The sequence below is a fragment of the Mesocricetus auratus genome, unplaced genomic scaffold (assembly GCF_017639785.1).
Source record: "Mesocricetus auratus isolate SY011 unplaced genomic scaffold, BCM_Maur_2.0 Super-Scaffold_100010, whole genome shotgun sequence".
Classification (NCBI taxonomy): Eukaryota; Metazoa; Chordata; class Mammalia; order Rodentia; family Cricetidae; genus Mesocricetus; species Mesocricetus auratus.
The window spans coordinates 83,070,229-83,181,094 of NW_024429194.1; the positions used below are offsets into that span (position 1 = coordinate 83,070,229).

General features: G+C 49.6%; 3 protein-coding genes and 1 pseudogene across 4 annotated transcripts; all 4 read right to left on the reverse strand.

Annotated features, from left to right (window-relative positions):
- Window positions 1-4,645: 4,645 nt before the first annotated feature.
- On the reverse strand, window positions 4,646-6,102 carry LOC101838554 (annotated as a pseudogene).
- A 6,502-nt stretch (window positions 6,103-12,604) lies between these two features.
- Tef (TEF transcription factor, PAR bZIP family member) lies at window positions 12,605-36,773 on the reverse strand. Of its 2 annotated transcripts, none has more exons than XM_005067018.4 (4): window positions 36,543-36,773; window positions 23,388-23,705; window positions 18,369-18,589; window positions 12,605-16,004 (listed from the first exon to the last, which is right to left on the reverse strand). In XM_005067018.4, the coding sequence occupies exons 1-4, from the start codon at window positions 36,643-36,645 to the stop codon at window positions 15,789-15,791; spliced, it is 858 nt and encodes a 285-aa protein (XP_005067075.1). In that variant the 5' UTR covers window positions 36,646-36,773; the 3' UTR covers window positions 12,605-15,788. The 2 variants fall into 2 exon arrangements, with proteins under 2 accessions (XP_005067075.1, XP_005067074.1); XM_005067017.4 differs by lacking the exon at window positions 36,543-36,773 and adding an exon at window positions 26,971-27,154.
- Window positions 36,774-42,462: 5,689 nt separating this feature from the next.
- Zc3h7b (zinc finger CCCH-type containing 7B) lies at window positions 42,463-98,099 on the reverse strand. The gene is given in 24 exon segments (XM_005067015.4): window positions 42,463-45,037; window positions 45,335-45,498; window positions 45,605-45,738; window positions 45,942-46,050; window positions 46,165-46,270; window positions 46,382-46,515; window positions 50,855-50,940; window positions 52,968-53,149; window positions 54,057-54,157; window positions 55,578-55,783; window positions 57,099-57,260; window positions 57,644-57,743; window positions 58,446-58,504; window positions 59,264-59,585; window positions 59,885-60,078; window positions 60,389-60,431; window positions 62,918-62,974; window positions 63,689-63,769; window positions 65,231-65,389; window positions 65,815-66,012; window positions 66,127-66,150; window positions 66,152-66,161; window positions 67,100-67,158; window positions 97,822-98,099. Coding segments are annotated over 23 exon segments (2,949 nt in total). The 5' UTR covers window positions 67,153-67,158; window positions 97,822-98,099; the 3' UTR covers window positions 42,463-44,772.
- A 6,313-nt stretch (window positions 98,100-104,412) lies between these two features.
- LOC121142586 (RNA-binding protein 7-like) lies at window positions 104,413-105,372 on the reverse strand. Its single transcript, XM_040752741.1, has one exon. It carries the CDS (start codon window positions 105,368-105,370, stop codon window positions 104,615-104,617), a length of 756 nt encoding a protein of 251 aa, XP_040608675.1. The 5' UTR covers window positions 105,371-105,372; the 3' UTR covers window positions 104,413-104,614.
- Window positions 105,373-110,866: the final 5,494 nt, after the last annotated feature.

Sequence of the window (110,866 nt, forward strand, 5' to 3'; positions counted from 1 at the left end):
CTCAGGAAGGCTGGTCTTGTGGGGTGGCTGTGGGGGGCAGAGGGTCACAGGCATGCCCTCACTTACTCAACAAACATTTGCTGAGGGAAATAGGGTTTGGTGATGCCACATGTGGGTCTGGGGTCAGGTCCCAAACAGGGCAGTGTCACTTACCAAGTTAGAGTTTGGCAAGAGGATGACTGTGAGTTTCCCCAGTCTTTTTATTTTAAGAATTTTAAAATGTATGTGTTAAAGTGTGTGTGTGCCTATGGATATATGCATGTGTGTGCAGAGGCCAGAAAAGGGTGTCAGGTCCCCTGGAGCGGAAGCTGCGGTTGGGAGCTGTCTGATGTGGGTCTGGGGATGAACTTGGGTAACTGCTGAGCCACCTCTCCAGCTCCTCTGAAAATGTCTATATTTTCTCCTCCAGTACAACCCAGAGGCTAGGGTAAGAAAATGCAAACTAGGATGTCAGACAGGGCTGCTTCATTCCTTGGTTTCCTCAGCTGGAAAAGGACACTGATGTTCCCCTCTCCTCTGTCATTTGAAGGTAAGATGAGCATAAAGCCCTGGCTCCCATTCCAGGCTGCTAAGTGGAGTAGGGACAATGGCTTTCACCCTGCTAGGAAGCCAGGCTTAGGTGAGAGGCCTAGAAGTGACCGGCTCCACTCTGCAAGCCAGACAGAGCTGCCAGCACCAGAGAAGCCCCAGATGTCTCCCCAGACCAGAAAACGTTATTCTCACTAGGTGCTCAAAACAGGTGGTGGTGGCATCTGGGACTGCTTCAATCTGAGGCCAGGCTGGGCTGCACAGTGAGTCCCAGACAGTCTTTGTCCTCCTAACAAATGGGCTGAGGCAGGTGGATCCTGGCCACTTCTAGATAGGCCTGGTCTTTGCAGTGAATACCGGCCAACAAGAGCTGCAAAAACATGCGTGCGCGTGCGCGCAGCAGCGCGCACACACACACACACACACACACACCCTTCAGACAAATGACTTGCCACAGATAGTGGTCCCCTGAGGTGGGAATGTGGGAGAAGGAGCTGCAGTGACTGTTAGATGTTTCATTCCTGGGGTCCTATTGGCACTGGACACCAGGACACTGACCCCAGCTCCATTTGTGGCCACACTGAGCCCAGAAGCAAGCAGGGCCACAGAGCTGACTGCCCCAGGGACTCGGGGCAGGGCATCAGGTGGCACTAAGTCCCCCAGTCACTGGCTATGTTCATCAGGTGACAAGGCTCTCCACCCCACCTCCCCAGACAGGGTCTCTCTGTAGCTTTAGAGCCTGTCCTGGAACTCACTCTGTAGATCAGGCTGGCCTCGAACTCCAGAGTGCTAGGATCAACGGCTTGTGCCACCGCAGCCTGGCTTTTTTTTTTTCTTACCATGCTTGAAGCAGAGGCCATTTTGTAGGTAGGCACACGGAGACTCAGAGGCACAGTGGGCTCAAGGTCACTGAGAAGAGGGAAGGCCCAGCTGCCTGAGGAGGAGTGGTTGTGGAAGGAAACTCTCCTGAGCAGGGATCTCCCCCTGCAAGAGAAGCCTTGACCCCAGGTGGGGCTGGGCTGTTTATCCACCTCTGCGGACCTAGGCGGTCACACCCATAAGCACTGGGTGTGCCCAATTTAAGCGAGCCTCAGTTTCCCCGTAGGCAGCAAGGGGAAGCAGGAGGCTGGGCTCCACGAGGCTGCTTCCCCCGCCCCGCAGAGAGCACAGGAGGAAGAAGGAAAGGAAGGTTATGTAAGGCGATTCGAGGGCTGGGCAGGCGGGGACGTCCTCCTATGAATAGCCTGCTGTTCGCTGCGCGTGACTGCACGGCCCCCGTGGCGCCCGCCGTGCTGGCCTCCGTGTCCCGGGCCTGGGGAGGGAGGAGTGTGAGCGCGATGCAGGGAGGGAGTGGGTGATCTGGGATGCAGAGAAGGAGGGGCGGAGCCGGTGTGCCAGGGTACCGCTCCGCTCGCCCCCCGCTGCTCGGCGGGGGTTCGGTTCCTGCAGCAGGCTTAAGCGGACGTCGTCATCCGCCTGGGTGATATTTATGTCGGCCTCACGGTACAGCCCAGCCCCTCACTCCTGAGAAAGGAGGAGAGGGCGCGAGGCCGCTGCGGATCGCCAACTGCATTACCTCTCCTGATCAGGGTATCGTCCTCCACGTCGCAGCTGCCCCAGGGAGGCGCCCCTAAAGCAGGGTTATAGACACTGGGAGGCCGCTCAACGTTGCTGGATCCGGATCTCCACACCAGGGCCCCCTGCGCTTACGCACGGGTAACCTTAGCAATAATTGAATCCCCAGGGTTTGATTTGATTGTTTTATTTTCTGACACACAGTCACTATGTATACCCTGGCTGACCTCTAAACCCAGGGGGTCGGCCCCTCTCCAGGATTTCAGAGGTTTGGGAACCAAGTGGGGTAAGTAGGAAGGGCAGGCAGGGACTGAGGCCTGCAGTGATTTCATGAGCTCAGTGGAAAGTCGAGGCACAGAACATGGGGCAGCCTCCTCGGAGGATGGATGGGGCCAAACTCGTGTCCCCACCCCGTGACCCCCAGTCCCTTCATACCTACTAAGAGATACGGCCAACCCAGCCTCTCTAAACCCCAAAGCGTGGACCTTGCCCACTTTACAAGGTTTGCAGAGGACTTGAGATGTGGACAAACTCCATTCTAGAATGGGGCCAACTTAAGATCTAATTTAATTCCTTTATCCAAGCGATTGGTAGACACTGGGCTTGGGAAGATGAATAAAAATGAGGGTCCGAGACTGGCAGTGGGGGTGCCCGCCTTTAACCCCAGTGCTTGGGAGGCAGATCTGTGAGTTTGAGGCCAGCCAGGGCTACACAGTGTAACCCTGTCTCTCGAAAAACAAAACAAGAAAGAAAGTCTAACCGTTAAGAACCTATTGGCCCTCGAAGAGGAAAACAACGACCGCAGTCATCATCATGATTGTTGTCTGATGATGGGCTCAGGGCTGGAAGGTGGGCCAGTGCTGGAAGGGTCCTGGGCAGAGCCGGGTGTGGTCAATCCACACAGCCGGAGCCGCTTGTCCAGCTGCTCAGAGGCCTGAAATAGCAACCTGTGAGCACCTGGGTGAGGCTGAGGTTTCCAGCTTGCAGATTCAAGAGAGACGGCTGCCCCAAGGAGAATCTTGGCCAGGTGAAGGGTTGAGCTTTGTTCTGAGCACAGCAGGGGGAAGAGAGGGTGAGGGAGAGATGAACCCCAGCCTCCCACCCACCCCATGCTCAGTCTCAGCTGTGGAGCTGATGATTCCTTCAACAGCTACTGAACTAGGGAGGCCAGATCCCATCCTAGCTGGATGTGATGTGCTTGGGTGTCTGGCTTGGAGCAGGTCACCTTGGCTACCTTGGGTCTCCCTGTCATCTATAAAATGACAGTGCTACTCCCCACCTAGTCCCTCCTGGTGCTGGAGTTCGGAGCAGGGTCTTGCTCCGCATTGGCTCTGGCCTCCCCCAGCCAGAGTAGGAAGGAGGCTGCCAAATAGTACTCCTCCCAGCCATGCTCAGCAGACTCCCAGGGTCACAAATGGTAAGCCAGCACTGCTTGCTTGTGTCCAGGGACCCCCAAATCTCTCAAAGCGGGGTCTCGGGAACAACCTCAGAGGCAAATGGCATCTGTGAGGAAAGTGACTGATGATCCCTTTTGTCCCCACATAGCTGGTCTCTGCAAACACAGCTTCCAGGCACAGAAAGGGGTAGATTGGGAGACCCTCTGCCCCTCCCCCTGCCACGTCCCCTCTGTTGTTCCCAGCCTCTGCCAGGGACATCCTGTGCCCCTGTGATATCATTAGGCCCTGGGAGCCCAGGCTGTAGCTTACAGGATGTATTTTTAAACTCAAGCCTTGGCCACCTCCCCACCCTCCACTCAGCTTACCCCACCTCACACTCCCTGTTCCGTTTCCCACATCTCAAATTAGTCCTTATGCCTGAGAGGCATCCTTCAGGCTTCTGAGAGGCAATGGGGGAATGCAGGCCAGTGCTAAGTGTTTAAGGTCACAACAAAATCCAAGCCTGCCCGGGTACACAGATGGGTCTCCAGAGAAGGACCTGCTTGTACCTCCAGGTGGCCCTAAAACCCAGAGAGTACAGGGGGTCCAGGATCCCACATCTAGGGCTGGTAGTCGTCAGGTGGACTCCCTAGCTGGGCCTTAGAGCACCCACCAAAGCTCGGTTTGATTTTCTTCTTGTTTTTTTGTTTTTGACATTGGTTTTTCAAGACAAGGTTTCTCTGTGGCTTTGGGGCCTATCCTGGAACTCATTCTGTAGACCAGGCTGGCCTTGAGCTCACAGAGATCCGCCTGCCTCTGCCTCCCAGGTGCTGGGATTAAAGACGAGCGCCACCACCGCTGACTGGAATCGCCGTCTCCTAACAGCTCAGTTTAGAGCGGCAAGAAGACGAGGCATACACTGGACCTAGACAGACCTCCGTTTGAGCCCTGCCCATGGCACTTCTCAGCCGTACTCCTTTGGACAGGTTACTTCCCCTCTCTGTGCCTGCTTGCTTCCTTGTACAGTGGGGTTAACGATGTGTAATTCCTGAGGAGTACTCGGGGACACATCTGAAGCACGCTGAGCGTAAGGCCTGATGTCTAGGAGTATCCAGCCGGTGCCCACATTGCCATCCCCCTTACAAACACTGCTGGGAATCTTTTGCTATTGTTTTCCAGAACTCAAAGGGTCTATTTATTAGGAAGGAGATGTCAGTGCCTCATCAAAGAGGAAGAGGTCAAAGAGGGCTGGTGGGGTGGAGGACCCTCAACTGGGACACTTCTTGGGCACAGTGAGGACAGCAGAAGGCACGAGTCCCAGTTCCTGCAGAGGCTGCCCTTCTGGGGAAGGCACTGAGCAACTGCACAGGGTCCTGGTCTTGTCCAGGTTCCTCCCCACAGTGAAGCTCCACATAGAGAGCCTCACGGCTGTTCCCGGGCCCTGAACGTTGGGGTTAGGGAAGTCCCATCAGGCAGCCTAACCTGTAGGCTACACTGGTCATACTCCTGCTTGGTAGGGGGCTCCTGGTTGGGAGAAGGAGGAACAGGACCTGGATCTCTTGCTGGTGGGGATGACCGAGAACCCATACTACTACCATACTTGTTGGCTCTCTCTGCTTTGTCAATTTTTTCTCGGACCTTTGTCTGGCAGCTAATTCTCCAGCCTTTTCCCTCCGGCACTCCTCAGCAGCACGGGGCAGGGCATCTCATCTCCCTGTAGCGCAGCTGAGGCTCTTGCCCTTGTCTCCTCAACTCCTTTCCTGGATCTAAAGCTTCTCGTTCTTCACGTTCCCGCTACTCCAACATTCTTAGTTTGTTCATGTCTTTTTCCTCTTCAGTCAAAATGGGTTTGCTTACTTCAGCAGCAGACCCAGATTCATCAGGGCCAACTTGCTCTGAGGACGTGGGTTCTGGTCCCAGGATATGGCCGAGGGAAGTCTCTAGAGGCTGATCCACATCGGGGCCGGGGTTGTCTTCGTGCTCCATAAGCCAGTTCATTGCAGCCTTGATGCCCTGGTTCCCTGTGAGGGCCTTCTGGGTGTCCCCAGAACCACTTCAGCGAAGGGACCGGGTTAGGGACCCGGGGAGGGGAGAAAGGGGTGGGGGTGGGGACACCCACTGAGGAGAGCTGAGGGGAAGCAGAATTCGTTGTTGTTGTTGTTTTGTTTTTCGAGATAGGGTTTCTCTGTGTAGCTATGAAGCCTGTTCTGAACTAGCTTGTGTAGACCAGGCTGGCCTTGAACTCACAGAGATCCTCCTACCTCTGCCTCCAAGTGCTGGGATTTAAGGTGTGTGCCACCACTCTCTGGCCTGCTGGAAATCTTAACAGTCCAGCTGAGTATCTTGGAACTCCAACATGGTCCTTGTCCCCTGGGCTCGGCATTCCAGAGGTCCAAGGGAGGATGAGGGCGAGTACAACTCTGACGGGGCCTCCAGGAGATGTCTGAGGTGGGAAGGATAGGGGTCCTCGGTCTTTGCATATGCCCTAGGACTCACTTCTGGCAAACAGCTCAGAACTCTTAGAAAACTGCAAAGCCCAATATCTGCTTAGGGTCCCCAAAACTTTGGCAGCCTCTCTACCTTCCCCTAACAGCCGGCTCCCTTTCATCTCCCGAGGGGACATATTGTCCCTTGAACCAAAGAGCAAGAGCAAAGTAGGCAGGCATATAGATCTCCTACCAGGTGGGTAGGAGCCAGAAGAGAAGGACCCTAGGCCCCTGCCCTGACTCCACACTCCAGTGTCTGCCGAAGGCTCCTCCAGCTCATGGCGTGTGCTGAGCTAAGCCATTAACCTTTCAGATCCTGTTCTCTCTCTTTTTCTAAGGTGCCTATTATTTTTAACTATGTGTCTGTGTGGGGGTATAAATGAAAGTGCCCACAGAGGCTAGAGTTCCAGGCACTTGTGAAGCTCTGGGAACTGCGAGAGCAGTCTGTGCTTTAACCACTGAGCCATTTCTCTAGCGCCGAATTCTCTTACTTGTAAAATGGGCACAAGGTCCTTTTTTTAAATTATAGCACACACATTTTTATTTATTTATTTATTTATTTGTTTTAGATACAGTGTTCTGCCTGCATATATGTTTGGACACCAGAAGAGAGCACCACATTTCATTATAGATGGCTGTCAGCCACCATGTGGTTGCTGGGAATTGAACTCGGGACCTCTGGAAGAGCAGCCAGTGCTCTTAACCTCTGAGCCATCTCTCCAGCCCCACAAGGTCCTTTAAAGGGGGGTTGGAAGTGTGGTAGAACACCTGCCTATCGTTTCAATGCCTTGAGCTCAGTCTCCAGCACACACACACACACACACACACACACACACACACACACACACTCTCTCTCTCTCTCTCTCTCACACACACACACTGAAGACACATGGATACACACACTCACACACACACACACACACTGAAGACACATGGATACACACACACTGAAGACACATGTATACATTTCAGGTCACAGGCCTCAGGGCAGGGGAGGTCCTAGAGATGTCCTATTTGACCCCAGGACATTGAGACCCCTAGTTTCCTGTTTTCCTGTTTCTTCGCAAGTCCACAGACTGCCTGCCTGCTCCCAGCACTCACCTGAGAAAGCCCTCAGCCTCGGTTACAACAGCAGGCCAGCTTGGTTCCTCACAGCAGTTCACTCCTTGCTTACGTTTACCATTCCTTGTGACAGACAGTGAAATCCAGCCCCCGTGTGAGCTTGTCAGTTGTATCCAGAGGACTAGGGAAAGAGGGTACAGCTCCGGGTTGAACCTCTCATCCCATACCCTGTGCTCTGGCTGAACTGAGTTCCCCCACTTCTCTGTGGGGCAGCCCCTCTCTAGAGCCTAGGAGTTCCGTCAGCTGTGGCTGTTGGTCCTCCGTCTCCCCAGGGTCTGTAGACATCCCTAGTCTGTGTACACTACAGCCATTGGAAGGGCAAGAGTGCAGAGTGTGAGTCAGCTGGTGCTCCTCGCCTGCATGCGCCAGGAGGTCACCCCAGGACCCTAAGTCAGTGTCCTGGATGTGCCTGAATCGCCACCTAGTGGTGTCATGGCCTCGATGCCACAACAAGGTCTTGTGCTGGGATTCCCGCATAAGGCCCCCCCCCTCCGCAACCCCCTCGTGGCTCACCCCAAGGGGGTGTGCGGGAAAACTCTCCAGGCAGCACAGACAGAGCCGTGGGTGCTGCAACACAACTGGCACCTGATCTAAGAACTAGGCATGAGTACCTGGTGGAGCCTGGGGAACAGGAGGCTGGGGGTTCAGGATCAGCCTGAGCAAAACAGGAGAGCCCTGTCTCAAAACAAAAATGAAAACGGTGAAAAGGAGAGAGGGAGAGAGAGAAATTTTTTAAAAGCTGGGGAGTCAGAGAGATGGCTCGGTTGGGTGGTGGCTCTTATCACCAAGCCTGATGGCCTGAGTTCAGGCCCTGGGCCCCACACGGTGGAAGAAGTGGAGTACAATACACACATGCTACACATACACAGAGAATAAATGTACCAAATTTAAGGAAGATGAATGAGTCATGTGGTGATATATGATCTATGATTTCATAAAGATTGCCTGAAGTCTCAAAAAGCAAAGCCAGTCACACTAGTTAGCTGTAGAAGCCATGCAGTGGTGGCACACACCTTTAATCCAAGGACAGAGCTGACACCTTTGATCCCAGCACTGGGGAGGTGGGGACAGGAGGATATGGCTGGGGGAGAAAGGAATATAAGGAGTAGGAGACAGGAACTCAGAGCTTTTGCCTCTGAGGAGTCATGGAGACAGGATTGCCAGGATTGCCATTTCAGCTGGGTAGAGGTAAGACCTACTGGCTTGGCTGCTTTGCTCAGGCTTGAAGCTTGAACCCTAATATCTGTCTCTGTGCTTTTATTCATGTTACAGAGCAAGGTGTGGTGACACACTTCTTTTATCCAATAGGAGAGGCAGGTGGATTGCTGTAAGTTCAAGGCTAGCCTGGTCTACATACAATTACAGGCCAGCTAGGGTTATATAGTGAGACCCTGTCTCAAAGACAGACACACACACACACCACCCCTGTATCACCAAAAAGCCCCACCCTGGAATGCTGACTTCCATACAGCTGTATAGGTACCTGCCTCTTAATCACCCACATTATTTATATACTAGCAACTCCCAGGAGATACTAGTAAGAATGGTTTATTAGAGAGTGAGCCCCAGAACCTGAGGTTATGGAACCCAGTGAGGCAGAGGAGGTTGAGGGTGAACTGCTTTGCTCCCATGGGAATCACTTTCCTTTTTGGAACTCAGTTCTATTTGTAAACAATGTCACTGGGAATGTCCTGTCCCTTGTGTAGCTAGGGCAGAGTTACAATTGGGAAAGGGCCCAGGTGTGAGTGGCTGGACTCTCAGGCCTCTAATGTCCCTTTTCACACCCTACCGTAAGGGACACTAAGAAGCCAGACCTTGGTGACTGTGATGTGCAGGTGGATCTGTGAGAGTTCCAGGCTAGCCTGGTCTACATAGTTCCAGGATAGCCAGATCCCTATCTCAAAACAGGCAGATTTTATTTTTTTATTTTTTGGTTTTGTGGGACAGGGTTTCTCTGTATTGTTTTGGAGGCTGTCCTGGAACTCGCTCTGTAGACAAGGCTAGCCTCAAACTCACAGACATTCACCTGCCTCTGCCTCTGGAGTGCTGGGATTAAAGGTGTGCACCACCAACGCTCGGCTCAGATTTTATTTTTACAGATATTTATTGGGGAAGCAGTAAGTGCAGGTGTGTGGAGGTGAGAGGACAACCTTCAGTAGTGTTTCAAATCTTCCACCATGCGGGAGAATAGAATTCAGGCTGTCAGGGTTAGGTGAAACACCAGCCCCTTCGTTGTCTTTTTTTAGACTAAGCCCTTAGCCTCTGGGAAGGTGCTGCTCCCAGTTAAGGTGAATCTTCCCACTTCAATCTAATTTAGATTATCCCTCACAGGCATGCCCAGGTGCTAACCTAGTCCAGAGGATTGTTCACAAGTGTGCCAGGAGGTTTGCCTCCTACATGGCTCTAGACCTGTCAAGTCGGCAATCTATCTCAATCATCATGGTGTACGAGCCTAGGTTTAGTGTATGAGCCTAGGTTTAGTGTACGAGCCTAGGTTTAGTGTACGAGCCTAGGTTTCGGGGGACGATTTGGACAGGTGTGGGATAGGATCAGGCAGTGCCCTCTTCTCGTGTAGACAATTCTCTTTCTCTCCATTCCTGCCAGGTAGACTAGGGCTCTTGCCACTAGTCTGGGGGGCTCAGGCAGTCCACCGGGAAATGTCAGATCTGGATCTGGCCACTGTGGCTGATTTCTGCTAGCCAAAGAGAGTTGGAGAAGGTCTCCTTTTAGCATGGCAGGGCTAGACACTGGCACCTTGGGTAGGAGAGAACAAGGGTGAAAGCAATGAGGGCTTAGAAGTCAAAAGGACCCGAGGCTGGCTGTCTGAGGTTGGAACCTCAGCCTGATAGTATATGGGAGAGACCTTGAGCAATTCTGAGCCTAAGTTTCTTCTGTAACGTTACTTCAGCACTGGGGATAGAACTCATAGCCTTGAGCACACTGGGCAAACCCTGCACTGCTGAGTTACACCCCAATCCCAGTCTCTTCCTTGTTTTTTTTTTTTTTTTGAAACAGGGTCTCTCTACATACTCCGGGCTGTCCTGTAGCTCCCTCTATAGAGCAGGCTGGCCTCACACTCAAGAGTGTGAGCCAGCATGCAATGCTCAGCTTCCTTCCTTCCTTCCTTCCAGCTTTCTAGAAGGGAAACTAGCGTTTCCCTTCTAGAGTGTTTTGAGGGTGGAAAAGGACAGTGAGGTAGGTACTTTATGTGTTGAGAGGCAGCATAGCAGGAAGCAGCAGACCAAAGCCTTTTCTTCCATTGGCTAGGCCCCCTGAAAGCCTGCAGTACATCCCACTGGCAGAAGGTAAGCAGGGGCTCACAATTAAAAAAAAAAAAAGGTTCCTGGCTGAATGTGATAATAGAATTTTCTAGCCTGGGGGTGGTGGCCAGTCAGAGTGATACAGTAACAACACGGTTGTCTCTTAAGTCAAGACCTGGTGGCTGTAGAGATGGCTCAGTGGCTAAGAGCTCTTACTGCTCTTGCAGAGGACCTGGATTCCTTTGCCAGCACTCAGGTCAGGTAGCTAACATCCGATGCAACTACAGCTCCAAGGGATCCAATGCCTCTGGTCTCCACAGGCCCCTGCACTCAGGTGCACATACCCACATAGAGACATACACAATTAAAAGACACACACACATACAAACACACACCCCTATTGAACCCAGTACTCAGGAGGATGAGGCAGGAGGATTTGTGAGTTTCTCAGTGTTTATTTGTAGAATGTTGTTGTTTTGTTTTTTGTTTTGTTTTTTCAAGACAGGGTTTCTCTGTGTAGCTTTGGAGACTGTCTTGGCAGTTGCTTTGTAGACTAGGCTAGAGAGCCACCTGCTTTTGCCTCCCAAGCGCTGGGATTAAAGGCGTGTGCCACCACTGCTCAACTGGGAAAGACTTGTAGGCACTACTGAGGGTGGCAGGCCCAATCTGAGTCACTTCACTCCGGCCTGAGCAGCGTCCCCAGAGTTGCCAATGTAGAACTGCCCATAAACAGTGACAGGGCTAGTGCTCTGCAAATGCTACAGCCTTGCTTATGAGACTGCTCTATTTTTTTCTTCTTTTTTTTGAGACAGGATTTCTCTGTGTAGCTTTGTAGACCAGGCTGGCCCCAAACTCACAGATTCACCTGCCTCTACCACCAAGCTCCAGCCCTTTTACTTTTTATTTACATTTATTTATTTAGTTTTTGAGACAGGGTTTTTTGTGTGTAGTCCTGGCTGTCCTGGAACTATGTAGACCAGGGTAGCCTTGAACTCACAGACATCACTTGCCTCTGCCTCCTAAGTGATGGAATTAAAGGGGTAGGACTTTAAATTTTGTAGTTATTGTTGTGGTGTATTGTGTGAGAACATAGGAGATACACATGCATGTGGAGGCTGGAAGACAACATTAACTAGTTAGTTCTTACCTCCCACCTAATTGAGTCAGGGTCTCTCCTGTTTCCACGGGGCTGATTCACCTGCTGGCTCACCAGGAGTTCTCCAATCTCAGCCGAGGAGTTGCTGGGATGACATACTCAACCACCACATTCAGCTTTGGATTTTTTTTTAATATAAAAAAGTTTTTGTTGTTGTTGTTGTTTTTTTTTGAGAAAGGGTTTCTCTGTGTAGCCCTCCCTGGCTGTCCTAACACTCACTCTGTAGTCGGCTTCAAACTTGCAAAGATTCACCTGCCTTTGCCTTCTGAGTGCTGGGTTTAAAGGTGTGCACCACTACTACCCGGCAGGCTTTATTTTTTTATTTTTTGGTTTTTCGAGACAGGGTTTCTCTGTATTGTTTTGGAGGCTGTTCTGGAACTTGCTCTGTAGACCAGGCTGGCTTCCAACTCACAGAGATCCTCCTGCCTCTGCCTCCCAAGTGCTGGGATTAAAGGTGTGTGCCACCAATGCCCAGCTGTTTTTTTAAAGATTTATTTATTTATTAATTATGTACATAGTTTCCTGTCTGCATGTATCCCTGCAGGCCAGAAGAGGGTACCAGATCTCATTACAGATGGTTGTGAGCCACTATGTGGTTGCTGGGAATTGAACTCAGGACCTCTGGAAGAGCAGCTAGTGTTCTTAACCGCTGAGCCACCTCTCCAGTCCTCGGCTGCCATTTTTTAAGATTTATTTACGTGTGTGCACTCATGCTCAAGCACACTGAAGCCAGGAAAGCTCCCCTGGAGCTGGGTTTCCAGATGTTCTAAGCTGGAAATGGGTGCTGGGAACTAAATGTGCAGTCTTAATTGATCTTTCTTTAAACAGCTGCCATTAGGCGTTTGAGTTCTGGTCTTTTTACTGGTTATATCAGTCTGTACAAACTGTCTTTGCTCTGATGTGTGTCAGGAAACAGGGTAGGAATTACACTGATTTGACAGGTGAAGAAACAGGCACAAAGGAGTAAGGTAACTCAGCCAAGGATATCTAGCTGGCATTGACAGAGGTGTTTACATAGAGAAAGTTTTCTGGCTTGGTTCTCATGCCAACATACAGAGAAAGGAAACAGAGAAGGGGATAACATAAAAGACCATGGCCAAATTCTCGTCTCAAAATATTTAATTTTGTTTGAAAAGGATACATTCCCAACTTCCCTCCCTACCACATCACTCCGGCCCACCAGCAGTGACACACTCGCACAGGCACACACACACATAAGGCCAATGGGCTGCTGTCTGCTTTTACCTCTGCAGCTGGGACAAAGGGGTTTTCTCCTGGCCTCTTTCCCCCAACAAAGGTAGGGAGAGGGGCCGCTGGAATGCGGCTCCCAGGGAGGATGCAGAGCCCCACACACTCAACCAATCACATGCACTTAGAAAAATAAAACCAAGTGGTGTTCTGGCATCCCAATACCAAAAGACAGCAATCTCTACCTGGAAATCACCTTTGCCTTTTTCTAGAAAAATTTATTGCACTTAACAGATGTTAAAGAAGCTATGGATGGGGCTTAGCCCTGGAAACCAGGAGCTCTAAGGCCCCTCCTTACAGAGAACATACTTCTCAGGGCCACTGGAGAGCTTCACATCTGTCCCCAGCTGGAGGAGCTGCCTGAGGGGAAAGCAGGCCACAGTACCCTTTCAGCAGGGATTGTGGACTGGGGTCAGGTTCACTGCCTAGTACTGTCCCCAACCACAGGAGTCAGACCCACAAGCTCAGCCTTTGGGCCAAAGATAAGGTGACCCGGGCAGGTCCTCCACAGGGCTCTGGCTCTCTCCAGATGTGCAGTTCTTTTATTTAGACATTTCTTGGATGTGCATTCCTGTAGCATCCTATCTCATTCATGTGTCTTTTCTGAGGTTGCAGTGAAGCTGCCACAGCTGAAGACAGAACATTCAGGAAGTGGCAGCACTTCTTATTCCAAGGGAACCCATGGAGAGCCAAACAGAAGTTGGCTTCTCAAGCCTGCTACTCTTTAGAAGATGTCAAAGATCTGAATGCAGGAGCCTCAGGCTTCAGCTATCAGCTCCTGGAGGGAATCAGGAGACTTTCATGGCAAGACAGACAGCAGAGATCAACTCTTTCTGCACAGCCTTGGGTCCTAAGGCCAACAAAGGAGCTGAACACTTTTTTTTTGCTCCAAGATGTCAACCTCCAGGCATGCTCCTTCCTGCACCTGCCACTTCTCATTCAAAAGGCTTCTCCAAGAAGCGAGCGGCCATACTTTAGGAGGATCCAGACCCCGACTTCTAGAAGGAAAGGAGGGCACCACAAGGCAGAAGGGAGGACCAAGGGAGACACATTAGGCCCCAACCAACCCATGGGGTCAGAACACAGGTGGCATCCAGAGGTACGTATCCATTCCTTAAAAACTAAAACTTAAAAACACAAACCTTACGTTTTCTAGCCAAAGAGAACAAAGGGCCTTTCAGCTCAAGGCTTGTCCACCACTAACGAAATGAGAATTGCCTCTGGGTGAACAGCTGGCCCAGAGAGTGCCAGGAGGGCAGGAGGCAGGCAGCGGGGCAGGACACTGACATGCTGGGTGCAGCTGCCCTTGTGGTTACAATAGAGCGACAAGTGTGCACATGGCTCCTACAGAACCCTAAAGTCAAGGTCAGGGACCAGCGGAAGGGAGACCTCCCTTGGCCTCAGGGACCCTTGTCAAGAGGTGGTGTGCAGGTCCCACGAGGGCAGGGCATCTCCTGGCTGCAGTCCATGGCCAGTAGGCGGTTTGCCCTGGTCTTAACATCATTATGAAAAGTCTTGAAAGATTGGGGCCCCAAACTAAGCCACCATTTAAAATAAAGCCAGTGTTAAGGATGATAAAGCACCCTCGTCACCTCTGTCTCCTTCACACAGGCTGCCCACCCTGAGCAAACACACACCCTCCTGGAGGGCGCCCTAACTGACCCACACAGGCAGAGGGCTCCATGATCTCCTCGGCCAGGCCTCTGGGCAGAGCAAGAGGACAAGTTCAGCCAAACACAAGAGAAAGGTACAGCTGTGAGGCAGAGGAAGCCAAAGCTGTAAGAGTCACTCAACCCCGTGGCCAGACCTGTGTGGGCAGCCCCTGACTCCTGAGACCAAGACTGAGGGACTCCAGGCCAGTGTAAATGTCTCCAGAGCCTGCTGTCCTATGAGAGCTGTACTATGACTTGGGCGAGAGCAACTCCTATGAGGTTGCTTTCTGACACTCATGGGGGGTGGTTCTGATCTGCCAAGTGTACGGTCCTCTGCTACCTTTAGGGAGACTGGGTTCTGGCCTGGGACATATCAGTGAGCCAGAGCAAGGAACCAATGGAGCCTCTCAAGTGACAGCCCCTCTCTCGGGTGCCTACAGCAGAAGACTGTGGAGACCAGTTTCCTAAATACCATGCACAAGTGGTACCCTGGGCTACTCCTAGGTGATGGGTTTTCTTTTTAAACCTAAGATCTGAGAATGGTTATTGGGTGAAAATAACCAGAGGCCAGGCAAGCAGAAGTCAGGAACCTCCAAACTGGCCTGGAAATACAAAGGCCTTCCTAGGTGCTGGTAACTGGAGCCCAGAAACCAGCGATCCTGGGAATGTCTCTTCCATAGCAAGTGGGATGTGGAGGGGGCTGATCCCAGGGCTGTTTCAGACCCAACAGTCACAAGATAAAAGGGATGTGGGAACTAAGAATAGTAGGGTGCACTTCTGCTGAAAGCCCCAACTGCACCCCAATTCCAGGCTAAGCAGAGACCTCACTCTCATGGCCCACCACCCTCCATCAGTAACAGTATTAGCATGTCCTGGCTCTGAGACAGATGGGAATGAATGTTTCACTCAAAAGATTTTTGGGGGAGAGTGAGGTGCATGACAGACTCACCCCAAGTGGAAATGCACCTGCTACCTGAGACAACATTAGGGTGACAACAATCATGACTCATTCTGGAGACAGCCCTTGTCAGTCCAGACTGGAGACTGAGGGAAGGCTAGGAAAGCCTGAGCACTCTGTAAAGAGTGATCTGGACTCCAGAGGTCCCTTCTGGTTCAGCTGGGACAACCAAGAAGACAAACTTGGGCCATTTACCCGTCTACGTAGATTCGCTCAGGTTCCCCATCAGAGAGGAGCCTGGTCCCCTGGGGAAGTCACCACGTGTGCTGGCCATGTTATAATGAAGCTGAGACGGGAATGCTCCTAGAGCAGGTACGCCACCATGTGCCCATGAAGAGTCCTAAGTCTCCACACGAGTGTGGGGTCCAGGAAGCCCCAGGCAGAGGTCTGAAGTGCAGGCAGTGCCCTGCGGGGCAAGGGGCACAGGTTACAAGGGCCCGTACTTGGTCTCGTACTTGGACACGATGGTCTTGCACTTGCCCACCTCCTTGCGAAGCTCGGCCACCTCCGTCCGCAGGGCTGTGTTCTCCTTCTCCAGGAAGGCTGCCCGGATGGTGATCTGGTTCTCCTTCAGGCGCCTGGCATCCCGGGAGCGTTTCGCTGCCACATTGTTCTTCTTGCGTCTCGTCCAGTACTTTTCATCCTATGGGAAAGTGCCCTCTGTGGGTGTCCGGTGTTGTCCCTGAGGGAGCCTAACTTTTCCTTCCCACCTGCCCCCAGATCTACCCCCCAATGCTGTGGTAAGAACGAAAGATAAGACCCTAGAGGAAGAAATACTGTGAGACGCTGTGTTAGCATTCAGGCATCTGTACTGGCCTGTCCTTGGAGTTCTGACAGGATAAGCGCTAAGAGCACCCCTATATTCCCTTTTTAAAGGGCCCTGCCCACCTCTCCCTCCCTCTCTCTCTCTGCCTCTCTTTCCTCTCTCCCGGTACTCCTGTCCCTGGAGGCCAGTCTCCCCTCTCCCGTTTCCTTTTTTTTTTTTTTTTTGGTTTTTTGAGACAGGGTTTCTCTGTGGCTTTGGAGGCTGTCCTGGAACTCGCTCTGTAGACCAGGCTGGCCTCGAACTCACAGAGATCCGCCTGCCTCTGCCTCCCGAGTGCTGGGAATAAAGGCGTGCACCACCAACGCCCGGCTCCCGTTTCCTTTTTATGATCCTTTTCCCTAATGGCAGGGCAATAGTGATGCTTGCCTTTAATCCCAGAACTCAGGAGGCAGAGAGAGGAAGATCTCTGAGTTCAAGGACAGCCTGGTCCAGAGTAAGTTCCAGGACAGCTAGGACTGTTACACAGAGAAACCTTGTCTCAAAAAAATCCCTCCAAAAACCAAAAACTCCTCCACCTGAACTCTGTCACATGGCATCTTTCTCTTGAGAGCTGCTTTAAAAAAATTACAACACACTGCCCTGTCTTCAGAGGGGCAGGCTGCATGGTGGGGGCAAGAGTCTACCTTGACAGGCAGTGTGCTGCTCTGTGCTCTGCCCTTGCCTTCTTTAAGCATACTGGTTAACATATCTCTCTTGTTCTTAGGGTCCCTCTGCTATATGGCTTTGTCCAAGAAATCACTATGTAGACCAGGCTGGCCTTGAACTCGCAGCAATCTGCCTGCTTCTGCCTCCCAAGTGCTGGGATTAAAGACTTGTGGCACCACACCATGCCTAGTGGTGGTTAAAAGCCAACAAGCTAGGTGCAGTCCCTCAAGATCCAATCTGACTCTACAAGACCATGCAAGAAAGAGGGAGTGGGTGATTCCCCATGGTGCATGGACGTCATAGGATAGCTCTGGGAGTTGGTCCTCACTGCCTACCTTGTTTGAGACAGGGTCTCTTTGTTGTTCACTACTGTGTTTGGCAGGTTAGGTGGCCCAGAGTTTCCAGTAATTCTCCTACCCCTGCCTCCCTTCTCCCAATAAGAACACCGGAATTAGATACTTACTACTTGTTACAACTTTCTCTTTTGTGTGTGTGTGTGGCAAATGCTTTATCCACTAAGCCAGGGTTTCTCAACCTGTGAGTTGTAATCCCGTAGTGGGGCCAAACAACCCTTTCACAGGAGTTGTCTAAGACCATAGGAAAACACAGATACTTACTTACATTATGTCATAACATTATGAAGTAGCAATGAAATAACTGTGTGGCTGGGGTCACCACACATGAAGAATGAAAGGGCCGCAGCATTAGGAAGGCTGAGAACCACTGCTCTAGGTCATCCCACAGCACTACACGGTGTCTTTTGTCCTTTAAAACTGTTCAACCTCACTCTCTGTTGTTGATCAACTTCTCTCCTGATGGCTGACTATGGCAGGGAGGTGGAACACTAACCAGAGGCTCTGGGAATGAGGGAACTATCAGAGTCACAGGGGCCAAACCACACCTCGTCATTTCTTCACATCAAACTGTTGCTGATGTAACTCCAAGCACAGAACTTCTGTGGTACCCACAGTAGGAAGGGTTCTCCATAATCTCCTCACAATCACTTATGAGGAAGCACAGTCCCTACTCTACTCTAGTTCTCTCTCTCTGTGTAACAGCTCTGGCTGTCCTGGAACTCACTCTGTAGACCAGGCTGGTCTCAAACTCACAGAGATCCACCTGCTTACAGAGTGCGTTCCAGGACAGCCAAGGCTACACAGAAACTCTGTCTCAAAAAATGAGAAGGTGGGGAGGGAGGGATGGAGAGGGTAGAGTGGGGGAGAGAAGGAGGAGGAGAGGAGAGAGGGGGAGAAAGAGATAGAGGGGAGAGAGACGGGGGAGAGAGAGGGGAGAGAGGGGAGAGAGAGGGGGGAGAGAGAGGACAGAGACAGAGAGAGAGCTGGGTGGTAGTAGCATACATCTTTAATTCCAGCACTCAGGAGGCTTTGAAGTGCTAGAGATGGAGCTCAGGGCCTCATGTGTCCCAGGCAAGCACTGTACCACTGAGCCACTGACTTGCACTGCTAAGCTATGCCACAGCTTACCTAAGACTCTCAAACCACTGCTGTGTCTTTAATAAAGGACTTTTTTTTTTACCTTCTGCTCATCAGGAACAAAGACTTTCTTGGCCTTTTTGATCATGGGCTGGGGTTTCAGGTCTTCCTCTGCAAACTTATGCTTCCGAGGGTTGAAAAGCTCCCCACCTGGCACACTGGAGAGGACCAGGTCAGCAGGGTCAGGGTTGAAGTTCACATCGACCTCCACACAGTTGGGGTCAATGGGACTTGGAGTCTCCCTCTCCTTTTCCAAGGATGATTCTGAAAGGCAGAGGTGGAAGATCTAGAAGCAACTCGCCAGGCAGAGAAGATACACATCGTCCCACCAGACAAACCACTGCTACTTAAGCACATCACCAGGCCTTAGACAGACAGACAGACAGACAGACAGACAGACAGACAGGCCCATGTGATTCAATTCCTAAAATGACTCTGACCGTTTTTGTGTGCTGTGAATCAAACCCAGGCCCCACAAAAGCTCAGCATGAGCTCAACCACAGAGTCACCAGCAGCAACCCATGAGTTCCTCCCCTTTAGAACAGAACACACCGAAGAAAACAGAGACCCTCAAAATGGACAGGATTTTCTAAGTGTTTTGGTTCCCAAGAAGTTGTAAGAAAAACACTGAGTTATTATATCCCTCAACCTCCTGTGTGTCAAGTTCTCCAAGAATGGAGACAGCTGGCTCTCTCCGTGAGCAACAGTAGGATGGGGACACAGGCTGGAGCTGGCCTGGTTCTGTTTTTGAGTTCCCACATCAATTGCTGTGCTCATTCATTTAGCCTCACAACTCTGAAGGAAATAAGTATCAGCTTAGTTTTACAGAAAAGAATACCAAGGCTCAGATAAATGCAACTGGCTTTCAAGTAACCCACAGGTAAATAAATGAAGTAAAATATGACTGTTGGCCTGGCTGACTCTGACTCCTTGCTTTTCCTGTTTCATATGGCTGGCTGATTTATAGGTAAACATTGGATTAATGTCAATTTTAGAGTTCAAAGGTTGTGTGTTGAGATAAGAGTTGTGTTAAAAGAAAACCGAACCTCTGCCCTACATGTTCAATGCTACCAATAGGAGTACACCAAATACTGAGCCAATAGATAGTTACTGAATGTAAACTATCTCTGGTAGAGAGCTGGCAGAGACAATACGGTGTAACAGAAAGGCTAAAGCCATGGATTTTTTTTTTTTTGACACAGGGTTTCTCTGTGTAGTTCTGGCTGTTCTGTAGTCCAGGCTGGCCTTGAACTTAGATATTCACCTGCCTGTTTCAGGAGTGCTAGGGTTAAAGATGTGTGTGCCACCACAACCCTGCAAAGCTATGGTTCTTAACAGGGAACAATTTTGTCCTGCAGGAAATATTTGGCCACATCAGGATTCCAGGGTGCAACTAGCATGATGAAGGCTGCTACACACCCCACAACACAGAAGATGTCAAAATTAAAAACAAAGCTATTTCTACAACCCTCCCAAAATTATCTGCCCTAAATGTCCATGTTGCTGATACAGACTTTTCTCTTGAAATGAGGAAGTCACTGGAATGTTCACAAGAGTAGCATAATCAAATTTAGGTTTTCAACTGAATTAGGTTGAGTGTGGTGGTATAAACCTATAACCTGAGGACTGGAGAGGTAGAGGCCGAAGGATCAGAAACTCTAGGCCATCATAGGTCTTGCTATGTACGTAAGACACCCAAACACACACATACGCTCACACACACACAAACGCAAGTGTATACCTGTGTTATCTGTGTGAGTCCTGGAGCTCAGGGGTTAAGAATACTTACTGCTCTTGCAGAGGATCTAGGTTCAGTTCCTATCATTCACATGACAACTCACAGCTATCTGTAACTCAAGTCTCAGAGGATCCAATGCCCTCCCATGATCTCTGTAGGCACTTTATAATATGATACACATATACACACACAGGCAAACACTCATTTGTAAAATAAATAATGATAGGTATGATGGCACATGTCTTTAGTCCCAGCACTCAGGTGGCAGAGGTAAGTGGATATCTGAGTTTGAGGTCAGCCTGGTCCATACAGTGAGTTTCAGGACAGCCAGGGCTACATAGAAGACCCTGTTGAAGGTGGACGAGGAGGAGGAGGCAATGAAGACTTGCATGTTCACTGACTCGTTATGTCTATTCCTAAGTAAATGCCACAGAGAAATACATGCACCTATCTACCAGGAGACAGGCACACAAATGTTCATAGCAGCATTGTTCAGAACCCCAACCAGACTACAGAGTGTGCTCCACTGTCCTTCAACTGCAGAATGGCTAAACTGTGGCATATTCACGCAGTATTATTCACCAAAAAAATTCACAAACCTCTCCCACAGTGACAAGATGACTTTCACAAAAATACTGTATAAAGGAAGTCAGATACAAAAGCACACATATTACTTATGCCTTCTCTATAAAATGAGTGGAAAAATTAAAGACTTCCACTTTCCTTTTTGTTGTTATTTTGATTTTTGAGACAGGGTTTCTCTGTAGCTTTGGAGCCTGTGCAGGGACTCACTCTGTAGACCAGGCTGGTCTTGAACTCTCAGAGATCCGCCTGCCTTTGCCTCCCAAGTGCTGGGATTAAAGGCATGTGCCACCACCTCTGCTCTTCCAGAGGACCTGGGATCAATTCCCAGCACTCACATGGCAGCTTACCACTGTCTGTAACTGCAATTCCAGGAGTTCCAATGTCTTCACACAGACACACATGCAAGCAAAAACACCAATGTACATTAAAAAAAAAATCCTTCCTTAGGCTGGGCACAGTGGCCTAGGAATATGCCTTTATTCCTAGCACTCAGGAGGCAGAAGCAGGCAGAGTTCTGTGATTTACTTGCATACATACATGTCATATACACCATGTGCATGCCTGCTGGATCCCTTAGAACTGGTGTTATGCAAGGTTGTGAGCCACAATGTGGGTGTTGAGAACCAAGCTCAGGTTCTCTGTATGAACAATAAAGGCTCTTAATGGCTGAGTCATGTTTCCCACCCATTTCCTCTATCTTCAATTTTTATTTAATTAATTAAAATTTAATTAATTACCAGAGAGACCAGAAGAGAGTATTAGATCCCCTGGGACTGGAGTTACAGTCATGAGCTGCCATGTGGGTGCTGGGAATTGAACTTGGATTCTCTGGAAGAGCAGCCATCACCGTCAATCACTGAACCATCTATCCAGTCCAAACCCACGGTTTTTGAATGCAAAACAAGCACTCTGCCAATTAGGTACATCTCTGGCTCCTCTTTTCTATTTTTTTTTTTTTGGTTTTTTTTTTTTTTTTCCGAGACAGGGTTTCTCTATGGCTTTGGAGGCTGGCCTGGAACTAGCTCTTGTAGACCAGGCTGGCCTCGAACTCACAGAGATCCGCCTGCCTCTGCCTCCCAAGTGCTGGGATTAAAGGCGTGCGCCACCAACACCCGGCCTCTTTTCTATTTTTTAAGATAGTGGTCTTGCTATGTTATTTAGATTAGCTTTGAACTTGTGATCCTCCTGCCTCAGCCTTCTGAGTAGCAAGAATTACAAATATATGACACCGAATCTGCCTTTTTGTTGTTGTTGTTTGGTTTTGGAACAGAGATACAATGCCTAAGACCATGTGCTGCTTTGGAAGTTGAGCTGAGTTCAGTTCCCAGAACCCATGTCAGACACCATCCATCACCCGGAAAACTCAAGCTCCAAGAGATGCAGTGCTCTTCTCTAGACTCCACAGGTGCCTGTACCCGAGTGCACACACCTGCTTCCCATAATTAAAAATAATAAACCTAAAAAGAGGATTTTTTTGTTGTTTTTCGAATCAGGGTTTCTCTGTGGCTTTGGAAGCTGTCCTGGAACTTGCTTTTGTAGACCAGGCTGGTCTCAAACTCAGAGAGATCCATCCGCCTGCCTCTGCCTCCCCAGTGCTGAGATTAAAGGCATGCGCCACCAATGCCCGGCCAAGGATCTTAATTTTTTTTTTTGGTTTTTCGAGACAGGGTTTCTCTGTGGCTTTGGAGGCTGTCCTGGAACTCACTTTGTAGACCAGGCTGGCCTCGAACTCACAGAGATCCGCCTGCCTCTGCCTCCCGAGTGCTGGGAATAAAGGCGTGCGCCACCAACGCCCAGCTTAATATTTTAGATACATAATTAAATGCTCTACTAGTGATATGCACTCCAACTTCTTTTTAAATTTTATTTGAAAAAAACTTCCCTTTTGAAAAGTTGAACAGAAACACACCATGAGAGCCTCATGGTGTATCTTTGGAGACATGTGCCATCATGTCTCTAAGGCTGCAGAAACTGTGTGGCTTCTCAAACAGGGAACACATCTTTCCTGGTGGGCTTATGCTCAGACATGAAAACACAAACAAACAAAAAAAACCAACATCCAAACCAAAACAGTAAAGGTGTTTTCGACCCTGAAGATGATTCTGGAGCAGTGGGAATGGCATTTGTGCCAGTGCCTAGCAGTACCTGCCTATGCAGACAAGCATCCTGGTCACAAGTGCTAGTTGAGTACCTATCAGCTGGGTGATGTGGGCAAGTTTCTTACTTTCTCCGTGCCTCAGTTTCTTGGTCTACAAAAGAGGGATGGTAGTACAATAATCTCGTAAAATCATCTTGATGACTTTCTGTTAATGCCTGGCACAGAGTAAGTCCTGAGTATTAGTTAACGCTCACAGTCAGGACAACAATGACAGTGGTGTTTAATAACATTGCCTACACTTCACGAGAATCTGTGGCCAAAATACCAGTGACATAAGAACAGTATCAACCGCAGAGCGGGACTTCTCTACTGCAAGTGGCAGCCTGGGAGCTCATTCCACCGTCCCGAGCAGTGCAGTGCCCAGCACAGGAAGACCAATGTGTACTGGTGTAACTCCTGTTTTATCCCCAGCCTTACGTCAGTGCTGAAGACTACGGGACGGGGTTCCTCTAGTCTGCAGCCCACCAGGACCTGCTTCTGAAAGAAGAAGGGTACACAGGGCGTGTGGACATAGGAGAACTTAGTGGGAAGTGGGCTCCTTAGATGAGACAGGTGGGCCTGCCCACAGGCCTGTCACCAACCTGTGCTGGACACGGTTTCCGAGGGCTGAAAGACTGCAGTAGAGGAGGACGGTGGAGAGGCTGTGGAAGAGCTGGCAGACTCCTTCCCTTCCAGCTCTGCCACAGGCAGCAGCAGATTCTGGGCCAGGTGGGTGGGGCTGGCGGGGATGCCATTCTCCAGCAGGAACTCATCCAGGTCCATGTACTCCAGGTGAAAAGACTCGCCATCATAGGGGATGGTCTTGTCCCAGATGGGTGGCATGAGGGAGGCAGAGACGGCCATGGTGCTGGCTGCGGCCGACTCGTCCTCCTCCAGTTTTTCCTTCCCCTTTTCCTTATCTGCAAACAGAATCTACGATGAGACACTGCACAAGACAGCAAGTAACTCATCCCAGGAAGGGGACAGTGCGTCTCAGAGAAGGCCCATCTTTCTCAGAGGCCTGTTTTCAATCCACTCCCCACATACACGTTTCCAGAGCATGTCCCGTCTTCCCATTATAACCAGTGCTCCAAACAGGCAGGCTGGTCTCCTTTGGGGAAGGCACCACATCCTCTTCTGTGTCTGGCCTTTCTGGAATGCTAGCTGCACACTCTGAGGCTTGAGGTGTTCCCAGAATGGAGAGGCTACACGGGAGGAAGCAGTGCTTCTGGCCTTCCCTGACATCTTAGTGTGGTGAGGGCTGAGGTCCTCTAGCCACAACTCCTGGGCTCCCCTGCCCCAGGGCCCTCTAGCTATGTCTTCCTGTGGGACATGTGACCTGATCCTGTTGTTTAACCTAGCTTCCGAGTGTTTCACTGTCAATAATGGTAAAGACGCTCTTTTTCCAAGATCAAAGGTAACATATGAAAATGACTACTGCCAGGCAGTGGTGGCGCATGACTTTAATCCCAGCACTCGGGAGGCAGAGGCAGGAGGATCTCTGTGAGTTCGAGGCTAGGCTGGACCGACAGCCTCCAACATAATACAGAGAAACCCTGTCTCATAAAACCAAAAAAAAAAAAAAAAAGAAAATGACTACTACTGAGTATGTAGTACACAGCACACATTCTTTATTGCTGTGAGCTTACCGAGGGTAGGGATTTAGGGATTGAGTCTGACTGTTCTAGATTTCAGGGGCCAACAGAAGGGCTAAGTTCACAGTGGCTATGGGAACCTGCATAATGACTGGAGGGTATTTTCAGACTCGTTGGCTTCAGCTGTACTCACAGAGAAGACCTGGAGCTCTTTTCAGAGCAAGCAGTTCAGAGGCTGTTATCCCTGAGCAAGCAGAAAGACTAGAGGCAGATTTCCTAGGAGGATGGAGCTAGGTGGAGCTGTAGAAGCCAGACTGTTTCTACTCAAAGCGAAGCTGATCAATTAGGGAAGATCAGACCCCACTTGTCTTAGTCAGAGGTTATGCACATGGACTAGAAAAACATGACAAGATGAGAAGGAAATCAAAGCAACAAGGAGGCTAATCAGAGAAGTGGGAGATAAAATCATGACAAGTTCACAATAGGTTTTCAAAATTGAGGGAGACAACTTTGAACTCTGGATTTAGACGTGAAAAAAAAGGCATCAAATATTATTATGTTGGAGATAAAGCAGTCATGCTTGGGTCCCAAGACCAGACAACCAAAAGGCAGCCTATTAGTCCCAATAAAAATAACCAGACCCAGAGAGATGGAGGTTGGTTCTCACAAACAGAACTTGCTCGAGGTTTCTAATATGATTTAACTTGAATTCCTAAGACTACTTTAAAAAAAAAAACAAAACAGGCTTTGATTTAAAAAACAACTGGGAAGCAACAAAAGTCCCAGCCTGTGGGCTGGGTGGGCCAGATGGCTTCCCTGCTCATCTGACTCCATATTCTCCTCAGAGATGACTGGACCCGCTGGGTGGGGTCACTTGGGATCAAAAGAGGTAAGAGAAGGGAGGAGATAAAAAAGCCTCACAGAAGGACAAGCAACAGTAAGTTTCATTCTGCCTGACCAGAGCAATTAAAACTATTTCTTTTTCTGGTTTTCTGAGACAGGGTCTCATGAAGCCCAGACTGATTTCAAACTTGATGTACAGCAGAGGATGACCTTGAACCAGTGATCCCCCTGCCTCTACCTCTCCAGTGCTGTGAACACAAAGCAAGCACCACTATAATCAGTCAGGCTATTTAATTCAGTGTTTGTAAGGTGAAGTTCTAAATTAATTGCAAAAGGTAAATGACTGACATGTTCAGAACTAAGATCACAAGGACTGACACCAGTGGTTGTCAGCTTGATACAGTAGAAAGCACCAAATGGAGAGCCAGAAGGCCCACCCATGTGACCTTGAGAAAGCATTGACACCTTGCAAGACTCTCAACTTTCCTCAACTGCAAAGTGTAGCTAATAAGGTAAACAAGATTAACTGTGTCCAGATGTTTGTGAGCCTGTGCAAACGTAAGGTAAAAATCACTCTGTGGATTGCGGCTGGCTGGAAATCTTAAGAGAGACCTGCCAGATGTGAGCACCAGCCCTTGCTGTCTGTCTCACTCTCAGATCTGAAGCAAAGTGTCGTCTTCAAACAAGCAGAAGGGTTTGTGCCCATGAGGTCCTGGCCTCACCTGATGAGCGGAAGCTATTTATAACCCAACAGTGACAACCATAAGCACAGCAGCCCCAGAACACACTCAGGGGAAGAAGAGAAATGGCATTGTAGAAAGGGAAATGAATTTGCCACTACAGGCGATCCACACAAAGCCCATTCCTTCCCAAATACCCCAATTACACCAAGCTCTCGAAAATTCGAAGGTCTCAGACAGAAAGCACACCTCAATGCACCTAAAACCTCACAATAGGTGGCAGTCCTGCTGCTCTTCCAGGCCACATACACAGGCCAAGCCCGCTTGCCACACAAAGCCCCAGGGACCCTTGTGGCCCTGGCAATACTATGAAGCTGGTCCTACCGTTGTTAACCAGGGGAGGGGCCTCAGTGGCTGCACTCTAACCGGCACGCCCAGCCCTACTTTACCCATCCTTCACCCCTTCAAGACACCGCAGACCCTCATTCCGCACCACACCGCATCCTCCATCTGCACATCAAGCAGCCACCCAGGGACACATTTCCAGTAAAGCGCCACACTAGACCTGCTCAATGTCCACTCCCAGAGAGGAAGAATCGCCCTCCTCCAGCACGGGCCAAAGACGTACAAAGGCCATCTGGTACACTGATCAGTGCTTCCTCAAACTTTGGTAGTAGACTCTGCACCCACGGTGGTGCAGTGGGGGGGTGCTTCTTAAAATACAAGCTTCAGTCCCAGGATCCGCAGACTGGGTGAGGCCCAGGAACTAGCATTTTAGGCAAACGGCTTACTAGGGATTTGGATGCAGGCAGTCCCGCTGGAGCCCCATTTAGTAAGTGGCTGCTTGCTTGCAAAGTTCCATTGACCTGTCCTTTCCAGACAGCCCCTGACTCTCTCTCTCGACCACAGGCCTCGTCCAGCAGGCCCCTAGTCATCTACTGGCCCGCAAAATCCCCCCTAGGCTGGACCACTTCAACCTGACCTCTGACCGGACCCGCCCCGCCCCCACAAGGCCCCGCCCTAGCAGAAACCCCGCCTCCAGACACGCGCGAGCCGCCCCCCCTCACCAAGGCGCGTCTCGCGCGGGGGGTTCTCCATCAGCTTCTTCAGGACCAGAGGGAAGGAGCCTGACAGGCCCCGTTCCCCAGCAGCACGCCCAGGGCCCGGCCCCGCCTGCGGCTCCACAGGCGGCTTCTTTCCGCCGCCCGCGTCGGACATCGTGCCCCGAGCCCCGCTCCTGCGCCTCGCCTCCCCCCGCCCGCACCCCGAGATGGGCCGGAGCGGCTCGACCCGCCGCAGCTGCTGACACGGGCAGCACTGCGCAGACGCGCCACTGCACCCCCGCCTCCCTCCGTCCCCGCCCCGCCCGCGGACGGGTCCCGTTCATTCATTATTCATGAGGCCAGGCCGGCGGTCCCAGAGCGTGGCTTCCGATTGGTGCTCTCTGCGTGAGGGCGGGCACAGCTCTTCGAGCCGGGATTGGCTGTGGGGGCCAAACGAGTTAGACACGTGCGGGGCCAGGTGAGGAGCATCGCCTCTCCCGCCCCGGAGCATCGTGGCCTTCTGTGGAGCTCCCGGCTTCGTTTTAGTCAGTCGTGTCCTCTTAGCCACCATTTCCGTGACTCCAGGTCTCCTCCCAGTCTATCGCGGCCTCCTTTTCTTTCTTCCTTCAGAGAAGCTACCCCGGGGGGAGGCGGGACTGGGCGCCACGGCCCTGCCCCGAGGGTCACGTGGAGCGGCAGCCTAGTCGAACCACGAGGGGCGGGGCAGCGAGGGAAAGGCGCAAGGCAGCCAATGGGCTGAGGGGGCGGGGCCGGCACGATTGCACGAGGCTCTGCACGTGCGGCTGCGGCGCGGAGGGGCGGGGTGGAGCGGGGTGGGGCTGGGCTGGGCCGGGCCAGGACTGTTCTGTTGTTTGGCGGACTCTGCCCGGAGTTCGGGGACTGGGACGTGAGTGCCGGGCCAGCACTCCTCCCACGCATCCCCGAGGTTGGCGGAGGGCAGGCGGGTTTCAGGGTCGGCCGCTCAAGCAGGTGTCAAGTTGCCCACTGATCTGGGGATTGGGAGCAGGCGTGACTGCGGGATAAACACCAGCAGGGAGAGCGCGTTCTTGAGACCTGTCCACGAACTAGGGTCGGGACGTACTTCCGTACTACTAGCTGCTCGCTTGTGACCTTGAGAATACCAGTTGCTGCACTGGAGCCTGCTTCCTCAGTCCTAAAATTCAACAGTGAACTAGAGAGCCAACACAGTTGGGGACACCCCCAACTTCTCTTTCTTTTGCAGATAGGATCTCCCTTAGACTCAAAAAGACAAACTAAAATTGCGTTTTGTGGGACACCCACTTCTTTAAAAATATCTATGCTTTCTGAGCTCCTTAGGAAACCTCTGTGCCGTAAAGGGGTTCACAGCCCTTCAAGGCGTCTCTCAGAACTTTGTACCTCTTTGCAGTACAAGTCATACTCGGCTTCAGGCCCAGACAACACTAGACGTTCTGGGATTAAGCTCCCAGAGGGGCCGGGACTTGGCCTGTTTATCCTGTGTCCCTCCCATGGCTCCCTGCCTCCGGAGGAGGAGCTGGAGTCTGGCAGAAAGGCCGCCTGTGGTTCATGCGGTAAGTGCAGAGCCCAGCAGCTGCAGATGGCTGAAAGCTCATGGAACCAAGAATTTTGCTGGAATTGAGGGAAAAGAAATTGAGTAGCTGAGTAGGCCTAAAGGAAGAGACTTGAAGGACTTTGGGTAGTGATGGGCTTCGAATCCCAAACTCTAGGTTTTGCTGCCCCACAAATTAGAGGTTAATCACTTTTTGAATCTGATGTCTCCCGACCATTGTTTCATTTCTCTTTCTATGTTAAATGGGGGTAAGGCAGGATCTAGCCTGCAGTGTAAATACTTTTCCTAATTTAACTAAAATTGATGGATATAAATCCAGCATGGGAAAAGGGAACTGTTTTGCAGAATTATTAGCAAGAATTCTGTGTGTCTAGATCTTTAGGAGAAATTAATTTAGAAACGAATTTAAAAGATCAACTCGAAGAAAATGAAGCAACATGTGAAACTGTAGAAAAGAAAACCTGGGTGAGTAAGATGGCTCATGGGGTAACACTGACTGCTGCTGAGTCTAATAACCAGAGTTCAATCCCTGGGTGCCATATGATGACAGGAGGGACTAACTTTCACAAATTGTCTTCTGACCTCTGTGAGCCTGTTTCCTGTGTACACAGACACAGTAAAATGTAACATAGTATTTTTTTAAAGGAATACAAATCTCCAGCTAGTTTGGTTATAGACAAACTTGCTAGACTAGATTTAAATGCATATTTTCATGGCTAAATATCACATTATATATAGAGAAAAACATTTCCTAACGTGAGGATTAATAAGGTAAGAGTGGCAAGTTATCTGTTTATAACGAAGATGACCTGTAGGGAGAAGATTCCCACTCCAGTTCCACTCTCTCCCCGTCTCTCTTTTTCCTTATCCTTACCCTCCCTCTCTCCTTTCAGCTAGAATTACCCCCAGATGGATGATGACTGTTGCATCCATCAGCCAACCGGGTACAGTTCACCTAATAGGCCAGTGACAAGAATGCATGAAGGTGACAAGCTGAGGCTTCAAAAAATGATGTGGCATTGAGTCTCTCCTCTACTGACGCTTCAGGAAGGAGTTTCCCCTGGATAACCAAAGGGTGGATGGGTGTTCAAAGTTCCCTAGGAGCATTACAGGCCCTGTAGTGCCTCCTTGCAAACTGCCAGGGATTGCAGCAACCAACACGTCCTGAAGGCAGGGACTATGCTTTCTCTTCCTTCTCCAGCTGATCTCAAGAACCCCAGCTGCATTTCTCTGTCCCTGTCATTGCCATGGTGATAACTGTAACCTTGCCTCTTCTCACAGTAGAGGAGTAAGTGTTGTGACAAGTCATTTGCTAATTTCCAGTGTGTGGGCCTTGTAAAGAAACAGACTACCTAAGAAGAACATGCTAGTATATGGTTAAAATTTATAACTATGTAACAGCTGGGTGTGGCAGCACACATTTAATCCCAGCACTTGGGAGGCAGAGGCAGGTGGATCTCTATGAGTTCCAAGACAGCCTGGTCTGCACAGTGAGTTTCAGAACAGCCAGAGCTACATAGACTGTCTTAAAAGGAAGAAAGAAAAGTATGATGTGGCATCACAGTATACTATATCAATAAATTTTTTAGTTTTGCTTGAGACAGGGTCTCATGTGCCCAGGCTGGCTTTAAACTTGATATGTAGATGAGGATGACCTTGAATTTATGGTCCTCCTGCCATCACCTCCTGCATCCTGTTACCACCTCCCGAGTGCTGGGATTAAAGGCGTGTGCCACCAACGCCCGGCTCTAACAATGGTTTGTTAATTAATCATTTATGAGTGTGTGTATATGTGCACATGTGCCATGGCACAGGTTTGGAGATTAGAGGACAATTTTTGGGAGTTGGTTCTTTCCGTTTACTATGGGTTCCAGGGAATAAAGCTCAGGTTGTCAGTCCTAGTGGCAAGTCCCTTTTCCCACTGAGCGATCTTGCCGATCAGTTATAGGTTTTTATTTGTTTTGTTTTTGCTGGTATTTTTAGTGAGGATGGGTTTGAGACAGGATCTTAATGTGTAGTTCTGCTATGGCCTGGAATTCACTATTTGTAGACCAGGCTATCCTCAGACTCACAAATATCTACCTACCTCTGCCTGCCAAGTGCTGGAATTAATGGTATTTGCCACCATGTCTGGCCAACAATAGGTTTTCGGTCCAGTGCCTACCTCAGGGTGTCTGGAGCAGCTGTGAGTCTAGGCTTGAGAGGCAGACCTGAGGAAGACTTTCCTTTGAGCAAGTGACCTGCTTACAACACCAGGCAAAGGACTCCTATGCCCCAGTGGTTTTCCTCTGAGAAACATATGGAGATTCTTACTGAGTAGAGGTTGTGTGGATTATCTGTGAGAAGCACTGGCAGGTACCCACTACAGGAGTAGTATTTGAGATGGATGGATGCTGAGCATCCACCCGGCCCCTCCCCTTCTATTCAGGATGTTATGTGTGATGATAAGGCTGTGAATATGAGGATATTCAGAGCCTAAACCAGTGCCACAACAGGGTAGGAAATGCTATTTGCTAGGACAGGAATAGGTTTAGAGTCTGTTCTTTTCAGCTGGGAACCTGCTGAGCAAACCAAGTTCTATTGAGTGAAGCCATGCCAAGTACATGATTTCTCATTAGCCTGGACTCCACAGTGATCTTGACCACTTAGCATCTAGGACTGACAGATGGTGCAGGAACCTGGAAGGAGCAAAAGCAGGCTTTCACGGAGTTCTAGAAAGCCAAGACTCACTGTCCCAATACTAGCAGCTGGCAAGCACAACACTTTGTTCAGAGTAGTAATAAATACTTGTTGGCGTGCTTTCCTTGCTTGGGGTTGGTAAGAAGGTTAAAACTCTTATGCATTTGGTGTATTGTTAATATGAAGTAACAGTCATGTATTTGACTTACGGTGGAATCTGGAAGAACAAGCATAAGCCATTCTTTTGGCCAGTCCCCAGTCCCAGCCTTGCCAGCAGCTCTTTTGTAGCCACATACCTGTGGCTGGGAAACTGTGGGTCTGTGCTTTGTACTTTGGTCTCAATGTGCTCTAGGGTAGAAGTGGAGGGTGGAGCCTCTTTGTAAATTCTTGCCTCTCCCTTCAATACCCTCAAGAATCCTAGTTTCCTATTTGGCTTGTGTTTTGCACACTCCCAGGGTTTGGATACCAGATGAGCTGCTCCAAGAGTGCCTTGACCATGGAGAGAAACCTCCCCCCACCACAACTAGCTCGTACAGTATCTGAGCCATCACCGCCTGACCGTCTTCGGATCTTTCCAACATCACTGGTGTTTCTCTCCCCGTGGCTCACCTTCTGTGGCCCCAGTGGCCTTTTGTTCTGCAGACGAAGGGAAGGGCCCTGGGGTGCTTTCCCCACAGCCTGAAGGCTCTTCACTCAGTGCTGCCTCACTTTCCAGGTCTTAGCTTTAGTGTCACCCCTGGGAAGGTCAGCTGCACTCATGACTGCTCTATTGCCAGCTGTAGTTGACAACACAGTCTTACGCACTCCCGAGCCAAAGCATAGCAAATGCTCACTAAGTTAATAATGAATAACTGAATGACCAAGAAATACCACACAGTTCAGAGACCAGGGAATTCTGTGGGGAGGCATGAGCCTGGAACAGGAGCTGGGTGCCTCATTGACAACTGTGTGACCCTCCCATCCTAAGCCACCAGTGTTCTCATTGGTAGAGTGGAGGACCAGACTCCATTTCAATGCTGCTGCACACACTGATGTAGGAGCGGGTGCCACACGCTCCAGATCATTCCTCTAGTGGCCTCATTTGGGGTCTGGCCAGATGCACAGCCACCTGGAAAGGGCTCCTCTTGACATTGCCATCAGTATCTGGCACTTAATGAAGTTGAGTTTTTCATGTTTCTAATGGGGAGAACAAGACCCTGGGCTTCTCACGAGGAAGGAAAGAGCCACTCACCTATTTGTCCTGAGGAGGCCAAGCTCTCTGAGTTCATTTTTCACTAAAAGAATGGGAAAACAGCCGGGCGTTGGTGGCGCACGCCTTTAATCCCAGCACTCGGGAGGCAGAGGCAGGAAGATCTCTGTGAGTTTGAAGCCAGCCTGGTCTACAAGAGCTAGTTCCAGGACAGCCTCCAAAGCCACAGAGAAACCCTGTCTTGAAAAACCAAAAAAAAAAGAATGGGAAAACGGGGGCTGGAGAGAAGGCTCAGAGGTTAAGAACACTGGCTGCTCCTCCAGAGGTTCTGAGTTTAATTCTCAGCAACCACATGGTGGCTCATAACCATCTGTAATGAGATCTGGTGCCCTCTTCTGGTTACAAGCATACATGCAGGCAAAATACTGTATACATAATAAATAAATAAATCTTTTTAAAAAAAAAAGAATGGGAAGACATATCACTTAGCAGGCTGAAGTGCGGAGTAATGACTCAGTAATATCCAGCACATAGACTGTCCTCTGTCATTTTCTCCCTCCTGAGCCAACACCATGCCTTCCCTGGTTTCCCAGGCTGTGGGAGTTCCCATATAGACCTCTTAAGACCAAGTTTGGGTCAGCCCAGGCTGCATGTAATCCACCCACAGCCTGTTTACTTCAGTTGACCTCTTTGTTGTACCCTAAGGTTCTGCCTATTGTCCTGTCCTGTAGGGTTGATGCTATCATGCCTCAGGAGTCTCACCATGCACTTCCAAGGAGACAGCTCTGTGTGTGCACAACCTCATACCATCCACGTCTTTAAAGGAAGTGAGGGCCAGAGTGCCAGTGTAGGAAGGAAGGGACTAAGGGTCAGGTTATAGGTAGAAAGAGCAAACACCAAGCCAGCCACGCTGCTCCTAGCCTTTCAGAGAAAACAATGTTGCACGTCACAGTTTGAAACACTTCCATGTGGGACAGCGCATTTAGTCCTGGCAACGAGCCTGTGGCCTAGGTATACCCTATCCTTTTTTAAGGCGAGGCTCTTACTGGGCAGCAGTGCCAAGGATCACATCCTGACTCTGATTTTAAGGCTTTTCCTCTTGCTTCCTTGTCTAGAAGTGTCCCTTCCTGCCCAGCTCAAAGTGAAGACCTAGTTTGACTTGAAGCTGTGTCAGCTCCTGTAAATGGAAGCCTGGATAAGTGGAGAAGACATGGATAAGGGTGCCACTGAGCACAGCCTGGGCCCTGTGGGTGAGGGGAAGTAGGTAGTCAAAAGCTAAGCAGACAAGACTCAAGATCCCACAAGAGCCCGAAGAAGAAAGAAGCAGGAGATGGCGTGAACCCTGCAGGAGAAGAGTTTTTATACATAGGACCAGAGGTGAGAAACTGAGTCAGAGCTTGGAGAATAATCAGTCCTTTTGCTCATGGATTTCTCAGTTATGGGAAGCTGGTTGAATTGGGCTCAGAGCAAGGACCACCAGGCAACCAAGGGAGTCTCAAGTCTGGTCAGTACTGATCAGGAAAGCCTACCTTCTTGGGGACCTGGAAGAGGCAGGCATTTGTATAGGCTGTAACAGGCCCTGGAGCTGCCAGTGGGGCTCCATGTGGATCTTGGGAAGTGTCTTTGAACTAGAAAATAGAGCATGCAGCTGCAGGGAGAGCATTCTCGAGGGCACACCTGGAATTTCTCATTCTGCATTGCTCTCATCTGAAATTCCTTCCCACTGGAACTTAACTACACCCTGTATAATACTTGGCTATGCTGCAGTGTCTGAGCTAGAGGAAGAAAAGGGAGAGGGAGGCGTGCAGGGTCTTCTAGGAGAAACCCACATCTTTCATGGAGGTGAAGGCAAGCTACCCACTCTGCCGACCCCCACAGAAGCCAAGGCAGAGTGGAGGGAAATGGGGAGAATCAACTACAACAGGAACTGTGAAGTTCTTGTCCTAAGACTCCTGAGCCTCTGGTTTATGTGGTGGGTGTGCACTTGTTCGGGCAGACATGGAAGTGGTTTAGGAGGTCTGGGAGCCTTGGGGAGAGGTGACTATAGGTAATGTGGGGGGGGGCTTTGTGACGTGTTTGGCTTCTCCACCACTTTCTCCTTCATTTTTTTCCCCAGTCAGCCACAAACTGCTGTCTGTCCTGTGGGATGCCCTTAGGATTTTCAATGAAGTGCCACATGAAGTAATAGGAGGTGATCTAAGACTCAGATCTAAGACCCAGCAACACGGGGCTAACTAGTCCTCAGGCAGATCTTATCAGACCTTGGCAAAGTTCTGCCTCAAACCTTGGGCAAGTTTCCCCAAGTTTGGCCCTGACTGCTCACTAGGGGTGGGGAATTTTCAGCTTTCCCAGGACTCTGTGTAACAGCTGGGAGCCAGTGACCAGCAGTTGCTACCACACTTCAGAGGCAGTGTTAGTCTCGTGCAAAGAGCAGTACCCTGAGTTAACCCCGAGAATGTTTCCCCGCCCATCTGTGAGTTGACCCTGTCTGCAATGCCACAGGCATCTTGGGACAGCTGGGTGGGGTCATGAGGGTGCTGCATCATCTTCCCTAGTACCTGCAGGAATGGAAAGACTCCGCTTACATTTCAGAACGCCTTCCAGCTGGGCCCACCCACACAGGCCACCCAGAACTGGCAGAAAGCTGTTGGTGGCCTGTTTGTAGATATGGACCTGAGCTGAGGCTCATCTGTCAGGGGGCTCTCCCAGGGGTATGTAAGGGTATGGGCTTCTCCTGGTCAGCAACTGGTGTTCTTTGTGAGTTGGATGCAGTGACACCTTCTCTGATGCCTGTCTGGGAGGATATTTACATGCCTCAGCATTAGAAACCGCAGGCTGCCTGGGCAGTGATGGCACACACCTTTAATCTCAGCACTTGGGAGGCAGAGGCAGGCAGGTCTCTGTGAGTTTGAGGACAACCTGACCTACAGATGGAATTCCAGGACAGCCAAGGCTGCACAAAGAAACCCTGGCTTGAAAAACCAAAAAGAAAGAAACGGAGAAAGAGAGGGAGGGGTGGAGGGACAGAGCATGAGCGCAGCGAGCACAACCACAGGCTGTGGTGTGAAGGGCCTGGGTCCAAAGATCCTTAACAGCCCTCTGAGGCCCTTACCATGAGCTCTGGAGAAACCCTCTACCACAGATAGCATTTCCCAGGGTCAAAGCCTCTGTCCTGCCTACGCCTAATTAACAAACTTGAGCCCATACTGGCCCAAGGGTCAAAAGAACCGGGGCTGTTCTCCGGCTCCCAAGTTTGGAGAGCCCTCCAGGAAGAGGTCCTGCAAGGACACCAGGTTGGTGACATATCAGATGCCAGCCCAGAATGAGGCAGATGCCTTGAAAGGGTCCCAGGGGAGCACCCTGACCTCCTGTCCCCCTGGCAGCAGAGACAGGGTAGTCTACTCTAAAAGCATTGTGGAGGACTGATGGCTCTGTAGCAAAGCTTGTGCTTAGCTTCAAAAGGCCTAGGTTCAATCCCTAGCACCGTGGGAAATTTTTTTTTGGTAATGGTAGTAAAAACCTGGAGTGAGTCTGAGAGATTTGGTGACAAAAATGTCAGAAGAGAGTACCCCAAGTTGGTTTCCCGACTCCCCAAAGCTAAACAGCTTGAGCTCTTAACTTTCCCAGGAAAGACTTGTAAGACACTTGGTACTGGCTGCCCAAGCTGCCCCTCTCCACACCCTCTGCCACTCTCTTCTGCTTGTCCCTAGCCTGGGGTTGCCTGTGGTATCCTAGGAACGCGGGGCTTGTGGTCCCGTTACATAACCAGCTTCCATCCCAGCTCCATGAGTTCAGCCCCACAGCGCTGAGCAAGTGGCAGGCACAGAAAGCCTTCTCCAGATACCGCTGCTGCCCAAATCTACTGGCTCTGCCACTCTGCTCGCCCCCAGCATGCAGAGGGAGGGAGCTTTAGAAGCAATGTTTCCAGTTGGATTCCTTCAGGCATTCTTGTCTTGTCCCAAGTGAGCACAGCACCTGTCAGTAGCTGCACACTGTCCACAGCGCCCAAAGCCAGTAGGTATGGGGGCAGCCCCAGAACCGACGTGGCGCACGCACACCTCCTGGGGTCCTTCTCTGCACTGCAGCCCTTCCTCACCCGAGCCTGCTTCCAACCCTCGGGACTTGTGTCTTCCTAGTATAGACCACCTGTGTTCCTACCTGTCCTCTTCTCTGGCCAAGGCAAAGAGTGTTCCAGCAGGGACTTGAGGACCTCAGGCATGTCCATGGCAGGGGCCACTCCAATCTGGTTGCAGCTCGACATGGCCCAGCAGGAGGTGCTTGCTCGGGAGTTTAGAAGCAGCTGGAGAGGCAGGGGCTGGCTAGGGAGCCACAGGCTATGGAGGCAGGCGGGGTGTGAGCCTGAGGCAGCCAATGGGCAGCCCTAGCCCCAGCCCGCCTGTCCACCCCCAGTTCGGCCACCTGCCAGCTCCGGCTGCAGCCAGGCCTTCCCTTCCCGCTGCTTGGCAGGGCGGACCTGGCCCTGCGCCAGCTGCAGCACGTGGAGCCACCGCGCCAATCCTCTGACAGAGAACCTGGCCTGTTATCTAACTTTGCAAAGGGAAGTTCTCCCCCAGTCTGGGAGCCATAACCGGGGCTGCCAGATGAGAATGGTGAACAGAGCTCCACGCCTACAGCAAGTGAGCACAGGCACATACAAGGAGCAGAGGGGTGGGGGAGGCCTGGAAGCCCAGGGTCGGTGGAGAACAGGGCACACCGTGGAAATCAGCCTGGGCTGGGTTCAGAGGCGGCTGAAGAAAAAGGATGACAGATGAGACCAGCACTCCAGGCAGTTCTGCACAAAAGATACTGTGGTGGCACCATGCATTCACATGGGAGCTTGCAAACCCCAAGGGGTTGGGCATGTTTGAATGTGTATGTGCCATGCACATGAGCCCTGTAAGACATGTATATGTACACGCAGGGTGCATAATTGGGGCTTTACACTATCTGTGGAATTTGAAGCCTGATCTCCAAATCTCTTTGGTGTCCCAGAAAGGGGAGAAGGTAGGTAGGTCTCTAGGATGGTTGACAGGATGGGCACTATGAGAGGGGACAGCTCTGCCAACTTGACTCAGGCTTGTCCTGAGTGACGACTACCCTGCTTCTTTGTCCACCACAGAGGTTTTGGTGGCAGTTGGCCACCTACCACAGTCCCTTCCTTTTCCCACAGGTGACCCCCAGGACAGTGAATATGGGTGAAGTCAAGGACTTGAGTGTGCTCATCTTCCCAGAAGGGATGCCACAGGTGTCAGATTAGGCAGAGATGTCAGGTTGTGGAGTCTTCATCAAGCCAGAAAGTGACTCTGGGGCTCAGCTCCAAAACTGAACACAGTAACTCCCCTTCAGGCCTGCTTCTTGGTTTCTGTCCTGGCTAATCTCTACAAAGACCCTTGGCTGCTCTCCAGTCACATTTCACAGAGTCGGAAATGTGCCGGTGCCTCTGCTGCCTCCTCTTGCCCTAAGTCTTTAACTGCCTTCTCCTCCTCCCGAGTGACCCTCCCCAACTCACTCTGTAACCGGGGCAGGCACTGAACTTGTGATCTCTGTCTCAGCCTCTCAAGCAGATAGGATTAGGCTAGTACCACCAGGGTTGGCCGGCTTCCTTTTTTGTTTTTCTTCCAGGACCAGGGATGGAGCTGAGGGCTTCGTGCATGCTGGGCAAGCACTTTACCCCACTTCAATTCCTTCACAGTTCCATAGATCCTCTCTCTTCCCCTCACCTTACAGTTGCCCCCCCCTTTAGAGATGTATACAGTATTCTGCCTACATGTATCCCTTCAGGCCAGAAGAGGGCACCAGACTTCAATGCAGATGGTTGTGAGGTACCATGTGGATGCTGGGAATTGAACTCAGGACCTCCGGAAGAGCAGCCAGTGCTCTTTTTTTTTTTTTTTTTTTTTTTTTTGGTTTCTTGAGACAGGCAGCCAGTGCTCTTAACCGCTGAGCCATCCCTCCAGCCCAGTCCCCCCTTTTTTAATATTCATTTTTATTATTTTTAATTGTTTGTAGGTATGTGTATGTCTGTTTGTGGGTATATTCATGTGACTGCAACTGCCGAAGCAGGCCAGAGGCATCAGATCCCCTGGAGCTGGAGTTACAGTTGTGAGCTGCCCAGTGTGGGTGCTGAGAACTGAACCCAGTACCTCTGGAAGAGCAGCCAGTGCTCTTAACTACTGAGCTATCTCTCAAACCCATTTTTTCTGTTTGTCTGTTTTTCAAGACAGGGTTTCTCTGTGTAGTCCTGGCTGTCCTGGAACTTGCTTTGTAGACCAGGCTGACCTTGAATTCAGAGATCCACCTGCCTCTGCCTCCTGAGTGCTGGGATTAAAAGCATGCGCCACCACTGCCTGGCTTTTTGTTTGTTTGTTTTTAAATGGGGGCTAGAGAGTTGGCTCAACAGTTAAAGCACTTCTTGTTCTTGCAAGAAGACCCAGGTTTGGTTCTCAACACCTATATAGTAGCTCATAACCATCCTAATTACCCTTTTTTTTTGGGTTTTCGAGACAGGGTTTCTCTGTATTGTTTTGGAGCCTGTCTTGGAACTCGCTCGGTAGACCAGGCTGGTCTCGAACTCACAGAGATCTGCTTGCCTCTGCCTCCTGAGTGCTGGGATTAAAGGTGTGTGCCACCAACACCTAGCCCCTAATTACCCTTCTTGGTGATCCAACTCTCTCTCCTGGTCCCTTGCAGGCACCAGAAACACACATGGTGCACATGCAGGAAAATCACACATACACGTTAAAAAAAAAACTTTTTTACTTTGGTTTTTAAAGACATCTCTGACTGTCCTGGAACTCTATTTGTAGACCAAGTTGGTCTCAAACTCAGAGATCCACCTTCCTTTGCCTCCCAAGTATAGGAATTAAAGGTGTGCACCACCATCGCCCTAATTTTTTATTATTACATTCATTTATTTATATTGCTTATGTGTAGCTGCACACAATGGCATGTATGTGTAGGTCAGAGAACAGTTTGTACATTTGCTCTCTCCTTCCACCTTGTGAGTCCCAGAAATGGAACTCAGGTTGTCAAGCTTGGCAGCAAGGTACCTTTACCCCAAGCCAGATCACTAGCTATAGTCTTGAACTTTTGATCCTCCTCCTGTGGCCTCCTGAGTGCTGGGATTACAGGTATGCCTCGCTGTGCCTGGCTTCTTCTAATCACGTTAGTCTGTCTGTCTGTCTGTCTGTCTGTCTGTCTGTCTGTCTGTCTGTGTCTGTCTGTCTATCTATCTATGGGGGGGGCACTCACACACCATGGTGCACATGTAGAGGTTAGAAGACAACTTGTGATCTGGCTCTCTCCTTCTGCTATGTTATAGAAAGAGACTGGACTGAGGTTGTCTGGTTTAGCTGTAAGTGCCTTAACCTGCTGAGCCATCTGGTCTACCCTGCTTTTAATTTTTGTATAGAAGCCTCAGTCCGTGTGTATCTCAGCGGTTCCAATCTGATGCTGGAATCCTGAAGGGTTTCTACAGATCTGTGGTCTCCAGTCTGCCTTGGAATCTGGGAGAAGTGGGTTCTAACACTAAGCAGGGAGGCCTCACAGCCACAGGGTAGATGAACTTGTCAGCACAAGTAAGGGCAAGCAGACAAAAAGCCACCAGAAGATGTGGCCCAGAGTTCAGGTGGGTCTTGCCACTCAAAGGAGGCAGCCAATAAAATCTCTCCCTGTTGTGCCCAGCTGCTTGCCTTTCAGTTGATCCCAGATGTAGTCGAGTAGACAGCCAAGGTTAGCCCCCTCTCCAGACCCCATAAGTCACATTTCAGCAGCATCATTTCTGTCCCTGACCCTTCTCCCCGGCCCCATTCTTCTCATAATAAACTAAATTTCTTTTTTAACTTTCCAATGTTTCTTTCTGCAAATACATACTTATAAAAGTTCCATCACAGCCGGGCGTTGGTGGCACACGCCTTTAATCTTAGCACTCGGGAGGCAGAGGCAGGCGGATCTCTGTGAGTTCGAGACCAGCCTGGACTACCAAGCGAGTTCCAGGACAGCCTCCAAAGCCACAAAGAAACCCTGTCTCGGAAAAAAAAAAAAAAGTTCCATCACAGCCAGGCGTTGTGGAGCACACCTTTAATCCCAGCACTCGGGAGGCAGATCTCTGCGAGTTCGAGACCAACCTGGTCTACAAGAGCTAGTTCCAGGACAGCCTCTAAAGCAACAGAGAAACCCTGTCTTGAAAAAACAAAACAAAAGTTCAATCACTTTTTGTTTTGAATGGCTGTATGTTTCAGTCATCAGAGGCTGTCTGGTGAGTACAAAGGGAACCCTCCCCTCCTGGTCTTTTTGCCAGCAGGAGCCCTGGCCAGTGCCCCTTCACTCTGTCCTCTGAGGTGAGAATACGGTGGGCTGACTCAGGCTGTTTAGTGCAGAATTGGCCTAACATGGAGATAGAAGCCAACGTGGGGATGATGTGCACCTTTAATCACGAGGCCACAGGAGGAGGATCAAAAGTTCATGACTATAGCCGGAATCTGGCTTGGGGAAAAGGCACCTGCTGCCAAGCCTGACAGCCTGTCTCTACAACAAGTCCCAAGATGGCCAGGGTTACATAGAGAGACCCTATCTTTAAAAACCAAAGAGAGGATGGATTTGCACTAGAAAGCTTGTACTGCCCCCTTTGCCATGTAGACTCTGCAAGGGGCTCTCACCAGATGCTGCTGACCCGCCATGCTTCTAGAACTTCTGGCCCTCAGAGCTGTGGGCCAAAAAGCTTCCATTCTTCACAAATGGTCTGGTCCTGGGCACCCTGTTACTCAGCAGAAGACAGATTAATGCACCATGTCTGTGACATCAGACTAGATCTTGCAAACAGTTCGAAGCCAAACAACAGACCTAATGAGGCCTGAACTCTAGAAAATTGTTATGTTGCTCAAAGTCCACACTGACACCCTTACCTTGTCCTCAAGGGGTTCAGCTGGCAGTGTCACCAGTGACCAGCATACTGCTGGGCCAGGGTGGCTGAGGACAGCAGCAGTAGGGAGGAAGTCCAGCTGAACGTGTACCTGGAGACATTTGAAAGGGCTGTGGACAGGGGCTTGGATTGTCCACACGTGCAGGGTTTCTGGATTTAGAGGTCCAAAGCCCTCTGTAGATGTCTAGTTCTGTTAAGTTTTTAGTCAATGTCCTGACTCCATCTCTGTACTTTACCCCTCATTTTTCCCCAACTGTATTTATCCTCGGTTCACTAATAAGACATTTTTCTCTGGCAACAGCTATATCTGCTTGGAGGCAAGTGGTGACTTCCACCTGGCATTTGGGGAGGCAGAGGCAGGTGGATCTCTGAGTTCGAGACCAGCCTGCTACAAAGTGAGTTCTAGGATATCCAGGGCTACAAAGAAAAAGCCCGTCTTGAGAGAAGAAAAATAACTCCAGACCAGCTAGGGCTCTATAGTGAGACTGCCTCATGAGCACTCATTTTAGACTGAGCACAAGGAAACTGTTGGGTGTGGTAGCCCAGGCCTATAATCCCAGAATTCAGGAAAGCAGAGGCAGGGACAATGTTCAAGGCTGGGATCATCCACTGCTACACAGTAATACTCCCTCTCAGAGAGTTTAAAAAAAGGTGGTGGAACTTTCCTGTATAACCTTGGGTCTTTGTCTTCCTTGGACCCAGAGGATCAGGGCTGCAGTCTGGATCCCATTGTAAAGCATGACATGACCCCTCACCTTCCTGGGCAGGCCGCACCCAAAAAGGGCACAGAATCCAGAGTGGCACATGATGCTAAGAGCTAGAGGCACGGGCAGCCCCTCCCACAAGGAGGGCTGTGAGCAGGCAGACTGCAGGAAAGCCAGCAAAGGGTGGCTCCTAGGACCCCTTGTACAGAGCACAGCTTGTCCCTGCTAACAAGGTGGGTCAGCTGGGTCTCCTTGTGTACACAGGGACACTGCCCCTCACCCCTTGGAATGGAATGTCTGCCCCAGGCACAGCCAGCTGGGACCAGTTCTGTCCCAGGAGTCCTGGGCAGCCCTGGCCCCGAGTACATGCAGTAGGTGGTGAGGAACAGCAGCGACACCTGGGGGACAAGAGTCAAAGTGCACACATGTTTTCTGGAACAAAGGCTAAAAGAAGCAAGTTTCTCTCTTGTTTTATTTTAAGAAGGACAAAAATTGTTATTAAAACATCTACATTATTATCAAGATACTAGACCTTATTATATTTAATATTAAAGTGTGGTATTCTTAAATTTTAACACAGACATTTAAAAGGTCCATTAGATTGACTACTGCCCAGCTGAGAAATGCAGCACCCCTCCACTGCCCCACTCCGTGTCTGCTGTCTCATTTAAGATGGTTTGCTGTCTTTTTTCTTCTCTTCCTTGGGGGTGAGTGGGTGGGTGGGTCTAGAATGCAAGGGAGCCCAGGTCTGGATTCATCCCTCTCTGGTGGGAAACAAACACTAATCAAGTCCTTTCCCTGAGCACACTGGTCCTCCCCTCTAGACACGGATGTGTGGGAAACGAGCAGCCAGGGGATGGCCCGGCTTGGGCCACCCTGCCTTTTCTGCCCAAATCACCTCTGAGCCACGGCTCCAGTCTCAGTCCCCTAAATAGCTAGATGACCTCATCAGTACCCAAAACTCACAGGGATGTCTGCATTTTTTGCCAAATTCTTTATCTTTAGCCCTCATCAGAAGAGATCCCTTGGATACCACACACATATATAATATTATATAGAGCGATATATTTAATACCTGTGTATATATGCATCACAGGGGCAACATATATACACACTAAAAACAAGGCTGGTGACGACAGACTGCAACACCACAGGTCAGGAGAACATGTATCATTGACATTCACGGCCACGGTCCCCACCTTGGATGTGGTCTCCCCTCCAGCCACACTGCCAGCACCCAAACTCCGCAGTGCTGGCCAGCTGAGGGCAGGGCAAGGGGCAGGGAGAGGAAAAGGTGCATGCCATGGTTACTGGGAGGTTGGGCAGCGGCAGCACAAGGAACGGGTCCTTTGTGCCCAGGTACCTATCACTATGCCATCAAGCACTAGCAACCCTGGCTGCAGGAAAGATAAGAGTGTCTGCTCATTCCATCTCCCTCCTAGCTAGTCTTACTTTCTGGTTCCTTCTGGGGGTGCCCCACTTCTTATGCCAATGGTGTGGGGCATTCTGGAATGTCTTAGGGAGCCAGGGGAGGCTGTGTCTACTCATGGGGAGTGGGATGAAGGGTGTACACACACTTTAGATGATGGAAGAGACCTTTGTAGGTAGGGCATGAGCTGGGGGTTAGCTAGGGTCCTAGGCAGCTTCAGGGTGAGGAATAGGGTAGGGCTGGGTAGATAGGCATAATAGTATAGTTGGGTCTTTTGGAGAAGACTACAGTAGGTCTCCAGGAAAGAGAGGCTATGACCCATAGTGACCCATGGATCCCAGGTCACCTCCCAGCTCTTAATAACACCTGGACTCTCTCCATGCTTTGTACCTTGTGCAGAACCTGAGCTCTCTGCCACCTCTCTGTGATAGCTCTTGGGATTTTAAGTTCTGCCCCTTACCCCAGCAGCATCCCCCAGAGGTTGCTAATAAGACCAGTTCTTATCTCAGCAGCCCTTCCCTAGTTCCCAGGTATGCTGCATGGGGCTCAGGAGCCCAGAGGCGGCAGCTGCTAGTGGGCGGGGTCTTTTGGCCAGTGTTTACATTCCAGATCTGCAGCAAACTGAGGCTAGAGACCCTGGGCAAATCACTCCTGCTAGACCTCAGTTTTCCTTTCTGCACAATAGGGTTTGGGCTGCGTCTACAATAGTGGTTCACAAAGATGGCTGGGTATGGGATGACTGTTAGAAGCACCTAGAGTCCTTGGTCTAGCTTCAGATATCACCTGCCTTCACCCTTGCCCATTTCACAGAGCAGAAAACTGAGGCCCCAGGTAGTAAGTGACCAGTATAGTGTCTCCAACTCCATCTCACTATATTTTAAGCTAATCAGGGCTGCCCGCCCTCTGCTGTGTCTTGATCTGCCCCAGGGAAAGGGACACAGGGAGGTAGAAAGGGAAGGACACTCCTGCTGCAGATTCAAGTGGGACCCCAGGCTCCCCAGCCCTTTAGGAGCAGACAAGTTAAAGCTGTGGGTGGAAGCTGGAGAGGTCAGCCAGGCCCCTCCCTCTCCAACCAGGAGAGCTATACTTGGGGAGGGGCTGTCCCCATTTTGACAGGACAGGGACCCTGGGACAACTTGGGGCTACAGTACATGACCTGCATACACACACCTGGGGTGTTGGGGGGTGGAAAGGATGGACAGGGACCCAGGGGACTGGAGAGTGCCTGTGGGGTGGTCCCCTGCCCCCAGCTAACCTGCCCTGGCCATTCTGTCAGGCTTTCTGTCCCCAACCCACCCCCGACCCCAGGACTTTGCCCACAGCCGAGATCTGGCCCTACTCTCCAGTGGTGGTGGTGGCAGCAGCAGCAGTTGCAGCAACGGGGGCTTCTGGGGTGGCAGCAGTGGTGTCCCCGTCCTCTTGCAGCAGGAAATTGTATTTGCCGAAGTCGTCATCCCTTGGACACAGAAGCATGTCCTTGCGGGCCTTGGCCAGCCTTTGCCTCAGCACCTCACGCCGGTCCAGCCACTCGTTGAGTTCCTCTTGTCCGTGGGCACAGTGGCACTTGTCTCCGTCGGGGCAGGCCTTGCCCTTCTGGAGCCTGTTGGGGCAGAGGGCTCACTTTCTGAGCTCTACACCTTCCACTTGAGGTCACTCAACCTTCCTAAGATGTGCCCCTCCCCAGACAGCTCTGGTCCCAGCTCAGGGAACCCCTGACCCAGTAGCACCCACTCGATGCTGATCCATGCTGTGAAGGAGGGGAGATAGGTCTGAACCCACCCCTCCACCCTGCCTACCCCGGCACTGCACTCATATCCAAGACCCATCACGACATCCCAGTCCCCGGACCACCTTCCACCTGCCCCCCCCCACTGTCCCGTCACGCCGCCCTCAGCACCTGTCACAGAGTCGGAACTCGCCCATAGGGAAACGGTAGGCCCAGCCACTGGCGTCGCTGTCGGAGGTGAAGACCTTCTCCTTGTGCTTCTCCGACTGGATATGCTGCTGCCACTGCTTCTTGCTGTTGCTGTTCTTCCCGCAGAGCCAGCAGTGGTAGCCCATCTGGGAGCACAGTTTTGTGGGTGCCAACGTCGACACCTCTGCCCCACTCAGCCCCTCCAGGCTGCCCTCCCAACTGGCCCTGGCCCAGCACACAGGCAGGGCTTACCATGATGTCGGCGTAGTCTGTGGGCATCTGGATCTGCTTCTCCCCTTCCCGAGAGCTGATGGGTGTCCCTTCTCCTGGCTTCCCTGGGTTGTGTTTCTTCAGCCACATGTCATAGGTCTGCTGCATATCCAAGACTGGGCGAGGGACAGAGGGCCTGGTGAGGGGGCTTCCCCAAGCACTCCACCCATTACCCCTGCGGCTGTACAGCCTGGCCTGAGGGACCACTCACTCACAGAAAGCGGAGAGTCGGGCAGCGCCTGCTGAGTTTGGGGAAGGCCCCAGCAGGTATTCAGAGGGTTTTAGCAGTGAGGGGATGCAGGACAAGTCTGCCACTCACTCTTGTTCTCCTTCATGAAGGTCCACATGTCCCTCTCCTCAGGGCTGTGTGCGAAGGAGCAGTTCCCCACATACTGACACTTGCGGCCATTCTGGGCATGGATGCAGAGCTGTGGGTGGCAAAGGAAAGCCTACTGAGTCCTTCCAGCCTTGTCGTTGTGGTGGCCAGTTAGAAGCCTTCCCAGCCTACAACCTCTCGTATCATGCACCCCACAAGTGCTCACATCGTATTGCTGTGGAAAGTTTCGAATGGATGGCAGTGGCCTCACCGACACCCATTTCCTCTTGGCTTTGGACATCACCAGAAGGACCCGCCTCTCCTTGGTCCAGCTGTAGGTCAAAGGTAGCAGACATTGTGGAGAATCACAGAGGAACCCTCAGGGTCTCCTGAGTTTTGGTCTCCCCCCTCAGGGTGCCCCATCTTGCCCTGTGCCTGCTCACCAATGCCGGGCCTTGGCACTGCAGTACTTGAGGTCCTTGTCTGGCTCCACCACCTGCCCGTTCCTCCAGCACTGACCACACACAAACTTCATCTGCAAGTCAAAGGTGCTGGGCCCATGTGTCCTTGGAGCACCCTATGGGAAGATGAGGGAGTGGGTTGGTGAAGCTAGAGCCACCAGGCCTTGGGCCTCTGGGAACCCTAGGATCACTAAGTCTATTTTTCTTTTCAAGACAGGGTTTCTCTGTTGCTTTGGGGCTGTCCTGGAACTCGCTCTGTAGACCAGGCTGGCCTCGAACTCACAGAGATCCACCTGCCTCTCCCTCCAGAATGCTGGGATTAAAGGCATGCACCACCAATGGCTAGCTTGGATCACTAAGTCTTAAATGGGCTAGTGTACTGTCCAGTTCTGCTGACAGGACATGCCTTCTTAGCTGCTGGCCCTCTGACTTCTGTGTAGGGCTCCTGAGCGGGGTAGTCTTTCTGCACTCTCCAGCTGGTCCTCACTGACTTTTGCTTCTTTTAGAGCCTGATTTATGCAACCACTGCATAGAATAGCTTCTCTTTTTATGAGAGACCCAGGCCTCAATAGAACTGCAGCCATAACACAAAGACCCGAACAGGAGACAGCCTCTTCCGGTTAGCGAGGTGCATGACTGCCCCGACCTTCCCCTGACCTTAGCCCATGGGGAGGAGCCAATCAGAAATGGGCAGCATATCACCCCATCAAGAGAGAGACCAATCAAATGGGCAACACAGTATAGATAATGGTACTATGGTCTCAGTATATTCCACCAGAGACCCATAATTGGGTCCTCTAGAGTTACTTCTAGAGGGGAGGGGGACGAGAGACTTTGGGCATGACATTTAAAGATTGGTTTATTTATGTATAGGCAGGGTCTCCCTAGGTAACACTGGCTGCTCTGGAACTTGCTGTGGTGGCACGTGCAGGCATGGTGGCAGACCCCCAGCACTGGGGCAGTGGAGGCATATGGAACTCTGAGTTTGAGGCTGTGCTGGCTAGTTCTATGACGACTTGACACAGCTATAGTCATCTGAGAGGAAGGAACGTCAGCTGAGAAAATGCCTCCATAAGACTGGACTGTAGCCAAGGGTCGGTGGCGCACGCCTTTAATCGCAGCACTTGGGAGGCAGAGGCAGGTGGATTTCTGTGAGTTCGAGGCCAGCCTGGTCTACAAGAGCTAGTTCCAGGACAGGCTCTAAAGCCACAGAGAAACCCTGTCTCGAAAAACCAAAAAAAAAAAAAAAAAGCAGACTGAGCAGGCCATGAGGAACAAGTCAGTAAGCAGCGCCCCTCCATGGCCTCTGCATCAGCTCCTGCCTCCAGGTTCCTACCCTGCTTGGGTTCCTGCCTTGGCTTTCCCCAGTGGACTGTGATTCAGGACATGTAAGCCAAATAAACCTTTTCCTCTCCAAGTTGCTTTTGGTTATCGTGTCTCATCATCAAAGCAATGAGAGACAGAGATAGATAGATAGAGAGAGAGAGAGAGAGAGAGAGAGAGAGAGAGAGAGAGAGAGAGAGAGAGAGAGAGAGAGAATTTTAAAACTATTGTTGAGATGCTCACTTGAACTTCATTCCCCCATCCCCACCCCCAGACAGGGTTTCTCTGTTGCTTTGGAGCCTGTCATGAAACTCACTCTGTAGGCCAGGCGGTCATCAAACTCACAGAGAACCTCCTGCCTCTGACTCCTGAGTGCTGGGATTAAAGGCATGTACCAACTACCATGTCTGGCTTTAGCTTCACTTTTAAAAGTTTTGTGTGTGTGTGTATGCATGTGTGAATGTGTGTGTGTGTATAAGTGTGCGTATGTATGTGTGTTAATGTATGTGTGTGTATGAGTGTGTAAGTGTGCATGCCTTTGGGAGTTTTATTTCATGTGCATAACACAGGTGCCCATGGAGGCCAGAGGGCACTAGAGAGCCTGGAACTGTTGTTACAAGCAACTGTGAGCTGCCTGATGCGGGAATTGGTAACCAAACCTGTGTTTTTTGCCAAAGCAGCAGCAAGCATTCTATTTTGCTGCTATTGTTTATTGACACAGAGTTTCTCTTGTGTTGTTCTAGAACTGGCTCTGTTACCCAGGCTGGCCTCAAACTCAGAGATCCACGTGGTGCAGCCAGCACTCTTAATGGCTGAGTCATTTGAGATTTTTTAAAATTATTGAATGGCCGGGCGTTGGTGGCGCACGCCTTTAATCCCAGCACTCGGGAGGCAGAGGCAGGCAGATCTCTGTGAGTTCGAGGCCAGCCTGGTCTACAGAGCAAGTTCCAGGACAGCCTCCAAAGCCACAGAGAAACCCTGTCTCGAAAAACCAAAAATAAATAAATAAATAAATAAATAAATAAATAAATAAATAAAATAAAAATAAAATTATTGAATGAATTTTGGTGTGAGTTAGTACTGAATTTCCAACAATTCTGACATGGCTCTAAACACACTCCTGCCACTTTGTACTGCACATATATGCACAATGATGTTCTCACCATCGACAACTATAAAAACAAAATACTGATGGATTCCAAGGAGCGCTGTCTCTACATCCTGCAGTTTTAACTCTTCAGCTAATATTCAGTTCTTTATGTAAAATTAAACAAGGACATCCATCTCATTAATGTTTTCTTTCACTTTAATAAACAACAAAATTATATATATATAAAATAAAAATCATTTTAAAAGGAATTTCTCTATGACCTATTATTAGTAAATGTTTAATTTATAGCCAGGTATGGCAGCTTACGCTGGTAACCCCATCATTTAGGAAGCTAAGGCAGGAGGGTTACCACAGGTTAAGATGGCTACAAGTGAAGACCTTTGCATGGGTTAAAGTCAGTCCCAGAAAATATTGGGCTACACAGTGAGAATCTTTCTCAAAACAACAAACATGTTAGTTTATATGCCCATTAGTACTGCCTATCTATAATCTCCACACTTGAAAGGCTGAGGCAATTGGGTCCCCAACTCAAAGAAATAAAAATGAGAAAGGGGGAGAGAGTGGGAAATAGGAAGAGACGGGCGGGGGGGGTGTCATAAGGAGAACGAACAGCTTGGAGGAGGAGTCTAGGGGAGAGGAGGAGGTGAGAAGGACTAGCATGGACTTTGAATGAGTGACAGGTACTTGTGATATTGAGGGAGGCTGGAGGCCAGCATGGGCTTTGATATGCTTATAGGCACCACAGGTAGCCAAATGGCCCTTCAGCCAGAGGTAAGGAAATGACTCCTTTTGGTAGAGGGGAACTGGGCTTCACAAGGTCCTGAGGAATGCAGGCTTTTTTATCTCACCTCCAGAAACCCTACAGTCCAGGTTGAAGGGGAAGAGACCAGAGAGAAAGATAGAAGGGGCGGGGTTGGGGCCAATAGCTCCTCCCCCAACACCCACTCCAGCCCGGCCCCATAAGGAGGAGTTTGAAGCTCAGGCTGACAACAGCCGGGAGACATGAGCGAGCCCCTCAACTTGCTGACGCGGGGCCATCATCTGCCAGAGACTGTGGCCAGGGCTCTACGATGAAGAATCTGGGGGACTGGATGGTGGGAACTGCACAGGTGGGGAAACACAGGGCACACATCCGGGACTGTGACGGGCCTGGCAGACCTCCAAGTGAAAGTCCCGAGCATGGCTCCCAGGGCATGGCTCCCAGGGCATGGCTCCCAGGGCATGGCTCCCAGGGCATGGCTCCCAGGGCATGACTCCCAGCAAAGACCAGGAGACAAGGGATGACACAATCAGTGGGTACCGCTCTGAGCTTACAAAGACGGCCACAGCGACACAAGGCATCTCCTGGAGGCTTTTCTGAGGGGCAGGGTGGCAGGCTAGGTAGTCTCTCATATAGCCCAAGCAAGCTTCAAACTCACCAATTATCTGAGGCTAGCCTTCAATTCCTAATTCTCCCACCTCACCTTCCAAGTCCTGAGATGATAGGCATTAGCCACCATGCCCTACTGATCCAGGAAGTCGTTACTAATTACAGCACCAGAATACCACTCCACCCCTCGAGACAGGGTTTCTCTGTGTAACAGCTCTGGCTGTCTTGGAACTTGCTTTGTAGACCAGGCTGGCCTTGAACTCACAGAGATCTGGCTTCCTCTGCCTCCCAAGTGCTGGGATTAAAGGCGTGCGCCACCAACGCCCGGCTTAGAATACCCTTTTAAAAGTGGTCATAGGTAAGAGGATAACTATTTCCACTTATTCTAAATGGTTCAAAACAGAACCCCCCAAAACTGTGTATATTTATGTATATAAATGTATATGTGTATATGCAAATACATACCTGCACATAGGAAAATGATACACACGTGCACACACAGACACACACACTGATAACAAAGCAAGTAGTAAAATATGAACTCTAGGAATACAGGAAAGAGTGCATCTTGCTGGACCACATGTCACAGTAAAAGAAGCAGACGGCTCCTGTGGTGCCCACCCTCAGCCCCATGCTAATCCCAGGGCCTCACCAAGCTGCTGCTGGCCTTCCCTGCATGGGCTTCCATCTGTTGCCAGTATTTCTTGGATTCCTGGACGATGTCTTCGTGGGTCATTCCTGTGGAGGGTGGAAGAAAACATGGGGCTTGGCAGAGGAGGAGACACAGCACTCTTGGGATGCTGGGATGAAGCTCAAGGAAAGTCCCCTGGCCCAGTCCCGGCCATGTAAGACTCGGATCCAGGGGAAAACTCATCTTCTCTGTTTGTTCATCTGTATCATAGGAAGAAAGCTCCCTGACTCGCAAGCCAGTGTCCCAGTCCTACATCCAGCTGCTTGGCTCATCACAAAGCCCCTGCCTTTTTCACTGGGGGCTCCAGTAGAATCCTGCTTACCAAGGTACAAGGTACGTGGCTTTTCACTGTCAGTCCCCAAAGGGCAAATGTTCCCAAATGTCCCCCATGATGGCCCCATCCGGAGTACCAATCAGACCCTTACTTGCCCTCCAGGTCCACCTCAGGCCTTCCTGACGCCTGCCCTCCCTTCAGCTCCTCCAATCATCTGTCGGATCATTATGCGGGCACTCTCCATTCACTGCTTACCAGGGCCACGTACCACACTGGACATCAGATTCTTGCTGGTAACCCCCAATGCAAATCCACAGCCCACATCTCCCTTTGGACTTACAGCTGCCACATCCCTACTTGAAATCCAAGAAGCAGTTTGGAACCTACATCCCACACAGAACCCTGATATTAGCCCTCCAAACATGTTCCTCCTGCATACCCCCTCTTCTCAGAATATGGAACCCTATTCTCCCTGGCACCATGATTTCAGCACTGACCTTGCTATAACTTTGTTTGATACTTCACATCTGGTCCAACAAAGAATCTCGCTGGCTCCACCTCAGAGCACACCCAGAATCTGACCACTTCTGCCACCTCTACTACCAGCACCTGGTGTGAGCTCCATCCTCCCTGGTATCTACACTTATGCCCTAGTTCCTCTGTTCTCCACCAAGCAGCTAGCATGGTCTAGAAACCGTTGATCAGATTCTGAAATTCCATTTCCCCTAACCGCCCCCCCAGCATTGCACGGCAGATTTAGAGTATTGCCAACTGCAGCCGCGTGTCATGTTAACGATGGACTTTTGTTCTGAGATGCACGGTATTTTGAGATGGTGCAGACAGGATGAGGCTGCGCCAGCATCACAGGGCAGGCTTTTAAAGGCAACCGTCTTACTATGTCTTTTTATTTTGTGTGTATGTGGTGCCGGCAGCTGTGTGGACGTCGGAGGACAGTTTGCAGGAGTTGGTTTTCTTTTTTCTACTGTGTGGGTCCTGGGGATTGCACCCGGTCACACTCGGTGGCATGCATCTTTATCTTGTGAGTGCACAGTCAGCATTTTAATTTGTTTTTATTTCCACTAGGAATACACTCTAACAATAAAGATATAGTATAGCGCCGGGCGTTGGTGGCGCACGCCTTTAATCCCAGCACTTGGGAGGCAGAGGCAGGAGGATCTCTGTGAGTTCGAGACCAGCCTGGCCTACAGAGCCAGTTCCAGGACAGCCTCCAAAGCCACAGAGAAACCCTGTCTCGAAAAACCAAAAAAAAAAAAAAAAAAAAAAAAAAAAAAAGATATAGTATAGCAAATCCACAAATAAGCAACAATGTTCATTCATTATAATTCACTGCATACTTCAGTCTCATTATAATATTATGGAACTACTGTCCTTTGACCCACGACTGACTAAAATATCAGTGCAGCATGTGACTATATTTCTATTTATGGCCAAGAGATTCTCACACACTGGGACCCCTGATGACCTCGAGTCTTAACTCTATTCCACCTCCATTCACGGCTTTAACTTGGGGATAATCTACCGGGTTCTGACCTCACTCGTTCTTACTTTCCCATCTCTATCTTGGCATGTCCCTAGGCAGGGTCTAGACAGGGAGAGACCCCACAGCACCCTGTGAGCAGAATTCCGTCTCCTCTGTGATGTCCAGGGTTACCAGCTCCTCCAGGAAGCTCCCAGGAGCCACCTGCTTCTAAACTCACTGAGGTCCTGTACCTTCAGGCGCTGGCCTGTGCACTCCCAGCCGATCCCAAGCCTACTTCACCTGCCCTGCCTGCCCCTCACCTGAATACTGCTGCAGCAGCCAGACCTTGAGCTCAATGAAACTGTGGGCGAAGTGGCAGCTGTCCTCTCGCAGGCAACCATAGCGCACCTCATGGCGGCACACGTCAAACTGGAAGTGCTCTTGGAACTGGCGGATCTTGGAGTACTTGAGAGAGGTGGAGCGGACGATGTGCACCAGGCACCTGGTGGGCAACGGGACGTGCACGATGCTGACTCCGCCACTGCCAACCTCTGCCCTGCACCTTTGCAGTGCCCAGCAAATCTCAGAGCCTTCCCCTGGGCATCTCCTGCCCAACAGGCCCATCTCAGAGTGTGGGCAGCACAGGAGGTAAGGGGATCCTACACTAAAAACCTCAGTCCCAGCACAGTCCTCTGGGGCCAGCTCAGCTTGCAACACAACAGAGGTGTCAGACCCCACCTATCACTAGGTTGGGAGAAGGCAGTGCCCACTAATAGAAGGGACGCTGTCCCTCCTGGTCTTACACCCAGGAAGATATTGAGGCACTTTCTCTGGGTGGTGAAGCTCAATGGTCTCCCATGAAACCCAACAAGATGGGGGCATTTTCACTGCCAAGGAAGAGGAAACCCAAAGTTTCAGGGGCCAGTGCTCCAACCTACAACCAGCCCTGGCCAGACTGGGATATAAACCCAGGACTGCAGAACTCCAGGGCCTGACTCCATCACCAATGGTAGAGCAGAACAGGGAGCTGAAAGAGCAAAGGCAAAGGAGTCCTCCCACCCAGTTCCTCCCATCCTATTTGACACTGAATCCATGACAAGGGAAGGTGCTGACTGGAGTTAAAAAAAAAAGAATCAGTGGGCCACAGCTCCCTGCTGACAAGCTGTTCCCAGGTCTCTGCTTTCTTTTCTGTACAAGGGAAGCAGTACTCCCTCCCCAAAGGGCTGCCAAGACCATTAAATACCCAAGACGACGATTAGAAGACAGTAAGTGTTCAACAAATGTGGTTCCTGCTCTTTATGAGGGGATATGTCGCCATTCTCTCTCTATCCCTTTAGACCCAGCCTTTTCTTATCCATCAAGGAACCTCCCCAGCCTTGTGTGGTCCACGGCCCAGCTGCAAGACTCACTTGTTATTGTAGAAGCTGTGCTTGGCAGCCAGGTTGGAGCACACAGATGGAGAGTCCTTGGTGCCTTTGCTGATGATCCGGGGCTTACTGTCGAAACAGATCTGTCCAGGGAGGGGGATGGGCTGGGACCTTCACAAGGCCACTTGGAGAGGGGATGGGCCAGAACCCCCTGTGGCCTTGTGGGAAGGACAACTGGTTCCTGTAAGCCCTGCTCTGGGCAGGGGGAGTGTGGAAGACCCTCATGTCTCACAGATGTCCTGGGTCTCTCCATCTCTCTGATCACACAGCTCCAGTGCCTGGGGCAGGAGTTACTCCAGGCCCTCGAGCCTCAGTTTCCTCAACTGTAAACTGTGAATAACTAACCTGCTTTATCCCGAGGGTTTATTATGCAGGTCACAGAACGATTATAAGAAATGAGTTCAGGAGTTATATTTCCCAGGTTTATCTGCTCTACAGGCCAGCAGACAGGGAGGACTGGGCCCCACCACACCCCTCCTTCCATGCCCCTACTTCTCAGAGATGAACCTGACACGGTCTCCACCTTCAACGAGCTACAGAGCCAAGTGTACTCTCTAGACTTTGAAAGGCTGGCAATCATGGTGGTACACACCTTTAATCCCAGTGCTCGAAAGTAGGGACGGGTGGATCTCTGTGAGTCTACATAGCAAATTCCAGGCCAGCCAGGGCTAAAGAGTGAGACCTTGTCTCAATACCCCCACTCCCAACCCCCCCCCGAGCACTTGAAAAGCTCAATGGAAGCACTGGGATCACAGCCGGCCTAGGAAAAGAAATGGAGGAGTCTGGGAGGAACGGTATAGCTGGCTCACTGGCAGGCTGCACAGCGGCACAGCCAGACTGGAAGACATGCAGAGGGAGATGCGGAAAGTCAGGCCATGGACACCTTGCTCTAGATAGCTAACCTAGGCTAAATTCATACCCACCTGGCCACAGGAGGCATGGACACCTTGCTCTAGACAGCTAACCTAGGCTAAATTCATACCCACCTGGCCACAGGAGGCATGGACACCTTGCTCTAGACAGCTAACCTAGGCTAAATTCATACCCACCTGGCCACAGGAGGCATGACCCTAAATATTGTCAGTGGTGGCTGGTCCTGGGAGGTGGGCCTCGGTTCTGGGGCTTGGCGCCCAGGTTGCCCTGGCCATATGTCCCTCAGGTTCCAGCTCACCTCCAACCCCAGCATCACTAGGAAATGAGCACAGTGTCTGTGTGCTGGAGCTGCCCAGGAGTACGGACAAAGATCTAGATCCTGGCACATTCTGGGTTCCCAGGGAAGAACAGATGGGTGGTCACTGTTTCTTCCCGCCTCTGGGTTCTAACAGGATCCCTAGGGCCTAACTTTCTGACAGACTCTGGCTCTAGTGCTTTTAGGCCAGACCTCACCACACCCACAGGCTCCAGGGCCAACAACTCCCACAAAGGCCATCGCAGGGGCACAGCCCGGCTTTGAGTGTGTCTGGGGCTACGGGGGCCTGATGAAATGGTTGAGCAGGTGGGTACCTCACACAGGAAGGTGAAGATGCCCTGGTGTTCCTTGAGGAGCTTGGCAATGGTGAGGCTGCCACGCTTGACACCCCCTAGAGGGTCGAAGAGCAGGTCCCGGTTGAGAGTGCCCTTGCGCTCCTCTGTCCAGACGTCGATCTCCTCCTGATGGTAGGCGAAGGTGCAGCTATCCCCGTACTTACAGTCTTGTTTGTTAATCATGTCTGCAAAGAGACAATAGGTCTCACGCTCTACTAGGTGGGGGAGGCAGCTCCCCGTGACCCACCAGGACAGAGCGCTGGTGGCTGCGAACCTCCCAGGAGGACGCTTTTCCAAATACTGGGTGCCAGTACCTCTCTGCTCAGCACCTCCACCCCCCATAGTATCTGTGCAGGTCAAGCAAGACAAAATAAATGTACAAAGGGATCTGTAGAATACACACATTATATACAGATGAGGGGTTTTAGGATTATTCACCAGAGAAGTGAATAACCCCATGATTAGGGTCAGGAACACGGGCCACGGATCGGAAGGAGTGGGCTGCATCCCCAGCTGCAGAGGGTTGGGGAAGAGGTACAGAGAATGACTTCTAAGACCTGTACTATCGGGCTCAAAGGGCGGAGCCTGTGCCACAGAGTAGGGGCGGGGCAAGTGTGTCTGAGGAATAGTTAGAATGGGGGCGTGGATTTGGGCGTGCACAGGCCTTCATCCCAGGAGCCATGGGCAGGGCTTCAGGGAGGAGATTGAATGGTCTAGAAGGCATGTGCGTGCTCGTCCCTGTGTGTGTGTGTGTGTGTGTGTGTCTGCCATGAGCTGGACGAGAACACAAAGGCAGAGCCTGGGCTGAACCCTCAAACCCTCGGTTTCTCGAATCTACAGTTATGCTGACATCTGGTGCTGAAGGGCCGTGTGCGGATGTCTGGTGCTGAGTGCAAAAATGCTGCAGCGCAGCTGTGCTCAATCTCACGGCTGCTCAGGGACACTGAAAAAACAAGTCAGGACTATTTGTTGGTGACCAGAATTCTATGAGCCAAAAGTGAGGACCAAGAAAATAATGGGATCATTTAAACATTGATTTCTGCAGGCCAGAAGGTAGTGGCGCACACCTTTAATCCTAGCACTTGGGAGGCAAAGACAGGCAGATCTCTGTGAGTTCGAGGCTAGCCTAGTCTATAGATGGAGTTCCAGGACAGCCAGGGCTACACAGAGAAACCCTGCTTGAAAAACCAAAATAAACAAAACAACCTGATATTTGCAAGCCTTTCCTGTGTGTTTTCCGTGGACTGTTCCCATTCCTTCTGGAATCCTGCAGGGTAAGAACCTGGCTGTCTAGGGACTGTGGGAGTCTCACATGCGATGGTACAGACCACCACATGGCCCTGGCTCCAAAGGGCATCCTGAGTGATTTCTGTCTTTGGACAAGGCCATCAGGTGGGACTTGGGCTTTATCTGAGGTCCCTCGTTCCTCCTGTGGTCATTCTGCTGTGGGCCTAGAAGGAGCTAGGCCTGGCTGGGCACCAGCTCCTCTGGTTCACCCACCTTTGCACAGGTAGTAGGAGCCCACAAAACTGGTTTTGGTGGGCCGGGGCCGGATGCGCTTCCAGATCTGGTCCTCAGAGCTCCGAAGTCGGCCGAGAAGGACATCCCTCTTACACTTGTGCTCCAGGCCCTCACGGTAGGTGTAGTCACCAGCCCTGGGGCCTGCGGGCAGGGGACACAGGGATGCAACACCAAGAAAACCCACACACCCTCATCTAGGTATCTGCATCTCCCACTGTATCTCCCCTGGTATGTTCTTGCTACAGAGAGGGAGGACTTGGGAAGCCCTCCAAGGAACCCACCACATGACTGCTCTGACACGCCTGGACCTACTGGTGAGTCTGCCCATCCCAGTGTTTCTCTAGACTTGTGAAGACAGTACTTCCTCCTAACCAGAGCCCACCCCTTCCTTTCCTGGAGGGGACGGCCTTAGTTTCCTACATGAATCTCCCACCGATACACAGGTACTTCTGCTCCTGGCTCCCACGTTCCTGAGATTCCCAGCGTCTCCAGGGCAGAGGGTGCTGCTGCATATGTGAGATTACCTGTTTTGGGGTAGCATAGCTGGCAGGCCTGCTTGAACTCATGGGTGGCAGCCAGAGGGTTCTTGATGAGCAAGGCGGTGTTGGGCATGGAGGGCTCCGGCTATAATGGGAGGATGATGGTCATCTTGGGCCCTGAGTGGTACCTGGGCCACTAAGGCCAGCTAACGCAGTGGGAACAGCTATGTTTTTTAACCCCTCCCCCCTCCAATCTGTCCTACCCAGTATCAGAACTGCCAACTAGGAACCTCTTCCACATCTTCCCAGGCCTTGTATTGTGGTACAAGAGCCCCAAACACCAGGACCAGCCTCAGAAGCCTCTGGGCTAATGGGGGACAATCAGTAGAAACCATCTTGGCCCCAGAATGTTTCCTTGGATTAAAGATTAACAGGAAAATAGAGAAATGGCAGTAGGCTTGTTTAAGGGCTCTGCCCATGCTCTCCCTGCAGGGTCCCAGAAATCAAGACAGGAAAAGTAGACCCAGGGAGAGGCAGTGATTTTTCTAGGACCACACAGCTAGCATCTAAGCACAAAGTGGCATGCATGATGCTGCCTTGCGGTCCAGTGCTCTTCTGAAGCCGGAGTAGGCTGAGCCTGGAGATCTGAGACATCATTTATGGCTGCTGAGCTTCGTTCTAACGCAAGAGGGTAAGGCATGCCCTATGTGTGCTCTCTCGAAGAAGGCAGTGAAGAGGGGGTTGAGGAGATCACTTGGGGCTAGTCCATCTGACCTCACCCCTAATCTGGGGCTCCTAATCCAGGGTAAATAAGAGGCCTGGTCTGGGAGCCCCACTTGTTACTCACGGAGGGGGCTGGCTTCTGAGTACTGCTTGGGGGACGGTGGTCCTGTGAGCTGGTCTCTTCTAGGAAAGGAGAAGACACAGGGGTCATGTGCCCTCGCACAAAGGGCAAGGGGCCTTTCTAGGATGCCCCTGTACATTTCTACCTCAGGCCCGCCCTATTTTCTTGGTCACAGCCCTGGAGCAAAGAGGTTCCAACATGGCCACCCTTGCTTATGCCTTCTGAGGCTTCCTGCTTCCTATGGGGAAAAGTCCATACATGTAGCTTGGCTCACAGTGAGACCATGGCTCACCCTCAGGACTCCTGCTCTGGCCCTTAGCCAGCCCCTGGTCCTCCAGCATTCAGATCCTATGCCTCTGAGCCATCAGGAGTCCTCCAGAAGAAACCCCTGGCTCCCCCCCCCCGCCATCCCATGGGTCCCTCTGCCTTGAACACCCTAGACGATCCCTGACCTCCAAGGCCTGGTCAATTTCCTGTCTCTGGCTCCCAGCCCAGAGAAGAGCTAGGGGAGCTCATGACCTTGCATCAGGATCATCTTTATGGGACCTGAGCCTGGAGGTTCAGGGCTCTGGAGGGCTGGGCAGAGCACCAGATGGAGTCACTAACACAGCTCTACTGAATGATCTAGAGCAAAGACACCCAGCCCGAGACTCAATCGGCAACAGTGCTGAGCATAGCAGGGATAAGACAGTATGGTATGTACTGATCTGGACTGTGATGGGGACAAGGGCATGTGCTTTGGAGACTCAGAGCTGCAGAGATCAGAGCTGTAGCAGCACTGTCAAGCAAGCAGAGGGAGGGTGTACCCACCAAGGCCTCACCTATGAAGGCATCAGGCTTGTCCAGGGAGCCTCGGGCTGACCCAAAGCTGTCAAGGGCATCTAGCCGAGCCTCCGAGTATGGTAACAGATCCAGGGGGTCCAGCGTGGGCCCTGGAGAGTCAAGGGCATCCAGCACAGAAGCAGCCAGCTTCCTGGAGGGGTCCATGACAAGGCCAAAGGAGGCAGGAGGCAGTGGGCTGGACACAGGGACGGAGCCACCCACCACAGGTGGCAACAGTGGGGTCCCACCAGGAAACACAGGGATCAGCTGAGGCAACTCACTAGGCATACCACTTCCAGACAGGCCACCCTGGACCAGAGACTGCAAAGTGGGGACAGAGCCAGGGGTCAGAAGAGAACATGACCATCCTACCCTGTGGGGGCGGGGCACTCCAGGAGTCAGTTACTCCTCCACAGCCTAGCCTTAAATGCTCATGGAGAGGAAGTGGGGGCTCTGCTCAGTCCCTCCTAGGATCTGATCTCAAGATTCTGGCTGGACCGTCTACGTCCCCAACTGTGAGGTGAAGATGGGGCCTTCCCTTGCCTCCTCATGGGACCATGGGGTTCTAAGTGAGTGATGGGCTTAGAGGGACAGAACAAGAAGCCAGCAACATGGCTCACCAGAGAGTCCAGGAGGGTGTCCAGTTCTGGACCAAACACATCCCCATCTGAGAAGTCGTCCAGGCCCTCGGCGCTGGGGAGTATTCTGCTGCTGCCATCCAGGGGGGCCAAAAGGTCCAGAACATGAGGGAACAGGGGCATTGTGGGAGTGGAGGGGAGCAGGGCCGGGGAGCCTCGTAGGTCCACGTAGCAGTCTGTGGAGGGGGTGGGCGTGTTGCTGTCACTAAGCCGACACCTTCCTTCCTTGCCCAGTTCCACGGGAACCTGTTCTCTCTGTTCCCTGCCCCGGTGGCAGTGGCCTGACCTGGGGGTCCTGGTGGCCTGACCTGGGGGTCCTGGTGGCCCTGGCTACACGTAGACACCCATCCATGTCGCCTTTCCCCCAGGCTAGCAGTGCCCTTTTAGATACAGCCTGGGAGCCCATGAACAGAGGACACACAAGGGCTCTGGAACTGCCTCAAGGAAGCCCCTTAGGTGTCCCCCTCTATGAAGCTGAGACGGTACCTGTTTCGATGTCGTCTATGGATCCCAATCCGTTAGAAGTTCCCTGTGGGGAGGAGGGTCGGGTGAAAAATGCAGGTTGGAATGGCCACAGGGCCCAGCGCATTTCCACATTGCTAAGTCGATGGCTACTCAACGAGGAATGGCCGCTTGCCACACTTGTAGCCAGGCTTTTCAGTCAGGGTCTGAGCAGGCATGGGCTGGGAGAGGTGCAGAATAGAGCTAGTCTAGTAGGTGTGTTTCGGGGAAGCAGTGGCCCCGGAAAGGAGTACAGGGTCTCAGTTTCCTTACCCGGAGTCCCATCCATATCGCAAGGGAAGGGTTTTGGGTTATTTTGGTTTTTGTTTTTTTGAGACAGGGTCTCACTGTATGGCTCTGGCTATCCTAAAATTCACTATGTAGACAAGGCTGGAATTGGATTTAGAGATCTACCTGTCTTTGTCTCCCGAGTGCTGGAATTAAAAGTGGAGACAAGGATTTTACCGCTCTCCACATCACAGATGGTTTCTAATTCAAAGACAAAGGTGTACCCTCTCCTGGGCTCAGTCCCCAGCCTCACAGGAAGCTTCCCTCCCTCCAAGGAGAATGCTACCCAGGATGGGATCCAATCCCCATTGCATAGATGGGACAGGATTCACAGTAATCAGAAGAGCCATGGGCCACAGGCCTAGTTCCTCCTCAGAGGGTCCAGGGGAACCTGAACTCTGCAGCTGCACGTGTTGGCATCAGATTCTGAGAGTACCCTCTGGGCTGGGGGAAAAGTTGGAGCTTGTCCCTGGTTTGGCCAAGTCACTCACCCTATCTGGACTTGTTTCCTTGTTTGTAAAATAAGGATAGAGGCACACTGGTGGGAACTGTACAGAGACAGTGCAGGGAGGGCCTGCCACACAAGCGAGTCTGTGTATTGTCATACGTGTAACGTGTGCTGTCAGGAGGTTGGCTTGAGAACTCAGGTTATCAGCCTCCCTTCTTGGTCCCCAGTGAACCCTCTGCCTTGTTTCAGGGACACAAGTCATTCCTCAACCCTGTATACACTCCCTCTTTTCCCTGCACCATCGAGCAGCTCCCTGGGAGGCCCAGGATGGCCCTGTCTCCTTCATGCTCGTGTGGAGAAGGCCCAGACACTCGGCGTTAGCCACCCTAAGGTCAGTAGCTGATGGGGGAAGTCCTGTGTGTATGTCAATAAAGCACTGTTGGCCAATAGGGAACCAAGATAGGTGGGACTAGGAATCCAGGAGGACTCTGGGTAGGAGGAACACAGGAGAAACACAGGGAGTCAAGATATAACGCCAGGGAGTAGGAAGCCCGGAAACCTCTCCGGTAAGAGAAATACTTAGATTAGCAATTATGGGGTAATTACTTAAGTCAGAGCTAGCCAGTAAGAAACAAGCAAGGCCAACAGCTTCATAATTAATATAGCCTCCTGTGTGTTTACTGGGACTCATGCGGCTCTGGAACCTGGCTCGCTTAAGTGAGGCTTCCCTTTACAAGCAGCCACAGTAACTGCAGCACAATGCATCCAGCACCCCGCCTCACCTACTGTGTTTAGCTTGCACTCTGTGAGATATCCACAGCTGTCATTCTTGGGTCAGAGGAGGGCTACCTGACCAAGGTCTGCCCTGACCCTGTCCGTTCCTCGGGGCCAGACACTCTCCTAGCCCCACCCGAGCTTGTCCACAGGTCACACAGTGAATACATGCACTGATGGCCCCCGGGGTGTTTGTGCACCACAGAGAAGCCGCACAGACCAAAGCTGCTGTGCTGATCAAGGAGCTGTACAGAAAGTAGTTGAGGGGACAGCTAGTGGGCCCGGGATGAAGGCCTACGGACAGCTGTCATTCTCGCCTAGGCCCTGCAGGACAGAGACCTCCCAGCCCTCCTGCTGCCCGAACTATCCAGGCTTCTCTCTCCCCGCCCTTTGTTACCCCTACTAGTAACATTCACTTTGCAGTAAAGCCCTGAGGGAAGGGGGAAGGGGCCGAGTGGCCCTCAGAGACAGGATGCTCTCACAGTCTGACCCCCAGCATGAGCTCAGACTCTCCTGAACCCCGAGGAACTACACCAGTGGTCTAGAGTGTCTCTCTTCCTCTCCTAACTTCAGGCCGCTCCCTGGCTTGCGAATACCTCTCTACCTGGATGAAATTATTCCCCAAGCCAGGTGAAACCTCTTCCCAATAGGGCTGTCTTGGCTCCTGCTCCATGAGCTCACAGCCTTCCATCATCTTGTTTTCTAAGCTCCAGCACCTTGTAAACGCTGGGTGTTTCTTGTACTGAGGTAGGCCTCGCCTTATCCTCTCCATGATTCCACTCTGCTGGGTCTCCTCATAGACTCCATAACTGTGACCAGTCCTGACCTTTATGGATGAGGTCTGATGTACCGATGAGGAGACAGAGGTTGGTGAAGGGTACGGTAGGAGTTGGGGGTCTTTGTGGTTAACTGCCTGGGGTGAATCCACAGCTCTTGGAAATGGATGAAGAGAGACAGGCTGGTAGGAAGTTGGGGAAACACTTGCAGTCCTGGGCCACACCTACCTGATCTGTCACGCCAGTCGGGGTGCCATTACTAAGCAAAGAAAATGTCTCCAATTCCTGCCAGAGATTGGGGAGAGGCGGACAGAGATCAGGATCGTGGAAATAGGTGATGCCTCCCACCCAGCCAGGACAACCCAGGAACCCTGACACCAGCTGTGGGGTCTTCAGTGCCACCCAAGATTCCCTACCCAAAGGACTGCCACCTGCTGTGGCTCCCAGGGTCACATTATGCCTTTTTTTTGTGACCTGGGCAGGTACCATGCCAGGTGTCAACTCATATGTTCTTATTTTAGTCCTCCCTTGAGCCTCCTGAGATGGGTGTGATTATCTGTCTTCCAGATGAGGAAACATGCACTAACGTGTTCAAGGTCAGGCCAGCAAAGCTTAAGCAGTATGTTCTGTGACATGCAGTTTCCAGACACTCAGCAGGTGACAATACGTGGATGTGAAGGAGTCCACAGGAACTAACATTCAGATAGGCACCATGAGGGGAGTGTTTGAGGACACAAAACAGAAGGACGCCAGTGTCGACTTGGGCCATCTCCGGGGTGGTTAGAGTCGGCCAGGGCGTGGAGGGAGGTATTTTAACAGCTGGTGTCTAAGGTGAGCAGGGAGCTTTGGCCATTCTTTCTGCTTCCCCAAGGTCCTGCTACTCATCCAGGGCTTTCAGCCAACAGGGAGGAAGGTCACCTGCTGTCATTCCCTCTGTCCTTACCAGGCTCCGGCCACCTGACTCAGGGTTTCTTCATGCCTACCCCAGCCCCCACCTACCTGGGGTCTCTTATATGCCTTCCGTACCCGCAGCCCAAGCTTCTGAGCCAGCTCCTGACCCAGCTGAGTGACATTTTCATCCTGCAGAAGGCAGGACACAGGGTTAGATACAACCGGTGAATTAGGTAGCCCCAGTGAAGAGCTGTGTTCTTGGACATCTTGTGTGGACCCGGGAGGTGACAATGGCGTTCCACGTCACATGCTGGGAACAGTCAGAGAGGCAAAGGAATAGACTTCTTTTTTTATCTTCTTCCATTTTATCTTTAAGACTGTGACTCACTGTATTGTTCCAGCTGGCTTTGAACTCCTGGGATTATGGGTACAATCCACCATGCCAGGCTGTTTGTAATTTTTATTTTCTAGTGATTCTAAGAACCAAACTATGTTGTTTTCTGTTTTAACATTGACATGGTCTCTCTATGTAGCCCCCACTGTCCTAGAACTTTCTTTGTAGACCATGCTGGCCTCTAACTCATAGAGATCTGCCTGCCTCTGCTTCCTAAATGTTAGGATTAAAGACCTTGGCCAACATGACTGGCTAATACTGCTTTTTTCTTTTCTTCTCCTTTTGAGGGGGGGTTAGAGACAGGGTTTCTCTGTAGCTTTGGAGGCTGTTGTGGAACTCCCTCTGTAGACCAGGCTGACCTCAAACTCACAGAGATCCACCTGCCTCTGCCTCCTCAGTGCTAGAATCAAAGGTGTGTGCCACTACCGCCCAGCTTTAACACTGTTTCTTTATAAATCTCTTTTTTTTGTAGAGTTGGGGAAGAAGCCTAGAGCCTTGAGCATCCTAGGCAAGTGCTCTGCCACGGGCACACCCAGCCCTTAAGTGTTTTATTTCCAGAATTCACAGGTGACAGGGGCTCCTTGACTGTGCTCACTCTCATCTCGGCCCCTCCTCAGGGACCACCACGAGGCTGGTCTGACGTTTCCCTCCAGATTTTTCTAGAAAGGCCAGACTTGTGAAGAAGAGGACAGGAGTCCCTGTACAGTCACAAGGCCGGAGGATAAAGCAGGAAGGACATTGTATGAGCATGAGCTGATGTGTAAGGAAGTACCGTGTCCAAGGTCACATGGAGGTCGGGATGGTGATAGCCCTAGAGCCCAGGCTTGTTCCAGTCAGTCACCAGAGAGTGGCGGGTCTTGAGCTGTACTGGTGTGGGCACCATACAGAAATACTGTAAAGTGACCAAATGGCAGTGTGGGGCACATGTCAGCTTCAGTGAATTGTTGGTGAGGGGCGATGACGTGCGTGTGTCAAGCAAGCTCTCTGCTGGTCACTTCTCTTTGTCACCTCCCCACCCAGTGAGCCCCAGCATCAACATCTCTTCATCTTGAAAACGGGGGAAAGAGCACCAGTTTTTCAGGGCAGGGCTGTTCAAGGCTGAGGTACGTTATATAGCAATGATGACACAATCCCAGCTCATAAACTATAGCTAGCACCCCCAACCTCCGATGGCACGGGAGGAAGCCAAGGCTCGTAGGACGGGGTGGCGTGGAGCACGGGAGGGCCAGGACGGATGCTTGGGGGATGGGACTCACGTGGGGAAGAGCAAGGGAGCACCGGCTGCTACATTCATAGGCCTCTTTGTGGCGTCCCAGCTCGTTGAGAGCACGTGCCTTGCGGTACAGTGCCCGGATGCTCTCGCCGTCCAGGCCCAGCGCCTTCTCACTGTCCTCCAGCGCCTTCTCATACAGGCCCTAAGGGGACAGTCAGGCAGCCCACTGGTCAGCACCTTTGACCATGCAACAGAAAGCCTACTTGTTAGCATATTTGACCTTGGGATTTAAAGTCTAATGGTAAGCACCTTTGACCCTTGGGACAGAAAGCCTAATGGTAAGCACCTTTGACCCTTGGGACAGAAAGCCTAATGGTGAGCACCTTTGACCCTTGGGACAGAAAGTCCACTGGTCAACACCTTTGACCCTTGGGGCAGAAAACATCCTCACTTCCCTCCAGAGGAGTTACAGGCTAGCCAGGGCTATATAACGAGACACTAGCTAAAAAGAAAAAAGGGGCGGGGGAGATAGGAAGAAGTAAGTGGAGGAATCCTGTAGGTTAGGAGCCTATAGGGACATGGCAGGGGGAGGCAGTGGGGGGGGCAGGGATGGGACGGGACACTCACCATGGTGAAGTAGCAGGCTGCTCTGTTGACATACAGCTTACACAGCAGCTCCCGGGGAAGAGCCACCTGGTCAGAGGCGGCGTAGTCAGCCACGTTCAGGCCTTCCACGTACTGCACCAGAGCCTGCTTGTAGTCCTTCTCACGGAACAGGTCGTTTCCCTCGGCAAACAGGTTCTGCACAAGCTTGAGCAGGAAGGCCTATGCCGGGCGGGTACAAGGGGACTCAGCAAGTCTCTATCCAGACTGGGATACAACCCTGTGCCCTGAGCACAATAGCTGCCCCCTTCATCCACCCACCGAGCTGGCACTCACCTCATACTCTTCTTGCTTTAGGGGGGAGTGTTGACCTAGTAGGACAAAAGAAACATAGGACCCTGTGAGCCCGTGGGTCCCATGCAGAGCCCCAGGGCTGGCACTTCCGGCCAGGAATCAGTTCCTCTCACTTAGCCCTCAGTCAGCTGTGGTTGAGGTAAGAGCTGAGAGGACTGTGTGAGGCCACTCAGTTCTGATGGAGGACTTGCATTTTCCCCAGGCTTGCCCAGCCAGCAGCGATCCTCTGCCTCTGAGCTCACCCTCTCCTCAGGAAAGCATCTCTAACTTACAAAGGCAGAGCAGTCATGGCCAGGTCTAGGAAGCCCCCAGGCCTGGGAAAGGACAAGAGGAAAATAATCCAAAGCAAGAGGAGAATAATTCTGGCCAAGGCAAAGTCAAGGGTGACACATATCCTTTACTCTGGAACCGTGACCTCATCAAACCAAACCTGTACCTCACACCCAAGGGAGGGTCACAGAGCCCACCTTAGGGGCCCTTGGTCTGGAAGACTTAGACCTCCTGCCCTAACTCACTCAGTCACTGACAGCCGTCAACCCCTTAGACCAGACACCAACAAGTCACTCAGGGCCAATAGCGACACTTCCTCTCCTGTGGCTAAAACTACAAAACTAGCTCTCTCAGCTCCGTGTGGAAGAGAGCACTGGCTCAGAAGAGTGTTCACCTCCAGGCTGCAGGAAGGGCGGGGCTTGTCTCCTGTTCCCTCACAATGGGGAAACTGATGCTCAGTGGGGCAGACAGTGCAGAGGATGAGGGTAGAATGATGTCCATCAGAGTAAGACGCAGGGGCGGCCGGGGCCACACAGCACAGGCACATGGACTTGTGGAATCCATGGCCTCTGCCTTGCTGGATTCCTTACCAGCTCACCCACCTCTCCACAACCCCGTGCGCACTGCGCAGGGTTCAGTCAGGAGAAAAAGGAGAGCCAGACCCACCTGCCTGCTGCCCACTTACTGAATGAACTGCAGCCCCTTCTCGATGTCCGCCTTTCGTTTCTGCCTCTCCATCAGTGTCTGCAGGGAGAGCACAGTGAGCCAGTCAGACAGCAGGGGTGGGGTGGAGTGGGGGTGGCTGACATCCCACCCTACCCTGTGGCTATCAGAGGGCTTTCTCTCCCTCTCATCCCACTGTAGAGGTCTGCAGGGTTCTTGTTTGTGTCTTGGTTTTCCAAAAAAGGGTTTCTCTGTGTAGCCCTGGCTGTCCCCGGAATGGAACTTGCTCCCGTAGACCAGGCTAGCCTCAAACTTAGAGATCCACCCGCGCCCGCCTGCTGAGTGCTGGGATGAATGGCCTGCACCACCACCACCACCTCCCTGACAGAGCATCTCAGAGGCTACACATGCCACAGACCGCGCTGCTATCCTGCCAACCCGTGACCCCCTGCACTCATTTGTGTAGTGATCTTGAAGGGCAAAGGTTATTCGAGGACTACCTGCCCTCACCACACAATGGCTTGGGCAAGAGTAGAGCCTGGGACCATCTCCAGTTCAAAGGAAAAACCTTATTTTACTATTAAACTCAGTCATCTGTGCGGCCAGGGACTAGGAGCCCGTGACCACCAAGGAGACCACGGCAAGTACAAAGGATAGCCAGTGACTGCAGCGGAAGGGGCTCCTGTTCACGCAGCAGTGGGAGACCAGAGCCCATTCACACGGACACACGAAGGGAAACTCAGGTGCAGTCATAAGCTGGTGGGTGGCACCAGCAGTCCCTGCAGGCCACTAATGAGCCCCAGTGATGGCTGCCTAGGAAAAATGACAGCGTGAGTGCCTCTTGCCCAGGTCTGGAAGTCAGCCCATGCAGACCCTGGGACTCCTCCTCCTCTCTCCATAGCACACCTGTAGCTACCGCTCTTCACCAGACAGTGAAGGAGGTTTGGCGATGTCTCAGCTGATGGGGACATAATGGTCACCTCAGGGAGCCCTCCACGTACAGAGAAACCAGTGTGTTTATGGGCCACTGACACGTGCCTACTACCCGTCTGTTTGGTCTCAAGAGACTGTGGAGAAGGCTATAGCCTCAGACTGGGTGTCAGCTCAACATTCACACTTAACTATGGTTTTGGGCTTCAGTGTCCTAAGGAGGCGACAGGACTGATGGCAGATCCTGCCACATCGGTTATCATGAGGATTTGGAAGGTGACAGGTGCTGAGTCCCGGCACAGATAACAGTCCAAACATGACAGGAAAATGTGTGCTCCCACACTGTCCCTCCCTCTTGCAGGATACTCTACACTGTGGTTCTTGGTGGGAAACTGAATGCAATCCAGTGCCATGGCAGAAGGCCGGCCATGACAGCTCTGGCTTCTCAATCAGTGTCTGTCCCCAGTTTCTGTCTGCAGGAGCCCCTCATTCCTGCACCCCACTCTGCCCCTTGTCACATAACCCTGCAGCCTGCTTTCACAGTTCCCTAAACCCTTCCCCGATGGGGGACGTCCTTCTGTATGCTGTGAATACATGTTTCTCTTATTGGTTGATGAATAAAGCTGTTTCTGCCAATGGACAAGCAGGATGTAGCTGGGCAGGAAGTATAGACAGGGCAACCAGACTAGGAGTATTCTGGGAAGAGGAATGCAGAGAGTGAGTTGCTAGAGAGACACCATGTAGCTGCCAAAGGAGAAAGTCGCTTGGGCATTACTGGTAAGCCAAGACCACATGGAAATACATAGATCAATAGAAATAGGGTAATAATTAAGACAGAGCTAGCATTTAAGAAGTCTGAGCCATTGGCCAAACAGCTTATAATTAATAGAAGCCTCTGTGTGTTTGTTTGGGACTAAAGGGCTGCAGAACCAGCTGGGGCAGAAACTTCTGTCCACATTTCCCAGCCTCACTGCAAAGGCTTTTTCCCTGCACCAGTCTCTCCCAGGTCCTTGAAACAGCACCACCATCCCTCCCTCATCTAGTGTTGGCCAGGAACCTGGGCAGCTTGTCCTGGACGTACAATTGAGCAGGGAAGACAAGGCCATGCCTGTTACCATGCAATGGGGCCCAGTTCCATGCAGGGGACGTCTCTGTGGGTCTGACCACAGGCACCACACGGCCATGTCCACTGAGCCCCCAGTGTTTAGACCTCGTCCACCATCTGATCTCTGCCCCTCTTTACCCCCTAACCTCTACTGTCTGCAGATACTGAACAAATCTTCCCACTGTCCCTCAACCTTCTCAAGTACGCCCTAGGGAGGGTTTTTCAAAATCACATATTCGATACTGTCTGACCTCCCTCCACACACACACACACCTGTTTCCAGGATGCCTGTCAATTTCCCTTTTCTTCAGCCAATCAAGATCCCCTACAGTGATGCATGCCTCTAATCCCAGTTCTCAGAGGCTGAGACAGGAGGATGATGAGTTGGAGGCCAGCCTAACCAACTTTACTGAGTCCGTGACTTTTAGGAAACTTCCAGAAGGTAGAAACACTTCCACATCAGGGTTTTAGCCCTGACATCCTAGATGACTCAACAATTACACACTGCCCACATGCAACAAGTCCACGTGGCTGGATCAGAAGCCAACAGGTGAAGAATTCCCGCTTCAGAACCAGGAGCAATCTTCTGAAGCTTTGATGCCCCTTATTCTTTCCTGTCGCCTTGGGAAACAGATATCACCTACTGACAGAAGTAGCGCTGAGGAAATCCTAAACTTTTAGGGCTGCGTTTTAGCAAGCACTTAATCAACAGACTACTGGCAGGTCAGAATTCCTTTGCTTGGATGTTCAACCTACTAACGGCTGTATGACATGAGAAAGCTGGCATTTCTGTACCCTACGGCAGCCTCTCAACCTAGTTAGAGGATGGCCAGACAGCGCTCATACGGCACCTAAAGCCAGACTTCTGCAGTGAATAGACTAGGAGAGACACAGAGTGACAGCTCCCCGCACTGGGGAGGGGGTCTGCACTGGGCTTTTACTTTGGTTATTTGCTTTAGGTTTATTTGTCTGGTTTTTTGTTTTGTTTTGATTTTAAGATGAGTCTCACTATGTAGCTCTGGCTAGCATAGCACTTGCTATATAGACCAGCCTGGCCTCCAGTTTGAGGTGATCCTCCTGCCTCTGCTTCCCAAGTGCTGAGATTACAGGCATGCACCACACAAACAGTGAATTTAAAGGGTAAATGGGAGCAGGCTTGGCAGCGTTGGGTAGAAGCCGTGGCTAGCCACCTGCTCTTCATTTTTCCTCGCATCATGGGCCAGGGTCCCTGGTTACTTTTCATCCAGTCTTGACGGGGGTAGAGTCATAAAGACACTGAGACTCAAGTATTTCATGAGATATGCAGCCAGGAGTGGAAGTCATTCCAAAACACCAGATCTCAGGTCAGCAGACCCTTCCTCAAAAATGACAGAGGCAGCTGGGCAGTGGTGGCACATGCCTTTAGTCCCAGCATTTGGGAGGCAGATGGATTTTTTTTTTAAGATTTATTTTCTTGTTATGCATACAGTGTTCTGCCTGCATGTATATCTGCAGGCCAGAAGAGGGCACCAGATCTCATTATAGATGGTTGTGAGCCGCCATGTGGCTCTTAACGTCTGAGCCATCTCTCTAGCCGGAGGCAGGTGGATTTTTAAGTTCAAAGCCAGCCTGGTCTACAAAGCAGGTTCCAGGACAGCCAGGGCTACACAGAGAAACCAAAACACAACCAACAAGAACAAATTACAAAAAGACCAAGGCAGACACGTTCAGCTTTGAGAGTTATTTGTGACATCTGCCCCAGCCCCCAAGGCAAGTATGTCTTGTCTAGGATGATCCCCTGTAGGAAAATGCCATGCTTCTCCCCAGTTCAGGTCCCAGGTTCTCCTGGTGTGTGTAAAGGCCTCAGAGCAAGACAGAAGAGCAACATGGCAGGTAGAGGTTGCTAGGGCCACCCAGAGGGGTGCTGGTCAAGGAGGACCCCTGGGCTCTCACAAAGAACGTACAACACACGATAATTGCTACTACAAGAAAGGTCCAGCAACACACACTCACTTGGCCCTCAACTACTGCTCCCCATCAGAGTGCCCCTACTGCTGAGAATCACATTAATACAAAGTAACATGAAGTCAGAGACCCAGGTCTGTGGGTGGTCCAGGGTAACAGTGGGTAGAGAGCTAGGAGAGGGAAGTGCTCACGATAGCCTTTTCTGCCCCCATCCAAGCCCAGATAAAGCTGGGAGGTGGCTCACACCCGTTTTTTTTCTTTGGGGGGTTTCGAGACAGGGCTTCTCTGTATTGTTTTGGAGGCTGTCCTGGAACTTGCTCTGTAGACCAGGCTGGCCTCGAACTCATAGAGATCCACCTGCCTCTGCCTCCCGAGTCCTGGGATTAAAGGCGTGCAGGTGGCTCACACTCTTAATACTAGCATTTAGGAAGGAGAGACAGGTGGAACCCTGGGAGTTTGAGGCCAGCCTGGTCTACAGAGTGCGAGTGCCAAGACAGCTAAGACTTCATTGAGAGACACCCCTCCCCCCAGTCTCAAAGGGATAAAAAAACAAAACAAACAAAAACCCATAGACCCAGACAGAACTGCATTCAGTTCACAACAGTTACAATTCCATACTTGGTGCTGCTGGGATGGGATGGGGCTCTCTCTCACTTGCTGCCCTCAGAGAACTCAGAGAACTCCTGGGCAAGCAGAAAAGCTGTGGCTCAGGGCTTGAAACTGCCAGGTGACAGAGGGGGATGGCTCTTTGAGGGAGGACAGTGTGTGTGTGTGTGTGTGTGTGTGTGTGTGTGTGTGATGCAGGAAGTACTGACTGGGCTGCAAGTCCCAACAGGAAGTCTACTAAGAAGGATAAGAAGGATGCAAATTGGCCTGACACCCCAGTTTCTGTGTCACCTCAGGATTTGCATAACCATGCTATCAGAGAGGCCTGTGTCCCCTTCTTCTCTAGAGCTTTGAAGTGGGTGGGGAGCCCCTACCCCATGACCAGGAGAAAGCTCAAGGGAAATGAAGACCTGTAGGACATCTACCCAAACCACGTACTGTGCTCCACACCTTACAACTGAGAGGCCTCTGGCTGACGTTTCCCAATGATTCCTGCTGAGAACAAGAGGGACACCATAATAATCTATTCATGTCCCACAGACACAGACAACACACCACTAAACACACGGGGAGGGGGAGCGGCAGACTCTGCATAGAGGAACAGCTCCCAGACAATACACGGGGAACCAAGCCTGGAGGCGCGGCACACACCTGTAATGCCAGAACCTGGGAGGTAGAGGCAGGAAGGTCGGGCATTTCAAGGCCAGCTTTGGTTACAAGACTTGGAGGCCAGCTGGATTACAGGTCTCATATTCCACCCCCGCAAAAAACAAACAAACAAAAAACAACAAAATATGCCCTCAAAGGGTTCACTGCCCAGTGAGGATCCAAACTACAGAGATATAACTACAATATGACAAATAAGCATTCCTCCATCCATGCGAAGAGATGGCTCTGGTTTAGAGCACTCGTTGGCTCACTGGGTCTGGAGAGATGGCTCAGAGGTTAAGAGCACTGACTGCTCTTCCAGAGGACCTGAGTTCAATTCCCAGCAACCACCCTGAATGAGATTTGGTGCCCTCTGCTGGCATGCAGGCAGAAGATTGTACACACGATAAATAAAATATTAAAAAAGAAAGAAAGAAAGGAAGGAAGGAAGGAAGGAAGGAAGAAAGGAAGGAAGGAAGAAAGCAGGGCACTGCCCCAGATACCCAGACACATAGAAGGGACCCTGGAACCGGGGGTGGAGCAGAGACTGGAGGAGTTGGAAGTGGAGGAGGCGCTGAGGCTGGTGCCATGGCTGGTGGGTAAAGGCACTTACTGCTAAGCCTGACAGCCTGAGTTCAATCCCCGGGACCCACATGGTGGAAGGAGAGAACACCTCCCTCCCACAGTGTGCTGTGGCACACACGGACACAGAGTGAATAAGTAAATAAACAGATGTAAAAACCTAGACAGCCAGGCCAGGCGGTGGTGGCACACATCTTTGATCCTGTCACTGGAGGCAGAGGCAGGAGAGCTTCTGTGAGTTCTAGGCCAGCCTGGTCTATAGAGTGCTCCACTACAGCCAAGGCAACATTCACTGAAAAACCGTGTCTTGAAAAACAGAAACCTAGACTGCTGTTAGAGGGACTAGGGGTGATTCAAAGTGGACTCAGAAAGGCAGCGGTGAGTGAAGGGAAGAGTTCTGCCATCCCACAGCGCACAGCCACCATCTCAGATAGCAGCTCAGAACATGTACACATTTGCAATGGTTCTGGGCTGGAGTTGTTAAAAAGTTGTTAAAAGCACTGGCTGCTCCTCCAGAGGATCCGGTTTCAGTATCCACATCATGGCTCACAACTGTCTCTAACTCCAGTTCCAGGGACTATGATGCCTCTTCTGTCTGGCCTGCATTTATGTCTAAGCCCCATGTGTATGCAGGGCCCTCAAAGGCCAGACGAAAGCATTGGATTCCGTTGGGACTGGAGTTGGAGACAGTTATGAACTGCCATGTGGGTGCTGGAAATCGAACCTGGGTCCTTTGGAAGAAACAGCCAGTTCCTTCAACTGCCAAGCCATCTCTCCAGTCCCATGCTGTTTTTTTGTTGCTGTTGTTGCTAATAGTGGTTTTGTTTGTTTAATTTTAGACAAGACCTCGAATTGAAGACCAGCGAGGCTCAGACTCACTATACAGTTGAGCCTGGCCTTGAACTCCTGAGCGTCCTCCTCTACTTCCCAAGTGCTGGGATTATACGCATGTGCCATCACAACTGGCGTGGAATATGCCTTTTAATTTTCACTTATTACTGCTGTATGTGTGTATGCATATATAAAAGCACATGCGCCAAGCAGTCGTGTGGAGGTCAGAGGGCAACTTCCATCGTGGGATCCCGGGGTTAAACTCAGACAGCCAAGCTTATCAGCCAGTGCTTTGCCCACTGAGCTAGCTTGCCAATGAATGCATTGTTTTTTAAGTAAACAAATATCACACACCATATAATTAAATAAACCCAAAGTCTAATACAACTTAGAACTTATATACAATTGTCATTAGTCAATTCTAATTGAATGTGTTATTCTTTAAAATACATGCCAGAGCCGGGCAGTGGTGGCGTACGCCTTTAATCCCAGCACTCGGGAGGCAGAGGCAGGTGGATCTCTGTGAGTTCGAGGCCAGCTTGGTCTACAAGAGCTAGTTCCAGGACAGCCTCCAAAGCCACAGAGAAACCCTGTCTCGAAAAACCAAAAAAAAAAAAAAAAAAAAAGTATGCCAGATGCCAAGAGGTGGTGCCGCACACCTTTAATCCCAGCACTTGGGAGGCCGGGGCAGGCGGATCTCTGTGAGTCCAAGGTCAGCCTGGTCTACAAAGAGTTCCAGGACAGTCTGGGCTACGCAGAGAAACCCTGTCTTGAAAAATAACACAAACACAAGCACAGTGGTGCAAAAAAGGTTGAGATCTGTGAGTTCAGGCCAGCCTGGTATACATTCTGAGACCCTGTCTCAAAATAAATAAACAGACAGATAGATAGTTTTGTTTTGGAATTTTTTTTTGAACACATGAAAAACTTGAAGAGGCCTTGTGCCTGCCCATAGAGGATCCCCCTAAGTAATTAAATTATAGTCATGGAATACAACACAGCTACTGACTCTATACCTAGAATCACAGTGATGACTCCATAGCTGCAGGACAGAAGAATATCCCAGAATGCTTTGTGTGGTAAGATCACCTGTGTGGCTGGGCGGTGGTGGCACACGCCTTTAATCCCAGCACTCAGGAGGCAGAGGCAGGCGGATCTCTGTGAGTTCGAGGCCAGCCTGGTCTACAAGAGCTAGTTCCAGGACAGCCTCCAAAGCCACAGAGAAACCCTGTCTCGAAAAACCAAAAAAAAAAAAAAAAAAAAAAAGAAAAGAAAAGAAAACTTAGACAAAGGAAATGAGCCCTCACAGCAGTGTGTGCACCTGCTGCTGCTACCCAGGGGCCACCATGACCACTTCACTTCCTTAAAGCCCCATGACAGCCTTATGAGACAGACACTATTAACACTCCCATTTTGCAGAGACAAGAGGACACTGCAGGTACACAAAGTTACTGCCTCATCCACAGTGACAGTCTATAGAAAGAGTTCCAGCCCCAGCAGCCTGGCCCTACAGCCTACATACATCACCATCACCCGTGCTGTCAATCAAGCAGACCCAGGGCCTGTCCATCTCCCAACATGCTCCAGTCTTCCCTGGCTCACAGTAACTCCTGCTTCTGCACAATACACGATGCCCCGCCCCCAGCCTTCACTGCAGTTACAGCAAGCGTTGACTACACACATCCCCACCCCCACTCAACTCCCTAACACAGCCACCATCTCTCCCCCAACCACTCCACTGTGCCCTTAGCCAAGTGGCCCTCTAGCCCAGGGAGCCTCCTTGCTGCTTGGGTAGTAGTTTTTGACTCGCCTCGTCCTGGACTCCAGGCTGCACCCTCCCACCTCTAGGATCCTTCCTGCTGTCTCTGTTGGTGGCTCTTCTTTGCCCAGGCCTCAAGATCAATGTTCCTGAGATTCCATGGAAGGGTCAGTGCTCCGGTTCTCAATGCCGTCCCCAGATGAGCTCCTGCATTTCAGGATCTCATGAGTCATACTGATGATTCATGAATCCACCCTCCTGCCAAGCGTACCCCCTCCTCAGCATTTCAGATTTTCACCTCTCACCTTCTGGATAGTAGTACCTGGATGTCCACTGCCCAGGCTGTCTATGACCTCCACGCTTTTCCTAACCTTGGGCCCTCTAACTAGAACCCCACTACCCACATGCACATAGCTCCTTTTCATCTTTTAAGATTTATGCCTGGCGAGGCCAGCCTGGTCTACAAAGTGAGTTCCAGGACAGCTTCCAAAGCCACAGAGAAACCCTGTCTCAAAAAACCAAAAAAAAAAAAAAAAAAAAAAAAGGAGTCCAGCTTCAGGTGAGATTGGGTCTCTGGCTGGGACCACCCGCCCACCACCCATCCCCCTCCATCTTCGGGGCCGCTCCCGGCTTCCAGAAGAGCCGCCCACACAGGAAAGAGATCAGCTCCTCCAAGACCCCAACCCAGCGAGCCCAGCTTCAGGTGAGATTGGGTCCCCGGCTGGGACCACCCGCCCATCACCCATCCCCCTCCATCTTCGGGGCCGCTCCCGGCTTCCAGAAGAGCCGCCCACACAGGAAAGAGATCAGCTCCTCCAAGACCCCAACCCAGCGAGCCCAGCTTCAGGTGAGATTGGGTCTCTGGCTGGGACCACCCGCCCATCACCCATCCCCCTCCATCTTCGGGGCCGCTCCCGGCTTCCAGAAGAGCCGCCCACACAGGAAAGAGATCAGCTCCTCCAAGACCCCAACCCAGCGAGCCCAGCTTCAGGTGAGATTGGGTCTCTGGCTGGGACCACCCGCCCATCACCCATCCCCCTCCATCTTCGGGGCCGCTCCCGGCTTCCAGAAGAGCCGCCCACACAGGAAAGAGATCAGCTCCTCCAAGACCCCAACCCAGCGAGCCCAGCTTCAGAAGAGCCACCCACACAGGAAAGAGATCAGCCCCTCCAAGACCCCAACCCCAGCGAGGCCAGCTTCAGCTTCAGCTGCAGTAAAGAAGGAGACCAGTGGAGACAGAAAGCCCCCACCAGCACCCACTGGAAGAAGAGATGGGAAGAAGACAGAATAAGAGATCACTCAGCAATAGAAACACCAACACGACCCCACCAGAATCCAGGGATCCAACACCAGCAAGACCTGAAAAGCACTACATAGATGAAGAAGAGGAGACAGACCTTAAAAATTATTTCATGAAGATGATGGAGAGCCTCAAGGAAGAAACGAGGAAATCCCTTAAAGAAATAGAAGAAAAAACAAACAAAAAAATCCATGAAATGGGGGGAAAAATTCAAGAAATAAACAAATCTCTCAAAGAATCTAAAGAGCACCAAGAAAAAACAACCAAGAAAATTAAGGAAACAGCTCAAACAGTTGAAGGATTGAAAGCTGAAATAGAAACGATAAAGAAAACACAGAATGAAGGGATGCTGGAAATAGAAAAGCTCGGTAAACGGTCTGGAATCACAGATGCAAGCATCACCAATAGAATACAAGAGATAGAAGAGAGAATCTCAGGTGTTGAAGACTCATTAGAGGACATAGCATCGTCAACCAAAGAAAATCTCAAAACCAACAAATCCTTAACACAAAATATCCAGGAAATATGGGACACCGTGAAGAAGCCAAACCTGAGAATAATAGGTATAGAAGAAGGTGAAGAACTTCAACTTAAAGGTACAGAAAACATATTCAACAAAATCATAGAAGAAAACTTCCCTAACCTAAAGAAAGATATGCCTATGAAAGTACAAGAATCTTACAGAACACCAAATAGGCTTGACCAGAAGAAGAAGTCACCTCGCCATATAATAATCAAAACATCAAACCTACAGAGCAAAGAGAAAATATTAAGAGCAGCTAAAGAAAAAGGCCAAGTAACATACAAAGGCAGACCTATCCGAATTACACCTGACTTCTCAATGGAAACGATGAAAGCCAGAAGATCCTGGTCAGATGTCCTACAAACGCTAAGGGAACAAGGATGCCAGCCCAGACTACTATATCCAGCAAAGCTCTCAATTACCATAGATGGAGAAAACAAAATATTCCATGACAAAGCCAGATTTAAACAATACGTATCCATGAATCCAGCTCTACAGAAAATGCTAGAAGGAAAACCTAGAGCCAAGGAAGATAACTACATTCACAAAGACACAGGCAATATAGAATCATACTTTACAAAACACTAAAAGAAAAAGGGAGGAGAAACTACACAAAATAACTTCACTAACAATAAATCAAGCGCAAACAAGGATCACCAATCAATGGTCATTAATATCCCTCAATGTCAATGGCCTCAACTTACCTATAAAAAGACACAGACTAGCAGAATGGATACGAAGACAGAACCCTTCCTTCTGCTGCATACAAGAAACACATCTCAACACCAAAGACAGACGTTATCTCAGAGTAAAGGGCTGGGAAAAGATCTTCCAATCAAACGGCCCCAAGAAACAAGCGGGCGTAGCAATCCTAATATCTAACAAATTAGACTTCAAATTAAAATCAATCAAAAGAGATGAAGAAGGGCACTTCATATTCATCAAAGGAAAAATACATCAAGACGAAGTCTCGATTTTAAATATCTACGCCCCAAATACAAAGGCACCTACATTCGTGAAAGAAACATTACTAAAGCTCAAAATGCACATAAAATCTCACACACTAATAGTAGGAGACTTCAACACTCCGCTCTCACCGCTAGATAGGACCTCCAGACAGAAACTTAACAAAGAAACAAAAGAATTAATAGAAGTTATGACCCAACTGGGTTTAACAGACATCTATAGAACATTCCACCCAAATACAAAGGGATATACCTTCTTCTCGGCACCACATGGAACCTTCTCTAAAATTGACCACATAATAGGAAACATAGCAAATCTCCACAGATACAAAAAAATTGGAATAACCCCCTGCATCTTATCAGACCACCATGCATTAACATTAGAATTCAACAATAACACAAATCGCAGAAGCCCTACAAACTCATGGAGATTGAACAATGCACAATTGCACCATCCCTGGGTAAAGGAACAAATAAAAAAAGAAATTAAAGACTTCCTCGATTTCAATGAGAATGAAGACACAACATACACAAACTTATGGGACACTTTGAAAGCAGTGCTGAGAGGAAAGTTTATAGCACTAAGTGCCCACATGAAAAAACTGGAGAACAGTCATACTAGAGAATTAATAGCACAGCTGAATGTTCTAGAACAAAAAGAAGCAAACTCCCCCAGGAGGAGCAGACGCCAGGAAATAATCAAATTGAGGGCTGAAATCAATCAAGTAGAAACCAGGAAAACATTGAGAAGAATCAATGAAACAAAGAGTTGGTTCTTTGAGAAAATCAACAAAATAGACAAACCTCTGTCCAAACTAACCAAAAGACAGAGAGAGAACATGCTAATTAACAAAATCAGGGATGAGAAAGGGGACATAACAACGGACTCTGAGGAAATCAAGAGAATCATCAGGGCATACTTTGAAAATCTGTACTCCACAAAATTTGAAAATTTAAAGGAAATGGACAATTTCCTGGATAGATATCACTTGCCAAAACTAAATCAAGAACAGATAAATAATCTAAACAGACCTATAACCCCTAATGAAATAGAAGCAGTCATCAAAAGTCTCCCAAACAAAAAAAGCCCAGGCCCAGATGGCTTCAGTGCAGAATTCTACCAGAAATTCAAAGAAGAGCTCATTCCAATACTCGTCAAAGTATTCCACACTATAGAAGCAGGAGGCTCACTGCCAAACTCTTTCTACGAGGCTACAATTACCTTGATACCCAAGCCACACAAAGACACAACTAAGAAAGAGAACTATAGACCAATTTCCCTCATGAACATTGATGCAAAAATACTCAATAAAATACTTGCAAACCGGATTCAAGAACACATCAGAAAAATCATCCACCATGATCAAGTAGGCTTCATTCCAGGAATGCAGGGATGGTTCAACATTAGAAAATCTATCAATGTAATCCACCATATTAACAATCTGCGAAAGAAAAACCACATGATTATCTCACTAGATGCTGAAAAAGCCTTTGACAAAATCCAGCACCCCTTCATGATAAAGGTCCTAGAGAGATCAGGGATAACAGGAACGTACCTGAACATAATAAAAGCAATATACAGTAAACCAACAGCTAACATCAAACTAAATGGAGAGAAACTCAAAGCAATTCCTCTAAAATCAGGAACAAGACAAGGCTGTCCACTCTCTCCATATCTCTTCAATATTGTACTTGAAGTTCTAGCTACAGCAATAAGACAACAAAAGGAGATAAAGGGGATACAAATAGGAAAAGAAGAAGTCAAGCTTTCATTATTTGCAGATGATATGATAGTTTACATATGTGACCCAAAAAACTCCGCAAGGTTACTCCTAGAGCTGATAAACAGCTTCAGCAAAGTGGCAGGATACAAGGTAAACTCAAAAAAATCAGTGGCCCTATTATATACAGATGATGAAGTGACTGAGAAAGAAATCAGAGAAACATCACCTTTTACAATAGCCAAAAACAGCATCAAATATCTGGGGATAATGTTAACCAAGGAAGTGAAAGACCTGTATATCAAAAACTTTGTGTCTTTGAAGAAAGAAATCAAAGAAGATACCAGAAAATGGAAAGATCTCCCATGCTCTTGGATTGGTAGGATCAACATAATAAAAATGGCAATCTTGCCAAAAGCAGTCTATAGATTCAATGCAATCCCTATCAAAATTCCATCACAATTCTTCAAGGACCTGGAAAGATCATTAATCAACTTTATATGGAAAAACAAAAGGCCCAGGATAGCCAAAACATCCCTATACAATAAAGGAACTTCAGGAGGCATCACCATACCTGATTTCAAGCTCTATTATAGAGCTATAGTCCTGAAAACAGCTTGGTATTGGCACAAAAATAGGCAGGTAGACCAATGGAACCGAATCGAAAGCCCTAATTTTAACCCACACACCTATGAACACCTGATTTTTGACAAAGAAGCTAAAACTGTACAGTGGAAAAAAGAAAGCATCTTCAACAAATGGTGCTGGCATAACTGGGTAATGGTATGCAGAAGACTGCAGATAGATCCATGTTTATCGCCTTGCACAAAACTTAAGTCCAAATGGATCAAAGATCTCAACATACATCCAGCCACACTGAAACTTTTAGAAGAGAAAGTGGGAGATACTCTTCAACGAGTTGGGACAGGAGACCACTTCCTAAACATAACACCAGTGGCACAGGCACTGAGATCAACAATTAACAAATGGGACCTTCTGAAACTAAAAAGCTTTTGTAAGGCAAAGGACACAATCAAAAAGACAAAAAGGCAGGCCACAGAATGGGAAAAGATATTCACTAACCCTACATCTGACAGAGGGCTAATCTCCAAAATTTACAAAGAACTCAAGAAACAAGTCTCCAAAACACCAAAGGATCCACTTGAAAGGTGGGGCACAGAGCTAAATAGAGAATTCTCAGTAGAGGAGGCTAAAATGGCCAAGAGACACTTAAGAAAGTGCTCAACATCCTTAGCCATCAGGGAAATGCAAATCAAAACAACTCTGAGATACCATCTTACTCCTGTCAGAATGGCTAGAATCAAAAACACCGAAGACAATTTATGCTGGAGAGGATGTGGAGAGAGAGGATCACTCCTCCATTGCTGGTGGGAATGCCGACTCATACAGACTCTTTGGAAATCAGTATGGAGATCCCTCAGGAAAATGGGAATTAATCTACCACTAGACCCAGCAATTCCACTCTTAGGCATTTATCCAAATGAGGCAGGTTCATACAACAAGGGCATCTGCTCCACTATGTTCATAGCAGCATTGTTTGTAATAGCCAGAACCTGGAAGCAACCTAGATGCCCCTCAACTGAAGAGTGGATAGAGAAAATGTGGTACATTTACACAATGGAGTATTACTCAGCAGAAAAAAACAATGGAATCTTGAAATTCGCAGGGAAATGGATAGCACTGGAAGAAACCATCCTGAGTGAGGTAACCCAGTCGCAAAAAGACAAACATGGTATGTACTCACTCATATATGGATTTTAAATATGGATCAGGATAGTGCCAGTCTGCACTTCCACAGATAGAGAGTCTGGGAAACAGGAAAGAACCTAAAAGATATGCATATATGCATAGTACCCAAGAGAAGAGGATGGAGACAAGATCCTCTGAATGGATGGGGAACAGGGCGAGGGGGGGTAGTGGGACCTGGGAAGAGTAGAGGGGGTAAAGAGGAAGGGAGTTGGTCATGGGGGAACAGGAAGTTGAGGGGGTGGGGGTAAAATAGGGGGAAGAGGGAATCATAGGATCGAAGACAGATCAGGCACCAGAGTGACCTCGAGTGATCTAAAGGTATAACATCAATTGGCAAGCTAAGCAATAGTGGAAGGACCACCTCGAATGCCCATTCCTGATAATGAACTTGATGTCTATAACTATCCGGGAGCCTTCATCCTGGGACTGATGGAAGCAGAGGCAAACACACAACTAAGCACTGAACTGAACCCAAGGAACCCAGTGACAGAGAGAGAGGAGTGATGAGCAAATTGGCAAGGAATGGGCTGGCAAAACCAGCAGAGACGGCTGATCTGAACAGGGGAGTGCTCTTGGACCCCAGACCGACAGTGGGGAGGCCAGAATGGGACTGATCTGGACCCCCAAATGTGAGTGTCAGTGAGAAGGCCTGGGCAACCTATGGGGCTCTGAGCTGTGGATCAGTGTCTATCCCTGGTATACAATCTGTCTTCATGTGCCTATGGCACAAAGAGAGATGCTCTCTCAGCCTGGACTCTTAGGGGAGTGCCTTGACCCTACCAAGAGTGAAATGATAGACTCTAGACATCCCCTATGTGGAGGGATTTGGCAATAGGGTGGGAGGGAGGGTGGAAGGGGAGTGCGGGAGGAGGGGAGGGAGAGGGAACTGGGATTGACATGTGAAACAAGCTATTTAAAATTAAAATAAAAAATGATTAAAAAAAAAAAAAAAAAAAAAAAAAAAAAAAAGATCTATGCCTGGGACTGGAGGAAAAAAGACCCATGCCTGTGGGGCTGGAGAGACGGCTTAGCAGGTATGAGCACCGGGAGCTCCCAGCCGACCAGGATTCAATTCCCACCACATACGTGATGGTTCATAGTTACCTGTAACTCTAGTTCCAGATGATCCGACACCAGGGCACTGCACGCATGCAGTGCACAGAACATGTAGGGGAAACACTTACACACATAAAATTAAATTACAATGAAGAAAGACTCACTTCTGTGTCCACCAAGCCTCCTCAGATGCCCCTCCCAGCTGGACTCAGGCTCCTTCCACTGATCGCACAGAGTTTAGCCTCTCCTCCCCTCACCTCTGCCTTCTCCATCCTTGCCCTCTGCCCTAGCCAGAGCTCTGACTGTCATCTGGTCTCGGCTCCCAGTTCCTGCCACCTTTAACCTGACTCCACGGCTCCACAGCTTCTCTCTACAACCATAGGCAAATCACAGGCCACCGTCGCCTCTCACCAACAACCTCCAATGAACCCTCTCCAGTGTGCTTCCATTCCCGGGGCCAGGGGCATCTGATTAACATTAACAGCAATGTCATTCTCCTTCTCAAAACCTCTCACAAGTGTGTAAGTGTGTGGTGTACACACACGCACATTCTAAACAATAAAAATGTTTAAAAAATAGTGAAACCTGAATAAGCTGCCTGGTCTAGTAATGCACCAAGGCCAATTCTCTGGTTTTAATAATATACATCAGCTACACAAGATGCCACTGTTAGGAGAAGCTGCGTGAAGGGGACTCTTTGTACAGTTTTTGCAATTTTTTGTGAATAAAAAAGTTAAAATAAAGCCGGGCAGTGGTGTCCCATGCCTTTAATCCCAGCACTTGGGAGGCAGAAGCAGGCTGACCTCTTTGAGTTCAAGGACAGCGTGGTCTACGGAAGGAGTTCTGCGACAGCCAAGGTTACATAGAGAAACTCTTGTAAAAAAGCAAAACAAAAAACAAAAACAAAAGCTCAAGCAAAACAATACAGAGAAACCCTGTCTCAAAAAAAAAAAAAAAAAAAGCTCAAACAAACAAAACTTCCCATGACACCATTATCAAGAGGACAAAGTTCACATTCTTTGCCTGGTGTCTGCAGCATAGCAAGGCATGCCTGGTCTCCCCCAGTTCCTTGGCAAGGCCTGGAATGGTAGACCATGAGGTTGCCTCCTCTGCATGGGGCATCCTAGATACCCAATGCATCTTAAAAGCTCAACCACGGTGTAGCCTCCACCAGGAAGTCTTTCTCTCAACCCCACCCAAGCTCAGCGCCCTCTGCCCATTATAAGCACTATGCTTGTCCTAGCTGACTGCCATTGTGTGCGTGCCCCTGAGTCCCGAGTTATGGGCTCCTGAAGGCAGGGCAGCATCTGATTCATCTCTGAGTGCTCCAAACAAACAGCGCTGAGGAACCCATCAGGAGGAGCCCAGGAATCTGAGGACAACACTGCAGAGGCCGATGGCAGCCATCAAGGACACACACTTTCTCCTACCACAGAAAGCCTGAAACATCACCGTAGTCTTTACAGTACTCTGTAAGAAGGAACAATTAGCTGGGTGGTGGTGGCACACACCTTTGATTCCAGCACTTGGGAGGCAGAGATCTCTGAGTTCAAGACCAGCCTGGTTTACAGAGTGAGTTCCAGAACAGGCTCCAAAGCTACTGAGAAACCGTCTCTTAAAAAAACAAAACAAAACAAAAAAGGCACGGGGGGGGGAGCCTGCCCAGGTACCACTGTGAGAAATGGCAGAACTGGTGGTCAGTTCCGGGTCCCATTCTATCTATCACTTCCACCACTGACACAGCTCTCCCTACACCCTGTCTCCACCATGCCCTCATGCATACATGGCCTCAGGTTTAACTAAAGAGCAACAGTCTCTCCAGAATGCAGGCCAGCTACACACCGTGTACTTACCACCTGAGCTCCCGTCATCTCAGGAAACTTGGCGCCCGGTGAGGCTCAATGACTTCCTCAGTCAGAACAGGAAAGGCTTCACTGTGCCACCCTCAGCCCTACCAGCGAGCACCCTGAGTCTGCATCTGTCTTCTCCCGGCAGCCCTCCTAAGTATGTCTGCCCACTCCTGGACTCCTGCTCCATGGACACCACGGAGGGTCATATTTTATTTCCACAGATCATCTGAACACAATAAACGTGATCTATGGCAAGGACTACGAACAGAGAGGTCTCAGGGTTGCAAGTTCAGAGGAGAAAACCCCCTCTTGAGAGCGAGCATTCTCTCCAGCTGGGAACATAACAGGGCACTGTAGTCATGTCCTTGAGTTACATGTGGCTGGCACCAATGCATTCTTCTCTTATCGAATTTCGGTTACTGCAGATAATGAAGAGTTCCTGCTTATCACAACTTCCAAATTACAGTAGCTAAATTAGACACACTGGTAAATCTTGTTGAATGAACTAAAAAGAGGTCTAGGGCTGGGAAGAGAGCTTGGTCAGTAAAGTGCTCGCCTTACATGCACAAGAACCTGAGTTCAATTCCCAGAACCACATAAAAAAAGTCGTCAAACATACAGGTACCATGATGGGGTAGCAGAGACAGATTCCTGGGACCTCGCTGGCCAGCCAGCCTAGCCTACTCAGTGAGCTCAGATCAATGAGACCTAGCTCCAAAAGCAAGTGAGGAGCTAGAGCGATGGTTCAGTGGTTAAGAGCACTGGTCACTCCAGCAAAGGACCCAGCTCACAATATCGGTAACTCCACTTCTGAGGGGTCTCTGCAGTCACATACAGTACATGCACACATACATGCAGGCAAATACTCACACTCATACAATAAAAACAAGTCATGAAAAAGTAGACAGCTTCTGAGGTTGTCCTCTGGCCTCTACAAACACAGGAACAGGAGCCAAAACGCTCTCGATGTACATCCACACACACACACACACACACACACACACACAAACTACACATAAATGAACACACATACATCCATCAGAACAGAGTTTTCCTTGCAATCCCATAGATTTTTTTGGTACATTTAAATACAGAGATCTGAGAAGAGTCTTAAACGAAAGACTCTGTCCTAAGGAATCATGCGTCCCTACAGCAAGAGAGCCGGCCCCTGCACTCTGGAGACATGCCCCCACTCCTCACTACAGGAAGGGTGAACCTACCCTGAGGACAAGCAAGTAGGGAAGCTTCTCACCCAAGGCAGGTGGCCCCAGGGTTCGGACTGACCAGCCTGACTACCACCCAGGCCCTCATCCAGGCCTTGGTTGGCCCACACTAGCATCTACCCCATCTTGGACCTGTTGGAGCTGGTCAAGGGACTGGTCCTGTGGAATGATACCCACAGATCTCCATGACTCAGAATGACCAGAGATCCAGTGAGGACGGTGAACAGGAAACCAGAGGCCTTCAACCAGACCAGTGACTCATTGCAATGGACATGTGCCAGTAAAGATGATGGGACAAAGGGGTCACTGTGTGACACACCGAAGCCCCCAAAGCCACCGGGACGAATGAAGAGGTGATGGAGAGGCAGGAAAGAAGGGGAAGCAAAGGGAGTTTTCTGTTGCTGGTTGGGTTTGGTTTTGGGGTTTGGGATTTTTTTCTTTCTTTCTTTCTTTTTTTTTTTTTGCTTTTGTTTGCTTGCTTGCTTTGTTTTGTTTTCTTTTGTGGGAGAGGTGCAGCAGAGATAAGGGGGGACAAGGGAAAACTGGGAGGTGAGCCGAATTGGGGTGCATGGTGTAAAATTCCCAAAGAGTCAATAAAGAAGTTAAATAAATAAGTAAAATCACTTGTGTTCATATCATCTCAAAAGTAAGATTTATCATCCCATTGTTCACAAAACAGTAAGGCTAAGACTGGATGGGGGCTGGCCCAAGGCCACACAATTGCTGAGGAACGTCAAGTGGCTGGCACACCCCAGGCTCCACCAGGAAAGTAGGTTAAAAGGGAGTGTGAAATAAAGTATCCACAGGTCTCAGCAGCCTGCAGTGTGCTTTCTTTGAAGTTGGCCTTTTTTTTTTTTTTTTAATCTTTTGGTTTTTCGAGAGGAGACCAGGGTATGTCTATGTCGGTCTAGTGGTCTTGGAGCTTACTATGTAGATCAGGCTAGCCTCACACTCGTAAGGGTTCACCTCCCAAGTGCTGTGATTAACGGAGTATACCACACACCTGACAACCACTCCTTACTGGTTTCAGATTTACTTTTATGACTTTTAATTATTGCAGGTGTATGTCTCAGCATGTGGGTATGTGCCAGCGAGTTGAGCTGCCTGAGCCGGCCAGCGGCAGCAGATCGTTTTGAGCCAGCAGATTGACTTGGGTGCTAAGACCCAGACCTGGGTCCTCTGGAAAATCAGCAAGTGCTCTTGACCACTGAGTTAGCCTCCAGCCCCTGACAACTTTTTAATAAAGCTGTCATGACGCTTGAAAAAGAAAAGAAGGAGGTGTAGCAGAAGGTCACCCTTGGGAATTGTAAGCACAAGGAGAAAATAAACAGATGCCCCACTCAGAGCAACAGCCCAATACCACGGGCTGTCTTCTGGTGCCCTGAGCAGTGGGCTAGTCACTGTTCCTGCTCAAGGGATTGTGTACTCCCTGCTCTGGTGCCCAGTGACACCGGGAAGGCAGGCAGGCCATCAGCCTGGGATCAAACCTCATCACCGCCCCGTATGGCTTTCCAGGAACCTCTCTGAGCTTCAGGTTTGCTATCTGAACCCACCTGACAAGGTTATTATTATGTCCCTCCCTGAGCAAGTCAGAATGTATTTTCTACTGTGCCGAGTGCCACAGTCAACACTGACTTTACCGTTTTTTGTCTGGACCACCCCTTTCTGATAAGGGCTTTTTTGTGGCCAACTTGCTGTTTTTAATGCAACACATAAACACATAAAAGGGACTGCTGCCAGTACTGAGGAACAGAGTTAATAAATTCCAGTCCTCATAGGTATTTTTTAAAGACTTATTTAAAAATCCCCTGGAACTGGAGTTATGGACAGTTGTGAGCCCACCATGTGGGTGATGGGAATCCAGCCCAGGTCCTCTGCAAGAGCAGCATGTGCTCTTAACCACTGAGCCATCCCTCCAGCACCCAGCCCTCACAGATCTTGATCATGGGTGAGCAGGCACAAACGCAGGTCACAAGTTGGTCTGGGAAGATGGCTCAGTACATAAAAAAGAGACAAGGACCAGAACTGGAGTGCCAGAAACCATATTAGAAACCTGTCATAGCTAGGTGGTGGTGGCGGTGGCAGCAGTGGCGGCAGCAGCCTCTCACACTTTTAATCTCAGCACTCGAGAGCAGAGGCAGGTAGATCTTTGTTGAGTTCAAATCCAGCCTGCTCTACAGAGTGAGTTCCAGGACAGCCAGGCCAGGGCTACACACAGAAATCCTGTCTGGGGGCAGGGAGGGGGAGTAGAAAGAGAAAGGAAGGAAGGAAGGAAGGAAGGAAGGAAGGAAGGAAGGAAGGAAGGAAGGAAGGAAGGAAGGAAGGAAGGGAGGGAGGCAGGCAAAAGGGCAGGCAGAAGGGCAGGCAGGCTGGTCACAGGCCTGGAGAGCTTAGCCGTTAAGAAGCCTTGCTTTGTAGAGAACAAAGTTCAATTCCCAGCACCATATGGTGGCTCACATCAGTCCCAGTGTATCTTATATTTTTGGTTGTGAGCCTAGCCTTTAACGGCTGAGCCATCTCTCCAGCCCAGTCCCAGTGTATCTAATGCATGCATGTGATGCACTTACATACATGCAAGCAAAACATTCATACACATAAAATAATAAATTAAAAGAAAAAAAGCTGGGCACAGTGATGAATGCTTATACTCCCAGTGCTGGGGCAGCAGACTCAGTGGGGTTCCTGGGAATCACTGGGCAGCCACTCCAGGCCAACAATAAATCCTGTCTCAATAGGTGACTGGCTCCTGAGGAGTAGCATATGCACACATATATACACACACTTGCACACAGATTCATATCGGCAAACACATGAACGCACACATGCACATAACAGGTCAGTGTTAAATGCACAAGATGAGGGAGGCAGAGAGGTAAGAGTGAGGAACAGATGGGAAATGTGGTAGGCGGGAGTGGGAGCTGAGGGAAGGCCCCTCGGAAGACGTGGCCACGTTCAGGAGAGAGAACAGCGTGCACCCAGCAGAAGGTAATCGACTGAGGTAGGAACAAGCTGAACAGGTTCAAAGAAGACACAGGTCAGAAGGAAAAGAAGCGCTGGGGGCAGGCTGAGACCTGAACAGATTGCTACAAATACCACTAGAGAAACAGGCCTAGGCTGTGCCTGTATCCAGAAAATTCTACAAAGTTTCCAGGGGGAATGACAGGGTCATTCAAACCTCAAGAAGCTCCGTTTGGTATGGTTAAGGTGTGTGACTTTGGTTATGTTGCATTTGTTTGACTCGGTGAAGCTGTGATTCTCTGCCTGTCTAAAATGCCTGATGGTCTAATAAAGAGCTGAACGGCCAATAGCGAGGTAGGAGAAAGGATAGGTGGGGCTGGCAGGCAGAGATAAATAGAAGGAGAAAGAGGAAGAAGAGAGAAAGTAGCAAGAGAATAAGGAGAAGAGAATGTCAGGGGCCAGCCACCCAGCCATCCAGCGAGGAAGAAGGAAAGTAAGATTTACTGAAGAGAAAGATAAAAGCCTAGAGCGAAAAGGTAGATGGGTTAACTTAAGAAAAGTTACCTAGAAACAAGCCAAGCTAAGGCCAGGTGTTCATAACTAATAAGCCTCCCGTGTGTGTAATTTACTTGGAAGCTGGGTGGTGGATCCACCCTAAAAATAAGAAAACAAACACTACAAAAGTTTGGCCGTTGCATGAAAGATGGATGACAAGGAGAATGCTAGAACGTAAGGCAGCTGGCCACACAACCGTCCAGGCTGGCCTGATGCAGAGAATGGAGAAGAGTCAGGAGCACTCCTGACGTTACCTCACTACGGGTGGTCTTTACAGCTTTTGAAATCCACCACTCGCCCCTCACACCAAACTCAGGGCCAATGTTACTGGAACACAGAAAAGGAGACAGAGGCCAAGAACGGTGACATACTGGGTGTGCGCTGCCAGCATGCCTGCTGCTAGGACAGGGAATAAAAAGCAGGACTCTGAATGCTCTGCCCTGCCCTGCGCCCCTCCACCTGTGGTGGGGCAGGGTGGCATGGGACGGAACAAGAGAAGAGCTGCCCCAGGGCAACTGCTGAAGACCCCAGGAGGGTTGGTCACAGCCTGGACTGTCACTGTGGGGCTCAGTGAGTGGTTCCTGGCTGACACTGGGACTTCAGAAAGTCAAGCTGGCAGGAGGACTCAGCTATTGGCCTTGGAGAACAGGATACCGCAATTCCTTTCAGAGCCACTGTTTAGGCACAAGAGCCTCAGAAGGTAGAGAAAGAGTGACAGCCTCCGTTTTCTCTGAAAATCAGGGACACATCCTCTCTTGAAGGACTGCCATGAAATTATTGGCTGTGGCACATGCATGATACTGTTAGTGACAAGATGTCAGACTCTTGTGAGAAATTAATAAATGACTACATAAATGTCGGTGATAGAAAAATGTTACCTGAGCCGGGCGTTGGTGGCGCACGCCTTTATTCCCAGCACTCGGGAGGCAGAGGCAGGCGGATCTCTGTGAGTTTGAGACCAGCCTGGACTACCGAGTGAGTTCCAGGACAGCCTCCAAAGCCACAGAGAAACCCTGTCTCAAAAAACAAAAAAAAAACAAAAAAAAAATGTTACCTGTCCAGAGAGATAAGAAATGAACCGGATGCCAGGCGTTGGTGGCACACGCCTTTAATCCCAGCACTCAGGAGGGAGAGGGGCAGGCGGATCTCTGTGAGTTCGAGGCCAGCCTAGTCTACAAGAGCTAGTTCCAGGACGACAGCCTCCAAAGCCACAGAGAAACCCTGTCTCGAAAAACCAAAAAAAAAAAAAAAAAGAAATGAACCGGGCTGGGCAGGTGTGGTGTGGTGTCTCACACCGCATTGGGGAGGCTTGTTACGTGGGTGCTGGGATTCAAATTCCTCATGATTTTGCAACAAGTGCTCTTAACCCACTCTCTCTAGTGCCTGCACCCAGCTCTTTTTAGTATGGGTGCTGGGGATCAAACTAAGACCCTCACACTTGTGTAGCAAGCCATTTTTAACTGAGCCATCTCCCCAGAACTTGAGAGACAGAGACAGGAGAATTAGGAATTCTAGCCTAACCTTGGCCACACAGGGAGTTTGAGACCAGCCTGGTTGACATGAGGCCCTACAAAGCACTTTGGGTTCTGGAGTCTATAGGCTTGCCTCTGACTCCTGCTCTACAACAGTACAGGTTGTGGAGGTGTTCCTTGCCTCTCTGGGCCTCAGGTCCATCTTCTGCAAAATGTAGTAACATTCTGTGCTGGCTCCCGAGCTGGCACAGTAGCCTCTGGCTGCAGGGTGCAGGCAGCCTTCCTCAGCGACCCCCCCCTCGCCTTCTGTAGCCTTCAGGTCTGCCCACTAGCTTCTCCACTCACCCTTTATGTCCCCCCCCCTCCCTGGAGACGGGCTGTTCTTCCTTTGGAGCCACGCCCCTCCTTCCTTTAAAGTCGTCTAAACTCTATATTTGACCTCTCTTTGGGGATAATCGGGGCAAATACCTATAGGATGATGGCAAGTGGGGACTAAATAAACTGATTTGGCCAGGGTTTCTCTGTGTAGCCTTGGAGCCTGTTCTGGAACTCAGTCTGTAGACCAGGCTAGCCTCCAACTCACAGAGATCCGCCTGCCTCTGCCTCCTGAGTGCTGGGATCAAAGGTGTGAGCCACCACTGCCCAGCCATTTTTTTTTTAATTAAAGATTTGTTTTATTTGGGGGCTAAGGAGAAAGCTCACTGGTGAAGACAGCTGAATGCTCTTCCACAGAATCTGAGTTTGATTCCCAGCACCCACATGGCCGCTCACAATCATCTGGAACTCCAGTTCCTAGGGATCCGATGCCCTCACACAGACATGCATGCAGGCAAAACACCAACCAATACGTACTAACAGAAATAAGTAAATATTTAAGAGACTAATTTCATTCCTCATTATGTATTTGTGTGAAGATTGTGTATGTGAGAGCTGATCCCGTAGGGGTCAGAAGAGGGCAGAGTTCAAGGGGTTGTAAGTCACCTGACATGGGTGCCGGGATTTGAACTTAGGTCCTCTGGAAGCAGTATATGCTCTAAACCACCTAGCCATCTCTCCAGTCCCATTTTTTTTAAAGAGTCTCTCTCTGTAGACCAGGGTAAAATCTTCCTGCTTCTGCTTCCAAAATGCTGGGATTAAAGGTCCATACTGGTACCTTTTTTCTACTTTTTTTTTAAAGTTTTGTTTTAAATTATGTCTGCGTGTGTCTGTCTGTGGGGGTGCGTGCACCTGACTGCTGGTGTCAAGAAGGTCAGAAGAGGGTGTGAGATCTCCTGGGACTCGAGTCACATGCAGTTGTGAGCCACCCAACATGGGTGGTAGGAGCCTCTAGAAGCCTGGCAAATGCTCTAAGAACTGAGCCATCTCTCCAGCCCTGACTTCTAGTGTCTTTCATTTAACTCTCTTGCATTATTATCAAACACCGTCAAACCCCAGACTCATCGGAACATGCTGGTCCACGCCTGCACACCCAGCACTCGAGAGGCAGGGGCAGAGGGTCAACGGAAAACTGCTGCCGACTTGGTCTCTACAGCCAGTTCCAGAGCTACTGAGTGAGACCCTATCTCTGAATTCACGAAAGGATAATGGTGATCATAATAAAACTAATTTAAGAGTTTAGAAGAAAAGAAAAACAAACACTCTCAGGGCTCATTTCCAGAAACAGAAACTCAAGTTCAGAGCATCAAAGGGGAAACCCCACGGCACTGGACTTCAGCTGGAACTCACAGCTGCCCCATTCTGTGTCTGTGCCTGGTGACTTATTCCTCAGGCCTTATCTGTCCCTGTCTCTGTCCATCTCTGTCCCTGCTCAGAACGGCCTCTCCCTGGCCTTTCTTACCCTATCTTTCAAGCATTGCCATAGAAATTCTTCGAGGAAGACCTTCCACCCCAGGCGAAACAAGCCTGCCTCCTCCACACTGGGATGTAATTCAATTTGACATCATAATGGCTGAATGTGTCCTCCTGGCACGTCCACCAGGGCTGGAGGCAGAGTCTGAATCGGAGCCAGCTCCCGTCCATAGGAAGCTCAGGTTAATGGTCCATGTCTGTCTCCTGCCCAACTGCAAGCTCTTCCAGGGTGGCAAGCCAGGCCCCTAGAAGCCCCCATGGAATGGATTTACCCACATTTCCACACTCAGGACTATGCTCCTCCACAATCCCGCCTTGTCTGTGGGGCGTGGGAACTCAAATACTTCCTTAAACTCTGGGCTTGAGGACCCTGCTAACCTCTTCTGGTGAACCCTTATGGCTGTGGCATTTGCCAGTTGCTACTTCCCTGGTCTTTGCTCCTGTCTCCATGATGGTGGAGATGAAGGTGACCACAGTGGGGAGGAGCACACTCAAGAGTCAGAAAAGCTTGGGTTCAAATACAGTTAGGCAACCTTGTGGTGGTCACACAAATCTTGAGTCCCCCAACTTCCTTCTCAGCAAAATGCAGACACAAGTGCCAAACCATCAGGAACTACAATTAGAGAAAATTAAATTTAAAAAATGTTTTTAAAAAAGCTGGATGGGGCCGGAGAGACGGCTCAGAGGTTAAGAGCACTGGCTGCTCTTCCAGAGGTCCTGAATTCAAGTCCCAGCACCCACATGGCAGCTCAAAACTGTAATTCCAGTTTCAGGAATGCAAATACAATAAAGTTAAGTTAAAAAAAAAAAAGAAAGAAAGAAAAAAGCCAGGTGGTGGTGGCACAGGTCTCTAATTCCAGTGCTTGGGGGGCAGAGGCAGGCGGGTCTCTGAGTTCAAGGCCAGCCTGGTCTACAAGTTACAGAACAGCCAAGGCAATGCAGAGAAAACCTGTCTCAAAAAAAAAAAAAAAGAAAGAAAGAAAAGAAAAAGTTAAACAAATTTTAAAAAGATAGACTACATCAGCTTCTGGCACAGAAGTAATGGAAGTTAATCTAAGATTTCCTTCCTACTCTGTTATCCCAAGTTCCACTCCTCCAGGAAGCCTTCCTATACATTTCCAGGTTGTACCTTTTCTCTCAGTGCACTGACCCCAGAGTTCTGTCCTTTTTTTGTTTGCTTGTTTTTTGAGACAAGGTTTCTCTGTGTAACAGTCCTGGCTGTCCTGGAACTCACTTTGAAGACCAGGCTGACCTTAAACTCTGCCTCCTGAGTGCTGGGACTAAAGGCGTGTGCCACCACCCCCCACCCCCTACCCACCTCCCACCAGAGTTATTTTCTTTCTTTCTAAGTTCTCAGTTTCTTTTCCTTTGCTTTTTGAGAAAGGGTCCTGGCTGTCCTGGAATTGTTCCTGGAACTGTCACTGTAGACCAGGCTAGCCCTGAACTCACAAGAGATCCACCCCTACCTCACCCGTGCAAGGAACTAAAGGTGTGCGCCACCACTGCCTGGAGTCAGTTTCATTTTTGCAGGACTTATTGTGTGTGTGCATGTATGCATACAGGGGATGCCCATACCTGTGAGCAAGCATAGATTCCAGAAGAGAGTGCTAAGTGTCCCCCTCCATCACTCTCCACCTATACCTTTGAGGTAGGTTCTCTCCCTAGACCTCGTGTTCATATATAGCTGAACCATCTCTCCAGCCCCCATTTTCTTACTGAATTTACCTTTCTGTTTCCAACCAGACCCCAAGGAGCTCAATCCCAGATCTGCCTCACAGTAGCTTAATCAGAGGTGCTTTTACCTTTGCTAGGTTGCACAGGACTCTGGGAAAGGATGAGTATCTAGAGGCAGAGAACTACTGAGGAGTCCTAGCTCTACCCTGTATATTTCTAGTAAGGGAGGCTGTGGCACACCCCTTTAATACCAGTACACAGAGGCAGAGACAGATGGATCTCTGTGAGTTCGAGGTCAGCCTGATCTATCATAGAGAAACCCTGTCTCGAAAAACTAAATTCTCTAAGCCTCCGATTCTTCATCTGGAAATATCTACCCCAGACAGGCAAGCTGGTTCAGTGGGTAAAGGTGCCTGCCACCAAGTCTGATGACCTGAGTTTGACACCTGAGGAGAGAATGGACTCCCACAAGCTGTCTTCTGACTGCCACACACACACACCATGTCCCATGTACATCTCCTCCCGGTAAGTGAACCAGGTATGAAATTTTTATTTTTTAAACTTTGTGTGTTTGCATATATATATTTGTGCACCATGTGTGTGCCTGGTGCCTTAAGAGGCCAGAAGAGTGTTTAGATGCCCTGAAACTGGAGTTAAGGACTGCTGTGAGACACCATGTGGTTGCTGGGAATCGAACTCAGTACTCTGGAAGAGCAACAGTGCTCTTAACTGCTGAACCATCTCTCTGGCCTGATATATATATATATTTAAATGTAAAGAAAAGTCTACCTGATGTAATGGCTAGGAGAGGCAGATGAGCCCATATATGTGAAAGGCTTTTTGTAATAAACTAAAAAACAGCATTATACACAGACACTTTTTTTTTCCTTTTTTGTTTTTGTTTTGTTTTCTCTGTATAACCCTAGTCTTCCTGGAACTTACTCTATAGACCAGCCTGTCCTCAAACTCAAGAGATCCTCCTGCCTCTGCCTCTCAAGTGCTGGAAAAGGGTGCGCCACCACGCCTGGCTCAGATTTTTTTTAATTATGTGTATGTATATGTGGGTGTGTGCACATGAATTTAGTGCAGGAGGAGGCAGAAGATGGTGTCAGAGCCTCTGGAGCTGGAGTTACAGGCAGTTGGGAGCTTTATGATGTGGGTGCTGGGAACTCAGGTCCTCTGCAAGAGCACCTAACCACTGAGCTACCTCAATAGCCACCTTCTTATCACAAGGTCTCAGGTCAGACATGGCAGGTGGATCTCTGAGTTCAAGGCCAGCCTAGTCTACAAAGGGAGTTCTAGAACATCCAGGGCCACACAGAGAAACCCTGAACCAGAGAGAGAGAGAGAGAGAGAGAGAGAGACAGAGAGAGACAGAGACAGAGACAGAGACAGAGACAGAGAAAGGAGACAAGGTCTTACTATGTAGCCCAATTTGGCCTGTAAGTCACAACTCTTGCCTCCAACTCCTGAGTGCTGGGAAGTGTGTATCAGAAACCCTGGTGCATGTGTGTACACATGCATGCATATACACACAGACACACACATACAAAATGCTATAGACCGACTTTTATTTTAAGGGTCTTGAACCCACTGATTACCCAGTACAGTCACCGTCCTATACCTAAGACTCAAGAGACAGCTCATCCCATTGAACTCAGCCTCAAAAACAATTCAACAGCCACATTCCAAACTGTCCTACCTAAACTGGCTATAGCTCACAACAACCATTAAACAGACCTATGGCAACCTAAGAATCACAAAGCCCTTCTCTCACCCTCAGATCTCCTCCCTCCTGAAAATGGAGATTCAGAGTCAGATAAGTAGTTAGGAATCCTGGCTGGAAATTTCCAGCAAGATGCCCAATTCGCTAAGCCTTTGGTTCCTCCTCTGGAAAACGAGGATGGAAAAACGTCCACCAGCTGTAACTGCCATGAACGGCAGAAGAGCCCACGTATGTCCAGCTCAGGACACATACAGATCCCGCCTAGAATCTGTTTCACCCAGGTTTGAGCCTGGCATCATTTCTAGCTTGCAGCAGCCTTCCATAGGAGAAAGTACGACGGTGTCAGGGAGGGTATGGTTGTATCTGTGGTGGGGGAAGTCTTGGTAGTAGAGGGAAAGATTCTGCTGGAATTTCATGTCCAACACAGTTGCTAAACGTACTATAATTATCTCATTTGTGTAAAAATTCAAGGATCTGCATTCTGCTATTTTCATCAAACTGGATGAACTGCAGGCACTCTGGAAAATGACAAGATGTTGGAGATTCGGATTTTTGTGCCCAAGCACGGAAGTCCTGGCTAAGAACTGAAAAAAACGAAATCCTCCATCACTTTGCTGTGAGCCCCTAGCACACGGGACTTGAAGCCTTGGCCCTCCGGCCCCGTTGGCACCTCAACCATCCTGTTCCGTCAAGAACGAACTCTTTCTACACGGTTTCCACTCCTGGGGCGTGGGGGAGGGGCTTTGTCTCTGCGAAGCCCCCCACCCCCCAATCTAGGGACTTTACAAACACCAGAACCTGAGGGGTTTCTAAGCAGGAAAGAGTTAGGAGCAGAGGGGAACCTTCTGCCCGCGGAGGGCAGGAGGGCAGTGTGGGGGGGGGTCAGCTCTGCTTCTCCAGTGTCCCAGACCTGCCAGGGCTCCCCTCAGTCGCCAGAGTCCCAGCACCCTGCAGTCCCCGTGAATTCCCGGCCTGGTTATTGCCCACTCGGGAGGCTTCTGAGGCCAGTGACGGATGCCACGACCGGAAATGCCCTCCTGCTCAGCCGACCCAGACCGCGCCCCCCTTTCCTGCCGCCCCCTCCCCCAGGGCTAGGCCCGCAGGCCCCGGATCCCCGGACTCGCGTGGCCGCTGTAACCGACTGGGGCGACCCATCAGCCGGCCATTGTCTCTGGCCCTCGCCGCGCGCGGCCCCTCCACCTCTGCGGATCCAAAGCGAATACAAAAGGAAAGGGAGATCCCCACTGCCAGCCTCGGACCACCCCCTTGCAGTGGGAACCGCAAAGCATCCATGCATCTCCCCCCCACTCCCAGAGCTTCAGACTCCCAGAGCTGCTTCCCACCACGATCACGGAAGAAAATCCCAAGACATCCCCTGTGGGCTGCAGTGGAGACCCAATCTCCCAGCGGCAGGTGCCCGGCCACACAATAACTTTGAAACTTTGGGGTAGGGGTACGGGGATCTGCAGAGAAATCCCCCTAAAAATAGTTCACGGTCATGGGGGGAGGGCTATTGCTTTATTCTTGCAAAGCCGCCTTTCCAGGTGGCCGGGCCCAGCTTCCCGCGCCTCCAACGCGCGCGGCCCTGCCCGGCCCTGCCCCAGCGCCCCAGCCTCGCGCGCCCCAACCTTGCGCGCCACCGGGGACGCGGTGGCTCGGCCTCTGCCCCGCGGGGCTCAACCGCGCCAAAGCACTCACCTCGGCCGGGCTGCGCTCCCCGCGGGCCTGCGCCGAGCCCGATAAATGGTATGCTATGACTAGAGGTATGATTACGTTATTATTATTAGTAATAATAAGAGTAAATGCTATTTAATTACGGGCGGCCGCATCCTGCTCCCGGCGCCGCCGCCCGGGCAGCTCGGTCCATGTGGCTCCGGAGCGCTTTACTTTCATTTCCAGCCCCCTCGGCCGGCCGCTCGCGGCAGCACCCGCTGGAGCCTCCGTCTCCCTGCAGCTCTCCCTCCTCGGGTCCTAGAGAGCGCAGCTCCTCCTCGCCTAGGCGCGCCCGGGGTGGGCGGCGCGGGCTGCGCACCTGGGGGGGAAGGGGTGGGGAGTCGGGAAGCCCCCCTTCCCAGTGGACGGTTCATGCCTGGAATTCACCTTGATTTTCTTTTTTTAAAGTGCCCTTTCTTTTCCGGGCTTTTCTTCTGACAGTTCTGCATTTCTGGGCGGATGCTGGACCAACCCAAAGCCTCCCCACCCCCCACCGTCCCCCATCCGAGCGAGGGAAAAGCCACACTCGGCTTTCCAGGTGCTTCTCCAAGCCCCCGGCGGTGTTGTTTCGTTGATGAGGACTCAGTCAGTCTCATTTGGCTGGGGTTTCATGTATGGAAAGTTAAAGGGAAAAAAAAATTCAGTGACACTTGTTTAAGAAAGCCAGACTGATTTTATTCAAGGAAGGGCCATCATGGTGGGTTTAGCGACCACTGCAGTGGGTGCAGAGACATTGGGCTCAGCCCTGAATTCAGCAGGAACAACTAGGAATTCATAAGAGCATGGCAGGGTCAGCGGACAGAAAACTAAGAAGGGTAAAGATGTGATTTCGGCTAGCCCCACCTAACAGGATTCTTTTAAAGTGTTTTCAAATTCAGGTTTTGTTTTGGTGTGTGTGTGTGTGTGTGTGTGTGTGTGTGTGTGTGTGTGTGTGTGTGTGTATGAGAGAGAGAGAGAGAGACAGAGACAGAGACAGACAGAGATACAGAGACAGAGATAGAGACAGACAGAGAGAGAGACACAGAGGCTGCAGGTATGTGTGTGTACCGTGTGTGTACCTGGTGCCTGGCAGAGGCCAGAAGAGGGCTGGGATGTCCTGAAGCTGGAGTTGGGGACAGTGTGAGCTGCTGTATGGGTGCTGGGAATCTAAGAGGGTCCTCTGGAAGAACAGCCAGCGCTCTTAATTGCTGAGTGGTTTTCTCTTGGAGATAGGTCAGGCACCGGGACATCACCTTGAGGAATAGAAGAGGGTGAGGAACCTGAGTACACAGATATTCATGGTGTTTAGAGATGGGAGGTAGAGGGTTCTAGTTAAACCCCTATTCTAGTTTAGCAGGATTCTTGCTAAAATTTGGACAATTGGACCAGGCATGGTGGCGCACACCTTTAATCCCAGAGGCAGCTAAATCTCTATGAGTTCAAAGTTAGCCTGGTCTCATCAAGTTCCAGGACAGCCATGACTGCATAGAGAGGCACGGTCTCAAAAAGTAATATTTAAAAAAAAATCTAAAAAGTAAAATGAAATTCAGAAATAGATACAGAAGCCCAAAGTCCAGGCCTAGTTGAAAAGTTCTGGGAGCCTACATAGAATTCCATCATAGAAAGTCTTTTTGTTTGGGATCTTTCTAGAAGGGACTTAAGACGGCTGAGAGGACTGAGGTAAAGGGGTGGCTAACCAAACAGATCTTCGGTAAGTGTCTGTGGTCCTGCCTCAGAACTGGTAATAGATAGGCTGACTTTGAATCCTGATCTTCTGGTTTCAAATCGTGTTTATCCTACACAATAAGTTGATCCCTGAAGGGCCCACCCGCACTAAGTGGCCCCGCTCCTTCCTCTTCTTCATTTTAGGCACAGGCATGTGTATTTAATTTATTGCAGATCAGCTGTGAGCCTGGCAGACTTCATCTTTACAAATGCCATCTCTTCGACAAACACTTGTGCCAGACATACCCTTGGGAGCTATGGCTATAGCAGGGAGACAAATTTTAAACATTGAAATACTCTATGGCAGCTGTCCAAGAGGGACAAGTATCTAGGGCTGTGTTTGCTTATTCAGTTCATAAAAGAATCCTGGAACTGGGTTTTAGCATGCTCATCTGATAGATGGGTAACTAAAGCTCAGAGGTTAAGCTATCCAAGGGGGTAGCTCTGACTCCAGACTCTGCCATTCATGACATCTGATAATTTCTAATAACTGTCTTTTCGGGGCAAGTTGGAAAGGGAACAAATGCTCATATGCTTTCATTTCTTTTCTTTTTGAGATAGGGTTTTCTCTGTGTAGCTTTGGAGGCTGTCTTGCAACTTGCTATCTAGACCAGGCTGGCCTTGAACTCACAGAGATCCACCTGCCTTTGCCTCCCGAGTGCTAAGGTTAAAGGTGGCTCACCATGGCCTGCCTGCTCCAACTCTTCCCTGTGTGGTTGCCTTCTTCCCTCCTCACTACCTTGAGATTAGCCAGCAAAGAACAAAACAAAACAAACAAACAAAAACCCAGGCTCTGGGATGAAGAGGAGGGACACTCTCAGAAGCACAGGGATAGCCCGGTGACTCTCAGATGTCACTGATGTTGTTGAAAACAAGCCTTGGGTCACTTGGGATAAGACTCAAGATTATGGGCTCAAAGCAGTGACAATCTGAGCCTGGTAATTTAAGTGCATGTGGGGGAAGTGGGGGGTTCTGGGTAATGTGATGAGAATCACCTGTCTGCCCCATATGCTCCCAGTTTACTCAGGAGATCTTGTCTTTTCCCCTTCCTAGGCAGGCTCTTTGTTACCTAGGCTCTCTGGGGTTGCAGGCTGGTTATCCTTTGCTTTATGTCTAATATCCACTTATGAGTACATATTATATTTGCCTTTCTGGTTCTGGGTTGCCTACCTCACTCAGGATGGCTTTTTCTAGTTCAGTCCGGGAAGACTAAGATTTCTTGCTCTTCCATTTGTTGACTGTCTGACCCCAAGTCATCTTTCAGTATCTATTACCCCATATCTAAAATCAAGATTTAGAAAACTGAACCCACTAGGCAGTGTGGCTTACACCTGTTGGGGGGAGGCAGGAAGCACGAGAATCAGACGTTTAAGGCTAGCCTCAGCTAGCCTGAATTCCAGCCCACAATAAAGCCTGAATATTATGTATCGGGCACCACGGTTGATAGCACTCTCCTTTCAGGGGTAAGGATACCAAAGCCAGTTGGATTACTATACCCTGCCTCAGATGAATTAGCTGGCAAGAGGCCTGAAGAGTCTGCCATCCCAAGCTGCTGGTGAAATAGCAGATAGCCTTCAAAGAGGAGTGTCTGTCAATTAAGGGAGAATTGGCTGCATGCTAAAGTTTTCAATAGGACATCAGTTTGTTAAACTGGACTGCCAGAGACACCCCAGCCAGAGGTAGGGTGTTTTGAAAAGAAGTGCCAAGAATCTCACCCCAATAGATGGTTTTCGGAGGAGTCCTGATGTTCTGCTGTGAGCCTGTATGTCCTCATATCAAAGCCGAAGTAGCATTAACAGCCACTACTTATTTATCCTGGGCAAAGATATGCATATAACGAGTGTCTTCCCATCTTAAAAGCCCTATGAGATAGGCATTGTTTTTACCCACTTTCAGGCCAGGAATAGACACAGGCAATTAATGAATAGATTGAGGTCACACACATCTAAGGAAGAGAAAGGGGCCTCAGAATTGTTATCTATCGTGTAAGCACAACCACTGTGCCATGATGGGGACATCTTAATTCTGGATCTGTCACTCATTATTATCAAGGACTTTCGTGAGCCACTAGAAATTGGAATCCAAGGCTCACGCTCTTGACCTTGAGGACTTGATAAATATATCATTCATGTATCTTTTCAGGGAGCACCTTGTGCACCAGGCTTAGACCCTGCACTCTCCTGGAGAGCCTGAGCACGTGGCTGCCTTAGTTCAAGTCCTATTTGGGTTTGTTTACTCATTCAAAAAGTCTTCATTGCCAGGTCCCACAAATCTAGCACAGTCCCAGGTCTTAGTCCTCCCAATAAAGACTTTTACTTGTTGACACCTAGGGAAAGACCCAGGATATATTCACAAATTTAGCCTTCAGTTTCTTCTCCCTCATCTGTAAATTTGGTATGTGGTGGACTGAATGTGTCTGTATGTTGAAACCTCGATAGTAGTATGAGGTGAGACCTTTGGGTAATAATCAGGCCTTGTAGATGGAGTTCTCATGAGTACGATTAGTACCCTTATAAGAAAAGACACCAGGGCTGGAGAGATGGCTCAGAGGTTAAGAGCATGGGCTGCTCTTCCAGAGGTCCTGAGTTCAATTCCCAGCAACCACATGGTGGCTCACAACCATCTGCAATGAGATCTGGTGCCCTCCTCTGGCCTGCAGGCATACATGAAGTGCTGTATACATAATAAATAGAATCTTAAAAAAAAAAAAGAAAAGACACCAGAGAAGACTGCAGGTGAGGGTGCATCAGGGAGTGGTCATCTGTAATCCAGGAAGAGGGCTGTCTGTACACCAAAAGCCTGACCCTGTGCCTCCTGATCCTAGACTTTCAACATTCCAGATCTGAAGAAATGCTTTATGTCACTAAAGCCCCCAACCTATGGCACTTGTTCATACAACCTGAATTAACATGGGGGATGAAGTCATAAGATAATGCATAATCATGCATTGATTAGCACTGGAGACACATTTTGAGAAATACATTGCTAGGTGATTTTTATCATCATGCAAACATTATAGAGCATACTTACACAAACCTAGATGACAGAGCCTACAACATACTAAGGCTATGGTATATGCTGTCATGTGTGTTGTTCATTGTTATTGGAAACCTCATTATGGTGACTGTTGTTTATCCTATAGGGTCTATGATGATTAAAAAAATTTTTTGAGACAAAGTCACACTATATAGCCTTGGTTATCCTTACCTCATAGAGACCCAAGTGCTACAATTAAAGCCATGCACCGCCGGGCGTTGGTGGCGCACGCCTTTAATCCCAGCACTCGGGAGGCAGAGGCAGGCGGATCTCTGTGAGTTCCAGGCCAGTTCCAGGACAGCCTCCAAAGCCACAGAGAAACCTTGTCTCGGAAAAAAAAAAAAAAAAAAAAAAAAAAAAAGCCATGCACCACCACACCAAGTTTGATAATTACTTTTAGTATGTATATATTTTTATTGTGGTTTGGAGGATTAAAAACAAAACAAAACAGGGCCTTATGCATGTTAGTCATTCACTATCACTCAACTAAATTCTCAATGATGGTGAATTTTATGTATAACTTGAATAGGCTATAGAGTGTTCAGACAGTAGACAAATAATATTAAACAGTATCCTGGTCATTTCTTTTTTAATTTTCTTTTTTGGCTTTTTGAGACAGGGGTTCTCTGTCTAGCTTTGGAGCCTGTCCTGGAACTTGCTCTGTAGACCAGGCTGTCCTCAAACTCACCAAGCTCCACCTGCCTCCCTAGTGCTGGGATCAAAGGCGTGTGCCACCAACGCCAGGTCTATTTTGGGCATTTCTATGGGGATGTTTTCTAGATGAGTTTAGCATTTTGATTGACAGCTGGAGGAAAGCAGACTGCTCTGTGTAAGGGAAATGTGCCTCAGTCATCAGTGGGAGGTCTAAACAGTACATAAAGGCCTCCTCTGTCCTCAAGCTGGGACATTGGATTTTGTTTTCTGCCTTTGATCTCCAGTTGAAACATTACCTCTTCCCTGAACCTACTCACCACACTGGAATGATGTCATCAACTTTTTTTTTCTTTTTATGTATTTAATATAGTAAAAAAACAGTATAAATGCTGTAGTATAAAGAGGATTCATTTTTCATAATAAATTCTTTTTTTTTTTTTTTTTTTGGTTTTTCGAGACAGGGTTTCTCTGTATTGTTTTGGAGGCTGTCCTGGAACTCACTTTGTAGACCAGGCTGGCCTCGAACTGACAGAGATCTGCCTGCCTCTGCCTCCCGAGTGCTGGGATTAAAGGCTTGCGCCACCAACCCCCCGGCTTCATAATAAATTCTTAAAAATGATTTGCAGTGAACAAACAACAGGATCTTGAAACATGGAAGCTTTGTTAAACAAAATCTCAAAATTATAATCCTTCCAGTGAAACATTTTGCCATTTTATCTATGTGTTAACATCGTTGTTCCTCTAAAAAGAATTTTCATCAACACTGTCTTTTTATGTACAAATACACATGTAGATATTTAACTTCCTGAATGACTAGTCATACATCAAATATAATTTAATAAAAGAATTTTAAAGTTCTTAGAATGACTAGTATAGATTTATAATGTATGTTTGTGATAAAATTCAAGAGCATACCACAGAATTTGTACTTAAATTCTGAGTTAGAAAATATGATTCATTCCCAAACAAATTAACTGTTTAAAGAAACTGTTAATAAAATGGATTACTGAAGCCGGGCGTTGGTGGCGCACGCCTTTAATCCCAGCACTCGGGAGGCAGAGGCAGGCAGATCTCTGTGAGTTCAAGGCCAGTCTGGTCTACAAAGTGAGTTCCAGGACAGCCTCCAAAGCTACAGAGAAACCCTGTCTCAAAAAACCAAAAAAAAAAAAAAGAAAAGAAAGAAAAGATAGGTGGAAAACTGTGGGGCTACTCTGTATAGTTTTTAGAAATATTTCCAGAACAACTTCATTAAAAGGGCCTAAAATGGCCCTGTAAACAATGTCCTTGGAATGCTTGTTAATGTCGAAACAAAGGCCATTTCCCACCTCTACTACTGTCCCTTCTGTTATCATAGTCATGGCTCCAGCCATCATGGTTCCTGTCATCATATTAGAATCCTCTGGCCTCCTCTGTAATGATAGTCAGACTCATGATCAGAGTACCGCTGCTCACGGCTATAGTGTCTATCTGCTAGGTAGGGATGAGAATTCTGTCTTTTACGCTGTAATGACAATGCATCTTGGCGCCACTGGGAGCTGGAAGACTGGTTAAAGGTATGACCGTGTGATTGAACTGATGGAGAAAATCCCGACTGATCTGCATGCGGAGAACCAAATTTCCCACCATATGACGTCTGTCTGAAAACATTGTTCATCACTGCTTGCCGCTGATAATCTTCTGGAGAAGAGAAGAACCGCTGGACCATCTGTGCTGATGGAGTCATGTTACCCACCGCCCTTTCATAGCTGTTAGGAGATGGGGAGGTAGGGCTTAAATTCCCCACATGATGCTGGGGATATGACACACTGGCATCCTGAGAGGCGTGACTACTTCCTGATCTAAACTGAATTTTGATAGGTCTCCCGAAAAGTTTGATTCCATTGAGAAGATTCATGGCATATGGAACAAACACTTCGTGCTTGAAATTCACAAATGCAAACTGTTTCAGTTTGCCATCTTTATCTTTGGGGATTTTCACCTTTATTACTGGCCCAGCCTGGTGGAAAAGCTCGAAGAGGCGCTCCTCCGTCACCTTCGTCTCCAGGTTGCCCACGAACAGAGTGCGGTCGGCCTCCGCGGCCGCTGCCCCCATCTCTGCGTAGCTTCCAGCCTCCGGCCTAGCCTCACTGCCGGCCGTCATCAACTTTCTTGAGTCTCCAACTTGATAAATGAAAAGCTTAGGACTTGTCACAGGTTTGGGCACAGAGCTTAATGTAGAATATTTACAAGGTCCTGGGCTTGATTCCCCATCAGAGCATGGAGGGTATAATGGGCATTGTTGGTTTCCATACTCATGTGAACCAATTCCTTACAAATATATCCATCCATCCACATCCATCCATCCATCTATCATCCATCCATCCATCCATCCATCCATTTATCATCCATCTATTCATCCATCTGTCCATCCATGTATCCATCTGTCCATCCATCCATCCATCCATCTATCCATCCATCCATCTATCCATATCCATCCATCCATCCATCTATCCATCGATCCATCAATCCATCCATCCATCCATCCATCCATTAGTTCTGTTTCACTGCAGAACCCTAATGCAGGGTCACTGCAAGGATGAGTAAAGCATTGATGTCTATGAAATTGCTAATTTAAAAAATTAAGAAAATGCTTGGGAGGCAGAGGCAGGCGGATCTCTGTGAGTTCGAGACCAGCCTGGTCTACAAGAGATAGTTCCAGGATAGCCTCCAAAGCCACTGAGAAACCCTGTCTCAAAAAAGAAAAAAAAAGTAATGAACTAATTCTTTGGGCAGAGACAATTTCAAGATGACTTAATATTCAATCAGTAGCATGTTGTGTTTTGTTGAGACAGGGTCTCATTATGTAACTCTGGCTGGCCTGGAACTTACTGTGTGGCAGAGGCTGTTCTTAAACTCAAGGAAATTCTTCTGGCACATTGTTCTTATTACTGACTTGTTACATAGGTCTACAATGAAAAAGAACAACCTTGGCAGAAAAAAATGCAAAATATACAATTTAAAAAGAAAAATAGAACCACCAAATATAATGTCTCAGCCAAGGCTGGTGCTGGAAGAGATGAGGTAAACATGGTTAAGGAGAGGCCTACTGCTCTAAACTCCCATCATGGCAGAGTGCCCTCAGGGTAAGACCTCCCTCGCCCTGCTAAACTTCCAGTTTGTGAAAGGAAAAGACCTAATGGGTTTTTTGTTCCTAGAAAGTAACTGCAAACAAAATCTACTGCTAATGTAGTTCAACGGGGTCCATCCTAAACTGTCCGCAGACCTTGTTAGTCCTCAGGGTGCTGGGTTTAGAAGGTGAAGGGTGTGAGAGGGAAGGTGTTGTAGATCTTGCTCTGTGGTTAGAGAACCATTGAGCCCAGGCAGCATGTGACAGAGAAGACTTTGCATGAAGCCCCCCCAGAAGGCTAGAGTCCTGAAAGGCCACTGAATGAAGCTGTCAGAGTGAAGCCTGGGTTGCAAGGAAGACCCCAAGATGTTGCAGATGGGACATCTGTCCAGAAGAGATGCACACAGGAAGTAGAACCAGGAGAGAGAGACAGACAGACAGACACAGAGAGAGACAGAGAGAAGCAAAGCTAGAAGGGCAGAGTCATGTAAGACTTTGGAAGTGAGGTAGCAGACGTTAGGACGTTAGGGCTGGAGAGATGGCCCAGCAGTTTATAGCATTTGCTGCTCTTGCAGAGGACCCTGGTTCAATTCCCAATACCCACATAGTGGCTCACAATCATTAACTCCTGTTCCAGGAAATCTGAAACCCTGTTTTGATCTGTTGGCACCAGGCACGTACATGGTACACATACAAATATTCGGGCAAAATACTCTTACCCATAAAGTAGAAGTAAAATAAATTAAATTAAACATTTTTGAAGAAAAATAAAAGCCCCATACATCAAACATGGAGCTCTATATTTGGAGTTTGCCTTGCTGGCTTTTAATCTTGCTTTGGTCCAGTATTTCTTTTTTTTTTTTTTTTTTTTTTTTTGGTTTTTTGAGACAGGGTTTCTCTGTAGCTTTGGAGGCTGTCCTGGAACTCACTTTGGAGACCAGTTGGCCTCGAACTCACAGAGATCCGCCTGCCTCTGCCTCCCGAGTGCTGGGATTAAAGGCCTGCGCCACCAACGCCCGGCTTGGTCCAGTATTTCATTGTGCTTCCTTTCCTCCATGAAATGGGTAGTGTATGTCCTGTGCCATCCATGAAATGGTAATGTATGTCCTGTGCCATTGTACCTTGGAAGCATATGATTTATTTTTTCATTTTACAAGGGGTTTCAATTAAGAGATTACCTTGAGGCTCAAAGAGACTTTGTTTTTGTTTTTTTGGTTTTTTTTGTTTGTTTCGTTTTGTTTTTTTAAGACAGAATTTCTCTGTGTAGTCCTGGCTCTCCAGGAACTCAGTCTGTAGACTTGGCTGGCCTTGAACACAGAGATCCAATCCACCCGCCTCTGCTTCCCAAGTACTGGGATTAAAGGCATGTGCCGCCACCACCTGGCAAGACTTGGTCTTTTACATAGTGTGGAGACTGTGAAAGGCTATGGAGACTTTTGAAAACGGATGAAGTACATTTTGTAATCTGAGATGGCCAGGATCCTATGGGGGCAGGAGCTGGACAGTGGTGTTTGAATGAGAAACGCCTCCATCGTCTTGGACATTTGAATACTTGGTGTTAGTATTCAGGCATCTGTACTGGCCTGTCCTTGGGGTTCTAAGAGGACACGTCCTCAGCTGCAGCCACTAAGAGCACCTCATGTCTACATTCACTACATTCCCTTTTAAAAGGTGGGCCTTGCCAGGCCCACACCTTTAGTCCCAGCACTCGGGAAACAGAGGCAGGCTGATCTCTGAGTTCAAGGCCAGCCTGGTCTACAGAGTGAGTTCCAGGACAGCCTCCAGAACAATACAGAGAAACCCTGTCTTGAAAAAAAAAACAACCTCCAAGGCCACAGAGAAACCCTGTCTCGAAAAACCAAAAAAAAAAAAAAAAGAAAAGAAAAAAGAAAAGAAAAACAAAACAAAAAAAGGGGGGCGTTGCCCCCACATTCTGTCTCTTTCTTTGTCTGTCTGCTTTCCCCCCCCCCCCCAATCCTCAGGGTCCAGTCTCTGCTCCTTCTCTTCCAATAAACATCCCATGTGAGCCCTGGTGTATGGTATGACTCCTTCCCACCGTTTCTTTTTTTTTCTTTTTTTCTTTTTTCTTTTGGTTTTTCGAGACAGGGTTTCTCTGTAGCTTTGGAGACTGTCCTGGAACTCACTTTGTAGACCAGGCTGGCCTCGAACTCACAGAGATCCGCCTGCCTCTGCCTCCCGAGTGCTGGGATTAAAGGCGTGCGCCACCAACGCCCAGCTCCACCGTTTCTTTTTTAAATTACAACACTTGGAACTCTACTAGTGGTGCTGTTTGGGGGCAGTTTAGGAGGTGTGACCTTGCTGCTAGAAGTTTGACACCCGGAGTGTTTAAAGACTCCTGGTGTCATTTCTAGTTTACTCTTTCCGTTTTGCGAGCTTTCAACACCCAAGTCCTGTCACTATGCCTGCTTCTTGCTGCCATCTCTCCATAATATGACAGATTTCTCTCTCTAGTACTGGGAGCCCAAGTGAGCTCTTTCAGGGCCCTGGTTCTTTTTTTTTTTTTTTTTTAATCACAACAAAAAAAGTACTAATGCAGAGATCTTGCCTCAAATAAATAAATAAGGCAGACATGATAGGGCGTGTCTGTAATTCCAGTACTTGAGAATGGGGACAGGAGAATCAGGAGTTCAAGGTCATCCTTGAATTCATATTCTCAACAGTGAGAGTTATATTAAAAACAAAACCAAAGATGACTCACTGGGAAAAGGTACCTGCCACCAAGCCTGAGGTCAAGACACATGCTGTGCTGACCCCAACCTCACACCCACAAATAAATGAATATAAAAATGTCTTCCTCATTTAAAAAAGAGGTGGCTCAGTGATTAAGAGCACTGGCTGTGCCTCCATGAAAACTGGATTCAATTCCCAGCACCCACATGGTAGCTCATAGCAACCTGTAACTCTAGCTCCTCAGGACCTGCCACCTTCTGGCCTCTTTGTTTTTTTGTTGTTGGTTTTTTTCCTTTAAATTTCATTTTACATTCCAACCAAAGTTTTCCCTCCCGCCCCTCCTCCTGCCCCCCACAGCTCACTCCCCATCCACACCTCCCAACAGGTAAGGGCTCCCTGGGGACAAGGGGGAGCAGAGAGAGAAAAGCAGACAGACAAAGAAAGAGACAGAATGTGGGGGCAAGGCCTACCCTTTTTTTTTTTTTTTTTTTTTTTGGCTTTTTGAGACAGGGTTTCTCTGTTTGACACTTTAAGTTGGCAGAACCAAGTCCCTCCCCTCTGTGTTAGGTATGAGCATGTGGCATCCCCTCATAGGAAATGGGCTCTAACAAGCTAGCTCATGCACCAGGGATAGATACTGGTCCTACTGCCACGGGTCCCTCAGATAGCCCAAGATTCACAACTGTCTCCTACATACAGAGGGCTTCTGGCCTCATTGTGTGCTACAGGAACTTAGTGCGCAGATATACATGCAAGCAAAACACCCATACACATAAAATACCAAACTTTTAAAAAGTGAGAATCGTGAACCTTAAGCATAAGAACAGCAGTGACAAACAGCTGTAATACAATAAATGAGATGCAGGAATTAACCATGGTTTCAGTTGTTCACAATATACTATTATGAAAATGTTTATCCCAGCACTTAGGAGGCTGAGTCAAGAGATCATGAGTTCTAGGCCAGCTTGGGCTATGTAGTAAAAGTAAAAGACCGATCCTGTGTAAAAGTAAATAAATGCAAAAGTTCCATCAAAAAATTCACAATGGCTGAAGAGACAGCTGCAAGGTTTAGAGCACACACTGCTTTGGAGAAGACCTGAAACATTTATAATTAACATGTTGTTTATATAAGGGTCAAAAAGTTAGCCTCACAGTGGTGGCACACACTTTTAATCCCAGCACTCGGGAGGCAGAGGCAGGTGGATCTCTGTGAATTTGAGGCCAGCCTGGTCGACAGAGTGAGTTCCAGGACAGCCAGAGCTGTTACACAGAGGAACTCTGTCTTGAAAAAAATCAAAACCTGCTGGGCATGATGGCACACACCTTTAATCCCAGCACTCTAGGGAGGCAGAGGCAGGTGGATCTCTATGAGTTTGAATCCAGCCTAGTCTACAAGATAGAGATGCTGGATAGCCAGGACTATTATACAGAGAAACCCTGTCTCTAAAACTCAAAAGAGAGAGAAGGAAAAGAATAAGTTGTAGATATCATGCTCCTTTATCTCTCATCACTTCAGCAATTTTCGTCAAGAAGAAAGAGAGTCTTCTCTGAAAACACAGAGGGATATACCTGTTGCCTTCAGCACAGGCTACTAATATGATTCCACACACAGTTTTTTCCCCCACCCACCCACATACAGTTATTTCTGCAGCAGATAATGGCTGAGTGTCCTCCTAGGACTTTAGGAATATGTACTAGCAAGAGGGTAAAAAGACTGCTATTGTTATTTTGTTACATAATATCACACATAAACCATAGCACAATGAAAATTAAATTTAATATAGATACTAACATTTAGCAGACAATTTTTTAATGTGGGGCATCAGCATTATATATTTT

Coding starts and splice junctions, on each gene's coding strand:
- Tef (XM_005067017.4), bottom strand. CDS start 27,121: ATGTCCGACGCGGGCGGCGGAAAGAAGCCGCCTGTGGAGCCGCAGGCG. Junction 18,590..23,387: donor GGAAACCGTGTCCAGCACAG/GTTGGTGACAGG, acceptor TCTGCCTTTCAG/AATCATCCTTGGAAAAGGAG. Junction 16,005..18,368: donor TTGTTCCTGATGAGCAGAAG/GTAAAAAAAAAA, acceptor ACTTTCCCATAG/GATGAAAAGTACTGGACGAG.
- LOC121142586 (XM_040752741.1), bottom strand. CDS start 105,370: ATGACGGCCGGCAGTGAGGCTAGGCCGGAGGCTGGAAGCTACGCAGAG.